The sequence below is a fragment of the Hypanus sabinus genome, chromosome 25 (genome assembly GCF_030144855.1).
Source record: "Hypanus sabinus isolate sHypSab1 chromosome 25, sHypSab1.hap1, whole genome shotgun sequence".
NCBI classification, from domain to species: Eukaryota; Metazoa; Chordata; class Chondrichthyes; order Myliobatiformes; family Dasyatidae; genus Hypanus; species Hypanus sabinus.
In genome coordinates this window covers 3,642,270-3,786,448 of record NC_082730.1, presented here as the reverse complement: position 1 = coordinate 3,786,448, position 144,179 = coordinate 3,642,270, and the positions used below count along the sequence as shown (strand labels likewise).

The following is a 144,179-nucleotide window of genomic DNA, read 5'->3' as shown; positions in this document are numbered from 1 at the left end:
TGTGTCCCAGACTCTCACCGACTCAGTCTCACTACACTGGGACCCTGAGCCCAGCTCTGGATATGGACAGTTAGAGTCAGAATCAGGTTTAGTATCACCAGCATGTGATGAGGAATTTGGTAACTTAGTGACAGCAGTTCAATGCAACACATGATAAAGCAGAGAGAGAAAAATAATAATAACAATAATAAAGAAACTAAAACATAATAAATAAATTCTATTCTATGTAAACAATAAATAAACAAGTAAATCAATTACGTATACTGAATAGATTAAAAATCTGCAAAATCAGAAATATTGTATATTAAAAAAGTGAGGTAGTGTCCAAAGCTTCAACGTCCATTTAGGAATCAGATGGCAGAGGGGAAGAAGCTGTTCCTGAATCACTGAGTGTGAGCCTTCAGGCTTCTGTACTTCCTACCTGAGAGTAACAGTGAGAAAAGGGCATGCCCTGGGTGCTGGGGGTGCTTAAGAATGGACACTGCCTTTCTGAGACACCGCTCCCTAAATATGTCCTGGGTACTTTGTAGGCTAGTGCCCAAGATGGAGCTGACTAGATTTACAACTTTCCACAACTTCTTTTGGTCCTGTGCAGTAGTCCCTCCAGACCAGGCAGTGATGCCACCAGTCAGAATGCTTTCTATGATACAACTACATAAGTCTTTGAGTGTATTTGTTGACGTGCCAAAATTCTTCAAGTTCCTAATAAAGTATAGCCGCTGTCTTCCCTTCTTTATGAGTGTATCAATATGTTGGGACCAGGTTAGATCCTCAGAAATCTTGACACCCAGGAACTTGAAACTGCTCACTCTCTCCACTTCTGATCCCTCTATGAGGATTGGTATGTGTTCCTTCGTCTTATCCTTTCTGAAGTCCACAATCAGCTCTTTCGTCTTACTGACGTTGAATGCCAGATTTGTGCTGCGGCACCATTCCACTAATTGGCATATCTCACTCCTGTACGCTCCCTCATCACCACCTGAGATTCTACCAACAATGGTTGTATCATCAGCAAGTTTGTAGATGGCATTTGAGCTATGACTAGCCCCACAGTCACGTGTATACACAGTGTAGAGCAGTGGGTTAAGCACACACCCCTGAGGTGCATCAGTGTTGATTGTCAGCGAGGAGGATATGTTATCACCAATCGCACAGACTGGTTTTCCAGTTAGGAAGTTGAGGATCCAATTGCAGAGGGAGGTACAGAGGCCCAGGTTCTGTAACTTCTCAATGTGGATTGTGGAAATGATTGTATTAAATGGTGAACATCATCCTGATGTAGGTGTTTGTGTTGTCCAGGTGGTCTGAAGCCATGTGAAGAGCCATGGAGATTACATCTGCCGTTGTCCTGTTGAGACAATCGGCAAATTGCAATGGGTCCAGGTCCTTGTTGAGGCAAGAATTCAGTCTATTCATAACCAATCTCTCAAAGCATTTCATCACTGACGATGTGAGTGCTACCTGGGGATAGTCATTAAGGCAGCCCACATTATTCTTCTTTGACACTGGTATAATTGTTGCCTTTTTGAAGCAATTGGGAACTTCTGCTCGTAGCAGTGAGAAGTTGAAAATGTCCTTGACTACTCCCACTAGTTGGTTGGCACAGGTTTTCAGAGCCTTACCAGGTACTCCATCGGGACCTTCTGCCTTGCGAGGGTTCACTCTCTTTAAAGACAGCCTAACATTGGTCTCTGAAACAGAGATTACAGTGTCATCACGTGCAGCAGGGATCTTCACAGCTGTAGTTTTGTTCTCCCTTTCGAAGTGGGCATAGAAGACGTTGATTTCATCTGGTCATGAAGCATATGGGTTTCTCTTTGTAGGAAGTAATGTCTTGCAGTCTCTGACAGAGTTGCCGTGCGTCTGATATCACCTCCAACCTCATTGGAAATTGTCTCTTCTCCCTTGTATTAACCCTCTGTAAATCATACCTGGTTTTCTGGTGCAGGCCTGGGTTGCCAGACTTAAATGCACAGATCTAGCCTTCAGCAGATGACGTACCTCCTGGTTCATCCACAGCTTTTTGGGAATGTACGTCTTTGTAGGCACACACTCACTTGCAGAGGTTTTAATGCAGTCGGTAACAACTGCAGCATACATATCCAGATTCAGAGATGAATCCCTGAATACAGTCCAGTTACCCATTCACAGCAGTCCTGTAGGTGCTCCTGTGCTTCCCTTGTCCAAACTTTCTTGGTCCTCACTGCTGGTGCTTCAGTCTTCAGTCTCTGCCTGTGCTCAGGGAGTAGAAGTACAGCCAGGTGATCAGACTTGCCGAGGGAGGATGTGGAATGACACGGGAGGCGTTCTGGATGGTGGTGTAACAATGGTCCAGTGCGTTGTTTCCTTTGGTGATACAAGTTCGCTGTTGATGGTAATTGCGTAGTGATTTATTTTCAGACTGGCCGTGTTAAAATCTCCCAAAACGATGGTGAAGGCGTTAGGGTGCGCTGTATCGTGTATGTTGATCCCATTGCTCAGATCATCTAAAGCCTGCTTGACATTGGCCTGAGGTGGAATGTAAACTGTTACCAGAATGACCCCGGAGAACATCTGTGGTAGGTGAAAAGGACGGCATTTTGCTGCTAGACATTCCAGGAATGGAGAGCAGAATTGGGACAGCACTGATACATTTGTGCACCAAGAAGAATTGATCATGAGGCATACTCCGCCACCTCTGCTTTTGAGGGACTGTCGATTTGGCTCGCTGCATCCGGTACTGGAGGGGTTAACCAGGATTCCGTGATACAAAGGACACACGCGGTCCTACTGTCCCTCTGATTCAGCACCCTGGCTCTGAGATCATCGATTTTATTCACCAGAGACTCACTAGCAAGACCGTCGATATGGGGAGTTTAAAACCCCGTTTCCTTAATCACATTTGTAATCCTGATCTTCACTCACGCTTCCTCCGAGGTTTTTCCCGAGGGCACTTCCGACCACAGACTGTGTTTGTCTCTGTCGGTTTTAAGCAGCGATAGTTTGTTTAAATTAATTGAGACATCCTTGTTCATTGTACTGGCCTTGGGAGCAGTTGTGCTTTTTCGCTGTAACAGGCTGAAACGGGAATGTTTAATCGTATCCATTGAGAGTTCTGCTGCTACTCGAGTCGCCCCGGAGTGTGGTGGAGTGGGGTTCAGTGAACAGGGGAACACACAGGATCTGCCCTCACCCATTAATTAGGAGTGTTTCAGGAACTGGTGAAACCCGGGCCCCTCCGCAGTGTTTTACTCACCGTACACCTCCAGTCGCACTGTTGATTTATTTTCAGCTCCTGAATCTTTTGTAAGCATCACCTCATAATCACCGGAGTCCTCTCTCCGTAGATCACGGATTTCCAGACTGAAGTCCCCGAGATGAAGAGTTATCCGTCGCTTGTACTCCTCGGTACCGAAGTAGGTAACGCTCCTCTTCGAGTACTTCACTATCATGATTCTGGTTGATACCTGATACCAATCAACATCAGCAATGTCCGGTCTGACTGGGATCCCAGGAGATAAGGATACCGACCGTCCCCGAGCTCCGTTCACAGTGGTCGGGGAAGCCCCCGTCCCAGCTGAGGAGACAAGAGGAGACAGTCAGCAGATGAGCTCAGTGACTGGTGAAGGATTCAGAGCTGTGAGAATCACAGATATAGCAACAGGCCATACGGCCCATCGTCTGTCTCCCAGCCCTGTGAGAGAGCTGGCCCACAGATCGGACATCACACAGTGAGCCCGTGGGGGTGGGGAACTGAGTGAAGACTCTCTGCAACCAGCCCTGAGGGAGAAAGTTACAGCCTGCAGCCATGTTGGGGGGGAGGGGAGGGGGTGTCTGGGACATGAAGATGTCAAATGGGACCCAATCCAGAAAATAGGGTGGGTGGAGATTGTTTGGGAATGGGTGAAAATCTGTGAGTGAACACGGGATAAATTAAACAGTATGACTGGAGGTGTACAGTGAGGGAGACACCACAGAGGGGCCCGGCTTTCACTGGTTCCTGAAACACCCCTAATTAATGGGTGAGGGCAGATACTGTGTATCTCCCTGTTTATTGAACCCCACTGACTGCCCGTCTCCAGAGCAGAACTCATGGTCCCAGTGTAGTGAGGCTGAGTCAATGCCTGACTGAGGGTGCGAGTAAGGTGGAGGGACAGAGGGGACTTTGTGTATGTATCCTGTTCATTAATTTTACTGGACAGGTGAATAAGGGGTTAAACAGACAAATTGCTTTCTTTAGCTGAGACACAGGGAGTATGAGATCGGGACGGGATGCTGGAACGGTGGCCAACCGCAGTTTGAACACAGTTCGACACTGAGACGAGGATGTTCACGACATCCCAGGACAGACAGGGTCACTCTTGGAGAGGGTGAAGGGGGAATTTACGAAGCTGCTGCAGGGATTGGAACATTATTATTGAGAGGAAAGATCAGAGAGTTTGGGTTGTTTTTGCTTGGAACAGGGGATTTCGAGTAGGAGGCAATGGAGGGTGTAAAATAACGAGGGGCCTGAGTTGAGTAAATGGGAAGGAGGGGTTTCTCTGAGCAGAGGGGTTGAGATTCACAGACACTGTGAACGATGAGTTGCAATGTTAAAAAGACACAGAATCATGATGAATACAGGACTGGAGGTGTTATATTTGAATTCACAGAGTACATGGAATAGGGTAGATGAACTTGCAACACAGTTAGAGATTGTCATGTATGGTGTTGTGGGCATCACTGAATCCCGGCTGAACGAAGATTACAACTGCGAGCTGAACATCCCAGCACACATTGTGTCGAAAGGACAGGCGTTAGGCAGAGGGGGTGGGGGGGGGGCTCTGTTGTTATAAACTGAAATCACGTCATTAGAGAGAGGTGGTATAATATAGTGGAAAGTGTAGAATCATTTTGGGTAGAGCAAAGAAACTGCAAGGGTAGAAAGATCCTGATATACAGGCCTCCAAACAGCAGCAAAGCTGTGAGCTACAGATTACCATGGGAGATGGAAAATGCACGTCAAAAGGGCAATGTTACAACAATCATGAGGAATTTCAATATGGACTTTCATTGGGAAAATCAGGTTGGTGCTGGAACATGAGGAGGAGTTTGTAGAATACCTACAAAATGTTTTTTTAGGGCAGTTTCTGGTTGAGTCCACTGGGGTATTCTGGATTGGACATTGTGCACTGAACCAGAATTGATAGAGAGCTTAAGGTACAGAACTCCTTCGGGAGCAGTGATCAGAATATAATAGAATTCACCCTGCAATTTGAGAGGGAGAAGCTGAAGTCAGATGAATCAGTATTACAGTGGAGTAACGGGAATTATAGAGGCGTGAGAGAGGAACTGGCTGAAATTGCTTGGAAGGGTCTCTCACAGGGATGACAGCAGAGCAACAGTGGCTGGAGTTTCTGAGAGGAAATTGGAAGTTGGAGTATATATACATCCCAATGAAGAAATCTCCCAGAGGCAGTATGAGGCAATGGATTGAGCAGTAGCTGATTGGCAGGAGGGAAAGATTGAGAATGAAGTGAGCGTTTTCTGGTAAGCATTTGATGTCTCTCGTCCTGTACTTACTGGAATTCAGAAGGACAAGGGGGATCTTATTGAAACCTATTGAATGGTGAAAGGTGTCAACAGGGAATATTTTGAGATGATATTTCCAGTGGTCGGGGAATCAAAGACCAGATGACACAGCCTTAGAATAAAAGCACAAAAATACAACTGCAGATGCTGTGGATTAAAGCATACGTACACAACTCTAGAAGAACTCAGCAGGTCAGGCAGCATCTATGAGAAATAGTAGCTATTCTTTTCTCACGGATGCTGCCTGGCCTGCTGAGTTCTTCCAGTGTTGTGTACGTATTCTTAGAATAGAAGGATATACATTTAGAAAGGAGGAAGTTCTTTAGCCAGAGAATGATGAATCTGCAGAATTCATTCCTCCAGGCAGCTGTGGGGGCCAAGTCACTGGTAATGTATAAGACAGAGGTTGATAGGTTCTTGATTAGTCCGGTCATGAAAGGTTATGTGGAGAATGCAAGAGATTGAGGTTGATGGGGAAATGGATCAGCTGTGAGGAAGTCTTGGAGCATTCTCGACAATCTATCTAATCCCATTTCTTGCCTGCTGGACCTCAGAAATTAAAGTCCATGTGCAAAGGTTCTTAAATGTTTAGAGAGTTTGGGTCTGCACCACCCCCTCAGGCAGTGTGTTCCAGCTTTCAACCCTCCTCTAAGTGACAAGCTTTTTCCTATATGTCCCCTTTTACATGCCACAGTCCCGAGGAGAACAGGATTGCGTAGAGGGTTAGACAGTTTCAAAGAAGCGTACGTGAGCATTCGGCACATCACTACATGCCATAGACTCAAGGAGACACTGGATTGCATAGAGTGAGACCAATGTTAAAAGAAGCAAGCAGGGTCACTCTGCACCAAAGAGACATTGGATTGTGCATAATTTGGCTCTTTGGAAGGTCCAATAAAATTTGTTAGGTTTAAGTCGAACATCAATTATATGAGTGGGCCAGTGTTGGAGGAGTGAGTGGAGGCTTTGATTCATTAAGGATTCAGTGATGAGAAGTGTAGGTACATTTAGAACAGTGGGGATGTCAGTCGGGATAGTGGATTCCTTTTCTTGCAGGGTGGGTGAAGGCAGGCGCACTTCCAGTGTCCTTGGCAACCAGAGATGTAAGAAGTGCATCCAGCTTCAGCTTCGAACAGACGTGTTAAGGAGTTGGAGCTGGAACTGAAAGAACATTGGGTGTTTCAGGATGCTGATGGAAAGAGAGACAGGACATTCAGAGAGGTAGTTGCACCCAAGGTGTATGATACATCCTAGTGGATGGCCGTCAGGAAGGGACAGAAGGATAGGGGGCGAGTGCAGAGTCCCCCTGAGGCTGATCCCCTCACCAACAGGTGCCTCACTTTGGATACTTTGGAGAAGGGGTTTACCTGGCAGAGGAAAGCCATGGTGGTCAGGTCTCTGGCACTGAGTAGGGCTCTATGACTCAGAAGAGGCAAGCTACAGTGTTAGGGGCTTCGTTGATTAGAGGAACAGAAAGGAGGGACTGTTGATGAGAATGAGGTTCCTCAATGGTTTTAAAAATGCAAACATGAGGAAATCTGCAGATGCTGGAAATTCAAGCAACACACACAAAATGCTGGTGGAATGCAGCAGGCCAGGCAACGTCTATAGAACGAAGTACAGTCGTGGTTTGGGCTGAGACCCTTCTTCAGGACTAACTGAAAGAAAAGATAGTAAGAGATTTGAAAGTGGGAGGGGGAGTGGGAGATCCAAAAATGATAGAGGACAGGACGGGTGGGATGAAGCCAAGAGCTAGAAGGTTGACTGGCAAAAGGAATACACAGCTGGAGAAGAGGAAGGATCATGGGACAGGAGGCCGAGGGAGAAAGAAAGGGGGAGGGGAGCACCAGAGGGAGATGGAGAGCAGGCAAGGAATGATTGTGAGAAGGGCAGAAGTCCTGCTGCGGTCTTCTATATACTGCTGAGACCCGAAGCAGACTCAGAGACTATTTTGCTGAACACCTACGCTCTGTCTGCCAGAGAAAGCAGGACCTCCCAGTGGCCACACATTTCAATTCCACGTCACATTGCCATTCTGATATGTCTATCCATGGCCTTCTCTACTGACAAGATGAAGCCACACTGAGGTTGGAGGAACAACACCTTATATTCCATCTGGGTAGCCTCCGACCTAATGGTATGAATATTGATTTCTTTAACTTCAGTTAATGCCCCTCCTCCCCTTCTTACCCCACCCCTTATTTATTTATTGATTGATTATTTCCCCCCATTTTTTCTCTCTTTTTCTCTTTCTGCTCTTCTCACAATCACTTCTTGCCTGTTCTCCATCTCCCTCTGGTGCTCCCCTCCCCCTTTCTTTCTCCCTAGGCCTCCCGTCCCATGATCCTTTCCCTTCTCTAGCTCTGTATCCCTTTTGCCAATCAACTTTCCAGCTCTTAGCTTCATCCCTCCCCCTCCTGTCTTCTCTAATAATTTTGGATTTCCCCCTTCCCCTCCTACTTTCATATCTCTTACTACTTTTCTTTCAGTTAGTCCTGACGAAGGGTCTTGGCCCGAAATGTCAACTTTATTCTTCCTATAGATGCTGCCTAGCCTGCTGTATTCCACCAGCACTTTTTTGTGTTCCGCAATGGTTTGTTGCCTCCATGTTGCCAAGGTCAGGGTTGTCTCTCATCATGTCCACAGCATTATTAAGTGGGAGGTTGAGCAGTCAGAGGTCATTGTCCATGTTGGTTGCAATGACATTGGATAGGAAGAGTGACATGGTTCTGCAAAGTGAGTTCAGTTGCTAAGATAAAGGATCAGTTTTTGATCTCAGGATTGCTACCTGTGCCATGTGCCAGAAACAGGAAGATCAGACAGTTTAACACATTGGAGGGCTTCAGAATTTGGGATCATTGGTTTCTCTTTCAAGAAAGATGAGACCTGTAAAAAAAAAATGGAATGGTTTGGATCTAATCCAGAAAGGGGATTATTACTCTAGTGGGAGTGATCGCCAGTGCTGCAAGAGCTGGGGTTCAAACTAGTCTTGTAGAGGGATGGGAGCTAGACTGCCAGAGCAAAGAGTGGAATGGTGGTGGAGAAAGATGTGAAGCCTACATACAAAGTTAAGAATCAAATGGACGAGCATGGTGGGACCAGTGTTCAGAGCTGAATATATTTCAATGTAAGGAGTATTGTAGAAAAGGCAAATAAGCTGAGGGCATGAATCAACATGTGGAATAATGACATCGTAGCCTTTACTGAGACTTGGTTACAGGAGTGGCAGGAGTAACTGCTTAATGTTCTGGGGTTCCTTTGTTTCAGATGTGATGGAGCGTGAGTGATTATAGGGGGAGACATTTCTAGTCAGGGAAAATGTCACAATAGTGCTCAGTCCGGACAGATCGGAGATCTCATGCAGCGAATCTTTATGGGTAGAACTTAAGAATAAGAAAAGTATGACTATGTTAATGGCATTACATCAGAGACCACCCAACAGTCCTCGGGATATAGAGGAGTAAATTTGTAGAGATTGCAGACAGTTGTAAGGAACACAAAGTTGTGATTGTGATTTGAACTTTCCACATATTGACTAGAGCTTCCATTTTCTACAAGGGCTGGATGGAAAGGAGTTTCAAATGTGTTCAGGAAAGTTTCCTCAATCAGTGCATAGAATTCTCAACTAGAGAGTGTGACACTACAGACAGACAGACATACTTTATTGAACCCGAGGGAAATTGGGTTTTTTTACAGTTGCACTAGATTTTGTTACTAGATATCCGATTAGGGAGTGAAACAGGGCTGGTGACAGAAGTTAGTGCAAGGGAACTCTTTGCATCTGGTAATCATATTGCCATTAGTTTCATGGTAATTATGGAAAAGGTCGGTCTCAGGTTGAGATTCTAAATTGGAGAAAGGCCATTGTTGATGATATCAGTAAGAATGTGGCAACTGTGGATTGGGAGGGTTTGCTCTCTGGCAAAATGTACTTGGGAAGTAGGAGGGCTTCAAAGGGGAAATTTTGAGAGTATAGTGTTTGTATGTTCCTGTCAGATTAAAAGACAAGTATAACACATTTAGGGAACTTTGCTTTGAAATATGTTGAGGCCCTGTTTAAGGAAAAGAATGTGCAAAGCATATATAGGCAGACAGGACCAATGAGGTACTTGAGGAGCATAACAATGCAAGGGGTCATGAAAGCAGGAAATCAGCAGGGTTAAAAAAACAAGACATGAGGTTGGTTCAGCAGTCCAGGCTCCAGGAAAAGGTGAATTCTGAAGGATTCTACAGATAGATTAAGTGCAAGAGGCTTGCAAGTGACAAAATTGGTCCTCTGGGAGACCTGAGTGGTAATCGATGTGTGGAACTGAAAGAAATGGGGGCGAACTTCACTGAATTTTTTGCATAAACAATTTATTTGGGGAATGGTCACATAGATGTGAGGCAAAGAGCAAGGTCATGGACACTCTTCAGATTACAGTGGAGGACGTCTTTGCTGCCTTGAGAAAATTAGGCTGGATAAGTTCCCAAGACATTACAACGTGTTCTGTCTTACCCTCTGGGAGGCAAGTGCAGAAACTGCAGAGGCCCCAGCAGAGGTAATTTAAACATTCTTAGACAGAGAATTGGAGTACAGCTCATGTTGTTCTGTTGTTTAAGAAAAACTCTAAGAGCAAGCCAGGGAATTGCAGGCCAGTGAACCTGGAATCAGTAGTGGGGACGTTATTGGAAAGCACTGTGTTCCAAGAGACCAGATTGGTAAGTATTTGGATAGACAGGATCTGACTGGGTGTAGTCCACATACCTTTGTGTATGGCATGTCATGTCTAACCAAACTTGCAGAGTTTTGTGAGGAAGTTACGAGGAAAGTTGATGAAGGCAAGGCCATTGATGTCCACATAGACCTTAGCAAAGTATTTGACAAGGTCCCGCATGGGAGGTTGGTCAAAAAGGATGAGTCACTTGGCATTCAAGATGAGGTAGTAAATTGGATTAGACATTGGCTTCAAGAGAGAAGACAGATAATTGTAGCAGATGGTTCCTCTCTGAGTGGAGGTCTGTGTCTCATGATGGGCTGCAGGAATCAGTGCTGGGTCCATTGTCGTTTGTCTTCTATATCAACAATCTGAATGTCAATGTGGTAAACTGGATCTCTGTAGGTCATGGATTAAGTGAGAAAGGTGAAACGTTTAAGGGGAACATGAGGAAAACTTCTTCACTCATTGTGTTGAGAGAGTAGAATGAGCTGATAGCACAAGTGTTGGATGCAGAATCCATTTCAACATTTAAGAGTAATTTGAGTAAGGACATGGACAGGAGGGGTTTGGAGGTCTATGGTCTATATACAAGTTGATGGGTCAAAGCAGTCTAAAGGATTGGAACAAACTAGATGGACCAAAGGGCCTGTTTCTGTGTTGTAGAGTTCTATGACTCTATGACCCTCTAAAAATCTTTACCCTTAACATAAATACATGCCGTCTGCTTTCAGATGCCTCTACTGTGGAAAGAAACATACCTTTGTTACGTACCCCGTAACTGGGTCACTTACCAGCAAAGATAGAGAGGTCCGTTGAAGTCTGATGGTACTATTTTTAACAGTATTTATTGATAAAAATACACAAAATATTATCAATGCAAACATACAGATAATATATGTCATCAATACTAAATCTAACAGCGCAGGTATAATGATAATCAATAAGGAATAGCTCTATCGTTGTCTAGGGGATAATGTATTGTCCGACGGAAATATAAAAGTCACTTCTATTTCGTTCAAGCTGCAGCGTTTTGGTTTGAGAGAAAGACTGGTTAAAACTTGCTCAGTCCTTTTATGATGTCAATCCTTCGAGAGTCGTTGGGAGTTGATTTCCCCGTTGTTAGCTAAAAACCGTTCTTCCGTGGTCAAGGCACACCAATTCCGGGGCAAATGGAAATGAATGCACGTGGCCTTCCCACTGGCTTTTGCTATTACGGGATTGCTAGCGTTTCTTCTGGTGCGTCTGGAGGGGCTGTCCCCCAGCCCCTCTTTTATCCTGACTCACAGGGTCTCAGATGTCAATCAGGTTGAGATGATGCAATCCCTCCACCAACCCCCTCGGTTCATTGCCTGGGGGCTTCGATGCATCGTACATGATGCAATACACAAGTCGGTCTCCAAGAGACAATAACCGGTATCAATGGGTCCGCCTCTCGGAGGCCAGGTCACATTCCAATCTTTGTAAATTCTGCATGTCTTTCTCTCATTTCCTGGGTCTCCTGAATGGACTCAATAGTGATCTTGCAATTCTCACAAAGGAGGGGGCTACCCCTCACCCTTCGGCCCCTCAGAACTGTGGTACATTCATAACACCTTCCATCTCACATATTCACATTATTTATCATTAGTTACATGGCTACAATAAGGTTGTCAAGGTCGTCAAGCCGAGGAGTGCCCATCGGGGCATGCACCTCAAATAGCCTCAGACAATCAAGTCCAACTCTTGGCCTTCTCATGTGGCTTAGTCTCTAAGCCCAGCAGAACCATTTCTACTGACAGGAGAAGGGGCAAAGGCAGGTCCTGGTGCCTTTAAACCAGTGCTTCGGGTAGATAGAGCTCGTCAGCCTGGGAAGGCAGTCCATCAAAGAGAGGGAAAACTCTGGTTTCAAACCTCCGCTGCCTTGCGGCCATACCACTCATGGGAAGGGCGTCGGGAGTAAACCCTGAGGACAAGTTCGGAACTGGAGTCCCTAATGCAGTCCGACATTGCCTTCAACCTTGTTCTGGCAACTCCTGTGACAACACTGGTGCCAAGCTGTATCGGCCCTTGCCCTTCCCTTGGACAACATCGGTGTCGTGGAGAGGGAGACATGCTGCATGGTTAATTGCCGGTCTTCCATACAACCTTTCCCAGGCCTGCGCCCTGGAAACCATTCCAGGTGCAGATCCATGGTCTCGCAAGACTAACGGACGCCACCATGGCTACAATATCTCCCCATAGTCCCCTTCACTCCGAGGAAATCGCACAAGTATTTAGTTCCCCTTATCACTGAAATCTTCCATTCAAAAATCCAAGAATTTCTTCTGCTTCCTTTCCAGTGCCATCACATCCTTCAAGGCTGTACACTATATGCCGAACTTGTACTACCTGTGTTTTGTAACGTTGCAACATAATGGTGTAACTCTTGTCTGTGTCCTACATAATGAAGGCAGGAATGCCAAATCCACTCTCATCACCATATCTGACTGCTGTCAAATTTGGCGATTCTTGGACTTGTACACCAAGAATCCCCTGTTCCTCTATAATACCGAGGGTCGAGGGTCGTCCCATTCATGGTGAATGTCCTTCCCTGTTCAGTTCCCCAAAGCTATTATCACATCTTTACCAGGATTAGATTCTATCTGTATTTGCCCACCTTAACAGCTGATCAACATCAACTTGTGAGGGAATCCACTGTTCCCCTCACCGTCAGTAATTTGGTGTCATCTCTGCACATTGTACATTTTTACTCCTCATGTATGTGAAGGGTGTAAGAAATAAACTCAATCAAATTCAAATTGCCAACTCGTTCTGGATCCTGTGAACTCTGACCTTTCAGTCCACTCTCCCATTTCAAAGGTCTTACTTTAGACAACCTCACTTACGTCAACCACACTGTCTGAATCAATACAGTTTGCTCCCCTTCAAAACACTCCATTAAATTCTACAGACAGAATCTTCCTTAATTAAGCCATGTTGACACATTTTGAATAAATTCTCCCTCTCTAAGACATTAATCTCTCTTTTATTCAATAAGTCCTTTACCATTGACGTTAGCCTCAGGTTTATCACTGCTATCATTGAAGACGGGTATGACATTTATTGTCCTTCAATAATCTGCAGCTGATCTGTGACCAAAAACCCCAACAAATATTGAATTGAATTGAAATGAATCAACTTTATCACTTACATGCATGAGGAGTAAAAATCTTTACGTAATGTCCCTGTCTAAATGTGCAATGTTCAATTTATAATAATTTGTAATAAATAGTATGCAGAACAGGATAGGAAATATAGCATAGAAACCCAGATGTGGCTACTTGAGTTAATCAGTCTGATGGCCTGCTGGAAGAAGCTGTCCCGGAGCCTGTTGTACCTGTCTTTTATGCTGCGGTACCGCTTCTCAGATGGAAGCAGCCGGAACCGTTTGTGGTTTGGGGTGCTTTGGGCCCTTTTTACACACCTGTCCTTGTAAATGTCCTGAATAGTGGGAAGTTACCATCTACAACTGCGCTGGGCTGAACGCACCACACTTTACAAAGTCCCACGATTGAGGGAAGTACAGTTCCCAAAACAGGCAGTGATGCAGCCAGTCAGGATGCTCTCAATTCTGCCCCTGTAGAAAGTTCTTGGGATTTTGGGGGTCACACCAAACTTCTTCAACCATCTGAGGTGAAAGAGGTCTGATCTGCCAGATCCTGTGTTATACAGTTTCACCAACAACCTCCCTGAAATCTGCTTCTACAAAAATCTCCTGAGTGAGTACAGATGACAAGTATCTATTTTAGATCTGACCCACATCCTGTAGTTCTGTCTCTGTACAATTGTCACTTTGACTGCTGGAAGCTGTATAGACACAAGAAATTCTCTCCACATGACCTCATTTGAAAAGCCTTCGACAACATCCTTCCTCATTGTTGGAGCAATGGATTCCTAAATCCATGCTGCAGTATCATCTCCACTTATGAAACCTCTTTCCCTGCTCTGTTTGTTCAGGGGATAGAAAGAGAAGTGAAACACAGTAAGTTGCTCAGAATATAACTCACGGATGATGATGGAGAGAGTCAACCAGAAACAGCTGAACAGGGACACTACATCCATCTTTCTTCAAGAACCGGTGGAGAATGTTGCCAAACCTGGGTCTCAGAACGAGGAAGGGATGAATTCAATCGAGGACGGGAGAGACGGCAAATGAGACTTCACTTACTCGAAGGGTTCTTCCTTCCCTACTGGTTTTTCGTGTCAGAATGGGAGGAGATATGTTTGCAGCAAGAAAGCTACAGATCAGCAGTGAGAAAATTTATTATAAATAACTTAGATGAGGAAGTGAAAGGGTGAGTTTGTAAGTTTGCAGATGACACAAAGATTGGTGATGTGACAAGTGGCAGATGGGGTTCAATCCAGAAAAGTGTGAAATTATCCATTTGGCAGGTGAGAATTCACGGCAGAATGGAAGCTCCATGGCCTGATCCTTACCAGCCGTAAACCCTTCAAAGCTGCCATGTAAGTTAGTATGGTGGATATGAAGGTACATGATGTGTTGGCCTTGACTAATCAAGGGATTGAGTTCAAGTGCTGTGAGGTAATGTTAAAGATCTACAAACCTCTGGTCAGTCCTCACGTGGAGTATTGTGCTCAGTTCTTGTCACCTCATTATAGGGAGGATGTGAAAGCTTTAGAGAGGGTGCAGGCACTTAACAGGAATCTGCCAGGATTACAGAAAATGGTTTATCAAAAAACCTTAAGCAAAGCAGGACTTAATTTTAGATCAAAGGAGGTTGAGAGGTGATTTGATAGAAATCTCAAATATAAAAGGGACATAAACAGAATGGATAGCCTGCACCTTTCTTCCCAGGGCACCAATGACTGATATGAAAGCACATACTTATAAAGTGAGTGAAAAAAAGTATAGGAGGCATGTTAGAGGTAAGATTTTACACAGAGTGCACGGAAGTATTGCTGGGGGAGCTGGTAGAGGCGGATACATTCGGGAAATTTAAGATATTTGTATTGCCACATTGATGACAGTAAAATGGAGGGCTATGTGTGAGGGAAATGTTAGATTGATCTTGGAATTGGACATATGGTTGGCACCACATTAATGGTTAAAGGTCTCATACTGTTCTGCACTATTCTATGTTCAGTGTAAGAGTAGTTATAGTGACCCATACACTGATACCTCAGCCCAAAAGCATTTTGCTTTGGTGGCACAATTGAGTTTCCTTTAACACCAGCATCTACTCCTCTCCTTTGATCAGCACTAAAAAACACAAATGCTGCTCCTCTAGGGGAGATACCTGTGGTGACTGGTGTCTCCGTCCCCCTCTCTCTGGGGGATATGTGTACACTGACCAGTGTTACGGATACAGCATCCGTAAGCGAGGCAGGGTTTTTTTGAAGGTAAGAAAGTCTTTTAGCTCCCGAACTCCGATCTTCACTCTCCACTGATTTTTAACTGGCAGTATTATAAAGAATCTGTCGGCAATGACCTTCTAAACTTTAGGCATTAAATAAAACTCCACCTTACAACAGAACTGCATCATAATATTGGACTACGCAGTAGCATAGAGTCAAAATGGCAAATCCAGCCACAAACTGCACCTCCTCGCAGGGAGGGGTCCTCCTTTTATACCCTGTTGAAAAAACAACTGTCACATGACCTCTACTGGCAGGCAAATTAAGTCACTCCACCATCACAAGACCATTACCTTAGGTCCAGTATAGCTTCAACACCATTGTCACATGACAAGTACAAGATACCCACGGGTACGTAACACCTCCCTCCAAAAAAAAATTTGGTCTGTCAAGAACAAAATTTTAACAATTATTTACAAGAAAAAAAAACAAATGTATAAATTTTATAACATACACAGTATGCATAGTATTATGATATAGCATCTTACAACTTACAGTACAGTAGGAGTGTTACAAATGTTAAAAAAAATCACTCCGTAAAAAAAATTACATTGTATATTCAACATCGAGATAGACAATCAGCAATCACATTATCTTTACCTTTAATATGTGTGGTTGCAATATTGTTCTCTTGTAACATCAAATTCCAATTTAATAACCTTCTGTTTTTGTTTTTCATCTTACTCAGAAACACTAACGGATTATGATCAGTGTAAACAATGTGTTTTTTGAGTTGTACCAATATATACTAAAGCTAAAACAAGAGATAACAATTCCTTCTCTATTTTCGAATAGTTTCTTTGACGCTTATTAAATTTCTTAGAAAAGTAAGCCATGGGATGATCAACTTCATCACCCTCATCCCTTTGCATTAATACTGCTCCTGCAGCCTCATCACTAGCATCTACAGCTAATGAAAAAGGCTTTTCAAAGTCAGGTGCCTTGACCACAAGTTGTTGACATATTATAGTTTTCAATTTCTCAAATGCTTCTTGACAAGGCACTGTCCACACAAACTTTTCATTCTTCTTCAAGAGGTTAGTTAATGGAAGGGCAACATTAGCAAAATTCTTATAAAATTTTCGATAATATCCTACTATTCCCATGAATCTCCCAAGAGTTTTCTTCCCCACTGGAGTGGGAATCTCTAAAATTTGCCCATACTTCTGCCTGAACAGGAACTACCTTAACTTGACCCACAACATGACCAAGGTAAGTCACAGTGGCATGTCCGAATTCACTTTTAGTTAAATTAATAGTTAAGTTAGCTTTTGAAAGCCTTTCAAACAATTTCTCCACTGCAATAATATGTGCTTCCCAAGTATCATTTCCTGTCACTAAATCATCAATATAAGCATCTGTATCTTTCAATCCTTGAATCACAGAGTTAATCATCCTCTGGAAAGTACCTGGGGCATTCTTCATCCCAAATGGAAGAACATTATATTCATAGAGCCCAGATGGAGTTACAAATGCAGAAATCTCTCTACCTCTATCTGTTAGTGGAACACACCAATACCCTTTCAATAAATCAACTTTTGTAAGGAACTCTGCTTTTCCAACTTCATCTACACAATCATCTACTCTAGGAATTGGATATGCATCTGTTTTCGTTACAGCATTCACCTTCCTATAGTCCGTACAAAACCTGATACTACCGTCCGGTTTTGGTACCATAAAACAAGGTGAACTCCAATTCGAGTTAGAAAGTCTAATAATTTTATTCTCCAACATATATTTAATTTCATTCTCAGCAAGTTCACATTTTTCTAAGTTCATCCTATATGGGTGTTGTTTAATGGGTTTGGCATCTCCAACATCTACATCATGTGAAGCTATAGTAGTCCTTCTCAGAACATCTGGAAAAAAATCCTTATATTTAAAAATTAATTTGTTCATCTGCTGTTTCTGCTCTGGCTGTAAATGTGTTAATTTCTCATCAATATTTTCCAGAATGGTTGAGCTTGGTAACCTGACAGAAACAATATTGGATTTGGAATGAAATTCAGATGAATCATCTGTCATGTTCCTAGTGAGATCAAACTCATTATCATTAACCACAACAGTCATAGTAGCAGATTGTTTCTCATAATATGGTTTTATCATATTTATATGGCAAAGTTGTGTTGGCATTCTATGATCTGGAGTTTTTATCATGTAATCCACATCATTGACTTTAGACACAATTTCATAAGGACCATGAAATCTAGCTTGTAAAGGAATCATTTCCACTGGGAAAAGAACCAGCACCTTATCTCCAGGCACAGACATCCTCATCCTAGCTTCTTTATCATGCCAGGTTTTCATTTTCTCCTGAGTAATTTTAAATTTTCCTTGGCTGAACTACAAGCTTTATGTAACCTGTCCTGAAATTTCAAAACATAGTCCAACAAATTAGCGTGTACTTCCTTACTAATCCGCTGTTCCTTTAATAAATCTAAAGGTCCTCTAACTCTATACTGAAATACAAGTTCAAATGGACTGAAACCTAAGGATTCTTGTACCAATTCTCTTACTGCAAATAAAAGTAAGTTTGTACCCTCATTCCAATCACTTTCATTTTCCACACAATATGTCCTAATCATATTCTTGAGGGTAGAATGAAACCTCTCTAAGGCACCTTGCGATTCTGGATGGTATGCAGACAAAGTGATTTGCTTACCTCCCAATTTATAAACTATCTGTTGAAACAATCCAGACATAAAAGGAGTTTGTATCTCCTTAGGTATTCCAAAATAAGTAAAGAATTTTATAAGAGCCTTTGTCACAGTTTTAGCTTTTATATTCTTAAGTGGTACTGCCTCTGGAAACCTAGACACAGTGCACATAATAGTCAACAAATACTGATAACCAGTTTTTGTCTTTGGTAATGGACCTACACAATCTATAATAACTTTAGAAAACAGTTCACCAAATGCTGGAATAGGTTGTAATGGAGCCACTGGTGTAACTTGATTTGGTTTACCCACGATTTGACAAGTATGGCACGTCCTACAAAACATCACCACATCTTTTCTTAGACCAGGCCAATAAAAATGTTTTAAAATCTTGTCCACAGTTTTCCTTACCCCTTGATGTCCACCTAAGGAGACACTATAAGCTAAAGTCAAAATCTCATTTTGATAAACGTTAGGGACAACTACCTGGTAAACAATATTCCAATCCTCACTTGCAGAAATTGTAGGTGATCTCCACTTCCTCATCAACACTCCTTTTTCCAAGTAATACCCTACTGGCACCTTCTCAATTTCACTATCTGGTAGAGCTTGTTCTCTTAATTTTATAATCTCAGGTGTCTACTCTGCTCTGCTATCATCTCTTCTGAGACAGAGATGAATCTTCATAGTCAGGCTTACTCCAAGAATCTTGTTCAAGCAATGAAGGTAAGAGAGTCTCTGACATATGCTCAAAGCTCGAATCCTGAGTTGAACAGTCATGAGTATCAACCTCACTCTGTGCATCAATCTTTTTAGCCATAGCTCTAGTCACAACACAGGAAGAAACTGTGTTAGAATTCATCTGTGTTTCCTCTGGCTCCATTCCTCTGACAACAGAGGAAGCACTTTAGGAAAAACTTGTCCACCTGCCAAGTTATCACCTAACAATAAAGAAATATCCCTCACAGGTAAGCTAGGCTGTAATCCTAATTTAACAAGTCCTGTAACTACCCCTGACTCTAAATTTACTTTAGAAAATGTACAGGCATAAAGGCACTCCCAACACCTCGTATATAATTTGCCTCACCAATATCAGACTCTTCATTAAAATTCAATACACTGTCTAACATCAGTGATTCAGAAGCTCCAGTATACCTAAGGATTTTTATTGGCACCGGAGTAGATCCTTCTTTCAAGGATACAAACCCTTCAGTTAAAAAATGATCATAACCCTTTTTAACTTGGTCAGACTCTAACAAAGCCTCAGTTGTGTTTATCAAACCCTATAATTTTACAGGTGTTTCAGTATGTTGCACACAAGCATCTGGGACTGCTTCCTTCTCTTTCTTTTTCAATTGGAAACAGTTTGCTAATACATGGCCAGGTTCCTTACAATAGTTACAAATAGGACCAAACTGTTTTTCCTTCACAGGTTTTCCTTCCTCCTTATCTTTCTCATTAACTTCTGATTTAATTTCTGGTTTACCTTGAGTCTCTGTGTTATTTTTCCTCTTATAAATTCTGCCCTGAGGACATTTATTCTTATGGATTAAAGCATACTCATCAGCTAATTTAGCAGAGTCCTGCAATGTATCAGTATCCTTCTCATTTAAGTAGGTCCTTACTTCAACAGGGATGTTTCTTTTAAATTCCTCCTTTAAAATCAGCTCTTTCAATTTATTATAGTCCCCATTTGAATTTTTAGAGGAAGCCCATCTCTCAAAACACATAGCTTTATCATAGGCAAATTCCACATAAGTTTTTTCTACAGACTTCTTCAAACTTCTGAATCTTTCTCTATACGCTTCTGGGATCAATTCATATGTCTTCAAAATCAGCTGTTTCACAATATTATAATCAAGTGCTTGTGCAGCAGTTAAAGCTGTATAAACTTGTCCTTTGCCTTTAATTACACTCTGTAACAACACTGACCATTTATCTTTCAGCCACTCTGAAATATGAGCAATCATTCCGAAATTTTGGAAATATCTTTCCACTTCTGTTTCACTAAAGGGAGTGACCAATTTAATTTCTTGACTAACAACAAATGGTTTTCTAGAACCAGAAGACTGATTCCCAGACCTTAATTCTGCCATCGAATATTCAAATTCCCTCTTTTTTATTTTCAGCTTCTAACCTACAACGCTCCAATCTGCTTTACTTTGTTCCAACTTCATTTGTTCGATTTGCAACTGCATCTCTAGATTACTTATTGGAAATGAATCTAAAATCAATTCATCAAAATCACCCGAATTCACATAGTGTGATGTGATTTTTCTCTGTATTAGAGCTTTGATGTGGACCTCAAAATACCTTTAAGTTTATTGGAGTATAAAAGAGTATACAAGTATAAATTTTAACTATGAAGTCAGTTATTTGCTACGCATGCACTCAATTTAGTAGAATGAAATCTTAGGAATGTAGAAGACAATGGTGTGTTAATGAGAGGTAGCTAAACAGCTAAAGAAATGTAGATTAGAACATTGCTCAGTTCTGAGTTTATTATTTGCTATGCATGTACCCAATTTGGTAGGAGTCTGAAGTCTTAAAAATGTAGAAGACAATGGTATGTTAATGAGAGGTAGCTAAGAGATGTAGATTAGAACATGATTAAGCCAATTGATAGGAACAATAGGGACATGATGTACGTGTAGTACGCAACTATAGATCGATTACATATGCTAATGCAACTAAACCAGGAGACTGCTATAAAAAATGCCGGATCAGTAGGCAATCAGCGACTAGCTCAATGACTGTCTCAGCTTTGATTTGCAAATTAAAGTTTAACCCTTCTTGAAGAATCTTCTGCATCTCCTGGTCATTTGTGAGGCACGAAAAACCACGACATAATTGGCGACCATGACAGGACCGGATAGAGACCCGCGGAAAAGAAACGGCAGATTGGGGGCGCTTCCCAGTCCTCTAGGGACCCCCACAAGGCTAACAGAATTAAGGGTGCACCCAAACAAAAAGTAAGCGCTTTTTGCGAAAATTTGGACTAAGAATTCTGTTGGCTTTGCGAAGGTCTTGGAGTCTCAGAAGTGTGGAACCACTGCCGAAGGGTCTCTCCGGTCCAAAGAATCTGGCAGAATTGGGGGTTAACAGAGGAGGCTCAGAGGATTGATCAAGAACACTGCAGTGAAGGTAAGTACAAATAAGTTAATAAGAAGTTAAGTTAAGAAAAAGTCCACGTGGTGTTGATAAATCCTCGTGGATACCGCCTTAAGAGATAAGCGTCTGAACGGGCGAGGTGTTTAGAGTAGAAAATCCTCGTGGATACCGCCTTAAGAGATAAGGGTCTGAACGGGCGAGGTGCAAAGAGAAAGTTCTGTGGATACCGCTCTAGGTAGAGTTCTGCACGGGCAGAACAGAATAGGAAACAAGGACAGTCCAATATATAGTTTAAAGCGCTGGTAGATAGACAGTAGACTAGGCATAGAATTAGACTAAATAATATTATCCAGTAAACGAACTGTGAATCTCTGAAATACATTAAAAAGAGAGAATAACATGACAGGTAAAGGAACGGCAGTAGAGATTCTAAGCAAAAAATTCCCGTTAATTAATAATGAGATCACAAAAACTTCAGAAAAATGGGAAAAAAGAACCAATAACCTGGTCACAAAGTGGCCAAGAGAAGGAATGTTTGATGTAAGTTTGTGCAAAGAAATGGAGGCGCTAATTAAAAATTACAAACCAAAAGATAAATCTAAGAAAAGAAAGCAAAAAAGAGAACGAGAAATGGAAGTGCTAAAACTCTTCAGAACGGAGGGAGAAAGGCTGAGGAGGACAGGTAGAATATTGATTACAAGCAAGGAAGACACTAAGGTGCTGGAGAAACAGCCTGTTAAAGAGAGAGAAGGGTATGGTGAGAAGCTGGCTTCAGCTCCATACCCGGATGCGACAGAAACAGAAAAAGCCCCCTCCCTATAATGAGGAAGGAACCCCTAAGCAGTGCCCCCTGCCGACGGGGACAGTAAACATGCAGGGAGAAGTCCAAGTTTGGGATAATGAGGAGGAAAAAAAACAATACGAGAAGGAAAAAGCAGCGATATGGAAGGAGATACAGGCAGAAAAGATGAAGATAGAACAGGTACAGAGAGAAATGTAAGAAGGGATTGAACGGATGAAATACTTGAGAGAGGAAAAGGAGAATGAGGAGTATCAGTTATACTATAGAAATAAACAGACTAGAAAAGAAAGTGGCTCATCAAGGCAGGAAGAGATGAGGCATTCAAGAGGAAGTGGAAAAAAGATAGGAGATGAGAGTCTTGGAAAAACACAAGAGAGAAGGGAATCAAGCACAAGTAAGGATCAGGAGTCCCTGCCACAGGTGTACAGACACGGACAGAAAGAAAGAGAAGGTGACTCATTGGAGGAGCAAGAGTTAAGTGGAGAGAGAGAGAGGATGTGAGAATTTGTGGGGAGGAGGTAGGAGGCAGAAGCCTAGAAGAACAGAAGGAGGCGGTAGGGGAGCGATTTGCGGAAGTAGAGAGAGAACCAGATAAGTTACTGAGAGGGGATTGCCAGAGGAGATGCGAAAAATATCCAGGGGCCAACCAAGTATTGAATCAAGACAGAAAGGAAGGACTCCACAGGGAGACCGAGGGAAGAAGGGGACCCCGGAGAAATTTGTGTGGAATGCAGTAAAGACATACCCTGAGACAGATGGGGAGTCAGGTGAGGAGCAGAGCCAGGGCAGGTAGGAAGAAGGAGGAAGAATGATGTCGTTGTTAGTTAAAGGATCAGGACAAGTGCAGTATATCCCTTGGGGATCCCAGGACCTAGAAGGGCTGAAAAACACTCTGCCCAATCTACATGAAGGGGCAGGGAAATGGATTAGAGCCTTTGAAGAGGAAACAGCAGGACGATTATTGGCTATGGGAGATTTGAAGGCACTGTTGATAAGGTTGATGGGAACCTCCAAATTTAACGAACTAATGGAAATGGCTGGCATAGTAATCTCGAACGACCCAAGAACTGATGGAGATGGGTTTGACAGAGTGAGGCAGAGGGTATGGCAGGCCCTCAGAAAACTTTATCCACCCAAAGTGGACCCCAAAGCCTTCAAAGGGGATCCACTGGGAGACAATGAAAACCCAGCAGCCTACGTAGAAAACCAGTTAAAAAGATGGAGACTGGAGACTGAGCAAGAGGTGGAGAATAACTTATTTATGACCTCACTGTTCCGACATAGCATTTTGGATGCAATGCCTCCACAAGTAAAATCCATACTGGAGGAAGTGGTTGGGCTGACGTCAATGACCCCACAAGAATTTGGAGACCACATGGTTCATGCGGCTGAGAAATACCAGAAAGATAAATGAAGGTTGGCTGAGCAGCAGGAAGAGGTGCAAAGAAAGTTGATACAAATGCAGCTTGAAGAACTTAAAAAGAAGGAAAAAGAGAAAAACAAAAAGATGCTGCCAGCAACCATCGGTCCGAGTACAGCCATCGAACTGGACAAAGCACTGCTATATGGAGGGACCGATCATACTGTAAGACAGGGGCTGGAAAATCCCATGCCAATAATTGTCTTTGAGGGAGCATTCCCACAAATGCCCTATCAGGAACAGACTAAATTCAAACAGCCCAGGCAGGACTGGAAGTTCCAAGGAGGGGGACAGAGAAGCTATGGGCAAAGGGAACCAGTGAGGAAACAGGGGGAAAGAGAAGTAGAGAGAATGTACTGGGAATGTAATCAGCCAGGTTACATGAAAAGAGATTGTCAGTTTACACTATGGCCTGTCACACACCAGCAGGAACCGATAAGAAGGGAACTAAAGTTTAGCCAATGACCAGCCCCCACAGGCCCAAGTGGACCTGTGAACCCCTATGCGAGGTGCCCCGAGAACTTGAGTGGGAAGGGACAATACCCAATGATAACAATGGAGGCAGATGAGGAACCCATTGTTCAGGTTATGTTAGAAGGACAACTGACACCAATGATGATAGATACTGGAGCCACGTACACTTGTGTACAGCCACAGTATGCCCTTCACCTTCCCATGTCAGGAAAGTTTATTAAGACGTTAGGGTTCTCAGGGAAAACACAGTTGACACTGTGCACGGCTCCAGTGCAGTTGAGAATGGGATATAAAGAAGTTGTTTTGCCGGTGCTAGTAATTAAAGGAACTCCAATTAATTTGTTAGGCAGAGATGCCTTATTGAAATTGGAATTAAAATTAGAATGCACCAGCAATGGGCTGCGTGTGGGAAGAGCAGGGGCTCAATTGATAGTGCAAGAAGCCAAGAAGGCTAATGTCTTTTGGATAGGAGACATCACAGATCAGATTCAGGAAACCTGGGAGAAATGGAAAAAGGGCTTGCAGGCTGTAATGCCCATATCTGAGCTACATTGTACAGTGATTTTTGACGAGACGCAGAACAGGGAGTTAGAGGAGAAATGGCACCCAGCAGCGCCTGGAAGGGGAGGCTGTGATAATTGGAAAGCAAGTGGCAGCTTTACAAGTTAATTGGAACACCTTTTTAGAAAAATGGTACAGGATACCGGAGGCTGCGCCCCACGTAACGTTGTTGGTAAACATGGGATATCAGTCTAAAGACTTAGGACCCTTAGTTAAGAGTGCTGAAACCGTAACAGTGTGGAGGAAAATCATGCCAGAGGTGTGGATATCAGAAGACAACAATTGCATTAAGATAAGGGTAAGTGTAGATATGGTAGGGACAGTGAGAGAGGTCGAAATAACTCCCCAACCACACCTGCCCTTGCTGGGAAAGGAAAGAGGCCAGCAGAAAGATAGGTTAGATGAGTTGCCGTCTATTCTGTGGTCGCAGCATGACACGGACGTAGGGAAAATACAAACAGCTAGTCTGGTGGAAATAAGGCTGAAAAAAGGAGCAATTCCACCCAGGAGACCACAATACCCTATAAGAGCAGAAGCAGAAGAGGGAATAGCATCGACAGTGCAGGGGTTGCTTGAAATAGGAGTGCTTAAAAGAACAAACAGTCCATGCAATACCCCGTTGCTGCCGGTTTTAAAAGCAGATAAATCTAAGTGGAGATTGGTGCATGATTATTTGCGAGCGGTCAATGATGTGGTAGAGGACTGGCCAGCGGTAGTCCCCAACCCACACACACTTTTGACTAATGTTCCACCAGAAGCAAGTTACTTTTCAGTGATTGATTTGTGTTCGGCTTTCTTCAGCATTCCTCTAGCCGATCAGTGTCAGTATTTTTTTGCATTTACTTACAGAGGTGCTCAGTATACCTATACCAGAATGCCACAAGGATTTAAACATTCACCACATATTTTTAATCAGGTATTGAAGGCAGACCTAGAGGGTATGCCATTGGAACATACATTGTTACAGTATGTGGATGACCTGTTGATTTGCTCCCACAGTAAGGAACAGTGTGAGCAGGACACTATAACTCTGTTAGAGAAGCTGGCGCACGGAGGACATAAAGTATCCAAAAAGAAACTGCAATTTTGCACGCAGCAAGTGGAATACTTAGGCAGGGTAATATGCAAGGGAGTGAAGGCAATAGCACCAGATCAGATTGAGGCAATAACTAAGGCCCCCAAACCCCAGACTGTAGGGCAGATTATGATGTTTTTGGGAATGGCAGGATACAGCTCAGATTGGATAAGAGAATATGCTAAGATTGTGACACCTTTGAGAAAGATAATGAAAGAAGCAGGACATACAAATTTGAAAAACGGCTTACAGTGGAATGGAGAGGCGGAGACAGCTTTCAATACTATTAAGCAGGTATTGCAGTCAGCCCCAGCGTTAGCTTTGCCTGACTATGAGAAGGTTTTTCATTTGTATGTATCGAACCAACAGGAGAGTTATGTTACAGCGGTTCTAACACAAGAGACAGACACAGGAAAAGCAAAGCAGCCAATAGCATACTACAGTACGAGACTAGATGAGGTGGCTCAGGGGTATCCACCCTGTTATCAGGGATTGGCGGCGCAGTAATATGCATATGGAAAGGCATCATCTGTAACCCTGAGCTATCCTGTGACTCTGTACACACACCACAAAGTAGCAGAATTGCTGGAAAGATGGAAATTTGTGTTGATGCCAGCCAGGATAGCAGCGCATCAGATGCTATTGACATTTCCAGATATAACTATACAGAGATGCACTACCAGTAATATAGCCGATTGTGTCCCTTTAGACTATGAAGGAGAACCCCATGATTGTGTAGGGAAGACGATGACATTTGCCAAAATGAGAGCAGATTTACGGTCAGAACCACTAGAGGATGCAGATAAAAAGGTTCTGTTTGTAGATGGCTCTTGTTATAGGGATTATGATGGAAACCATGCAGGGTTCTCAGTAGTGCAGCAGGATCAGTCGAGCTATAAGATTATTAGGATGGAGTCCTGTCCCCAACTGTGTTCCACCCAACTAGCGGAAATCAAAGCCCTGACAGCTGCGTCTGAAATGATGGAAGGTGAGAAAGTAGACATCTATACTGATTCAGCATATGCTCATGGAGTATGCCATTTATTCGGGGCAGTGTGGAAGCAGAGAGGTTTTTAAAAAAGTAACGGAGATCCCATACAACATTGTCAGCAAATTCTAGACTTAATAAAAGCCATAATGAAACCTAAAGCATTGGCTATAGTAAAATGCCAGGCACATAAAAAGGGAAGTGATGTAATAACAAAGGGAAAGCAAGCTGCGGACAGGCAGCCAGAAAAGCGTCTGGGTGTTCGTCAGCTGTCATTGCCCCCCAGGTAAGCCCAACTCCAGAACCGGAGGTAGAGGACCTAATTGAAATACAAGGTAAGGCAACTTTGGCAGAACAGACAATGTGGAGACAAAGGGGGTCCAAGCAGAACCCGGAAGGCTTGTAGAGCACGGAAGACCGTTTGTTGGTAGCTCCCACCCCTCTCCTGACGATTCTGATTTCAGAAGCGCATGGGATGGACCATTGTGCAAGGGAGGAAGTGATAAAGAAGATAAAGAAGGATGGTTTTTGGTCACCTTATTTACAGGCTTCAGTGGACTTTGTCTTGTCACAGTGCGAGGTATGCACACAGAATAATGTTTGGAAGGGAATTACAACCCCAATAGGTCACATTCCTGTACCTGAGGGACCATTTAAACATTTAGTGATCGATTACGTAGACATGATAAAGACAGTGAGAGGGAAAAGATACATGCTGGTAGTAATTGATCGATTTAGCAGATGGGCAGAGGCGGTACCTTCAAAAGATCAAGAGGCAAAGACGGTGGTAAAATTTCTGACAAATGAAGTGATCCCAAGGTTTGGAATACCTACAGAAGTTAGCTCAGAAAATGGTTCAGCTTTTATCCAGAAAGTGGTCAAACTGGTACTACAAGCGCTGAGGATAAGGCAAAGATTTGGATGTCTATACCACCCTCAGTCGCAGGGCGTGGTAGAGAGAATTAATGGAACCCTGACAGCCAAACTAAAAAAATTTGTGCGGACACTAATCTTAACTGGGTCAATGCTTTACCGTTAGCATTGATGAGTTACCACATGCAAACTAATCAAATAACATGCCTGACACCGCATGTGATTGCTGCAGGCTGGGAAGCTATCATACTTGTGATAGGGGTAAGCAAAAATGTTGAATGGATAAACTATATATACTATAATCAGCAGATGTTCATCAACTACACCGATGATGCACTGGAGGACTAATCCACTACCTGTCTGTTTTGCCACGCCATCCTGCTAGTTGCATCTAGCTGTTGCCCTAGGGCAACAGCGAGATGCAACTAGCAGGATGGTGTGGCAAAACAGACAGGTAGTGGATTGGCTTTTGGCAGAAAAAGGGGGTGTGTGTGTAATGTTTGGACAACAATGCTGCACTTTCATACCGAACAATACTAGCCCAGAAGGATCATTTACTAAAGCAATGAATAAATTAAAGAATCTGCGGACGGAGGTCAAACAGAATGCAGGGTTCGGACATCAGTTTTTTGATTGGTTAGAAAGTAGACTCAGAAGATGGGGAGCATGGCTGACTAAAATAGCAATAACTGTCAGTATTATATTGTTGAGCTGTGCGTTTGTGCTGTGTTATTTTCTTCCTTGTCTCAAATCTCTTATAGTGCGTGCTGCAACCAATTTCCAATGCTCGTGGCAATTACCGAAGCAAGCTTAGTGAAGAAAGAAACACCAAAAATGTTATCGTTACAGCCTACAACACCTGCAGGATGAACAAGAGCAAAGCGACAGTGTGGGAGTGGATTGTAAGGGCTTATGAGTCTTTTTCCCTGTCTCAGGTACAAAGGGACAGGTTTTTGGCTCAGCGGCCCATTGTAACAAGGAGAGAATACTTTTGAGGACTTGGCGCAGAAAATTATAGTTTAACCCGAGATTTGGGAATAAGTGCTTGAGTTTATTGAGGCTTTTGTGCGCAGACTCTTAGTCTTATTTCTTTGTGTGAGACCCTCTGGGTCTCAAAGGGGGGGATATATTGGAGTATAAAAGAGCATAAAAGTATAAATTTTAATTATGAAGTCAGTTATTTGCAACGCATGTACTCAATTTAGTAGGAGAATGAAATCTTAGGAATGTAGAAGACAATGGTGTGTTAATGAGAGGTAGCTAAACAGCTAAAGAAATGTAGATTAGAACATTGCTCAGTTCTGAGTTTATTATTTGCTATGCATGTACCCAATTTGGTAGGAGACTGAAGTCTTACAAATGTAGAAGACAATGGTATGTTAATGAAAGGTAGCTAAGAGATGTAGATTAGAACATGATTAAGCCAATTTATAAGAACAATAGGGACATGATGTACGTGTAGTACGTGTAATACGCAACTATAGATCGATTACATATGCTAATGCAACTGGACCAGGAGATTGCTATAAAAAATGCCATGTCCAAGGATCGGTGGGCAATCAGCGACTAGCTCAATGACTGTCTCAGCTTTGATTTGCAAATTAAAGTTTAACCCTTCTTGAAGAATCTTCTGCATCTCCTGGTCATTTGTGAGGCATGAAAAACCACGACAAGTTCCAATCTACTAGCTATCTCAGACACCTCATTTTTTTCACCTTCGCTAATAACTCCGTGTCTGGTGAAGCCAGAAACTCATCAATATTCATTGTTGCCAAATACTACTCAGAAGCCAATCAAACAAAAGAATTGAGTATTCCCCTTTTCCAAAACACCGATTCAAAGTTTAGCAAGCATTTGAACTCAGGAATGGTATATCATGGACGAGCCCCCATATTTATGTTAAGGATTCTTCAGCAGTAAATATATAAGTGAGGCAGGGTTTTTTTTTTAATAACAAATAAAACATTTAGTAAACACTGAAAAACAAACCCCAAAAGTAAACAAATGACTAACGCAACCGGAAATCAGCTGCTGTGTGGCAGCTTAAACAGTTCTGAAAGGGATAAAGCAAAAACAGTTCTTAAAGCGATGCTGGAAAAACAGTTCTTCAAAGTGGTACTGCAAAAGTTCAAAGTGCTTACAGTCCATTAAAGGAGAGACTTTTTAGATGATTTATGTTCTCTTTCACGTCGTGTTACTGCAGTTCGCAGTCGAACTATATTTTCCTGGAGAATTTACGAAGATGAAAATAAAACAGCTTAAAGGCACTGACCTTTCCTCGATGAAACTGTGCACCCAACCCTTTCTGCTCTGATTGCAGGGGCTAACATGGGCACAGCCAACAAATTCCTTCTGAATGAGAATCAAACAAGGTTGAACCTGTTTCACCGTCGAAATCAACTTCCCTCGATCTTTTAGCTCCCGAACTCTGTTCTTCACTCTCCACTGATTTTAACTGGCAGTTTGTAAAGAAACTGCTGGCAATGACCTTTTAAACTTTAGGCATTAAATAAAACTCCCCCTTTCAATGGAACTGCATCATAATATTGGACCACACAATAGCATGGAGTCAAAATGGCAAATCCAGCCACAAACTGCCCCTCCTCACAGGGAGGGGTCCTCCTTTGATATCCTGTTGAAAAAAACTGTCACGTGACCTCTACTGGCAGGAAAATGATGTCACTCCACCATCACAAGATCATTACCTTAGGTCCAGTATAGCTTCAACACCACTGTCACGTGACAAGTACAAGATGCCCACGGGTATGTAACACTAGTGTCTCTTGTTACGATTTGGTAACATACCAGCAGCAAGAGTTTATACACTGAGTCAGGTTTTAATGTTAAAAGCAGTATCGTTATTAATATGTACTTATAATATAGTAACTTAAACAAGATAAACAAAAGTTAACAGTGTTTTGTGCGTGTGTGTGTGTGTGTGTTTGTCAAGCTGACAAACAGTTATTAAAGTCTGAAGATGGCAAGTTAATAAGATTCAGTAATCAACAGAAAAATTATGGGAGAGAGATTTGTAATCCACATAGAAGTGTGTAGAGAGGGGACGATATGAAGATTTACAGGTTCTATGCTGGTAAAACAAAATAACAGTCGTCAAAGATCCTTTCCATCGATTCGTTCTGAAATTCACTTAGAAATATCACCAGGTGACAGTCACAGGAATATTGTCTTCAAGTGGTTACCACATGACACCGCGATTCCAGGTAAGGGCCAACCAAAGATGCTACAGGATACTCCACCAAATTCACACATATGGATTATACGAAGTGACAGTCACATGTCCATTGTCCACTGCGGGCTGATGATCACCCCAAACTTTTGGGCATGGGAGAGCACAGAACTCCCAGTCTTACGATGACAGCAGCAACAGAAGTTCCAACAGCTTTCCAGTCTCTCTCTCTCTCCCTCTCCCTCTCCCTCTCCTTCTCCCTCTCCTTCTCCTTCTCTCCCTCTCCCTCTCCCTCTCCCTCTCCCTCTCCCCTTCTCCTTCTCTCCCTCTCCCTCTCCCCTTCTCCTTCTCCTTCTCTCCCTCTCCCTCTCCCCTTCTCCTTCTCCCTCTCTCCCTCTCCCTCTCCCCTTCTCCTTCTCTCCCTCTCTCCCTCTCTCCCTCTCTCCCTGTATGTATTTTAGTCTGCAGCAGGCTGTGATTGAAATCATAGACCCGCCTTACTCAGGTGCTTAAAGTAACTCTCACAGTAGAGGCCTGCATCTTTTGTAACACTTTCAGTCCCTCTCTCTCAGGGGGATATCTGTACACTGACTGGAGTCTCTCAGTCCCTCTCTCTCAGGGGGATATCTGTACACTGACTGGAGTCTCTCAGTCCCTCTCTCTCAGGGGATATCTGTACACTGACCGGTGTCTGTCAGTCCCTCTCTCTCAGGGGATATCTGTACACTGAACCAGATCTCAATGATTCACTAGCTCACCCATCCCAGCCCCTCCCCGGACACTTTGTTCTGTGATTGTAGGAGGTGTAACTTGTCCTTACACCTACTCCCTCCTTCATCACCTTCCAAATGAGGCAGACATTCACAGGCCCCTCCTCCAACCTTGTCTACCTCATGGAGACCTCCTGTATACTGGTGAGATGAAGAACAGACTGAGTCATTTTAAATCTTGTCTCCGTTCCCATTCTGACATGTCTGCCCTTATCCTCCTCCACTGCTAGGATGAGGCCAGTCACAACTAGAAGAACAGAACCTTGTATTCTGGCTGGGTAGTCTACAACCCAATGCCATGTCTATGACTGAATTCTCCAATCTCAGATAAACTGCTCCTCCTCCATTCCCTTACTTTAAACAAATCTGCCCAGTTCCTCCTACACCCAGCATACCTTCCCTGCCACCCATCAATCCATTTCTTTCCTCCTTCTTTCCCTTCCTCCATCCTCTCCATCTGCCTATCACCTACACACTCCTCCCACTGGGTCCCCCCCCCCCACCTCCCTTATTTGGTTCCACGTTCCACTTCATTTTCTATCAGATTCCATTATTTGCAGCTCTTCATCTCCTCCACCTATCACCTCCGAGCCTTTGTCACTATTTCAGCTCTCCTCTCCTTCTTCTGCCTTTCATCCCATCATCTGGATCCAGCAGTCACCTGACACCACCTCCTCCTTTCACTCTTTCTTTATATTGACCACTCTCCCTCAATCTTCAGTCCTGTGAAGAGTCTCATCTCGAAACTGTGACTGTGCATTTCCCTCCATAAATTCTGGCCAACCATTAAGTTCCTCCAGCAGATAGTCTGTTGCTTCAGGTTTCAGCATCAGCAGATTCCTGTCTCTTCATAGATCGATCAGTGATGCTTGGCAGCTGCTGGGATGTTGTGCCATCCTTTGGGAAAGGGTTTGCAGTTCCATTAATTCCAATGATCAGTGGTCAAGCACATGTTCACTCCTGGTCCTAATCCTGCATTATTCTCCCCACAGAGGTCTCATCTTATAGTCCTTCTCTCTCACCACCCTCAAATCCCACTCTTTTTTTCCGTTCCTCTTTCTCCTACTGTCTCCAAATGCACCCATCCTTCCACCTCCCTCACAGCCTCCCACCATCCCTCCTGCCCACCTGGTCCTAATCTCCTGTCACTTCCTCTCGCTGCTGGTCTTACCTGCTCTGTTCCAGGTTCCTCCATTTCAGCACCTCAAATTCCACTCTGCTCCTCAGATAAGCCCACTCCTCTCTTTGCCTCCCTTCTTCATTTGCTCTGCCTGCTCTCCATGCTGCCCCTCCCAGTCTTTATCCTTCCCTCCCTCCACCCTTCTGACTTTCATACTTTCCCTATCTTGCCTCTTCAACCACTCCTTGTCTCCTCACACCTCTCCCCATCCACACTCCATATCTCTCCCTCAAACAACTCTCTTGTGTCCCCTCAATCCCTCCGCCTTTTGTCACTCCTTCCCTCCACCATCTGTCCCCAACTGTTCCTCCTCCCTCCTCTCCCTGTATTCCATACCTCATCCCCTCTGTTTTCCATTCCACCTACCCATCCAAATGTGTGCAGTGAGGAGGAATGAGACTGACGGGGAAAAGTGGAGGGGTGGATGATGGGGAATGGGGAGAAGGGGAGAGGTGACAGGGAGTCATTCAGCCTTGCGCCTCTGGCTTCTGTTCTGGTGACCAAGAGCTGATTATTGGCTGTGAAAGGCGGAAACCATGAGCCAGAACTCATCAGCAGATCAGTGAGTGTCAAGGGACAACGACTTTAAATTCCATGGTGTTATTTAAGAGGATCAGTCCTGCGTAACACTAAAGTGCAATTGTGAAGAAAGATCGGCAGCGTATTTACTTCCATTGGAGTTTGCAAAGATTCAACATGACATCTAAAATCTCAACAAACTTCAATAACTGTGTCATGGACAGCATATTGATTGACTGTATCAGAGCCTGTTATGGAAACAGCAATGTCCTTGTTTGGAATATCTTAGAAGAAGGTAGTGTATATGGCCCAACCATCAAGGGTAATGTGGTCCTACCATTAAGTACATCTACATGGAATGCTATTGCAGGAAAGCAGCATCCATCATCAGGGACCCTCACATCCCAGGCAGTAGGGTAGTTATGGAAACTATGATGATTAAAGAAGAGGAAGTACTAGAGGTTTTAAAGAATATAAAAGTGGATAAGTCTCCAAGTCCTGAGAGGATTTTCCCTAGAACCTTGATGGAAGTTAGTGTAGAAATATTAGGGGCTCTGACAAAAATATTTCAAATGTCATTAGAAATGGGGATGGTGCTGGAGGATTGGTGTATTGCTCATGTGGTTCCGTTGTTTAAAAAGTGTTGTAAGAGTAAACCTAGCAATTATCGGCCTGTAAGTTTGATGTCAGTGGTAAGTTAATGCAAAGTATTCTTAGAGATGGTAAATATAATTACCTGGATCGACAGGGTCTGAATAGGAGCAGCCAATGTGGATTTGTGCGTGGAAGGTCATGTTTGACAAATCTTATTGAATTTGTTGAAGAGGTTACTAGGAAAGTTGATGAGGGCAAAGCGGTGGATGTTGTCTATATGGACTTCAGTAAGGCCATTGACAAGGTTACGCACGGAAGGTTAGTTCGGAAGGTTCAATCGTTAGGTATTAATATTGAAGTAGTGAAATGGATTCAACAGTGGCTGGATGGGAGATGCCAGAGAGTAGTGGTGGATAACTGTTTGTCAGGTTGGAGGCCGGTGTCTAGTGGTGTGCCTCAGGGATCTGTACTGGGTCCAATGTTGTTTGTCATTATTGATCTGGATGATGGGATCGTAAATTGGATTAGTAAGTATGCATATAATTCTAAGATAGGTGGCATTGTGGATAATGAAGTAGGTTTTCAAAGCTTGCAGAGTGACTTAGGCCAGTTAGAAGAGTGGGCTGAAAGATGACAGATGGAGTTTAATGCTGATAAGTTTGAGGTCCCACATTTTGATAGGAATAATCAAAATATGACATACGTGGGAAATAGTAGGGCATTGAGGAATGCAGTACAACAGAGTGATCTAGGAATAATGGTGCATAGTTCCCTGAAGGTGGATTCTCATGTGGAGAGGGTGGTGAAGAAAGCTTTTGGTATGCTGGCCTTTATAAATCAGTGCATTGAGTTTAGGAGTTGGGATGTAATGTTAAAATTGTACAAGGCACTGGTGAGGCCAAATTTGGATTATTGTGTACAGTTCTGGTCACTGAATTATAGGAAAGATGTCAACAAAATAGAGAGAGTACAGAGGAGACTTACGAGAATGTTACCTGGGTTTCAGCACCTAAGTTACAGAGAAAGGTTGAACAAGTTAGGTCTTTATTCTTTGGAGTGCAGAAGGTTGAGTGGGGACTTGATAGAGGTATTTAAATTTATGAGGGGGATAGATAGAGTTGATGTGGATAAGCTTTTTGCATTGAGAGCAGGGGAGATTCAAACAAGAGGACATGAGTTGAGAGTTTACAGGTAACACGAGGGGGAACTTCTTTACAGACAGGTAGACAATATTTATTGATCCTGAGGGAAATTGGGTTTCATTACAGCCGCACCAGGAATAGTGAAGAAATATAGCAATATAAAACCACAAATACTTAAATAATAATGTTAATCATGCCAAGTGGAAATAAGTCCAGGACCAGCCTATTGGCTCAGGGTGTCTGACACTCCGAGGGAGGAATTGTAAAGTTTGATGGCCACCGGTAGGAATGACTTCCTATGACGCTCAGTGTTGCATCTCAGTGGAATGAGTCTCTGGCTGAATGTACTCCTGTGCCTAACCAGTACATTATGGAGTGGATGGGAATCATTGTCTAAGATGGCATGCAACTTGGACAGCATCCTCTTTTCAGACACCACTGTCAGAGAGTCCAGTTCCACCCCCACAATATCACTGGCCTTACGAATGAGTTTGTTAATTCTGTTGGTGTCTGCTACCCTCCGCTTGCTGCCCCAGCACACAACAGCAAACATGATAGCACTGGCCACCACTCAGAGTGTGGGAGCTGTGTGGAACAAGCTTCCAGTAGAAGTGGTAGAGGTATGTTCGATTTTGTCATTAAAAAAAATTGGATAGGTATATTGGCAGGAAAGGAGTGGAGGGTTATGGGCTGAGTGCAGGTAGGTGGGACTAGCTGAGAGTAAGCTTTCGGCACTGACTAGAAGGGCCGAGATGGCCTGTTTCCATGCTGTAATTGTTATATGGTAATAAAGTGGCCACACAGCAATCTGTTCTAGTCTCGTGCTGCTGTAGCCCATCCACTTCAAAGTTCAACAGGTTTTGAATTAGGAGATGCTGTATTGCACAGTGCTGTTGCAACATGTGGTTATTTGTGTTATTTGTCACCTTCCTGTCAGCTTGAAGCAGAATGGTCATTCTTCTCTGTCCTTTCTCCCACACAACTGCTACTCACAGGATGTTTATTTTTTGTTTCTTGCATAATTCTTTGGGAATTCTATAAACTATTGTATGTGAAAATCCCAGGAATCAGCAGGTTCTGAGATACTGAAGCCACCATCTGGCATCACAATTATTCCACTGTCAAAGTCACTTGGATCACATTTCCTCCAACACTCAGCTTTTTATCACTGTCCTGACGAAGGGTCACAGCCCGAAACGTCGACAGCGCTTCTCCCTATAGATGCTGCCTAGCATGCTGTGTTCTACTAGCATTTCGTGTGAATAGCAGAATAAGACCTCTTCCTCCCTCCCAACCAGCCATACCAACAGTCCTCCCATCTGATGACAGACCTCGGGGAGTACTCTCTCCAGTCGACTCGCAGGCAAACTGACTTCCCAATGGACTTCAGACTCATAGGCCCAGGGCATCAGCCATCGGTCCTCGATTTCCAGATTTCTTATTTCTTTGGTCTTATCTCCCAGGCGGACAGCAACCTCCAGGTCTCAATGTTTGGGCTCACTGGGCTTCGTGTCTCCTGCACAGTGACGCAGTGATCAGGAAAGCACATCAGTGCAAGCACTTCCTTCCGTATCTGAGTTGATTCGGCTTGTCCACAAGAATTCTCCCAAACTTCCACAGATGTGTCATTGAGAAACTCCTGAAAGGTTGCCTTTCAGCCTGGTATGGCATCTGTTCTGCTCTGGTCTGACTGAACCTGTAGAAAGGTAACATTGCCCAGTTTATCATGCCTCCTCACCTCCATCCATCCAGTCCTCCTGCATGGTGTATTGCTTCAGGAGGGCGAACAGCATTGTCAGAGATGAATGCCATCTGGGCCAGTCCTTTGTCCCTACCTTCTGGGAGAAAGTTCATAGTCTTAAAAGTCTGAACAGCTCAAGATGAGCTTCTGCCCAATTATAAGACTTCTGAGCCAATAATCTCTTTCACATATCTCTTCCCAGTGAGGTTACCATTTACAAAGTCCCTTAATTCTACCTCACTCAGTTATTCCATCATTTGTTATTGGTGTTATACATATGACTGTAATTAATTTTATATAAAACTATTATTGTTTGTTTTTGTAAACATAATTATTATAAATAAATACTGTTTTATTAATAAATAATACTTGCTTTTGGCATTTCTTTTTGCACAAGTTCAGATTGTCTTGATGAAGGATTTCAGTTTGAAACGTTAACTGCATCTTCCCCTCCATGTACGGTGCTGACTTATTGAGTTTCTTCAGCATTCTGTGTGTTACTTCAGATTGTACACAACTCCATTGAAATTTGCACATTGTTGTAGTTTTGCATACTTCACTACATGTATTATTGTGTTTATTATTACCATCTATGCTGAACTTCATGTGAGAAAGGAATTCCGTTGTATTCTGGTGTACAGTACTATGCCAAGGTCTTAGTCACATATATATAGCTAGAGTACCTAAGACTTTTTGCTCAGTACATTATTTGTCAATGTGGAGCAGTGAGCAAGATTGTAAATCTGTCGGGAACAAAGGATGCTGGAAATGTGGAGGGTGGAGCACTGCAGGAGGGGTGCGGGACAGGTGGCAGAGAAAGTGCCAGTGGTGGTGGGGTGTAGACCAGGAGCAGTCACACCCAGTCCGGGGTCACCAGGCAAATTTATTTAATTCATTACAATCAGTTTATTGACCTTCACAGAATGTCTCTCTGATGCCTCCTGCTCCGTCCACCCTCCATTATCCAACCACGATTCCTGTCTCTCCTGTGCCCTTCCCACTCTCAGTCCACAATAGAGACCCATATCAGGATCAGGTTTATCATCACTCCTTTGTCATGAAAATAGTTTCTTTTGGCAGCAGCAGTACAGTGCAATACATAAAGTTACTGCAGTCGTGTGCAAAAGTCTTAGGCTCCCCAACTACAGTTTATGTTTACATGGTACCGTACATGACAATAAATACATCTGAATCTGAACCATTAGCTCTTCATGGAAGAACTGTCTGCTCATTCTACAAAATAGCCTGGTGAATCTCATTCAGGCTACCTCCGATGACCTTCCTTAAGTACAGTGACCTAAATAAATTCATACAGTGAACTCAAATATGGTGAACTTGAGTGTGCAGCACTCACGGTGCAGTTTCATCAACATCCTGTACAACTGTAACAACACTTCCCCATTTCTAAATTCCAGCCTCCTGCTAACAAAGCCCAGTATTTGTTTGCCTCTACAAGAAGCTAAGAGTATAGCCCCTATTGTTCTGATAGTTCCACCTCTATCCAGTGTCACAACCATCTGTCTTTTGTAACAGACGTTCTCTAAAAACAACTATCAAGATGCATTTTTATTTAATGAATTCTCTTCACAACCAGCTCCCCCCTTCTGTAAGTGGCAGCCTCCAATGCACAGCACAAGAGCAGCTTCCTCCCGCAGCAATCTGCTATTACCCCACCCAAGCTTGCAACTGATCGACATACTCCTGCATCCTTTGACAATCTTCTTTGTTATGCACATCAATTTGTTTGTGTCATTTGCAAACCTACTGACATTCTCAGCTAAATCATCAATGTATACAGTTTTACAAACAGAAATGACCTTTGCAGAACACAGCCAGGCACAGACCTCCAGTGAGAATGACATTCTTCAACCATCTCCCTGGTTTCTGTGACCGAGACAATTCTGGATCCTATTTAACAAGTGGTCATGGATAGCAGATGATTTAATCTTTCAACCAGCCATGAGGGACCTTATCAAATACTATGCTGAAGTTCACTTAGGCAACACCTACTGTCCTATCAACTACAATGAACTTCACCACTCCACTAACATCCCAATTAGATCTGGGAGGCAACGTGCAAGCTGTACTCTGCAAAGGTGTAACTGAACAATAATGAGTTAATTTTATTTCTACCTCACCAGTGTTTTGAGTCTGTGTGACAGGACACTGGTGAGGTAAGACATATTTCATGAGGGAGGGAGAGGGAGAGAGAGAGGGGGAGGGGGAGAGAGAGAGAGAGAGAGAGAGAGAGAGAGAGCCCAACAGTGTCTAACCTGTGTCCTTGTATTCTGTGTCTAATTAAATCTTGGGAGTGTGTGACAGAACACTGTCGAGGGAGTTTCCATATCTAACCTGTACTCTGGTAGGGTGTGATTCCAAACAGACAAGATGGAGTTTAACTTTGTCTAACTGCACTGAGCATGTGTGATGGGACCGTGCAGTCCCTTGGTACTCAGGGTCAGGTAGTGGTGTGAGTGAGGGGCTGAACAAGACCAGAAGCAATGTCTGTATTTAACTATCTTGTCCCCCTCTCACACAGTGATGAGAAGGACCTTGAGTCCTGATGAAGGGTCTCAGCCCGAAACGTTGACAGTGCTTCTCTCTATAGATGCTGCCTAGCCTGCTGTGTTCTATCAGCATTTTGTGTGTGTTGTTGTTTGAATTTCCAGCATCTGCAGATTTCCTCGTGTTTATTCTGCTATTGTACTGTTGTTCATTGTATGTTTTAAGTTTGCTGACAACTCCGCTATTGTTGGTGGAATCAAAAGGGTCGAATTGGCATGTAGGAGGGAGAGTCAAAACCTGACTGAATGGTACCACCACAACAAACTCAATGTCAGCAAATCCAAAGAGATGATTATTGATGATTATTCTTACTCTGAACGTCTGGAAGAAAATGGATCTCCAGGTGGTATTTGGTGACATCTACGTAATTTGATAATGAAATTTCTTTGAAATCTGTTCTGCTTAGATGTGTTCTGTGTTGATCTGCAGAGCATTGTGGGCAAGTGATGCTGCCACCAGAATGAGTGGTGACTCGCGTGGGTAGCTCTCCAAACTTCCTTATGTTGTTTTGGCTGTTAATGCAGACCACACTATAAAAAAATGAATCTGAGTTGGATGCCCAGAATCTTGCAGCTGTTGGTCATCTGTTTTGCAGCTCCATTGATGAGGACAGGGTCGTGTCCTCATCAAGACCCACCCCGCAACCTGCATCTTTAGGTCAACATGCAGCTATTTTGTCTCGCTGATGTTAAGCGCGGAGAGGTTACATCTAGAGAATTAGTTAGGCCTCTGTTTTTTAGTGTTTTTTTTGGGTTTATGGGAATGGGTTTGGCAGACAGAGAGGCGCATTAGTGTCAGGTTAGTGGTTTTTGGGGGTTATGGGGATGGGTTTGGGGTATGGAGTGGTGTTAATATCTGGTTATTGTCTCTTTTGGGTTTATGGGGATGAGTTTCGAGGACAGGGAGGGTCGTTAGGATCAGTTCAGTGTTTCTTTGGGTTTATGGGAATGGGTTTGGGTTATGGAGGGGTGTTAATATCTGGTTAGTGTTTTTTGGGGCTTATGGGGATTTGTTTGGGGTATGGAGGGGTGTTAGTATCTGGCTAGAATTTTGGGGGTTTATGGGGATGGGTTTGGGATACAGAGGGGTGTCAGTATCTGGTTAGTGTTTTTTTTGGTTTTGGAGAGTTTGAGGGACAGGGAGGGGCAGTAGGTTCAGTTCAGTGTTTCCTTGGGTTTATGGGAATGGATTTGGGGGACAGGGAGGGGAATAAGGATCTATTTAGTGTTTTTTGGGTTTATGGGGATGGGTTTGGTGGACAGGGAGGGCGTTAGGATCAGGTTAGTGTTTATGACAAGGATGTGGGGAAATTAGAGGACAGGCTGGAGTGTAAAGTCTCCATGTTCAAAGACCAGCGATAATGTGGGACATCTGTGGGCTGGGCCAGGATGTCCAGCCTCATGTTGAACTGGCAGACCAGCATGGATGAAGGTTGGAGCCCCCTCTCCCTCCCTGGATCAGCAAATTGCTGGCAGCTCTTGGAGTGGGAGTTCCATGTTAACAGGAGGAGCGAGGTCCGATGACCCACTGGGTTTGTGAATCGGTGAGACGAGAGTCCGAGGCCAGGTGTTCAGTGATCAGTGGGTCCTGGCATCAATGCAGAGGATCTACACCTGGGAATTGAATTGTAAATCTGGAAATTGAGGCCCATTGACCAGTGTGCTGAGAATGTGAATCTCCAAGTATCTGCTGGGGTAGACAAATGCCCAGTGTCTGTGTTTTTGAGTTGGCTGGGGTTTGGAGGCTGAAGAAGGTAGTCTGTTTTGGGTTAGACGATTGTGTAACTGCTTGGTGGGATGGAGGACTGGGGGCTGGTTTTGCTTGTTTTGTTGTTTGTGTTGTGCAGGTGATACAGAGGGGCAGGTGGTATTGCAGAAGGACTTGGACGGGTTGGGAGAGTGGGCAAAGAGCTAGTTCACTATGTTGTAGGGAAGTTTGAGTTTATTTTCTTTGTTAGGAATAAAAGAGGTGCAGACTGTTTCCTAATTGGGAGTTAATTCAGAAACTGGAGGTGCAAAGGGACATAGGGAGCCCTAGTCCACGATTTTGTTAAGGTTGGTATGCAAGCAGATTTGGTAACAAATAAGATAAACGTAATGTTAGTATTTGATAAGTATTGCTGAGGCTTTATAAGCATTGGTCAAACCACACTTTTGGAATATTGTGAACAGTTTTTCTCCCTTGTCTGAGGAAAGGTGTGTTGGCGTTGGATACGGTCTGAAGGAAGTTCACAAGAATGGTTTCAATAATGAAATATTTAACCTATGAGAAACATTTGACGTATCTGGGACTCCACATATTGGAGTTCAGGAAGATGAGAAGGGATTACATTGAAATCTATTGGATACTGAAAGTTCTGTATGAAGTAGATGTGGAGAGATGTTTTCATTAGTAGGAGGGCCAAGGATCCAAGAGCCTAGCTGCAGAACGAAGTGTGGTCTTGACCATTGTCCAGTCCTGAAGTGGACCATCAGTCCCCTCAGACCACACTGTCATACTCTTCTCATGCTTCAGTCTCCATATTGACCCCAGCAGGGGCAATAGCAGCAGGTGGTAAGGGATGGAGTGAGCAGCATGCTTGGTGGTGGTGTAAATGTAGTCAAATTAGATTTCTATTCATTTTTGTTCGGAAGAATGAGGCATAATCTTATTTACTCATTTAAGATCCCATGGGGGCATGTCAGGGTAGATGGTGAGGTGTTTCCATTAGTGAGGAGTTTCAGACAAAGAGAGACAGTCACATGGTAAAGGGGCAGTTGTTTAAAATGGAGGTGCATATTCCTTCTCATAGGGGGACTGCAGGCAGGGCGGTAATTTGAAACTCTGGAATTCTTTACCTGGGAGCACTTTAATAAATTTTTACTGCTTGTTGTGCTCTGTAGATGATAAAAAGATCAAGGAACTGAGGGTCATGGGATCTGCACAGAAGAGGAGCTGAAATCTGGACAAATCACCTCTGATCATATCGAATGGTAGGCCAAGCTTGAGGGGCCGAGTGGCCACTCATGCTCTCATTTCCTTATGTTCTTCATGCTCTTCAACTGAAACCCAAATCTACCTGAGGTGCTCACATGAAAATTATGTAAATACTATAGTCTTCTACTCTCAGTCCCTGTGGCCAGTGGTGGTGCTGACAGAAACCCTTAACCTCAGGGCCTGGCTCTGGCTGGGCAATTTTTTTCGACATCCTGGGGCAGCTGCTCACCTTGTTCCATTTTCGTACACAGGACCAGGTTCCTCAGGTGAGCTCAGGTAAGACAGATTGTGTCAGAAGTGTGCAGTGAAGTGTCACAGTAAAGTTCTGTCTCTCTACACTGTCATGTCACACACTTTCTGGATATGGTTTGATACAGAGTGAAGATCTCTCAGTGCACTGTCCTGTCACAGTCTCTCTGGATAACATCCTTCAGCAGCAACTGGCTGAACTGAGGAGTGAGGGAAGGGTTAAACTGGTGGCGGGAAATGAGCTGGGGTCACTCTGAACCATTGGGGTTGGGATGAGGGAGTTGGGATTCGAGGTGTTCCTTTACTCATCTTTCATCCCTGCATCCCAACTTCAGAGCCCATGTGTGGTTGGTGGTGGGGATAAGCTCCCACTACCTATTAAATTCTCCCAACAGTGTGCATCTCCAGTAGCCCATGACACCCATCCTGCCCTTCACCTGCAGCTTAGTCCAGCAGAACTGACCAGAGAAGGGGCAAAGGTGGGGTACAGGTGTCTTAAAACCACTCACTTTGACAGATGGGGCTCATCAGCAGTAGCTGGCCGCTCACCGTGGAGAAGGTAAACTTGCAGCTATACCCACTGGTGGGGAAGTCTCCAGGAGGAAACCCCAGGGAAAAGTCTGGAGCCGAAGCCCCTAAGGCAGGTCTATGTTGAGTTCAACACTGACCGGGAGCTCCCGTGACTCCACTGGTTCCAAACTGTATTGGTCGCTTCCAGTCCTTTGGATTCATCAGCACTGTGGAGAGGGAGTCTCTAATTTTTGTAATATATAGTATATGTTAAATACTGCACTATGCTGCTGTCACAAAACAACACATTTCATAACATACGTCAGTGATAATAAACCTGATACTGATTCTCTTGAGAGAGAGGTTTTAGAGATACATGTTTCTAGGAGTGAACATCACCAATAGCCCATCCTTGTCCATGTTGATGCCATGGACAAGGAAGAAAATGTAAGAGAGAAAAAAGGGAGTTTTCACTCAGTTGTTGGGCCCTCCTAAACTGCTGGCCTGCACAAGTGATTGATAGCTGATCAGACAGGAAGTTAATGTGGGAGGAGGTATGAACCGAACCAGAAAACCACAGACACCAGTACAGAGCAACACATTAGCGAGAGGGAGGATGGACCATGACAGCCCAGGCCCTGAGGATCTTGTTTTAAGAACTCTAATGAGTTTCTTTTCAATTCAATGGTTCTCCCCATCTTTCTGTTATGCACTCTAAATGCTACACCTTATCACAATCACTCTGAATGGTGAGATTCACATTTTCCAGTCCCTCTCCCTCTGGGGGATATCTTAACTTTACTCACATCAGTACTGAACTGATTCCATCACCAATGGACTCACTTTCAAGGGCTCTACCGCTCATGTTCTCAGTATCATTTACTTACCTAATAATTGATCATTATTAATTGTTTTTCTTTGATTTGCCCATTTTGTTTTCTTTGATTGTTTGTCAATCTTTGTGTGTGTGTGTGTGTGTGTGTGTGTGTGTGTGAGTGTGTAGTTTTAAATGATTATATTTTATTTATTTGATCTACTTTGTGCCCACAAGAAAATGTATCTCTGGATAGTATATGGCGACATGCATAATTTGATAATGAATTGACTTTGGAAGTTGAACTTTGGACATTTTTTGAGTGGGATACCTGTACACTGAGCGGTCTTTCAGTCCCTCTCTGTTCGGGATATCCATGCACTGGTGTCTGTAATCACCTTAACCCTGGTAGCGGGAATGACACTCACCATTCTGTCGCTGATGGCAACTCTGAGCTCCCCCTCCAGACAGTGAAGGTAAGCTACCCCGACACCTTCAACTTCTCCAGCTGTGTAATGGCAGGTGTGCAGTTACCCCGCCCTCATTGTCAACATTAGCACTTCGCTTTTGCAGCTCTGCTCTGTGTCTCTCTTTGTGCTCTTTCTCGACTCACTGTCAATGCGGGGCTCGATTCCCAAGTTCTGGATATATTCCCAACCCCTTCCTTTACTCCCACCGTGACCAGGACACTCAGAGAAACCCACCCCAACTCCATTGGAATAAGGTTATCAAATCCACGTTGAAACATCAGCCAAGCTCAGCTTTTCTTTCTTTTCTTTTTCAATCTTTTTATTAAATTTCATATATAAAAAAACATAACATAATATTAAATAGGTTATAAGTGCACTAGACTTGGTTGAATTAGTAATAAGATAACAATATCTTATTAAAATATCAGCAAAAAAATAGTACATTAATCAATCAAACCTATATTAATTATACATGAAAAAGAGTAAGAATAATCATCAAAAGAAAAAAAAATACAAGAAAAAAAATATATATTGAAAAAAAATAAACCTAAACTAAACTAACATGGGCAATAATAACAGTTTATATGCATATGATAGTGTTAAAAACTCCGGAACTCCATACCAGAACAAGAATAAAAAGAGAAAAGGTCTGGAAGATGCCAAATTAATTCATATGAAAGTGTTGAATGAACGGTCTCCAAGTTTCTTCAAATTTAATTGATGTGTTAAAAATAGTACTTCTAATTTTTTCTAAGCTCAGATAAGAAATAGTTTGAGAGAACCACTGAAACGTGGTAGGAGGATTTACTTCTTTCCATTTTTGTAATATAGACCTTCTGGCCATTAAGGTTGCAAAGGCGATCATTCATCTAATTGGAGGGGAAAATCGATTACCATCCTCATTTGGTATACCAAAAATTGCAGTAATAAAATGAGGTTGTAAATCAATATTCCAAATTGAGGAAATGGTAGCAAATATGTCCTTCCAATAGTTATGTAAGGTGGGACATGACCAAAACATGTGGGTCAATGAGGCCACATCTGAATGACATCTGTAACATTGAGGGTTAATATGAGAATAGAATCGAGCAAGCTTATCTTTAGACATATGAGCTCTATGTACAACCTTAAATTGTATTAAAGCATGTTTAGCACATATAGAAGAATTAACCTTTTGTAAAATTTTTTCCCATTTTTCTGTTGATATATTATATTGAAGTTCTTTTTCCCATTCTTGTTTAATTCTACCTGATATTTCTGGTTGTATCTTCATAATCATATTATAAATAAGAGCCACTAATCCCTTCTGACAAGGATTCAAGGAAAAAATCATATCTGAAAAATCTATCAAAGTTGAATTGGGAAAGGATGGTAGAACTTTATATAAAAAATTTCTGATTTGTAAATATCTAAAAAAATTAGATTTAGGTAACTTAAATTTGTTGGAAAGTTGGTCGAAAGACATCAAACTACCTTCAGAAAAAAGATCACGAAAACATATTATACCTTTCCTTTTAGCTTTTCTTTATCTGCAAGTTCGGCTTTAATCATTTGACATAGTTCAATCTGTTTCAGCAACGTTAATTTCTTAAATTCATCAATGCATTGAAAGTTTTGAAATACTGAAGCACAAGTGATAATTGAAAGCAGGGCGGTCTTTGGTTTCCATCTCCTGAGGCCTGGTGGTGTTCCTTCTTTGAAAGTTTGTCACAGCTGGTGTATCAAATTCAATATCAAAGTCAAAATAAATTTATTATCAAAGTATGTATGATGTCGCCATAAACTACCCTGAAATTCATTTTCCTGAGGTAATTTACAGGAAAATAAGAAACACAATAGAATTTATGAAAATCATAAACAAAGATTTAAAGACAACCAATGAGCAAAAGAAGACAATTTGCACAAACAAATAATGAAATAATAAATATGCAGATACATAGGTAATAATACTGAGATTGTTACCCTGGAGGTCCTGCCCTTCAGCTTCGCACCTAACTCCCTGAACTCACTACGCAGGACCCCCTCACTCATCCTACCCAGGTAATAATACTGAGAGGATGAGTTGCAGAGTCCTTGAAACTGAGTCCATAGGTTGTGGCATCAGTTCAGAATTGAGCTGAGTAGTTATCCACATCGGGCAGGAGGCTGATGGTTGAAAGTTAACTGTTTCTGAACCCTGTACTGTGGGACCTAAGGCTCCTGCACCTTTTTCCTGATGATGGCAGTGAGAAGAGAGCGTGGCCCAGATAGCAGTGGTCCTTGTTGGTGGCTGCTACTTTCTTGTGGCCATGCTCCTTGTAAATGTGATCGAAGGTGTGGAGGGCTTTGCCTGTGATAGACTGGGCTGTGTCCAACAGTTTCTGTAAACATTCCCATTGCTGGGCATTGATGTTTCCATACCAGGCTGTAATGTTTCCAACAAGTGGCACAACCTGAAACAGATCTATTATCACTAACATACTGTGTGAAATCTGATGATTTGTTCTGGAAGTATAGTAAGAAGGCATTCAAATCTATAAATTAAAGGAACAGATAAAGATGGAGAACAGGAATTATTGAGGTATGCTCCATGGGCACGTGGATCATTCAGGAATCTGATGGTGAAGAGAAAGAAGCTGTCCTTGATTTGTTGAGTTGGATCCACCAAGGGTGGAATGGTGGTGCAGTGTTTAGTACAACCCTTTACAGTACAGTCGATCCGGGTTCAATTCCCTATGCAGCTTGTAAGGAGTTTGTATGTCCTCACCGTGACTGCGTGCATTTCCTCCAGGTGCTCCTGTTTCCTCCCAGATTCCAAAGACGTACTGGTTAATTGCTCATTGTAAATTGTCCTGTGAGTGGGCTAGGATTAAGTTAGTGGGTTACTGTGCCGTGAGGCTTGAAGGGCCAGGAGGGCCTATTTGATGCTGTAGCTCAATAAAATAAAATAAATAAAACTCTGGTTACTGGGTTGTCTTTGGTATAATTCAGATGACTGGTTTAATTTGTCTGGTGTTTAGTCAGTAATTAAAATGTCACAACTGACACTTGCAGTGATCAGCAGCAGTGCAGTTTGGAGCCCAGAGGTAGCTGCAGGTTAACAAAGCAGGAAATGCTTACAAAATAAAGGTGCTATAATGCAACATCCTGGTGTCACTGTAAACCATCCAGCAACTCATATTGAGGTATGCAGAGTGACATGATACAAACCCCAGAGTGAACTCACTTTCAACTTCCCTCTGGGTTCTGAGAAACTGTTTGTTTGTCACAGCCTATAGAAATGGGGCAGAAATTTAGAAAAATCAGATCCTGGAAATCTACAAACGTTTGTAAAATTAAAACAGAAAATGTTGAGGATTGCCAGTATGTTATGTTTTATTTCAGTGGAGGTGGAACTGAAAAGAGTTCAGTTCAGTTTTGCTGCTAGTTCCTTAAACTAAAGTAATTTTCCCTGTCCAGGTCTGTGAGGAACTGAAGTCATTCCCTTTCCTTCTTTATATTTATAGAGGCTCCTACACCACACTTCCTGTTACAAATTTCTCATGCTAATTTCCACTTCATAATAGCATAAGAAATAGAACCAGGAGTCGGCCATCTGGCCCGTCGAGCCTGCTCTGCCATTGAATAAGATCATGCTGATCTGACCATGGACTCACCTCCACCCACTGGTTTTTCCCCATAGCTCGTAATTCCCCTATTATGCAAAACTCTATCCAACCTTGTCTTAAATATATTTACTGAGGTACCATCCGCTGCTTCATTGGACAATGAATTCCACAGATCCACCAGTCTTTGAGAAAAGGAGCTCCTCATTTCTGGCCTAAATTTACTTCCCCGAATCTTAAGGCTATGTCTCCTAATTCTTGTCTCATCTACCAGTGGAAACAACTTTCCTGCCCCTACCTTATCCATCACTTTTGTATATTTTATAAGCACCTCAACACACTCACTAGACCTCCAGAGGAGAGCCATCTATGAAACCTGGGACATACCATAGGAGTTATGGAAGGGGATGGACCCTTCCCAACCATTTCAAACACACACTCAGGACGGATTGTGGACTTCATTTAGGGCAAGATGAAGGAACATACACCAGACCTCACCGAGGGATCAGAAGTGAAAAGAGTGAGCAATTTCAAGTTCCTGAGTGTGAATATCTCTGAGGATCTATCCTGGACCAACGTATCCTGATGCAGCTACAAAGAAGGTGCAGCACTGGCTGTATTTCATTGAGGGGATTTGGAATATCACCTAAAATACTCACAAATTTCCACAGATGTACTGTGGAGAGTATTCCAACTGGCTGCACCAGCATCTGGTATGTGGGGGCTGGGGGCTATGGCACAGGTTCAAAGTAAACTGCAGAGAGTTGTAAACTTTGTTCAACTCCATCGTGAGCAATATCCTCCGTAGCATCCAGGATATCTTCAAGGAGCGATGTCTCAAAAAGGCAGCATCCATCATTAGGGAACCCCATTACTCAGGTCATGCCCTCCTCTCATTGCTGCCATTCAGGAGGAGGTACAGGAACCTAAAGACACACACTCTGTGATTCAGGAACAGCTTCTATCCAACTTTCTAAATAGACAATAAACCCATGAACACTGTATATATATAGTTACTGTAATTCACATCTTTCTTATCCCGCATTATTACGCATTGCATTGTACAGCTGCCACAAAGTTAACAATTGTCACCACATATTCTGGTGATGTGAAATCTGATTCTGATTATGGTACTGATGCACACATGAAGATCTGTCAGTGCAGTATGGAATACTGCCAAATTTGTTATTCTCCTCCTACTCTTGCTGATAAGCCATAAAACCATAGAACATCACAGCACAGAAACAGGCCTTTTGGCCCTTTATAGCTGTGCCAAACCATTTTTTTGCCTAGTTCTACTGACCTGCACCTAGACTATACGCCTCCATGCCCCTCTCATCCATGTACTTTGTACCTGTCCAAGTTTTTCTTAAATGTTAAAAGTGAGCCTGCATTCACCACTTCAATTGGCAGGTCAATCCACACTCCCACTACTCTTTGTGTAATATGTTCCCTTTAAACTTTTATTTTTTCACCCTTAACCCCGGCAACTTCCTTGTAAGCCTTCTCTGCACTCTTTCAACCTTATTAATATCTTTCCTGTAATTAGGTGACCAAAACTGTACACAGTACTCTAAATTCAGTGTCACCAATGTCTTATACAACCTCACCATAACATTGCAACTCTTATACTCAATAGTTTGTTTTATAAAGGCTAAAGTGCCAAAAGCTCTCTTTATGACCCTATCTACCTGTGACACCACTTTTGGGGAATTATGTATCTGTATTCTCAGATGCTTCTGTCCTAATGCACTCCTCAGTGTCCTCCCATTTTCCTTGTATGTTCTACCTTGGTTTGTCCTTCCAAAGTGAAATACCTCACACTTGTCTGCCTCAACCTTCACCTGTCATTTGTCAGACCATTTCTCCAGCTGGTCAAAATCCTCTGCAAGCTTTGAAAACCTTCCTCACTGTCCACTACACCTCCAATCTTTGTATCATCAGCAAATTTGCTGATCCAATTTACCACATTATCATCCAGATCATTGATATAGATGAAAAGGAGCAATGGACCCAGCACTGATCCCTGTAGCACTCCACTAGTCACAGGCCTCGACTCAGAGAAGCAATCCTCCACTACTACTCTCTTGCTTCTCCCATTGAGCCAATGTCTAATCCAAATTACTACCTCACAATGTATACCTAGCGACTGAATCTTCCTATGTAACCTCCCATGCGGGACCTTGTCAAAGGCCTTACTGAAGTTCATGTAGACACCTTCCACCGCCCTCTCTTCATCCACTTTCCTGGTGACCTCCTCGAAAAACTCTAATAGATTGGCTAAACATGACTTACCATGCCCAAAGCCTTGTTGACTCTCCCTAATAAGTCCCCATTTACCCAAATATTTGTAGATCCTATCTCTTAGTACTCATTCCAATAATTTTCCTACCACTGATGTCCAATTTACTGGCCTATAATTTCCTGGATTACTTTTAGAGCCTTTTTTAAACAACAGAAAAACATGAGCTATCCTCCAATCCTCCAGCACATCATCCGTGGATACCCACATTTTAAATATATCTGCCAGGGCCTCTGCAATTTCAACACTAGTCTCCTTCAAGGTCTGAGAGAACAGTCTGTCAGGTCCTGGGGATTTATCTACTCTGATATGCCTCAAGACCGCAAGCAACTTCTCCTCTTCAATCTGTATAGGTTCCATGACCTCACTACTTGTTTGCCTTATTTCCATAAACTCCTTGCCAGTTTCCTTAGTAAATACAGATGCAAAAAAAAACATTTAAGATCTCTCCTATTTCTTTTGGCTCCATACATAGCCGACCACTCTGATCTTCAAAAGGACCAACTTTATCTCTTACTATCCTTATGCTCTTAATATACCTGCAGAAGCTCTTAGGATTATCCTTCACCCTGACTGCCAAAGCAACTTCATGTCTTCTTTTAGCCCTCCTGATTTCTTTCTTAAGTATTTTTTTGCACTTTTTATACTCCCCAAGCACCTTATTTGCTCCTTGTTGCCTATACCTGTCATATATCTCTCTCTTCTTCTTTATCAGATTTCCAATATCCCACGGAAATCAAGGTCCTTTATTCTTATTCACTTTGCCTTTAAACTTGATAGGAACATACAAACTCTGCACTCTCAAAATTTCTCCTTTGAAGGCCTCCCACTTACCAATCACATCCTTGCCAGAGAACAACCTGTCCTGATCCACGCTTTTTAGATCCTTTCTCATTTCTTCAAATTTGGCCTTTTTCCAGTTTAGTACCCCAACCCGAGGACCAGATCTATCTTTATCCATGACCAAGTTGAAACTAATGGTGGTATGATCAGTAGACCCAAAGTATTCCCTTACAGACACTTCTGTCACTTGTCCTAACTCATTTCCTAACAGGAGATCTAATATTCCATCCTCTCTAGTTGGTATCTTTATATATTGATTTAGAAATTTGCCTGAACACATTTTACAAACTCGAACCCGTCTAGACCTTTAAGAGTATGGGAGCCCCAATCAATATGTAGAAAATTAAAATCCCCTACTATCACAATTTTATGTTTCTTACAGTTGTCTGCTGTCTCTATGCAGATTTAGTCCTCCAATTCTCATTGACCATTGAGTGGTCTATAATACAACCCCATTAATGTTGTCACACATTTCCTGTTTCTCAGCTCCACCCATATGGCCTCGATGGACAAGCCTTCTAATCTGTCCTGCCTGAGCACTGCTTTAACATTTTCCCTTACTAGCAATGCCCCCCACCCTTCATCCTTCTGCCTCTATCACGTCTGAAACTTCTGAACCCTGGAATATTGAGCTGGCAGTCCTGCCCCTCCTGTGGCCAAGTTTCACTACTGTTTATAATGTCATAATTCCATGTGTCAATCCAGGCCCTCAGCTCATCTGCCTTCCTCACAATACTTCTCGCATTGAAATAGACACACCTCAGAAGATTATTACCATCACACACAACCCTTCTATTTGTGACTTTGCATGAACTTTTAACATCATTTATTTTCATGCCCGCTCCACTATCTGCTCTGGCACTCTGGTTCCCATCCCCCTGCAAATCTAGTTTAAACACTCCCCAATAGCACTAGAAAACCTCCCTGCAAGGATATTAGTCCCCCTGTAGTTCAGGTGTAACCTTTCTCTCTTGTACAGGTCTTACCTGCCCCAGAAGTTGTCCCAATGATCCAAAAATCTGAAAATCTGTCCCCTACACCAGTTCCTCAGCCACATGTTCATCCTCCAGAGCATCCTACTCTTACCCTCACTGGCACGTGGCACAGGTAGCAATCCTGAGATTACCACCCTCAAGGTACTGCTTATAAACTTCCTACCAAGCTCTCTATACTCACTCTTCAGGACCTCCTTACTCTTTCTTCCTATCTCATTGGTACCGATGTGTACCATGACATCTGGCTGCTCACCATCCCACTTCAGAATGCCGTGCACGCGATCAGAGACATCCCTGACCCTGGCACCCAGGAGGCAACAAACCATCAAGGAGTCTCTGTCATGACCACAAAACCTCTTGTCTGTACCTGTAGTTATCAAGTCCCCTATCGCTACCACTCCCCTCTTCTTCCAGCCTCCCTTCTGCAGTGCAGAACCAGACTCAGTGCCAGAGATCCGGCTGCCGCAGCTTGTTCCAGGTCAGTCATCCCCCCAACAGTATCCAAGTCTGTATACTTGTTGTTGAGAGGAATGGCCACAGGGGAACTGTGCTCTGCCTGCCCTTTCCCCTTCCCTTGCCTGATGGTAACCCAATTTCCTGTGCCCTGCTCCTTTGGCATTGCTACCTCCCTGAAACTACTATCTATAAACTTCTCATTCTCCCGAATGATCCGAAGGTCATCCAGCTCCTGCTCCAGTTCCCTAACGCAGTTTGTTAGGAGCTGTAGCTGGATGCACTTCTTGCAGGTGTCATTGTCAGGGACTCCTCTGGTCTCCCTGACTTCCCACATCCTGCAAGAGGAGCATTCCAACATCCTGCCTGGCATTCTCTTTAAACTTACTAGTTAAAAAAGAAATTGAATGAGAAAAAAAAAGCAACAACAACAACAACTTACTGGAACCTACCCTTGCCTCTGCCTGTTCACACTGAAGCCTGTTGAGCCAAAGCCGTCCCACTCGACTGAGTTCACTCTGACATTCGCTGCTACAAAATGGCTGCTATGCTAGATGAAACTTCTTTTATACTGCGCTAGCTGACCAGCTGTCTTCAGCCCCTCCGCTCCCAATTGCTTGGCCATTTAAAAAACTGAAAAAGCCCGTGAATCCTTCTCAAGCCATTAACGTGACAACTCAATATTCTATACTTTGAGTGAAGAAATGTCTGTTCATCTCATGAACATCAATTTCTCCTACTCTTTTCTTCTTTTCCTCTGGCCCCTCCTCCTCACCTTCCTATCAGCTCTGCCTCATTCCCCTTCCTCCGTTTCTCCCACCGATTACTCTCTTGTTCCATCAGTGTCCTTCTTCTCCCTCCCTTTACCATCCTCACCTACCAACTTCCAGTTATCCTCCTTCCCCTCCCCTTTTTATTCTGTCGCTTCCCCCTTCCTTCCCAGTCCTGAAGAAGGGCCTCAGCCTGAAACATTGACTGTTCATTCATTTCCAGAGATGCTGCCTGACTTGCTGAGTTCCTCCAGCATTTTGCATGTGTAGAGCATCAAAAGAGGAAGTGCTACGTTTTACCCTGACTTTATTATAAAGGTGTGGAAGGACACTGCGAGTTGGACTCAGGGCATCAGTGAATCAGAATCTTGAGGTCCCATTTAAAAATTCATTAAGATGTTCTGTAATGTGGCTGTTCAATATTGTTTTAATCATCCCCAGTATAGACTCTGTATCATGATCTGTGAATGTAGCAGTAATTTGAGCTAGACTTTTTCCTTTTTTCACTTCATCAGTTATTGGTAAAGCTACTTACAGGGAGCAGTCAAATATATTGTGAAGTAGGAAGCTTGTTTGGTCGCTATGTGCTGTGTTGTTAAATGTGGGTGATGATGGTCTTTCTATGATTATTCTCAGCGAATTTCTCTGCACAAGTGGTTTGCAATTGCCTTCTGATGGACAGTGTCTTTACATGATGGGAAAGTAGCTGAGAATCACAACTGTTATCCAGGACAGGAACAGTTAATAAAGTTGACTTAATGCGATTGTATAAGCAATAATGCTTAAAACCAATGGAAGCTATGTCAATTGTTGCAGTACTTCTTGCCAGATACCATGTAGGAAATATGGCTGCCGGTCAGGGATACAATGCATTTAAGGGAACGGGGTTTTAGACTCCCAGTGCTGAATGACCATTGTTCTGGTAAATGTACAGTCTCCGGTAAATAAGATCAAAGATTCAGTGCAAGGGTGCCGTATCAGAGGAACATTAGGACCGTGTGTGCTCTTTGTGTGACGGAATCCTGGGTTACACCTTCCGTACCAGGCACAGCGATTCAGATTGACTGGTTTACTATTCGCCATCAAATAGGACTGTCAAGCCTCTCAAAAGCAGAGGCAGAGGTATATGCCTCATGGTCAACTCCTCTTGGTGCACAAATACTGTATATCAGTGTTGTCCCAATTCTTTTCACTAGACCTGGAATATCTCGCAATTAAGTGCCATCCATTTTACCAGCCACAGGAGATTTCTGTGATCATCTTGGCAGTGGAAAAGAGTCCACCTTAGGCCAATGTCAAAGACTTTAGATGATCTGAGCAATGGGATCATCATACACAAAACAGCAAACCCTGATACCTTCATCACCATTCTGGCAGATTTTAACCAGGCCAGCCTGAAAAAACAATCACAAAATAATTACCATCAACAAATCACTTGTTACCGACTTCATTAAAACCTGTGTGGATGAGAGTGTGCCGAAGAAAACGCTATTCATTCCCAATCCAACAACCGTGGGTGAACCAGGAATTGTGTCTGCTGAGGGCCAGATCTGTTGCATTTAAGTCTGGTGACCCAGATCTGTACAAGAAAAACAGGTATGACTTGTATGAGACTGTTTCAAGGGTGAAGTCACAATTCCGAGCGAGGTTGGAGCCGACATCAGACACATGTCAACTCTGGCAGGGTCATGCCCTGACCAAAGAAGAATCTATTAATGCCTGCCTTAAATATACTCAATGACTTGACCTTCAAAGCCAACAAATTCCACAGATATGCCACTCTTTGGCTAAAGAAATTCCTCCTCTTCTCCATTCGAAAAGGATGCTCCTCTATTCTGAGGCTGTATCCTCTGGCCTTAGATTTCTCCACCATCAGAAACATCCTCTCCACATCCACTTGATCAAGGCCTTTCACCATTCAATGTGGTTACCTGTCATTCTTCTGATTTCCAGTGGGAGGAGGCCAGAGCTATTAAAAGATCTTCATATGAGAAGCCTTTCAATCCCAGAATCATTTTCCTATCATATGTAAATAGAATTCTGATTGTGTTGTTTCACTCATGGGGAAAAATATCAGCTTATAATGTTGCTGAAGGTTGAAATTGAACATGAGTTAAAAGATTGTCTATCTTTCCTTCTGTTCATGGGCAGGTTGCTGTGCATGTTGCAAGTGTGTATATTGATCCAGACCGGGATCCCAGACACCTTTCTATCGGATGGTTTCAGCAGAATCCTCCTTTGAGATAATTAACCTTGTGCAAACAGCAACTATGATTTAAATAGCTCCATGTGAATCAGGACAAAAACCACTAAGAAAGAAGGAAGTAACATCTCGCAGGACAGGGGTACATAAGTTCCTTGCACACCTGACTTCAAGAAGCAACCCATCAAGAGTTACCACATGCAGGTAACATTCCCCCAGCTCCCAGGAAGGTTTAGTAAGGATTGAGCAAATGATAAATTGTTGGAAAATAGATAGGGGCAGGAACCCACTGTACGTGACACTTGAAGGGCAGAATGTAGAGTAAGTAGCCTCTTTGTGTGGATATTCAATTGGATTGTTCACTTTCCTGCCCTTTATTCATAATCCCTGATGCTTTTACTGATGTGAAATCTATCTCTATTTAAAACATAGTTTGGAAATCCAAATATGTACAGGTGTTGAAGCAGATTCAGCGGGATCAGTCTGTGCACTAGGGTAGTGGTGTGCCTGTCTGCAGGATATGGGAGATCAGGGAGACACTGAGTGCCTGAGGACTACGCCTGTGGTAAGTGTGGCCAGCTGCTGCTCATAGCTAACTGTGCTAAGGAGCTAGAGCTTGACGCATTATGAATTATCCAGGATGCTGAGGGCATCATGGTTTCAGTGAGGGGGTCGTTCCTTGGTCCAGGCTGCTGGTAGTAGTCTGAGCAGTGGGACGGAGGGAAGGGGTACACAGAGTGCAGGATTCCTCCATGACCATTCCCCTTGACTGTTCAGGAGAAAGCAGCAACCAAGGCGGTGGCACTAGGACTGGCTTTGAGGCTTAGCATGGAAGGCTGAAGGCAGAAAGGACTATGATGATAGGAAACTTAATAGAGTGACAGACAGGAGATTTCCCTGGTGACAGACAGGAGCTTTGGAATGGCGTGTCACCTACTTTCAGCCATATCAAGGAAGTAGTTGCAGAACATTCCCAAGGAAGATGGGATACAGCCAGAAATCAGTTTTTATACCACTTGGCTATTTATTTTCAATTTATGTACAGCTTTGCTTTACATTATTGAATCACCCAAATCCTGTGCCCGATAGCTTCTGCAGGCAGGTTACTTTTGAATTTAGCACAGACCATGCCACTGTTCCCATGAGAAGGAGTTACTTTACTCCAAATAACACGAGTTTTATTTGATTTACCACCAGAAGAGACAGTTTTGTTCTTTGCCTTGTATAGATAGGTACATCTCTTGGCCAGGTAAAATTCAGTTTCATCACGGGAGTAAACACCCTCAATCTTCAACAGAGCTCTATGCTCCTTTTGGTTTTGAAGGCCTCATTTATAACCAGTGAAAACAGCTTTGCACCAGAATCTTCCAGGCACTGTGGGAGCACGCCCAGCAGCCAGACCAGCTTGCCTGAAAACCCTAAGATGGAGGAATCGTTGTGCACATTGGCACAAATGACAGAGGTCAAAAAAGGGTTGAGGTCCTTTGGAGTGTATATAGGGAGTCAGGAAAGAAATTAAAAAGCAGGTGTCAAGGGCATTAATATCTCAATTACTCCTTGAGCTAAGAGTTAGTGAGGGTAAGAATAGGAAGATATAGCAGATGAATGAACAGTTGAAAGTTGGTGCAGGGGGAAAGTATTTAGATTTGTGTCCATAGGGATCTCTTGAGGGACAGAGGTGACCTGTGCAAGAGGGATGGGAGGCACATGGACTAGAGGGGGACCAATATTCTGGTGGGTGGATTTACTAGGGCTGCTAAAGATGGTTAAAACTAAAGTCCTGTGCAATAACCTAAGGCACAAATATATGAGTGGAGAATGGGTTTGTAGATCTGGCGGGTGCAAAGGATGTTGGGAATGGTGAGGGTGGAGCACTACGGGAGAGCAGTGGGACATATGGCAGAGAAGGAGCGTCAGGGGTGGGGGTTGTGTGGGTGCAGATACACCCAGCCCTGAGACATCAGGCAAGGTCATTTGATTCCAAATAATTGGTATATTGATCATTGCAGAATATCTCTCTGGGGTCCTGCTCCCTCCCTTCTCCCTTTTCCTTTTCCTACCCCCTTCCCAGTCTCAGTCCAGACTGTCAGATTAATTTCATTGCAAGAAACATGGCAACTGGGTCCAAAGTTCAATGTAAGTTTATCATCAATGTACAAACAGTATGTCACCACATACAATTCTGAGGTTCATTTTCTTGTGTGCATACTCAATATATCCAATACCCATGATAGAATTATTGTAAGACTGCACCAGTCTTGATGCATGAACTAATAACATACATAGCTACATCAGACTGGGATATTACAAACTTTTCGGCATGTGTTCCCAATGTTGTATGTCGTCGACCCCAACCATTAACCAAGGGGTCAGTGGACACCACTTTGCGAGCTATTGCGTTACAGAAACATGGGGAAGGGAGGAACAAGACTGGCAGCTCCAATAGGTGGGTATATTTGAGTGGAGGTTGATAGGTTTTTGATAAATGAGGGCATCAACGGGTACAGGGAGAAGGCAGGTGAAAGGGGTTGAGAGGAAAAATATATCAGCACTGATGGAAGGATGGAGCAGACACAATTGGAGGAGTGGCCTAATTCTTCTTCTGTGTTTCATGGTCTCAATCATCACCTTATCTGAAGATTATCTTTGATTGTAAACTCCTTGGCTAATGGAAACATCATCCCTGAATCCAGACTGTAAGAATTTTGTAAGTTTCTTTTACATAGAGCAGCTCTTTGATCCACAATGTTGTCCCAACCTATCTAAACATACTTACTTTACATTATTGTCACCAAACTATTGATACTAGAGCATACAATCATCACAGCGATATTTGATTCTGCGCTTTGCGCTCCCTAAAGTACAAATCAAAGTAAATATAATAAAGATTTAAATTATAAATCATAATTAGAAAATAGAAAAGGGAAAGTGATGTAGTGCAAGTCAGGTCTGGAGATTTGGAAGGTACAGCCTAGATCTGGGTCAGGATCTGTTCAGCAGTCTTATCACAGTTGGAAAGAAGCTGTTCCCAAATCTGGCCGTACGAATCTTCAAGCTCCTGAACCTTCTCCCGGAGAGAAGAGGGACAAAAAGTTTGATGACTGGGTGGGTCGTATCCTTGATTATCCTGGCAGCACTGCTCCAACAGCGTGCAGTGTAAAGTGAGTCCAAGGATGGAAAATTGGTTTGTGTGTTGTGCTGGACTATGTTCACGATCTTCTACAGCTTCTTCCGGTCTTGGACAAGACAACTTCCATACCAGGTTGTGATGCACCCTAGAAGAATGCTTTCTACGGTGCATCTATAAAAATTAGTGATGGTTTTAGATCTGGGCCGTACCTTCCAAATATCTGGAACTGACTTGCACCATTGCATATCCAGTGTATTTTCAACCTTTTGCCTATCAAGAATCTTCCTCCCTCTGCCTGAATAATATACATTACTTTAGAGGAAGATTTCCAAAGACTCACCATGCTTGAAAGAAAAACAAATCACTACATCTCTATAATAAAAGGACGAGATAAAGCATACTTGGAGTGAGTGTCTCCTACAGGGGGGAGTTTTAGGACCAGGAGCAGCCTCAGGGAACAAGGAAATCTGTTTACAATGGAGATGAGGGGGAAATTTCTTTAGCCAGATAGTGCCGAATCCATGGAATTCATTGCCACAGATGGCTGTAGAGGCTAGGGACATTTAAAGCAGAGGTTGATAGGTTCTCAACAAGCTAGGATGTCAAAGATCATTGGGAAAAGGCAGGAGTTGGTGTTGAAAGGGATAATAAATCAGCAATGATTGAATGACAGAGTAGACTCAATGGGCTGAATGGCCTAATTCTGTTCTTATGTCCTATGGTGTAATGGTCTAATGAATAAGTGATTGCATTTACAATTATCTCTTCCCCTAGACTCTCCTACAAGAAGAAACATACTCTTCATTTGCACACACTCAAGTCTCTATGAGGTTGTATTTCAGGTCCGCTCACTCATCTGAACTAGTTCAGCTTGTTCAACCTTTCCTCATAAGATAACACACTCATTGCACGTAAGCTTCTCTTAACTCATTGACATCTTGCCTATGTAATTAATGGGTCTGCTTCTGTGCTGCAGTTTTCAATGAAACCACATAGTACACAGTACTCAAGATATGGTCACACCAATGCCCTGTATAGCAGGGGCATAACATTTCCTCTTCTGTGTTCAACTCAGTTTCTAAAAGATATCAACACTCTGTTAGGTTTGCTAACTTCTTACTGTGTCTGCTTACAGGATGTTTGTGATTCAAATTTTCAGATGCACAGATCGCTCTGCATCTCAGAGGAATCAATGCTGTCAATAGACAATAGACAGTAGGTGCAGGAGTAAGATGGCACCAGTGAACAATATAACCAAGGCCAGCATCTTGCAGGTGGTTCATGAATCAATGTCCTTAGCTTCTTTCATGTCGTCGATTTTTTTAAAGTGTCATTCTGCTATTGTTGGAAGCAGTGATGTAAATTTTGGTGGTGTGATGTCGGGCCAGTTGAGTGATCTGGTGCTTTGTGTCTCCAAGAGGGTTCTGTGAGGAACAAAATGTGCATACTTGAGGCCAGGAAACATGGAGTCTTGATGGTCTCCACTTCTCACTATCCTCACTGATTAAAGCGCCAAGGGAGATTGAAGTGACTGTGGAAGGTGAACGCATGTTTAGCATCATATACCAGTCTCTTGCTCTCTGCTGCTGCATAAAGTGTCTGTGTGTTATGGTCTCTCTCTTTCTCTTGCTTGCTGCTTCTGAAGGAAGGCCCCTGCAGTCGAATGGTGTCTCCTGTCTTCAACCTGTCAGAAGATTGTGCTTGAGCTCTGGGTCTTGAACAAGATTTAATCAATGAGGTTTGGAGACTGGACTCACGTTATGATGTGTTTCTGATTTCTGGCTTCTACTTTCTTGTTGCTATTTTGGGTGTTTTTTACTGGGGCTGCCTGCAGTTAATGAACTGCATATGCCTGGACTTTTTCAATTTTCTGTTTTATGTTCTGTGTTTCTCGATTCTTTTTGTTGCTATGTGGTGATCTGGTTTTTTTTGCATGTGGGGGTGGGTTTTGATGTATTTCTTTGAACGGATTCCATGGTTTTCTTTGTTTTGTGGCTGTCTGTGAGGAAGACGAATCTCAGGATTGTACACTGCAAACATATATTGATAAATGTACTTTGAATCTTTGAATCTTGAATTACGAACATAGGCAACAAACCACAGTGGTATTATCAGTTCCTGTGACATTGTTACTGATAGAGATCATAGATATTTTCATATCACATAACAGTTGTTACAAATATCTCAAAATATCATTTGTTACTTGTTGTCTATACTGTTCGTCACTACTTGTTACTTAATGTCTTCATTGAGATCCTATCACAAAATTATTTTCTTTTACCATTTTGAAAACTGAGTTTTAATATAATTGGTTTCTTTTGTAATCCTACATATTTTATTTTTTATATATTTAAATATTCTATTCTGAGAAGGGGTCTATAGGCTTCACTGGACTGTCAGAGGGTGAATAGCATAAAACGTTTTAAGAACCTCTGCTCTAGTGATTATACAAAGTATAATTCTAGAAAGCTTTGAAGCTTCTTTGTTTTGCATTATTTAAATAGGTGCTTCTTTATTGGTTAGTAATCCAGTGGTGACTGGATTGGCTGGATGTGCTTTCCATGGAACAGAGGAGGCTGGTGGGGATCCTATCACAGACTACAAAAGAGCAATGATAAAAAAATTCACACAATGGCAGAAGTTTTGAAGAACAGAGAACGTAAGTTGAACGTGAGCGATAAATGGCTTGTAGGACATCTGAGGAAGATTATTTTTTCTCCCAGAGACCATTTGAAGTCTGGAACCAACTGCCTAAGAAGTTGGTGTGGGCAGGTGCTCCAACACATTAAAATTCCTGAGCAAACATCTGAACTTCCAAGCCACGAAAAGCTATGGGCCAAGAGGTGCTAAATGGGTTAGTGTAATTAGACATCACAGGCTGAAGGACCAACACAAGAAAATCTGCAGATGCTGGAAATCCAAAGCAACATACAGAAAATGCGCAGTGAACACAGCAGGTCAGGCAGCATCCATGTAAATGAATAAACAGTCAACTTCTTAGGTCTGGACTCTTAATCAAGATAGGAAAGGAAGGGGAGAAGACAGCCTAAGAAGGTGGGGGGGAAGGGAGGAAGAAGTACAAGGTGGGAGGCAATAGGTGAAACCAGGAGAGGGGGATAAGGTGAAGTAAAGAACTGGGAAGTTGATTGGTGAAAGAGAAAAAGGGCTGGAGAAGGCTAAAAAGCTTGTAATTTGTGCTGTATGATTCTATGACTGTGATCTCTCCCCATTTCGATAATGTTCTTTATTATTTTTCCTGCCGAGATGAACAACCTCATTGCCAGTTCCTCTATTCTCAACTTTAACTTTTTACTTGTTCTCACATGCCTATTACTTCCCCAGGTCCCCTCCTCCTTCCCTTTCTCCTGTGGTCCACTCTCCTCTCCTATCAGATTCCTTCTTCTCCAGCCACTGATCTTTCCAACCCACCTGGCTTCACCTATTACCTTCCAGGTAGCCTCCTTCCCCTCCCCCCAGATTTTCATTCTGCTACTTCTCCTTTCTTTCTCAGTCCTGAAGAAGAGTCTCGGAACAAAATGTTGACTGTTTACTCTTGTCCATATATGCTGCTTGACCTGCTTGAGTTCCAACAGCGTTTTGTGTGTCTTGCCTTGGATTTCCAGTGTCAGCAGACTTTCTCATGATTATAACCACACATATTTCCACATGGTTCTTCATGGTAAGATGGTAAGATCTTTCCACATGGTAAGATCTTTTCACACTCGTTTAATCTGTCTGTACTCTATTATAATCCCCTAATCTGAGGAAAGACATTCTTGCCATAGAGGGAGTACAAAGAAGGTTCACCAGATTGATTCCTGGGATGGCAGGACTTTCATATGAAGAAAGACTGGATTGACTAGGATTATACCCACTGGAATTTAGAAGATTGAGTGGGGATCTTATTGAAATGTATAAAATTCTAAAGGGATTGGACAGGCTAGACGCAGGAAGATTGTTTCCGACGTTGGGGAAGTCCAGAACAAGGGGTCACAGTTTAAGGATAAAGGGGAAACCTTTTAGGACCGAGATGAGGAAAAACTTCTTCACACAGAGAGTGGTGAATCTGTGGAATTCTCTGCCACAGGAAACATTTGAGGCCGGTTCATTGGCTATATTTAAGAGGAAGTTAGATATGGCCCTTGTGGCTAAAGGGATCAGGGGGTATGGAGAGAAAGCAGGTACAGGGTTCTGAGTTGGATGATCATCCATGATCATACTGAATGGCGGTGCAGGCTCGAAGGGCCGAATGGTCTACTCCTGCACCTTTTCTCTATGTTTCTATGTTTCTATGCTTCTTAGTGCCTTTTACAACACGGTCTCTAATCTCATTTGTTCCCATCATCCAAGTCATGTTAACATTTGCCAATAAGTGCCGACAACAACCTGGCCCTTAATACGCAGAAGACCAGAGAGATCATTGTGGACTTCAGGCATGCTAGGAACCACACTCACGTCTCCATCTACATCAACTGAGCTGTAGTGGAGCATGTACCAAGCTTCAAGTTCCTTGGTGCCCACATTTCCAAGCATCTTATCTGGTCCCTGAACTTCTCCATCCTTATCAAAAAGGTGCAACAGAACCTTTATTTGCTGTGGAGCATCAAGAAAGCTCACCTCTGTCCCAGGATACTGATGGACTTTTTCTGCTGTAGCATTGAGTACATACTCACCAACTGCATTTCAGTGCGGTATGGCAGTTGTCCCGTATCGAAACGCAAAGCACTCCAGCATGTGGTGAAAACTGTACAGCAGATTATTGGCACCTAATTGCCCATCATTGAGAACATCTACCATAAACACTGCCTGGGCAGGGCAAAAAGCATTATCAAGGATGCATCTCACCCTAACCATGGACATTTTACTCTCCCCTCATCCAGTAGGCACTACAGGAGCCTCCACTCCCGCCCCATCAGGCAGAGGAAGAGCTTCTTCCCTGAGGCTCTGACCCTGCTGAACCTCACATCACAGTGCTAACCAGTACTGCACCATATTGTACTGTCACAGTACTTTTATATCTGTAAGCTGTAGCACTTACTTTTTATTTGCAGTTATTTTGTAAATAATACTATTCTTTGCATTTCTGGTTAGATGCTAACTGCATTTCATTTGGCTTTGTATCTGTATTCGGCACAACGACAATAAAGTTGAAGCTTATCTAATTGGAGGGCTCACTATGACTGCTGTGACTCACTGCTTGTCATTTCTTACCCATTGATGCCTATGGTGATTCCTTCCAATACATTACACACATCTCTGCAAACTCTTCTTCCTCAGTAATCTTCATTGTAGCATTTATCTGAATGACTCCCAGGAATGTAAATAGATTGCACTGTTTCCTTTCTGGGAAGCTGGTCGCTATTTCCCTTCTTGTTGAAAATGAGGCATCAAAAGCTACATCCCTTTCTTCAGTGAATCTCCGTGTCTCCAGTTCATTTCATGTAGATTCCAAATGAAATTCATTCTTTGCATTTTGAATCCACCCAGACTATAGGAAAGTATCCGAGAAAGCATGTGTTGACATTGGAGAGGTTTCAAAGGAGATTCACTGAAGTAATTCTGGGATTGAAAGGCTCATCATAAGAGAATCACTTGGTGGCTCTGGGCCTTCTGTCACTGGAAACCCATCGAATGGTAAAAGTCCTCAATAAGAATTGATGTGGAGAGTATGATTCCTGTCATGGTCCGGATTGGTTCCCCTGTAAATTTAGTTAGAATGCGTTATGATCCAGACTATTGACTCCTTGTTCCCTTCTAATTCCGTTTCACATGTCCGTTGAGCTTGGCCATTAAGGTTATCTACTCTCGACCTGAACTGGCAGCTTATAAGCCCCTGGCTTTAGCCATTCGGGGCGAGAGTGTTAGGAAGCCTTAGCAAGTTGCTGTCACTACCACCAGCCAGAGTTATTAGGCATCAGAGTGCCAGCAATTCACCTTCCTTCACCAGAGAGGGTCCGGGCAAGGTCAAGCTGCCAGGGGTGAGTTGAAGGCGGAATCCTGACTTGACGTTCAAGCCCAGAGTCCGTGTCTATCCCTCGAAGAAGAGTCCCGGCTCGGTGCCTGAGTTGAAGGCGGAATCCTGGCTAGACGTTCCTGTCCTGTGTTTGGTGTCCATGTTTCTGGCTGCAGCGATCCATGGTGTCCACATTTCTGGCTGCGGCAATCCATGGTGTCCACATTCTGGCTGCATTGAATCAAGGTCCTAGTCTCCAAGTCCAAGGTCCGTGATGATCCGTTCCCAATGTCCAAGTCCAAGGTCCACGGCAGTCTATGTTCCCAGAGTCTAACTCCAAGGTCCGCGGCGATCCAAGTTCCCTGTCTCCAAGCCTAAGGTCCACGGCGGTCCATGTTCCCAGTCTCTAAGTCCATGGTTCACGGCGGTCCAACTTCCCAGTCTCCAAGTCTAAGGTCCACAGTGGTCCATATTCCCAGTGTCCAAGTCCAAGGTCCACGGCGATCCAAGTTCCCTCTCTCCAAGTCTAAGGTCCACAGTGGTCCATGTTCCCAGTGTCCAAGTCCAAGGTCCACGGCGATCCAAGTTCCCTCTCTCCAAGTCTAAGGTCCACAGTGGTCCATGTTCCCAGTGTCCAAGTCCAAGGTCCACGGCGATCCAAGTTCCCAGTCTCCAAGTCCAAGGTCCACGGCGGTCCATGTTCCCAGTGTCCAAGTTCAAGGTCCACGGCGGTCCATGTTCCCAGTCTCTAAGTCCATGGTTCACGGCGGTCCAACTTCCCAGTCTCCAAGTCTAAGGTCCGCAGTGGTCCATGTTCCCAGTGTCCAAGTCCAAGGTCCACGGCGGTCCATGTTCCCAGTCTCTAAGTCCATGGTTCACGGCGGTCCAACTTCCCAGTCTCCAAGTCTAAGGTCCACAGTGGTCCATGTTCCCAGTGTCCAAGTCCAAGGTCCACGGCGATCCAAGTTTCCAGTCTCCAGGTCCAAGGTCCGCAGCGGTTTAAGTTCCCTGTCTCCAAGTCCATCGTCCGCGACGGTCCCAGTCCCCAGGGTCCCAGTCATGGCCACGATGATCCAAGTTCCCAATGTCCAAGTCCAAGGTCCATGGCAGTCCATGTTCCCAGTGTCTAAGTCATGCCCACGGTGATCCAAGTCCCTAGTCTCCTAATCTGAGGTTCGTGTTTCTCTTTGTCCTCCTTGATTTCCCAGTTCTCTGTGTAGCCAGTAATAAACCCTATTTTATTGAACCTAAGAAAGACATGTTTGTGTCCTGCTTGTGGGTCATCTCCCAGCACCCTTGCCTCCACCTTGTAACAGATTCCTATGGTGGAGGAGTCTACAACCAGAGGATACAGACTCAGAACAGAGGGACATCATCTTAGAATTGAGGTGAGGAGGAATTTCTTGTGCCAGATACCTTCAATCTATGGACTTCATTGCCACAGGTGGATGTGGATGCCAAGTCATGGGATATATTAAGGCAGAGTTTGATAGATTCTTGATTAGTCAGGACATGAAGGGATACCAGACGAAGGCAGGATATTGGAGCTGAGAGCAAAATGGATCAAATATACTAAAATGGCAGAGTAGACTAGATGGGCCAAATGGTTTAATTCTGCACCTATATATTACAGTCTTAAAAATCTTCAGGAAATGAAAGTCTATTTACACCTCTGCTTTGAATTTTCTGTACATTGAGAAAATATTCTCTTTTTTAATCCATTCTAGCAAAGTGCATAACCAAACACTACTCAACACTATTCCATCTGCCACTTCTTTGCCCCTTTTCCTAATCTGCCGAAATCCTTTTCTGGACAGTCTGCTTTCTCAACATTATCTGCTCCTTCATTGTTCACCTGTCGTCATGTCAGCCGCAAACTTGGCCACAAAGCCTTCAATTCCATCATCCAAATCATTGCCATATAACATAAAAAGAATCGGTCCAAACTTAGACCCATGGGGAAAACCACTAGTCACTGGCAGTCAACCAGAAAAACCTTCCTTTATTCTCATGCTTTGCCTTCTGCCAATCAGCCACTGTTTTATTCATGCTAGTATCTTTCCTGTTATATAATCGGCTCTTAATTTGTTGAGAACCTCATGTGTAGCACCTTGTCAAAGACCTTCTGATAATCCAAGTACACAACAACCGCTAATTCTTCATTGCCTATCCTGTTTATTATATCTTCAAAGAATTGCAACAGATTTGTAAGGCAAGATTTTCCCTTAAAGAAACTATGCAAACTATGACCTATTCTACCATGTACCTCTAAGATCAGTGAAACTATGTCCTTAACAATCAACTTCATCATCTTCCCAACCTCTGAGTTCAGACTAAATGGCCCATGATTTCCTTTCTTCTGTCTCCCTCTCTTTCTGAAGAGTGGAGTGACATTTGCAATTTTCCAGTCATGCCCGGATCCAATGATTCTTGAAGGATCATTACTCATGCCTCCACAATCTCTTCAGCCACTTCTTTCAGAACCCTGTGGTGTACACTGTTTCATCCAGGAGATTTATCTACCTTCAGGTTTTTGAGTTTCCCATGAACCTCTTCCCTCGTAATGGCAACTTGATTCATTTCTGCCCCCTGACACTCTTGAACATTCGACATACTGTTTCTGCTTCCGCAGTGAAATGATGCAAATCATTTATTCATTTCATTGTCCCCAACATCGCCAACATCATCTAAACTCGCCTCTCTTTTACACTTTAAGTATCTGAAGAAACTATTGCTATCCTCTTTAATATTATTAGCTAGATTACATTCATATTCGTATATTCCATCTTTAAGATTTTAGTTGTTATTTGAAAGCTTTCCAAATCTCTAATTTTTGCTCTACTATATGCCTTTTGTTTTTATGTTGGCTTTGAATTCTCATGTCAGTCATGGCTGCGTCATCTTCCCTTTAGTATACCTCTTCTTCTTTGGAATGTATCTATCCTGTAACTTCTGACTTGTTCCCCAAAACTCCAGCCATTGTGGATCTGCCATCCTCCCTGTTAGAATTCCCTTCCCATGATTGCTTGTGTTTGGGTTTGGGTATTTGATCCTCCACAATATTCCGTGTGGAAATTTAAACTGGAGGTGACAGTGTCTTTTTTTAATGAGGTCGAGTTGCAAGCTCAACATCAACCCGGCACGGATGGAGGGTGCACTTGGGAGTGGTCTGTCACTGGATCGAACTCGGGAACCTCCGTTTGCAAGCCTGGCACTGGTCTCACTGCGTCACCAGCCGATCACTGGCCAGCTTGGCTCCATTGCATCTGTAATTCCCTTCATTCCACTGTAATGCTGATACAATTGACTTTGCTTCTCTTTCTCAAATTGCAGGGTGAATTCTGTCATATTATAATCACTTCTGCCAAAGGGTACAGTTCCTTATGTTCCCTATTCAAACCTGTTCATTACACAACACCCTGTCCAGAATAACTGATCCCCGAATGGGCTCCGCCACGAGCTGCTTGAAAAAGCCAGTTCGTAGGCACGCTACAGATTCTCCTCTTGGGATCCAAAATCATCATCATCCTGATTTTCCCAAACTATTTGCACATTGAAATCCTCCATGACTATTGTAGGATTGACCTTTTGACATGCATTTTCAATCTCTCATCAATATTTGTACCCCTCATCCTAGCTACTGTTCAGAGTTCTGTATATAACTCTCATCAGGATCTCTTAACCCTTGTAACTCCTTAGCTCTGCCCACAACAATTCAGCACCTTCTGACCCTATGTCACCTCTTTCTAATGATTTTATTTAATTGTTACCAACAGAGCCCCACTACCCCCTCTGCCAACCCGTTTTTTTTTATTGATAAGATGTGTATCATTGGTTGTTAAGCTCTCAACTTCTATATAACCATATAACAATTACAGCATGGAAAAAGGCCATCATGGTCCTCCTGGTCCATGCCGACGCTTACACTCACCTAGTCCCAGTGGCCCGCACTCTGGTCATAACCCTCCATTCTTGTCCTGTCCATATACCTATCCAATTTTACTTTAAATGACAATACCGAATCTGCCTGTACCACTTCTACTGGAAGCTCATTCTGCACAGCTACCACTCTGAGTAAAGAAATTCCCCCTCGTGCTACCCTTAAACTTTTGCCCCTTAACTCTCAAATCATGTCCTCTTGTTTGAATCTCCCCTACTGTCAATGGAAAAAGCCTATCCATGTCAACTCGATCTATCACCCGCATTATTTTAAATACCTCTATCAAGTCCCCCCTCAACCTTTTACACTCCAAAGAATAAAGTCTTAACTTTTTCAGCCTTTCCCTGTAACTAAGGTGCTGAAACCCAAGTAACATTCTAGTAAATCTTCTCTGTACTCTCACTATCTTGTTGATATCTTTCCTATGATTCAGTGACCAGAACTGTACAGAATACTCCAAATTTGGCCTTACCAATGCCTTGTTATATTTTAACATTACATCCCAACTCCTGTACTCAATGCTCTGACTTATAAAGGCCAGTATACCAAAAGCTTTCTTCACCACCCTAACCACATGAGATTACACCTTCAGGGAACTATGCACCATTATTCCTAGATCACTCTGTTCTACAGCATTCCTCAATGCCCTACTATTTACGATGTATGTCCTATTTGGAATATTCCTACCAAAATGTAGCACCTCACATTTATCAGCATTAAACTCCATCTGCCATCACTTAGCCCACTCTTCTAACTGGCCTGAATCTCTTTGCAAGCTTTGAAAACCTACTTCATTATCCACAACGCCACCTACCTTAGTATCATCTGCGTACTTACTAATCCAATTTAACACCCATCATCCAGATCATTAATGTATATGACAAACAACATTGGACCCAATCCAGATCCCGGAGGCACACCACTAGTCACCGGCCTGCAACCTGACAAACACTTATCCACCATTACTCTCTGGCATCTCCCATCTAGCCATTGTTGAATCCATTCTACTTCTATATTAATACCTAACGATTGAACCTTCCTAACTAATCTTTTGTGCAGAATCTTTTCAAAGGTCTTACTGAACTCCATAAAGACAACATCCGCTGCTTTACGCTCATCAACTTTCCTTGTGACCTCTTCAAAAAATTCAATAAGATTTGTCAAACATGACCTTCCACGGACAAATCCATGCTGGCTATTTCTAATATGACCCTGTCTATCCAGATAATTATGTATACCATCTCGAAGAATACTTTCCATTAATTTACCCACCACTGACGTCAAACTGATAGGCCTATAATTGCTAGGTTTACTCTTAGAACCCTTTTTAAACAATGGAACCACATGAGCAATACACCAATCCTCCGGCACCATTCCCGTTTCTAATGACATTTGAACTATTTCTGTCAGAGCCCCTGCTATTTCTACACCAACTGCCCTCAAGGTCCTAGGGAATATCCTGTCAGGATCCGGAGATTTATCCATTTTTATATTCCTTAAAAATGCCAGTACGTCCTCCTCTGTAATCGTTGTAGTTTCCATAACTTCCCTACTTGTTTCCTTTACCTTACACAATTCATTATCCTTCTCCTTAGTGAATACCGAAGAAAAGAAGTTGTTCAAAATCTCCCCCTTCTCTTTCAGCTCCACACATAGCTATCCACTCTGATTCTCTAAGGGACCAATTTTATCCCTCACTATCCTTTTGCTATTAATATAACTGTAGAAACCTAACAAATTTATTTTCACCTTACTCGTATCTTCTTTTAGCTTTTCTAATTTCTTTCTTAAGATTCTTTTTACATTCTTTATATTCCTCGAGCACCTCATTCACTCCATGCTGCCTATATTTATTATAGATCTCCCTCTTTTTATGAACCAAGTTTCCAATATCCCTTGAAAACCATGGCGCTCTCAAACTTTTAACCTTTCCTTTCAACCTAAAAGGAACAAAGGTTTTGTACCATCAGAATTTCACTTTTAAATTACCTCCATTTCTCCATTACATCCTTCCCATAAAACAAATTGTCCCTTCTAAGTCCTTTCGCACCTCCTCAAAGTTAGCCTTTCTCCAGTCATAAGTCTCAACCCTGGGTCCAGTCCTATCCTTCTCCATAATTATATTGAAACTAATGGTATTGTGATCACTGGACCCGAAGTGCTCCCCAACACATGCGTCTGTCACCTGACTTATCTCATTCCCTAACAGGAGATCCAACACTGCTCCTTCTCTAGTTGGTACCTCTATGTATTGCTCCAAAAAACTATTCTGCACACACTTTACAAACTCCAAACCATCCAGCCCTTTTACAGCATGGACTTCTCAGTCTATGCGTGGAAAATTAAAATCTCCCACAATCACAACCTTGTGCTTACTACAAATATCTGCTATCTCCTTACAAATTTGCTCCTCCAATTCTCGCCCCCCATTAGGTGGTCTATAATACACCCCTATAAGTGTTACTACACCTTTCCCATTCCTCAATTCCACCCGAATAGTCTCCCTAGATGAGCCCTCTAATCTATCCTGCCAAAGCACCGCTGTAATATTTTCTCTGACAAGCAATGCAACACCTCCTCCTCTTGCCCCTCCATTCTATCACACCTGAAGCAATGAAATCCAGGAATATTTAGTTGCCAATCACACCCCTCCTGCAGCCATGTTTCACTAATAGCTACAACATCATATTTCCAGGTATCAATCCATGCTCTAAGCTCATCCACCTTTCTTACAATGCTCCTATCATTAAAATGAATGCATTTAAGAAACTCTCCACCTCTTCCTCTCTGTTTATCCCTAATGATGCAATCAACTTTATTATCTTTTTCTTTCTTCTCCCCTATATCTTCGGTCTGAGCGTTCCCCTTCTCTATCACCTGCCTATCCTCCCTCACACAATGTCTACTAGCTTTCTCTATTTGTGAACTAACCTCCTCTTCCCTAGTCTCTTCAAATTGATTCCCACCCTCCAACCATTCTATTAAAGTCTCCCCAGTTGCCTTAGCAAATCTCCCCACCAGGATATTGGTCCCCCTAGGATTCAAGTGTAACCCTTCCTTTTTGTACGTCACACCTGCCCCAAAAGAGGTCTCAATGATCCAGAAACTTGAATCCCTGCCCCCTGCTCCAATCCCTCAGCCACGCATTTATCCTCCACATCATTCCATTCCTACTCTCACTGTCACATGGCACAGGCAGTAATCCCAAATTACTACCCTTTCTTGTCCTTCTTCTCAACTTCCTTCCTAACTCTCTGTATTCTCCCTTCAGGACCTCTTCCCTTTTCCTACCAATGTCATTGGTACCTATATGTACCACGACCTCTGGCTCCTCACCTTCCCACTTCAGAATATCTTCGATGTGATCAGTAACATCCTGAACCCTGGTGCCAGGGAGGCAAATTACCATCCGGGTCTCTTGATCGCATCCATAGAATCGCCTATCTGACCCCCTATCAAGTCCCCTATTACTACTGCCTTCCTCTTCCTTTCCCTACCCTTCTGAGCTACAGGGCCGGACTCTGTGCCGGAGGCACAGCCACTGTTGCTTCCCCCAGGTAGGCTGTCCCCCACCAAAAGTACTGAAACAGGAGTACTTATTGTTAAGGGGTACAACCACTGGGGTACTCTCTAATACCTGACTCTTCCCCTTCCCCCTCCTAACCGTGACCCACCTTTCTACCTCCCGTGGCCCCAGTGTGACCACCTGCCTGTAACTCCTCTCTATCAACTCCTCACTCTCCCTGACCAGGCGAAGGTCATCACGCTGCAGCTCCAGTTCCCTAACACGGACCCTTAGGAGCTGCAGCTCGGTGCACCTGGTGCAGATGTGCTCGTCTGGGAGGCTAGGAGACTCCAGGACCTCCCACATCTGACACTGAGAACAAGCTGCCCTCCAACTCATACTTCCCCTTTCCTCAAATAACAGGAACAACTGAAACCTAAACCTACCTTGCTTCACCCATTTCCACCTAAGCCCCTTGATCCAAAGCCGTTAAGACTTCATCCTGCTCCCAGCTCACTCTACTGCCCGCAAAATGATGCTGTCCGCTGTTTAAGGCTGTGGCCTTTTAAAATTCCCCTGCTTCCTGCCCGCCTTCACACGCCTGCGCAGTCCTGCCTCTCTTAAATCCTATGAGAATAAGAAAAATTCAAGATGGGTCCCGCCACTCTCCCTTTCAGATCCTCCTCCTTCCTTTCCCAAATGAAAACAGATTCAGGATTTCTGCCCTTTTAAAACTCCCCTGCTTCACTGCCCGCCTTCACATGCCTGCACAATCCCGCCTCTACTAATTCTGATGAGAATAAGAAAAATTCAAGATGGCTTCCGCCACTCTCTCGTTCGGATCCTCCTCCTTCCTTCTCCAAACAATAAAACCTTTCATCAATAACTCCATAATGCGCACAACCTCATACCTGACAATCTCTAACTGCACTACAAGATCATCCACATTATTGCATGTACGGTGTGCATTCAAATATAACAACTTCAGTCCTGTGTCTGTCACCCGTTTTGATTTTATTCCCTGTTGCACTGCAAATTATCCCACTGACTGCAATTTTGCTCTATTATCTGTCTGTTCTTCCTGAGTCTCACTGCACAATGCATCTAGTTGTATACCAATTACCCCATCGTCAGCCCTATCACTCTGGTCCCATTCCACTGCTAAATTAATTTAAGTCCTCTCCAACAGGTCTAGCAAAACTTGCCCATAAGGATATTGGATATTGTTGTTGAGCCCACTAGGGGATTGGCTGTACTGGATTGGGTATTGTATAATGAACCAGAGGTGATTAGAGAGATGGAAGTGAAGGAACCCTTAGGAGGCAGTGATCACAATGTAATTGAGTTCACTGCAAAATTTGAGAAAGAGAAGTCAAAATCCGATGTGTCGGTATTTCAGTGGAGTAAAGGAAATTACAGTGGCATGAGAGAGGAACTGGCCAAGGTTGACTGGAAAGGGACACTAGTGGGAAGGACGGCAAAGCAGCAGTGGCTGGAGTTTATGCGAGAAGTGAGGAAGGTGCAAGACAGATATATTCCAAAGAAGAAGAAATTTTCGAATGGAAAAAGGACGCAACCGTTGCTGACAAGAGAAGTCAAAGTCTAAGTAAAAGCAAAGCAGAGGGCATACAAGGAAGCAAAAATTAGCCGGAAGACAGAGGATTGGGAAGTTTTTAAAAGCTTACAAAAGGAAACTAAGAAGGTCATTAAGAGGGAAAAAATGAACTATGAAAGGAAGCTAGCAAATAATATCAAAGAGGATACTAAAAGCTTTTTCAAGTATATGAAGAGTAAAAGACAGATGAGAGTAGATATAGGACCAATAGAAAATGATGCTGGAGAAATTGTAATGGGAGATAAGGAGATGGCGGAGGAACTGAACAAGTACTTTGCATCAGTCTTCACTGAGGAAGACATCAGCATTATACCAGACATTCAAAGGTGTCAGGGAAGAGACATATGCACAGTCACAATTATGATAGAGAAAGTACTCAGGAAGCTGAATAGTCTAAGGGTAGATAAATCTCCTGGACCAGATGGAATGCACCCTTGTGTTCTGAAGGAAGTAGCAGTGTTGATTGCAGAGGCATTAGAAATGATTTTTCAAAAGTCAGTAGATTCTGGCCTAGTTCCAGAGGACTGGAAGTTTGCAAATATCACTCTGCTACTTAAGAAGGGGGCAAGGAAGCAAAAAGGAAATTATAGACCTATTAGCTTGATATCGGTGGTTGGGAAGTTGTTGGATTCGATTGTCAAAGATGAGGTTAGAGTACCTGGAGGCATATGACAAGATAGGCAGAACTCAGCATGGTTTCCTTTTTTTTAATTTATTAAATTTTTAGAAAATTACAAAGAATAAATGTAATGATAAAATAGTGACAGAGAAAAAAAAAATAGTATTGACACTCCCCCCTCCCCTTAACATTCCCCCCCTTAAACCCTTATCTAAAGAAAGAAAAAAAAAGAAAGAAAGAAGAGAAAGATTGCCTGGATATCAGAGGATCCCCAGATACTCCATGGAGTTCAAAATAATTTTAATTTTTATTTTTACTTTTCCCAAATACTTTATAATTTTATCTTCAAAGGAACTATGTATTTAATCCTATCTTTTGTAGGCACGGGAGCCAAATTTTCAAAAATATATCATATTCATTTCTTAGATTATATGTAATTTTTTCAAGTGGAATACAACTATATATTTCATTATTCCAACGATCCATAGTTAAATATAAGTCAGATTTCCAAGTAACTGTAATAACTTTTTTGGCTACTGCCAATGCAATTTTTATAAAGTTTTTCTGATACTTATTCAATTTAAGTTTCGGTATTGTCCCTTCAATGTCTCCTAATAAAAATAATATTGGACTATGTGGGAGTTGTACTCCAGTAATTTGTTCCAATAAAAGTCATAGATTTATCCAAAATGATTGAATTTTAAAACAAGACCAAGTAGAATGTAAAAAAGTACCAATTTCTTGACTACATCGAAAACATTGGTCAGACATATTTGAATTTAATCTATTTATTTTCTGTGGTGTTATATATAATTGATCTAAAAAATATTGTACTAAGTCAAACATTTATTGTATTTATCATACTATCAGAACATAATCTTGACCAGTTTTTTCCATCAATATTAATATTCAAATCAGATTCCCATTTTTGTCTTGATTTATGAATTCCTGATTTAATTGTCTGTTTATGAATCAAATTGTACATACAGGATGTAAATTTTTTAATTTTTCCTTTTTGAATTAATGTTTCTATTTCGCGAGGTTTTGCAATTAACATTGTTTGACCGAGCTTTTCTCGTAAATAAGCCTTTAATTGAAAATAACAGAAAAGAGTGTTGTTTGATATTTTATATTTATTTTTTAATTGATCAAATGACATCAATATACTTACTTCAAAACAATCACCTATATATTTAATCCCCTTTTGGAACCAATTATGTAAAAGTTTATTATCCATTGTAAAAGGAATAAGCCTATTTTGAATTAAAGTTCTTTTTGCTAATAAAGATTTCTTTATCTCATTGTCCATATTTACCTTATTCCATAAATCAATCAAGTGTCTTAATATAGAAGATTCTGTTTTTTCCCGTATCCATTTGGATTCCCATTTATATATAAAACCTTCTGGTACGTTTTCTCCTATCTTATCTAATTCTATTCTAATCCATGCCGGTTTTTCTTCATCAAAAAAAGACGCAATAAATCTAAGTTGATTTGCTTTATAATAATTCTTAAAATTTGGAAGTTATAACCCTCCTAAATCAACTTCTGAGGCAATTGTATTGGTAAAGTTTGGAATATATATTGCAATCTAGGATATATATTCATTTTTACAGCATTAACTCTACCTATTAATGTTATTGGTAACCAGCATGGTTTCCTTAAAGGAAAATCCTGCCTGACAAATCTAGTGCAATTTTTTGAGGAAATTACAAGTAGGCTAGATGAGGGAGATGCAGTGAACATTGTGTATTTGGATTTTCAGAAGGCCTTTGACAAGGTGCTGTACATGAGGCTGCTAAACACGATAAGAGCCCATGGAATTACGGGGAAATACATACGTGGATAGAGTTTTGGTTGATTGGCAGGAAACAGAGAGTGGGAATAAAGGGATCCCATTCTGGTTGGCTGCTGGTTACCAGTGGTGTTCCACAGGGGTACGCGTTGGGGCCGCTTCTTTTTACGTTGTATACCAACAATTTGGATTATGGAATAGATGACTTTGTGGCTAAGTTTGCTGATGATACAAAGATAGGTGGAGGGGCTGGTAGTGCTGAGGAACCAGAGAGTCTGCAGAGAGACTTGAATAGATTGGGGGAATGGGCAAAGAAGTAGCAAGTGAATTACAATGTCGGAAAGTGGACGGTCATGCACTTTGGTAGAAGAAGTAAACGGGCAGACTATTATTTAAAAACAGACAGACAGACATACTTTATTGATCCCGAGGGAAACTGGGTTTTGTTACAGTTGCACCAACAAAGAATAAAGTAGAAATATAGCAATATTAAAACATAGATAATTAAATAATAATAAGTTAATTATTCCAAGTGGAATTAAGTCCAGGACCAGCCTACTGGCTCAGGGTGTCTGACACTCTGAGGGAGGAGTTGTAAAGTTTGATCGCCACAGGCAGGATTGACTTCCCATGATGCTCAGTGCTACATCTCGGTGGAATGAGTCTCTGGCTGAATGTACTCCTGTGCCTAACCATTATGGAGTGGATGAGAGACATTGTCCAAGATGGCATGCAACTTGGACAGCATCCTCTTTTCAGACACTACTGTCAGAGAGTCCAGTTCCACCCCCACAACATCACTGGCCTTACGAATGATTTTGTTTATCCTGTTGGTGTCTGCTACCCTCAGAGATGGGAAATGGGGAGAAAATTCAAAGTTCTGATATGCAACAGGGCTTGGGAGTCCTCGTGCAGGATACCCTTAATGTTAACCTCCAGTTTGAGTTGGTGGTGAAGAAGTTGAATGCAATGTTGACATTCATTTCTAGAGGAATAGAATATAGGAGCAGGGATTTGATGTTGAGGCTCTATAAGGCACTGGTAAGACCTCATTTGGAATACTGTGTGCAGTTTTGGGCTCCTTATTTAAGAAAGGATGTGCTGACGTTGGAGAGGGTTCAGAGAAGATTCACTAGAATGATTTGGGGAATGAGAGGGTTAGCATATGAGGAATGTTTGACCGCTCTTGGACTGTACTCCTTGGAGTTTAGAAGATCTAGGGGGGACCTCATAGAAACATTTCGAATGTTGAAAGACATGGACAGAGTGGATGTCGCAAAGTTGTTTCCCATGGTGGGGGGAGTCTAGTACAAGAGGACATGACTTGAGGATTGCAGGGCTCCCATTCAGAACAGAGATGCAAAAATTTTTTTTCAGCCAGAGCGTGGTGAATCTATGGAATTTGTTGCCACGGGCAGCAGTGGAGGCCAAGTCATTGGGTGTATTTAAGGCAGAGATTGATAGGTATCTGAGTAGTCAGGGCATCAAAGGTTATGGTGAGAGGACGGGGGAATGGAACTAAAGGGGAGATTGGATCAGCTCATGATGAAATGGCGGAGCAGACTCGATGGGCCGAATGGCCAACTTCTGCTCCTTTGTCTTATGGACTTATGGTATTGTGAGCAGTTTTCGCTCCTTAGCTGAGAACGGATATTTTGGTATTAGAGATGGTCCAGATTTCATGAGAATGATGCTGGCAAAGAAATAGTTAATGTACGAGGAGCTTTTGATAGCTTGGGCCTATTCTCAATGGAGTTTAAGAACAATATTAGGGGATCTCATTGAATCCTTTTGAATACTGAAAATATTGAATATAGAGTGGACATGGAAAGGATGATTCCAATGGTGGGGTTGTCTAGGACGAGGGGGTACTAAGAATACAAGAACATCCCTTTGTAACAGAGGTGAGGGAGGATTTATTTTGCCTAAGGATGTGAATCTGCAGAATTCATTGCCACAATGATCTGCAGAGGCCATGTCACTGTGTATTTAAAATGGAGATTCATAGGTTCTTGATTAGTCAGGGCTCCAAAGGTAACAGGGAGAAGGCAGAAGAATGGCATTGAGAGGAATGATTGAATGGCATAACAGATTTGATTGGCTGAATGGTATAATTCTGCTCCTGTATGTCTTAAGGCTTATCAGCAAATCTGCAGAACTGACTCAGGAAGAGAAAGAAGATGAACATTCATCAGTCTATGTTGATGAATGGTGTTGGACAGAATCAGCACTTTTATTAATTCCCATGCATAAACATGTTGGATAATTTGTTTCAGGCCCCGTACATGGATGCGAACACTGTAGAAGGAAAGTGTGCCACCTACATAAAGCTTGTCTTGTCATTGAACACTCTGACAAGCAATTACAGTTGAAAGTATCCTGATTACATAATGGAGGTGTAAGAAGCTGCATAAAGTAGTGGGATCTGTCTAACACAGCACAGGCACATCCCTCCCTGCCAATGAGGCACTGCCTCAAGAAGGCAACATCCATTATCAGAGATCCCCAATATCTCGGCCAAGCCATCTTTGTGCAGCTATCTTTGGGCAGTTGGTGCAGAATCTTGAAGTCCTACATGGTCAAGTTCAATCAGAATCAGAATCAGATTTAATATCACCGGCATATGTTGTGAAATTTGTTAACTTTATACCAATACAATAAAATACCTGATAAATAAATATAGGGGAAAAACAGAATTACAGGAAGTATATAGGTGAACACAAACAGCTACTTCTCTTCAATCATTTGGATCTTGAAGCAGTTGGAAAATGTCCTAATCTCCACAACATTTGACATTTCGGTCTGAGACTCTCCATTCAGTCCTGATGAAGTGACTTTTCCCAAAACATGACTGTTTACTCTTTTCCATGGATGCTGCTTGACCTGTGAGTTCCTCCTGTATTTTGTGTGTGTTGTTTTGGATTTCCAGCATCTGCAGATTTTCTCATGTTTATGGATAATTATGCTTTGTCTTGTCTAGGCTGCTTATAGGATGCTCTATGTCTGAGTTTAGGCTGAAAGTAAGTTTAAATTTGCAAACGTACTTGCGCACATGACAATAAACTCATAGAACCATAGAATATTACAGCACAGAAACAGGCCTTTTGGCCCTTCTTGGCTGTGCCAAACCATTTTTCTGCCCAGTTCCACCGACCTGCACCTGGACCATATTCCTCCATACACCTCTCATCCATGTACCTGTCCAAGTTTTTCTTAAATGTTAAAAGTGAGCCCACATTCACCACTTCATCTGGCAGCTCATTCCACACTCCCATCACACTTTGTGTGAAGAAGCCCCCCTAATGTTCCCTTTAAACTTTTCCCCCTTCACCCTTAATCCATGTCCTCTGTTCTTTTTTTTAGATAGTGAATGCAAGCAAAAAATATATTTGGATTTTGAACTTTATGGCCATATTGTTCCCTGTTATCCAGCCTATCTTCTACCCACATCAACACATTGTTTCCAATACCACAGGCCTAAAGTTTCTGCAAACACTTCTGGTTCAGCACTATCACTTGGCTTCCAGAAATCGAAGTTATAGTGTTTCCCGCTCCCCTTTATCCAAAACACATGTCACTTCTTTCAAGAACTTCAATAAGTTCAATAAGAAATAAACCTGATTTCCTTTCGACTTTGCCCGATTGCGTTCAAGCTTTCATAATGGGACGTCATTAAAAGTAGCTTTGCCATATTGTCTGACATGTTGTTCTGTGGCTTTCTGTCATCTATTTGAAATGAGATGTTACTATTAATGATTTCAAATATAATCGCTTTAATTCTTCATACCATGCGGTAGGGATCAGTCACTGACATACACCCACTGTCAAAGCCTCCGCGCTGACGTGAAGTCGTGGCTTCCTGAATGTGCTCACAACGCTGATACACGTTCAGCAGGCGGCTCACAACCAAGAACCGGATGCAAGCAAAAACCTGTCCTATCGAACACTGCAGTTGCTGGAGAGATATGGCCTTCAGCTGGTTTCTCATCTCCCTCTGGCTGACGCTGTCCATCTCAAATCGTGAGTTTAATCAAAAAGAATTGTGCTTTTCATTTCTCTCTGTCTAAGGCCTCCGTTATTTCCACAGTTCTCGTCAAGGCTCCCAGAGCAGGGAACGTAGTAACTGAATAGAAAGTGAGATTCTCTATACGCTGTCCCAATGTACACTCCAGATACAGAACGTGAAGAATTTCCTTCAAGAATCGCCAAGGAAACACACACCAAAATATGCAGATTGGAGCTCCTCTACCCATTCTGTGCCTATCTCTTTGCTGTTTATGTGCGTAAGGTCAGATTTTAATGATTAAATGCTTTCAGTCACACAGGCCTTAGAGTGCCACGCCCTGGCCTCGTTCTAGTCTACACCCTGAAACTGTAATAGCTGTTGACTAATTACCATCTTGAACTTTACCCTCACCCTTCGCATCCCCTTTAGTTCTCTATCTAGCCAGTCTCTATATCTGCCTACCCAAACATTTTCTCTTTCTCTCCTTCTCTTCCTATTTCAGTCTTCTCTTAATTTGTTTGCCTCCATGATTCCTGTCTGTCTCTCCTCAGATCAGCTTCTTTTCTAACCCCGCTTCTCTCTCTCTCTGAAACCCAGAAGTCAAAGCTATTTTCTGCTTTGCATGTGTTTTTTTTTGCCTCTTTGCACTTCCTGTTGCCATTTGATAGAGAGTACAAGTAAACACTGTCCCTCAGAGCGTTAGCTTATCACGAGCTAGCAGCAGGCCCATAACCTCACACAGAGGCTCTGGCCGTTCATGAAACTCAGCTCCTCTCTCTCTTCCCTGAGAGCGGACAAATTGTGAAACTTGAAGGCACCCCCTGCGTCACTGGTATTGGACTCCACGGTCTTCCTCCCGCTCCAGAATGATTTCCCATTTTCTTCCAGTTTAACACCGTTGACAGCTGATCTGTCAAAGTCATAGATAAGTTCATTGTCATGTGCACAAGGGCAATGATCAGCCACAGGCATGTCAGTTTGTATCAGCAGTATTCACAAGAAAAATATAAGTACAATTTTTACAAAAAGGACAAAAAATATCAAAGTGTAGTTTCGTGCAAAGTGATCAATCTGCTCATTTAGAAGATTAAAAAGAGATCTGAGAGAGGTATTTAAATTTATGAGGGGTAAATGCAAGCTGTGTTTATCTACAGAGATTGGGTGGGACTACAACCAGAGATCATGGGTTAAGGGTGAAAGGTGAAAAGTTTAAGGGGAATCCTCTTCACTCAGCTGATCGTGAGAGGGGGATGAGCTGCCAGCAAAAATGTGCATGCAAGCTTGATTTCAACACTTAAGAGAAGTTTGATATGTACATGGATGTTTGGGGTATGGAGAGCTTTGATCCTGGTGGAAGTTTATGGGAGGAGGCAGTTTAAATGATTTTGGCATAGACTGGATGGGCCAAAGGGCCTCTGTGCTGTACTTCTCCATGACTATGACTCTAGTGTTTCCAGACAGTAGTGATTAGCATTGTGATGGTTGGTTCGAGAACTGAATGGCTGAAGGGAAGTAGCTGTTTTGGAACCTGGTGGAGGAGGACATCAGGCTCCTGTACCTCCTGCCGATGGTAATGGTGATAAGATGGCATTGCCCGGATGGTGAGAATCTCTGATGAAGGATGTTGCTTTCTTGATGCAGTGCTTCATGTCAATACTAACTCCTCATAGGCAGCGGTGGGAATTTCACCCGGGTCGCTTGTACCGTAAAGCTTTGTGCTAACCCCTATACGACTGTGCCATCAATATCCACCACCAACACACAGTGTTGCCCCCTCACCTGAAATCTATGCCCTCTCTACTGACACCCTTCTCCTCTGGGAAAAGAGCTGTGACCATCCACGTTAGTTACACTCCTCATGAGTTTACATACCTCTGCAAGGTCATTCCTCAGCCTCCAATGGTCTCGGGGAAAAAATCCCCACCTATTAGTTTTTCCTTATAACTCAACCCTCCAGTCCTGGTAATATCCTTTCTGGTTTAATTGTTGCACAATACTTTGAGTAATGTCAGAAATGTCATTGAACTGGAAGGTGGGCCAGCTTTGTAGCATTGGTTTGTCCTAATTTTCCAGAATGAAAGCCAGTGTCAAGTTGAGTTTATTGTCATTTAACTATATCCATGTAGACCGTCAAACAAAACAATGTTTCTCTGGAGCAGGGTATAAAGCACAAAAGTACAATTAACACTCATATAATACACAATAACTTTGGAAAATAAGAATTTAATCTACAAATGAATTAAGCATAAATAAATAAAGTAATGGCACACATTAAATATTAAAAGGTACAGAACAAGTTAGTAGTGAAACATTAGATGTGATGTGGCAGGGAGTTCAGAAGCTGTTTACCCATTCTGACTGTTCTTGTTTTTATGCACCGAAGGCTCCTGCCTAATGGTGTAAAGTCAAAGAGGAAGCTGGGTGTATGGGTGGGATCCTTGATAATATTAATGGCCCTGCATATGTAGCTCAGAAGGTGTGCCAAACACATTCATCGGCATCCCGTCTATTTGTGTCATCACTTTTAGTGAACAGTGTATTGGTATCCCTAGATCTCTCTGTTCTACAACAATCCCAAGGGCCGTCCCATTTACTCTTTAATTCCTGCCCTGGTTGAAGTTACCAAACTGCAGTCCTTTGCATTTCTTCAAATTTGGTCCACTCACTCCAGTTGATCACGATCTGGTAATCATCTTCACTGTCCGCTATCCCACCAATTTTAATGTCATCCACAAACTTTCCAAACATGCCAACACCATACTCACGGAAATAATTGATATAGGTGATGAACAATAAAAGACCCAGTACCGACCCCTGCAACACACCAGAGGTAACCGGCCTCCAGTCTGAAAAACAACCCTCCACCAACACCCTCTGACTCCTTCCAATGTGCCAGTTTTGTATCCAAGTGGCAAGCTCTTGCTGGATCTCACATAAGCTAATGACAAAGCACATAAACGTTGAAGGAACTCAGCAATTCAGGCAGCGGCAAATGAGGGGAATAAACAGTTGGTGTCAAACTGAAACCATTCATCAGGACTGGAAAGGAAGGTAGGGGGAGCCAGAATAACAAGGTTGGGGGGAGGAGAAGGACTATAACCAAGCAGGTAATCGCTGAGAGCAGGTGAGGAGCATTTGGTGGGGGGGGGGGGGGTCTGAATAAAGAAGCTGAACCATCTCTGACATCTCAATCCCCTTTCTCGATTGCTCTGTTCCATCTCTGGAGATAGGCATCTTGTACAAGCCTACTAACTTTCAGTTATCTTGACTATACCTCTTCTCAGCCCTACCTTATAAAAACACTATTCCCTTCTCTCAGTCCCTCTGCCACCACTGCACCTGTTCTCAGGAGGAGGTTTTCCATTCTAGAACAGCTGAGATGTCCTACAAAGAATTGTGATTCCCTTCCACAGTAATTGACGCTGCTCTCACCTGCATCTCCTCAATTTCTCACGTGATCATCCCATTGTCATAACAGGGATAGGGTTAATCTTGTCCTTACCTATCAGGCACAATCTTCTGTATCCAGCACATTATTCTCCAAAATTCCCCCATCTACAACACGATCATACCATGAAGCAAATCTTTGCTTACCACCACTCTCCACTTTCCATAATGATCACTCTCTACGTGACTTCCTTGTCCACTTGTCTCTCTCCAATGATTCCCCTCCTGGCATATAATCTTGTAAGTGTACACCTGCCTCGACACCTCCTCCCTCACCACATTTCAGGACCCTAAATAGTCCTTCCTGTTGGAACAACACTTCGTCTGCAAATCTTTTGGTGTCATCTATTGCATGGTGTTCTCCCATTATAGTCTCCTCTGCATCAACAAGATCCCACACTGACTGGGGGACTGCTTCATCAAGCGGATTCGCTGTGTTTGCTGCAAAATACAAGATCACCCATTACAATCTGACTTCCCTTCTCATTCTGTCTATAGCCTCCTGTACTCCACAATGAGGCCAAACTCAGGTAGGATAGCCTTCAACCTGATATTATGAACATTGATTTCTCTGTCCATAATTAAACTCTTCACCCCCTTCTCTTTTTCCATTCCCCATTCTAATTCCCTCTCACCCCATCTCTTCTCCTCTCCTGCCCATCATCTTCCCATGGTTCCCCTCCACCATTCCATTCTTCTGTGGCTAGTGTTCTCAGAATCAACACTAGGTGTATTATCACGGACATAAATAATGTAATTTGTTGTTTTGTGGCAGCAGTACAGTGCAATACATGAAATAGACAAAGAATTTTCAGAATAAATGCATATCAAAATGAAATAACTTGTACAAAAAAGGAGAGTCGAAATAGAGAGGTCGTGTTCATGGCTTCACTTTCTGTTCAGAAATCTGATGACAGAGGGGAAGAAGCTATTCATAAAGTGTTGAGTGTGTGTCTTCAGAATCCTGTACCTTCTCTCTGCTGGAAGCAATGAGAAGAGGGCATGTGCTGGGCTTTGCTTTTTGAAGGTGTCCTCAATAGTGCTTAGGCTAGTGTCCATGATGGAGATGGCTAAATTCACAACTTTCTGCAGCTTCTCCAATCCTGTACAGTGGCCCTTCCATATCATACAGTGATGCAGCCAGTTAGAATGCTCACCATGTCCCACCTGTAAACATTTGCAAGAGTCTTTGGTGACATATCAAATCTCCTCAAACTCATAATAAAATATTTCTACTGCTGTGCCCTCTTTGTAATTGTATTAATATGTTGGGAGGAGGATAGATCTTCTGAGATCTATCCTATTCCTTCTTCTGTCCTATCATCTCACAGATTCTAACTTCATTTCCCCTGCCCCAGCCACCCATCTTCCCTCTCACCTAGTCTCATCCATCAGCTGCCAGCTTGTGCTCCTTCACCTGTCCCACCTTCTTATTGTGGCTTCTGTCTCCTTCCTTTCCAGTCTTGCTGAAGTTTCTCAGTCTGAAATTTTGACTATTTATTCCCCTTCATAGATGCTGCTTGACCTGCTGAGTTCCACCACTATTTTTTGCATGTTGTTCATTCAAGATTGCCAGCATCTGCAGAATCCTTTATGCCCATGTGTTCCAAATTTCCAGATTAATTTACAATGCAGAACATTGTCAAATGTCTTCTAAACTCCACCTAGACAATTCCAACCATTCTGCCTCTCAGTTGCCTCTTCAAAAAGCTCAATCACATCTGTGAGACACAAGATTGCAAGCACGTAACTATGCTAAATTATCGCTTATCAGTATTTGCTTTTCCAAATGCAGGTAGATCCCTGTGCCTCAGAGTCCTCTCCAATAATTTTCCCACCAATGCTTGACTCACCACCTCAGTCCCTGGCTTTTCCTTGTAGTCTTTCTTCAGTAAAGGCAGTAACACTCTCCAGTCTTCCGGTATTTCATTTATTGTTACCGATAGTATAAATATCACTTCCAGGACTCCAGTAACTTTTTCAAACTTCCCGACAGTATCCGAGGATGCACTTGATTGACTTCAGGAATTACATGAAACTTAAGACTGCCAGCGATGTGACAATGTTCCGAGACATCACCATTTTTTCCTGTATTCCCTACTTTCCATTACCTTCACTATGATAAATTTCAAAGGAAATACTAACTTAAGACACCGCCCATTTCCCAAGGCTCGCATATGGATGACTGTATTGAACTTTAAGGTGCTGTGTTATATCCATAGTTAACTCTTTACTCTGAATATACTTACAGATTTTCTTAAATTTCTCCTTTATCTTTTCAGACATGCTGTATCTCTTTGCTCTTTTGATTTCCCTCTGATGTACCCCTGCATCTATTATACTCTTCAAGTAATTCCCTTGATCCCAGTTATTTTCTTTTACTTGACCTTAATATCCCTCATGAACCAGCTTTCCCTGAAACCTCTGCCACCTTGCATTTCAATCTGATATGAACATGCTGGCCGTCTTAATTTTAAGTCACTCCCACAAGTCTGACGTATCTTTACCTTCAAGCAGCTTCTCCCAGTCAAACTTTGAGGTCTCTGTTTAAAAGTTCAAAGTAAATTTTATTATCAAAGTACATATATGTCACCATGGACAGATTTGAAATTCATCTTCTCAGAAAAGCTATAGAATAGTAATTTTAACATTCAATGGAAGATCAACCAGAGTGCAGAAGGCAACAAACCGTGCAAATGTAAATATAAATAAATAGTCATTATTAACAAGAGCACGAGGTAATGAGATAAAGAGTCATTGAAGTTAGACTATTGGTTGTAGGAGCATTTCAATGACGGGGCATGAGTGTAGATATCCCCTTTTATTCAACAGCCTGATGGTTGAGGGTAGTAACTGTTCTGAGTGATGTGGGTTCTGAGGCTCTTGTGCCTTTCTGCGTGATGACAGCAGCAAAAAGAGAGCATGATCTGGGTGGTGGGGATCTCTGATGATGGATGCTGCTTTCCTACGACAGTGTTTCATGTGGATGTACTCATTATTTGGGAGGGCTTTACTCATGATGTACTGTTTTGAGTCCATTTCCTTTTGTAGGATTTTCCATTCAAAGCCTGTTCCATTCTATACCAAAGAAAATTGGGTTTGGTTTAATTTCAGACTAATTTAGGTCTATCGGCTTGTGTTTGTTGAGGGGAAAATCCGTCCACCCGTCAAACTGTGTCTCCTGTTTGTGTAGATGCTGTGTAATGCACACTGGTACAAACTCACACATACAATATCAGACAGGACACAATGTACGTTTTACAGTTTACACTTTACAAATCTTACTGGAACTAGGTAATTAATAGTGATACAATATAAAAAAGAAAGAAAAGGGCACCAAAACTTATCAGAGTTCAATCAGTTCATGCACAATCATTGGAGCTCAATTATCAAAGCCTTCCGTCCACCATTCAATCTTTTCCGAACTCCTCAACCTGCCACCTGGGACCAACCTCGATGGTCAACCAGAACACCCTTCCTCTCCGGTTCTCCTCCTGAAAACCCTGCACACTGACTCCAGGATCCCAGACATACAGATAGAATAATATCGCTTCCATTTGTTATTTCCTCCGTGATCAATAATTATAACCCAAGCATTTCAACTAAGCAGAGCATTACATCATCAGTTACATACAATGAAGCCATTTTGTTATAATGCTACGAGAAGCCATTTTATATATGCAGTTAACAGTTAACATTACAATTAATAGTATGAGAACCCTACATTCTTACCCCACCAAATTAAGTCATGCCCTCATGACGTTCAGATAATTTGCCAACTCTTCCTGCAGAACACACAGCCCAATCCAAATGCAGAAAGCAGTGGCCGAACTCCCCAAAACAGTGGTGATCACACCCTGTTCCCCAGGTGCTAGAGGCCAACCTATCTGGGGGGCGCCTACTTCTCTGAGATCTGTGCATGCCCTTTTCTAACTCCTCCACATCGGACAATACTTGAGACTCGTGGGAACTATGACGCAAACCCTTCTGCGAGCGTTCACCCAAGCCCCTCTGCACCTCGGAACCTGCTATCTCTCATTCGGGTCCCACATCCTCCCCTCTAGCACTCGGTGGTACCTCCAACTTCTCATCACTACCCCCCCCCCCTTACCCAGTCTAACCCAGTGATGAAAGGGTCAGGGGTCTCCTCCTCCATCATGTGGACATCAGCTAACAGAAGCATGCACTAATCTTCCAAGTCATCATTCTCTGAGTCAATATCCCTCACAGGGACTGGACCCGGGCCCTCTTCTCCCAAGCTGGGCTTTTCCTCCACCCTGCGTGGACACAGAGTCCTGGTACGAGGTGCAGCCAGCACCTCGGGCTCCCAATCTACCGTACATCTCGCCCCAGGGGCAACAGGTAATTCTGATAGAGCATCTTGACAGGCCCCTTCCCATCCTGGGGCTGCACTCGGAGAACTGGTAAGTTGGGCAAATGTCTCTCCACCACATAGGGTGTGCCTGCCCAGTGATCAGCCATCTTGTGCTTCCCAAGCAATCCCATATTCCTTATGAGGGCTCGATCTCCCAGCAGGAGTTGGGAGAACTTCACCTTCTCGTCATACCTCTTCTTATTGCCCTGATTCTTCTTGGTGGCCGCCTCCCTAGGCAACTCATAAGCTCTTTGTAGTTCTTTCTTCCTATCAGACACATACTTCAAGTAGGGCTTCGGCAATGCTTCACCCAAAGTATTGTAACAGTGAACCAGATGTCCAATATGTTGACTCCATCGGCTCTTTTTGCTAATCTCCAGAGTTCTGAGCATGTCTAGCAACGTCCGATTAAACCGCTCCAGCTGGGGATCACCCTGTGGATGACAGGGCATGGTCTTCGTTTTCTCAACCCCCAACATACCCAGTAGCTCGTAGATGAGCTTACTGTCAGAGTCCTGTCCCTGGTCACTATGTATCTGCTGGGGAAGGCCATAATGCATAAAATACTTCTCCCACAGCACTTTTGCCACCGCAGTTGCCCTTTGATCCTTGGTAGGGAATGCTTCAGCATGCCTGGTGTCGTGGTCTGTGATGACTATGACATTCCCCGTATTGCTGGCATTGGGTTCTATGGCCTAGAAATCCATACACACCAGGTCCTACGGCCCCTCACTTTGCAAGTGTGACAACGAAGCAGCCTGCACAGGCAGTGTCTTCCGGCGTATGCAGTGAATGCACGACTTGCATTACTCTTCCACCTCTGTCTTAATTTGGGGCCAGTAAAACCAGTCCTTGAGCAATCCATAGGTCTTCTCCACCTGGAAATGTCCAGAACCATCATGCAGGGACTTCAAAACAATCTTCCGATACTTCTCAGGCAGGACCAACTGCCAACACCGAAGTTGGTCCAGGTGTGAAGTTACCCGATATAAATACTGTTTCCTTAACTTCAACCGGGGCCAATCCCTCAATAACAGAGGCACTGAAGTGTGTTTCATCTTCTCCACCCGCGCCACACCCCTTTTCCACCATGCACCAAGCATGCCAATGCCCGGGTCATCTCGCTGAGCAGCTGCCACTTCCCCCAGACTTAATTCCAGGAACTGCTTAGTCTTCATTGCAGTCAGATCACAGTAAACTGGGGGTAGGGCATCATCAGAAGCTCCCAATGGGTCCACTGCTCGCTCTGGCCTCACCCTTTCCTCAGCCTTCACAGTGATAGCAAACTGACACATGGCTTTCACACCAGGAGGCAGGAACACTCCCCCACTCCTCGTCCATCTCCTGTTCCGCATGCTTCGGTCGTGATAAAGCACCCACATCGACGTTCCTGCTCCCCGGCCGGTACTTCAGGCTGAAATCATCTACTGACAAGTCCATTAACCACCGATGGCCTGTGGCATCCAGTTTCGCAGAGGTCAGGCTATAAGTAAGCAGGTTGTTGTCTGTCCTGACCTCAAACTTGAACCCGTAGAGATAGTCACTCAGCTTATCTGTCCACTGTCCACTTCAACACCAGGAATTGCAATTTATCGGTGGGATAGTTTCTCTCGGAGGGTGACAAACTCCGGCTGACAAATACGACAGGTCTTAATCCGGTGCCCTGATCTTGATACAAGATGGCCCCTAATCCCTCTCGGCTGCCATCGGTGTGTAGTACATAGGGTAATCGGGGGTCCTCAAAAGCCAGCACTGGTGCCTGGGTCAGCAACTCTTTCAGCGATTTAAAAGCCACCTGGGCTCCAACGGGTTGAGAGATTCTCCAACCTTGCATCTCCCTTTTCCTGTCTTCCCCAAGGGAGGGTAATCACGCAGAAGCTGGTTCAAGGGGTGACTCACCTTGGCGTAGCCCTTCACGAACCTCCAATAATAACCACAGAACCCCAAGAACGAGCACAGAGCACTCACAGTCCGGGGCCTCAGCCACGTGGTCACCGCTTCTATCTTAGCCACGTCAGTAGCAACTCCAAACAGCGAGATTATGTGTCCAACATAACTAACAGATGTCTTGCAGAACCAGCACTTGTCCAGGGAGATCTTTAATCTTTTCTCCTTCAGTCGACTTAGCACCTTCAGTAGCCTCACTTCGTGTTCTTCTAAGGTGTCTCCAAACACTAACAAATCATCCAAATACACCAACACTTCAAGTAAATTCATATCCCCCACTATCTTCTCCATGACCCTCTGGAAGGTGGCAGGGGCTCCCAATATGCCCTGGGGCATCCTTTCAAACTGGAAAAACCCCAGAGGGCATATAAATGTTTTCTTCACTTTGTCCGGCTCACTCATTGGGATCTGGTCATATCCACTGCTCAACTCCAGCACACTGAACCACTTCGCTCCACTCACACAGGCCAAAGTATCTTTGACCATCGGGACCGTAATCTGGTCAGGGACAGTGCGCCGGTTCAATGTCCTATAGTTCACACATACGCGTACCTTTCCGTTCTTCTTCCGGGCCACTACTATTGAGGACACATAGGGGCTTTGGGACTCAGTGATGATTCCAGCTTCCTTCACCTTGCACAAGTGCTGCTGCACGTCTCCCACATCTGCGGTCAGTCGCCCCGACCTCTCTCTGAACGGGGTGTCCTCAGTCACTCGGATGTTATGGCGAGTGCTCTTGGAGCAACCCACATCAAACTCACCAAGAGAGAAAACATCTTCCAGCTTCGACATCTTCTCCACCAGCCTGCGCTTCCACTCCGGCGGCATAGGAGAGTCCCCAAAGTTAAAGGCCTCAGTGGTCAGCTTTCCTCTGTTTTCCGACCCTTCCCCCCACCCCCCCCAGTAGTCCTCACAGGGGTGCTAGACATTACCGTCACCGGGAATAAACGTGCCAGCGTCATCCCTTTCCTAAAGGTGATTTCTCTGTTTGTAGTGTTCCTGACACTCATGACTATCCGCCTTGCCTGTACCAATGAGGGCCTCTGCATTTTGGGCCTCACCAGCACCCCAGCTGGAAATTGTATGCCCCCCTCGTCGCCATCAGGCACTCTGGGAAATCTGGGGGGTCCCATCACTCTCGCTACTTTCCCAGGCCTTACTATCACAGGCTTGAACTGAGTGCACCACACAGTCCATGTAACCATATAACAATTACAGCATGGAAACAGGCCATCTCAGCCCTTCTATTCCGTACCAAATGCTGACTCTCACCTAGTCCCACCTAACCGCACTCAGCCCATAACCGTCCTTTCCTTTCCTGTCCATATACCTATACAATTTTTTTTTAATGACAAAATCGAACCTGCCTCTACCACTTCTACTGGAAGCTCGTTCCACACAGCTACCACTTTCTGAGTCCTTTGTTTAAATTCAGTCTGCAGCACAGGGCAGCGCCTCAAAAGCAGCATGAACCATTGGGTGAACAGCCCGGGTCACCAAACAGTTCTCACTCGCCCGCTCCTGGCAGGCCCCCATGAGCCTCCACACCCCAGGGGTGTTGGTCCCCACCAGAATTGAAGCACCCTCTGTCTCAACTGGGTCCAGACAAGCCAGCACTAACGTTTCCAAAACTTCAGACACTCCCACATTGGCTTCTGAAAACTCCAGTTTCACTGACAAATACCCATCATACGGATAATCCCTAGTACTGATGCCCCAAATCTCCAGTACACGGAATGGGGTCAATGGCAAATGCTTTAAGTACTGGTTGTAAAACAAATGGTATAGTAGCATGACCTGCGACCAGGTGCCGAGTATAGCTTTAGTATATATTCTCTTTCTCTGTAGCAACATGCTAGAGGGGGGTCCCACTAATCCTTCCGGAATCGATTCATTTGATTTCGGGGGTCCCTTGGTTCATTGCTGGGAACGTGTTCCCCAAAAGACACTAGGCTGTTCCCTCACTGGGTCCTCTCTAAGTTTCCTGACACCTCTCCCTTCTTAGATACACAAGGACTTGCCCTTCCAGAGGATTCCTGGCCACTCACATTCCTGCTGGAAGTGGCCCTACTCTCCGCAATTATAGCACACCCCCTGCCTTTCACAGTCTCTCTGGAAGTGCCCCTTTTCCCCACAGTTATAGCAAATGCTACCAGCCGTCCCGCTTCTCGCAGACCTCCTGCTACTCACAGCACCCTGTGCTGTCAGTCCTCTAGGTGGGGGGGAAACGAAGCCCTCCCTACCGACCCATCAGTCCTCAGCTCGGCCACCACCTCCTTTATCAGTTGCCAACTGGAGCTGGCTCCTCTCCCATTCCCACCGGGGGCTACAACTGAGGATCTCACCCTGTTGACAGAGTCCGCCCACTTAACAACTGCAACTCTACCCATGTCTCATAATCCTTTTCACCCTCGGGAGTGGTTGTTATCCCAGAGAAATCTTCTGGTGGGGCCCGTCTACCCTTCTCACCAAGGAGGTAAGTGCAGAGGCCAACTCAGAACTCTTGCCTTTCACTATGGAATGGGAACAGACCAACTTTCCCAAATCTCACCACTCCTTCCCTTCATCCTGCAGCACCGAAAGAATCTGTTCTCTAGGATCTCCTCCCACCTCTGCTGGCAACTCTGCTCACTGAGCTTTGGCCCCTCCCTCCCTGACACTCTGCAGATGCCATGGCCCCGCCCCTCTGGGGACGTCAATCTCCTCTGGTAACTCCACCTGTTATGTTCTCATTCATCTGCACTAACATTATATCCGTACCTGCCTCAAAATCAAACTTCCGTGATACAATTTCCACTTTGTCAAAAGTTTTAACCGCACTCAAACCTCAAAATAGCACTTCATCTGGTACACTAGTCTCCATCCCCCTCAACACTCACGCATTGCTCTCTGCAACCTTCACAGCTGCATACTATTGCTGAAAAGCAGCTGCCACCATCCCAACTGTATTTTATTTAAGCAGAGTGATCACACAGCATCCACAGAATTCTATCCCAGATGAGCCCCCTCAAATGTAACACTTAGAGCTAGTGGCTTTTGTTTGTCCAGGGGAAATTGTTTGAGAAAACTTTTCTGGATACAACTAATTCAAACTCATCCAAACCTTTAACACTATGGTAGTCCCAGTCAATATTACGGAAGTTAAGAATGCCGACCACTGAAATGCAGTTGTTCTTTCACATTTACCTGTGATCTCCCTACATATTTGGTCCTGTAATCCCCACAGACTACTTGAGGCCAATAGTACAATTCCATCAAAGTTATTACCTTCTTCTGATTTCTGAATTCTCACTAATAAGAATATCTTCTCCTCTTCAGTGGTGGTGTGAGTGAAGATATTCATTTGGATTGAGGTTCCATCCAGCTTGCCAGTACATTCCTACATTGGGACAAGACTAATTCTGATGGTGTTATACAAGAACTGGCTGTGGTGGACCAGGAGAGGTTGTTTGACAGTAAAAAGAAGTCTGACAAGTGAGAGCCTTGTAGAAAAAAAGGTAATGAGAGTTCAGAGAGAGTATACTCCTGTTAGAGTGAAGGGGAAAATATTCTAAGGTTAATGAATCTTGGTTGAAGAGGGATATTGAGGCTCTGGCAAAGAAAAATGAGGAAGTATAGGTTGGGATCAGGTGAATCACTTGAGGAGTAAAAGGGATATAGGAGAACACAAGAAGGAATCAGGAGGGTAAAAGGACAGCACTGGCAGATGAGATTATCCTAAAATATTCTCCAATTAAGTTAAGAGCAAGGGTAACTCAGGGGATAATAAGGAATAATGTGACCATCTCCCTGTGGAGCCACAGGAGATGGGTGAGGTCTGAAATGAATACTGCTCATTTGTATTCATTGCGGAGAAATTGGCAAATTGGTTTATTATTGTTACACATACAAATGTGAAAACTTGCCTGGATACTCTTCATACAGCTCAGTTCATGACAAGTGCATTGAGATGGTAAAAGAAAAAACAATAACAGAATACAGAATTAAGCGTTACACTTACAGAGAAGTGCAGTGCAGGTGGACAATAGAGGCCAATGTCAAAGCAAGGTAAATTGTGAGATCAAGCTGTAATTTTATTATAACTGGAAACTGTTCTAAGGTCTGATAGAAACTGGGGAATGGCGAGCTGGAGATACGTCTCTACCAAAGGAGGTGTGAGGTGTTTCTTCCCTCCACTGGCCTGCGGGTGAATCTTGGATAAACTGTCGCATCTGGAAAGCGACCATACCACCCTCCCCCACCACCCCTGCCCTGATCAGGTTTTTGTGAAGCTATGGGAGCAGGCGAAGGTTGGTCATTTGAGCAGCTGGTGCATAACACAAGTCCTGGTTATGTGACCACTAACTCTAGCAGACAATCTCTGAAGCATATTGATAATGGATGGCATCACCTATCTTGTAAAGACACTGTCCAGAAGAAGCCAATGGCAAGCCACTTGTGTAGAAAATATTGGCAAGAACAATCACGGTCAAAAACCATGATCACCCACATCATACAACACAGCACTTAGTGATGATATAATGATATTGATGACAGAAGCTGTCCTTTAGCCTAGTGATATGGTTTCTTGGGCTTTTATTAACTGCCTGATTTTGAGCGGGGGGATTGTGGTGAAGAGAGAATGTCTGAGCTGAGTTGGCGGCTTTATGGAGGCAGCAAGAAATGTAAACAGAGTTTATGGAGGGGAGTGTGGTTTCCATCATAAACTGAGACATGCCCACGGTTATCTGCAGTTTCTTTCACTCATAAACAGAAAAGTTCCCTTATCAAGCAGTGATGCATCCAGATCAGATACTTTTTTAATTTCAGTAACAAAACTTGGAGAGGGGAAAATTCCAAAAGATTTTTAGTCTCTTACGGAAATAGAGGAGTTGGTGAGCTTTCTTGGCCATTATGTCCACGTGGTTAGAACAAGACAGGATGTTGATGTTCACTCCTAGGAACTTGGTCTCAACTTCCTCAACCTCTACATCATTGATGCCGTATGTACACTGCTTCATCCTGAAATCAATGAACAACTCTTTTGTTTTGATGGCATTGAGGGATTGGTTGTTGTTATAACAGCATTTCGCTTAGCGCTCTGTCTACTTCCTGTACACAGATAAGTACAAAGTGTTGTAGTTTGGGAAGTTAAACCAGACCATAATATATACAGCAAAAGGCAGGCCTTGGACAGTGCTGTAGAACAGAGAGAGCGAGGGGTACAAAGCTAGAGCTCCTTGAAACTGGCAGCAGTACGGGATAACAAAGAAAGCATTTGGCACACCTGCCTTCATCAGTTGGATCACTGAGTGCACGAGTTGGGATATCATGTTAAAACTGATATAGATGCGAATGACCTTGGTGTTGTTAAGGCTTCATAAAGACTGGCGAGGCCTCACATGGAGTATTCTGCACAGTTTTGGGCCTCTTTCCTAGGAAAGCATGCGCTAACGTTGGGGAAGGTTTATAGGAGACTCACAAAAATGATTTTGGGATTGAAAGAGTTTTCATCTGAGGAGCATGTGATGGCTCAGGGCCTGTACTCACTGGAGTTTAGAAGAATAAAGGGGAACGCATTGAAACCCATCTAATGTTAAAAGGCCTCAATAACATGGATGCAGAGAGGATGTTTCTTATTGTGAGGGAGCCTAAGACCAAATAATACAGCCTGACAATTGACAGACATCCATTTAGAACAGAGATGATGAGCAATTCCTTTAACCAGAGAGTGGTGAATTTGTGGAATTTAATTGCCAGAGGTAGCTGTGGAGGCCAAGTCATTGGATAAATTAAAAGTGGAGGTTGATAAAATCTTGATTAGCCAGGGCATGAAACGATACAGGAAGTTGGGTGAAGAATGGGGCGGTGGAAAATCAATTAACCATGATGAAATAGTGAAGCAGACTCAGTGGGCTGAATAGCCTAATTCTGCTCCTATATCTATGGTCTTGTGGTCTTACGGTGTGTAGTCCTGATCACCGAGGTACAGGGAAAGATGTCATTAAATTGAAAAGGTGCAGAATGCATTTATGGAGGTGTTATTAGAACTGAAGGGTTGGAAACATAGAAACAGAAAATCCTGGAGTTCAAAAGGGATTTTGTTGTTTCTTCGTATCTGGGTTCAGTGCACACCATGACACTGGATATTCTCTCTTCACAGAATCAGGTTTTTTTCACCAGCATGTGACGTGGAATTTGTTAACTGAACAGTGGAGGTTCAATGCAATGCATAATCTAGCAGAGAAAAATATAAATTGTAATACAAATAATAATAAATAAGCAAGTAAATCACTTACCATATACGTGTATTGAATAGAATAAAAACATGCAAGAACAGAAATACTGTGTATTAAAAAATGTGAGGTAGTGTCCAAAGATTCAATGTCCATTTAGGAATCGGATGGCAGAGGGGAAGAAGCTGTTCCGGAATCACTGAGTGTGATTCCCCTCTCCCATATGACAGCAGACATGACAGACACATCTAACCAGGCTAAAAGAAGGCTATCACAAGAGTTACGATCAAGATAAAATTTGTTGATGCTGGAAATCCAAGCAACACACAGAAAATGTTAGAAGAACTCAGCAGGCCAGGCAGGATCTACACAAAATACTGGAGGAAATCAGCAGGGAGTTCCTCCAGCATTTTGTGTGTGTGTATTACAAGAGTTATCAGACTCTTACATGAATACCTTGCACGCTGAAAGATGAGCTCCAGGTCACCCTATTGTTGGATCATGATTCATCTGCGATCCAAAGGTTCTTTGTAAATCAAGAATAAGGCATAAAACGTTGGTTATGATCAATTTGTTAAGGGCTACAAGAGCAAAATAATAATTAAAAGAACAAAAAGACCAACCAAAGGAAGTTGTTGTGGTCTTATACTCAGACTAGAGTATAACAATTCATAACAATTACCCTACAAAATAGCAAGAGATATGTAGCGTGACAAATGCTACTGAAAACAAATATTTATGAATCAACTGTGCCATATTACTGGAAAATTCACAGAACTATTTTATGGATGCATGTGATTATCTATAAATACAAGCAAGCATGTGATTAAGTTAAACCACAAGAATGTTTACAATTCTACATCCTAATCGAACATTTCCCTATTGGATTCTAAATCACACATTTACATAGACATAAAAATATAGAAAACCTACAGCAAATCATAGGCCCTCTAGCCCAGAAAGCTGTGCCGACCATGTTCTTACCTTAGGGTTACTCATAGCCCTCTATTTTTGTAAGCTCCATGTACCTATCCAGGAGTCTCTTAAAAGACCCTATCATATCCGCCTCTTCCACCATCGCCGGCAGCCCATTCCACACACTCACCACTCTCTAGGTAAAAAATTTATCCCTGACATCTCCTCTGTACCTATTTCCAAGCACCTTAAAAATTTGCCCTCTCGTGTTAGCCATTTCAGCCCTGGGAAAAAGCCTCTGACTATCCACTTGATTAATGCCTCTTATCATCTAGTACACCTCTATCAGGTCACCTCTAATCCTCCAAGGAGAAAAGGCTGAGTTCGCTCAAACCTATTCTCGTAAGGCGTGCCCTCCAGTCCAGGCAACATCCTTGTAAATCTCGTCTGCTCCATTTCTATAGTTTCCACATCCTTCTGGTAGTGAAGTGACCAGAAATGAGCACTGTAGTCCAAGTGGGGTCTGACCAGGGTCCTATAGAGCTGTAATATTACCCCTCTGCTCCTAAACTCAATCCCACGATTGATGAAGGCCAATGCACCGTATGCTTTCTTAACCACAGAGTCAACCTGCACAGCAGCTTTGAGTATCCTATGGACTCGGATCTGAAGATCCCTCTGACCCTCCACACCACCATGAGTCTCACCATTAATACTATGTTTCGCCATCATAATTGACCTACCAAAATGAACAACCTCACACTTACCTGGGTTGAACTCTATCTGACACTTCTCAGCCCTGTTTTGCATCTTAGCAATGTCCTGCTGTAACCTCTGACTGAGCTCCACGTTATCCACAATACCCCTAACCTTTGTGTCATCAGCAAATTTACTAACATATCTCACCCCTTCCTCATCCAGGTCATTTATAAAAATCATGAACAGTAGGGACCACAGAACAGATCCCTGATGCACTCCACTGATCACCGACCTCCATGCAGAATATGACCAATCTACAACCACTCCACAAAGCAATGTCCCCTTGGATCCCATGCCTCCATAGTTTCTCAATAAGACGCATGGGGTACTTTATCAAATGCCTTGTTGAAATCCATATATGCTGCATCTACTGCTCTACCTTCATCAATGTGTTTAGTCACATCCTCAGAAAATTCAATCAGGCTCATAAGGCATGACCTGCCTTTGACAAAGCCATGCTGACTATTTCTAATCATATTATGCTTCTCCAAATGTTCATAAATCCTACCTCTCAGGATCTTCTCCATCAACTTACCAAACCACTAAAGTAAGACTCACTGGTCTATAATTTCCAGGGCTAACTCCAGTCCCTTTCTTGAATAATGCAACAACATCCACAACCATCCAATCCTCCAGAACCTCTCCCGTCCTCATTGATGATGCAAAGATTATCAGCAGAGGTTCAACAATCTCCTCCCTCACCTCCCACAGTAGCCTGTGGTCCCGGTGACTTAGCCAACTTGATGCTTTCCAAAAGTTCCAGCAGATCCTCTTCCTTAATATCTATATGTTCAATCTTTACAGTCCACTGTAAGTCATCCCTACAATCACCAAGATCGTTTTCCATAGTGAATAATGCAGCAAAGTACTCATTACGTACCTCTACTATCTCCTCTGGTTCCATTCACAGCTTTTCCACTTTCACACTTGTTTTGTCTTATTCTCTCATGTCTTATCCTCTTCACAAACTTGCAGAATGCCTTAGGGTTTTCCTTCATCTTGTCTGCCAAAGCCTTCTCATGGCCCCCTCTGGCTCTGGCTCTTGAGTAAGAAGGAAGGACTGGATAGACCTGACAATTTTCTTCTGGGGCTTGGGAAGCCGAAGGTGGCCTTGTAGACTTTTACAGAATCATGATTGGTGGAGGGAAAATGTGAAAGGTACTTGATAAGAAGACAGTCGAAAGAAACAGCAGCTAATATTATGTCTGTGTAGGCCACAGACTGTCAGCATTAACAGTGAATTCTTCAGTATCAGGTAAGCTGTTCCTCCTTTGTCCACTGTCTTCACATCTTGATCTGCCTTGATCCACTCGCTATATCTCTTTCCCCTCCTCTAACTTCACCATCTGCCTATCACCTGCACTTTACCCTTCCCCCAATGCCCCCTCTGCCCGCCACACATCCCTCTCTTTAATCAGTGTGCGGCTTCCTTTCCAATCAGATTCCATCATCTTCACCCCTTTGTCACTTCCAACAATCACCTGCCAGATTCTGGTGTCATTCCTTTCCCCATCTGCCTATCACCTCCCCCACAACTCCCCCCAACACCTGGACCCACCCATCACATGGCCATTTGTGTCACTGCCTTCACCCCCAGCCCTGCCGCATCTCCCTACACCGGCCACTTTCACTTCCCTTCAATCCAGATGAAGAATCTCAACCTGAAACATCAACAAGTACATTTCATGTCAGAGAAATGTATACAATATTCATCTGGAAATTCTTTTTCTTCGCAACCATCTACAAAAACAGAGTCCCCAAAGAATGGATGCCAGTTAAACGTTAGAATCTCAAAGCCCCCCCATCTCCCCCTCCCACACACAAGTGGCAGCACAGCAACCATGCCTCCCTCCCCCACTAGCAAAAACAACCCCTCCCTCCCCCACCAGCAAAAACAACCCCTCCCTTCCCGATTAGCAAAACAATGCATCAGTTTCCTCCACTGAGTACTCAGCCATCAACAAAGACACAGACTTGCCGTACCCCAAAGAATAACCATTCACCTGGTATTCAACATTCCACAGGCTCTCTCTCTCCATAATAAGGGAAAAAGATGTGTCTCCATTTCACCGGGAGAGAGGAGACATCATCTGTCCATTTCTCCCCACAGACACTGTCTGACATGCAGAATTCCTCCAGCATTTTCTGTTGCTCCAGAGTCCAGCATCTACACTCTCCTCTGTCTGCTTGATAGGAGATGTTCAAAAGGGTATGGGCCAGATGGAGGCAAATAGGGTCATAGTGTCATAGAGCACAGAAACAGGCCCTAGGCCATGCTGAAACCATTTCAACTGCCTATTCCCATCGACCTGCCCTGGGACCAAACCACTCCATTCCCCTACCATCCCTGTACCGATCCAAACTTTTCTTAAACATTGAAATTGAGCTTGCAAGAACAACCTGTGCTGGCAGCTCATTCCACACTCTCACCATCCTCTGAGTGAAGGAGTTTCCACTCATGTTGCCCTTAAACTTTTCACCTTTCACCCTTAACTCATGACCTCCAGTTTTAGTCCCACACAACCTCAGTGGAAAAAGCCTGCTTGCATTTACTCTGTCTCTAACCCTTATAATTTTGTAATCCTCTAAAACCCCCTTAAACTGGGTGTCTCTGGAAATCTGTCTTGTTAGCCCCTCTCCAACAGCCACAGGATTACGATAAACCCACCTTTCTCTGGCTTCATACATCTAGGGTGTGTACAACTTGTGTCCTGTCAAATCCGTCAGCTTGGGATGTCTCGCCCAGCCAAATCCTGCTTTGTGTGAATGCTGTGTGATTTACTGCCCCCCGCAAAAAATAACAGATCGTACAGTGCATAAAATTAAAAATAAGTATATTTAGGAATGTGAATTTAAACAAGCAGTTATTAAATGGGCTGAAAAAAAGGGCCCAATATTCTTAAGTATTCAAATTCGCACTGACGTTGGAGATGATCTTGAACTCCTCTGTCACTGACACGCTGAGCCTTCCATCTGCATGAAACCACACACCACCTTCCCAACGTCCCTCAGAATCCATCTCGAACAAACTGCTCTCCCATGGGAGAATTGGGTCTTCCTTCTTGAAGCCAATCATCTGCACAAAGCACCTTCTGCAACAGGGATGGCATCCACAGCCATCTTTTCCCGCTGTCTTCTCCCAGCTCCCACCAACAAAAACCTTCAACCCAGCTTTCTCCAGAACCTTTTCCCAATTCCACTCTCCTGATTGGTTGATGGCACATTCCTGAGTGAATAACAAGCCTTTTATCTTAATTCAAACCAAAACAGAACAGACGGTTCTTACAGAACTGCTAAAATGAAATACCTACAGCATAGCATTATACCTCCATCAAATCTACTCTAAATCTTCTACATCCTCAGGAATACAGTCATAACCTATTCAATATTTGCTGATAATTCAGGTCCACCGGACTCAACAATTTTCTCTGTAATGCTTCAAGCTTGTTTACATCATTCCAACAGAGCTGTGAGAACAGCAGTGATTGACCCTGTATTCCAGCACAACAGTGGGGGAGGCAGAGATTGACTTTAGTTTCCAGTTCATAAGTGGAGCAAGAAATGGCTCAGTCTGAGTTCCAGTCTGAGCTGTGATATTGAAAGGCGGTTGTGCAAGGTCATCTCCTGCTTCTGTATCAGTGGAAATATTTCCCAACTCCCATCTCATCATACTGCTGAAACCTCCTATTTGGTGTTACCCGCACTGCTGTGATTGTCCGCTCCCCCCTCCAACCTGTTCACAGAACCTAGGACATGAGCAACAAACCACCTCATCGTCTCCCTCACTCCTCCTTCAGGGATCTGTGGATGTGCCCTACAAGGCCCCACTCCGAGCTCCCTCTGTACATCACACACTTCCATTTATCCCATGTTCCCTCAACATGTTCACCTCCCCAAGCACCACACCCAGACTGGGTCTCATTTTTCATGATGTTGCCCCCATGACCTGCCTTTGATATCCGGCTGCAGGCTGCAACTTCCATCCTCTGGACCGGGTGCAGAGAGTCTTCACTCTGTTCCCCCTTTGAGCTTACTGTGTACTGTTGGAATGGTGGGCTGCTTCTCTCACAGGGCCGGGAGCCAAACAATGAGACCCATCGCCCACTCTTGTAACTCTGATTCTCCCAGTCTGATTCCTCCTCCAGTCACTGAGCTCATCTGCTGACTGTCTGCTCTTGTCTCCTCAGCTGGGACTGGGGCATCCCCTACCACTGTGAATGGAGCTCGGGGACTCTCGGTCTCCTTACCTCCTGAGATCCCAGTCAAACCGGATGTGGCTCAGCTTGTGTGGAGACTGTTGTCACCCAGAAAGAAGATAGTGACATATTCAAACAGGAACAGTGAATATTACGGACCTGAGGAGTACAAGCAACGGATAACTCTTCATCCCGGGACCTTCAGCCTGGAAATCCGTGATCTACAGAGAGAGGACACTGGTGATTATGAGCTGACTGTTACAGCAAGTTCAGGAGCACAGACTCAGAGAGTAATCCGACTGCAGGTGGACGGTGAGTGAGACGCCACAGAGGGGCTCGGGTTTCTTCAGTTGCTGAAACACCCCTGATTAATTGGTGAGGGCAGATCCTGTGTGTTCCCCTGCTTACTGAAACCCACAGACTGCCTGTGTGGAGAGCTGGGCTCACGGTTCCACTGCAGTGGGACTGAGACAGTGTGGGGCTGGGGGACACACCCAGCACATCCCCTAAGATTCAAACAGGGACTGAGAAGAATTAATGGTGACCCTCATTATATTGAGTCCAGAGGAGATCAGCACTTGGGGTGAACTATGGAAGATGTGCTTACAAGTTGAGTGTTTAAAAACCATTTAGATAGGTTCATGGATGAAAGGTGTGGAGTAAAATGAGACTAGCTTAGGACAGCACAGTGATCAGTGAGATGGGCTGAATGGCCTCTTTCCATTACTGTTTCTGTGCTTGACACATGGGAGCCATGAACTGAACAATGGACCCATAAGGTGGGAGGGTCTGTAGAGGGGTGAATGGTCTGTGGGTCACTGTATCCCCAGTTAGAGATCTGGTCTGTCATGTTCAGGGATTCCAGTTATCCCATCAGTTTCCCAGGACACTGCTTGTTAGTTGCCCAGATTGAGCTCAGCAAGGTGTTTATTCCTCAGCCTTCATGCTGTGCTGTGTTGAGTGAGACCCTGTGTATTCATTCAATATAGTGTCCCAGTGAGTGACACAGTACACGGACACAACAGCACACTCACACACAGCAATATGGTTCCTGACTCACTCTGTCAGTAACATTACATTCAAATTAGACTGTAGACTGTAATATCGAAACAGTGAGCTGTTTGTTGGTCTCCTCACTCCCTGTGGAAGGGGCGACACCTCTCTCTCTCTCTGGCATGTTGAAGTGCTGATATGTGGACTGTAGTTTTTGATGGACCTAGATCATGGTCTCTTTGGGGGCTTTGTTATCACTGGCCTGAGGGTGTGTGGGGCTGATGCTTCCTGCTGGAATGTGGGGGGGAGGTTTATGGTTTGCTGTCGCTTGTACATGGGTGGGGTGTGGGGGGCTTTGTGTTTCTAACATTTTTCTGTCAGTCATTCTCTGGGGATTTCCTGTGTTTTGGGGATGTCTGTGAAGAGTGAGAATTTCAGGTTGTATACTGTATACATTCTCTTATATTACAGTGAACCGGTGAACCACTGAAAATAATCTCACCCAGCAACACCCAGCTAGAGTTTGGATGAGAAATATTCTCTCTTCCACCCCAGGGTTAAATGATTCCCATTGGAGGGATAACATAGAAAATGAGAAATAGGAAGAGGAGGCCATTCTGCCCCTCATGCCTACTCCTGTCAGGGCTGGTATGACAGTCTCAGCTCCACTTTCCTGTCTGTTCCCCACACCCCTGACTCCTTATCTCTGTGTGAAATGGGCGGACACTTATTCTGATACCGTGTCCTCATTCTAGATTCCACCCTCTACCCCATGAGGTGGAACATCCTCGTGGCTCTCTCCACTGTTGATTCACTCCAGTCAGGTTCTGTCCTTGACTACTTCACACCTGCACCCAGTCTCAGTGATCATTGCTGTCACTTGGTAACCTTACCAAATAAGGGTATTTACCCCTCTTCATTATTCAGTGAGACAGAGGACACCTAAATATTCTCACCGAGAACTCCAAATTAATTCTGACCTGAAAAGCATGGACCCAAATTCTGTAATGAAGACAGGGAGTTTATTTAGTATCACGCAGAAACAGAGTCAACGCTTAACAATACAATTAGTTACAGTGAGACTCCAGTGTTCTCAATGTCTTGATCAGATCCATTCATAGATCCTGCCGGCTGCTCCATCTACTTCATCCAGATGGCTGCTGATGCTCTGTGGCTCTGCCTTTCCTTGTTTTCTCAGAGGATGTCAGAGGTCATAGATTGTTTTGGTTGAATTAATCAGCTATTGCTGCCTCTCTGACTGAATGCCTGTGACAAGGTGAGTGCTGCAGGGATTTGTGCTAGGTCCATTGTCGTTTGCCATCTGTATCAATGATCTGGATAATAATGTGCTAAACTGGATCAGCAAATTTGCAGATTACATCAAGATTAGGGATGTAGTAGGCAGAAAGGAAGACCATCAGATCTTGCAACGGGGTCTGGACCAGCTGAAAATGAATTGAAAAATGGCACATGGAATTTAATGCCAATAATTGTGAGGTATTTTACTTTGACAGCACCAATCAGGGTAGGTCTTACAATGTGAATGGTATGCCACTGAGGAGTGTGGTAGAATACAGGTCTATAATTCATTAAAAGTGGCGTCAGAGGTAGATAGGGTTGTAAAGAAGAATTTTGGAACATTAGCATTCATAAATCAAAGTATTGAGTACAGGAGTTGGCATGTTAGTTGAAGTTGCATAGAATGTTGATGAGGCCTACTTTATAGAATTATGTGCAGTTTTGGTCACCAACATACAGGAAAGATGTAAATAAGATTGAACGAATACAGAGAAAATTTACAAGGATGTTGCCGGGTCTGGAGAATGTGAGTTATAAGGAAAGATTGAACAGGTTAGGACATCATTCCTTGGAACGTAAAAGAATGAAGGGAGATTTGATTGAGGTATACAAACTTATGAGGGTATAAATAGAGTAAATGCAAGCAGACTTTTTTTCACTGCGGTTGGGTAGGACTACAACCAGAGATCATGGGTTAAAGGTGAAAGGTGAAAAGTTTAGGGGGAACATGAGGTTAAAATTCTTCACAGAGGGTCGTGAGAGTATGAAATGAGCTGTCACCAGAAGCGGTGCATGCAAGCTGAATTTCAACATTCAGGAGAAGTTTGGATAGGTACATGGATGGTACTGTATGATTGGAGTAGACAGTTTAAATGATTTTGGCATGGAGCAGGTGGACCAACGTGCTGTTACTGTGCTGTAATTTTCTCTGACTTTATTACAGTTCTAACCTCTGACATGGTGTCTTTTCTATTTTGTAAATGAATTGTGGACAAGAGTACATGGAAAGGAGGCTGGTTTCCATGATGTACTTAATTGTGTTCACAACTATCTGCAGTTTCTTGCAGTCACATACAAAACAGTTGCCATAACAAGTGTGATACATCCATGATGCTTTCTATGGTGCATCAATAAAAGCTGGGTAAAGGGGACATGCCAATGGTTTTTAGTCTGTTGAAGTGTTGTTCTTTTTTGCGAGCGAGTGGGCTGGGGTCTGTTATTGTTAAAGTTAATTTTTGTGAGTGAGTGGTGTTGGGGATGGTTATTGTCATTTTTTTGCTGTGGAAAAGGGGGGATTTTGGGGTCTCTGACTTGTTTCTTCTCTTTCTTGTGTTGGGGGAAGAGTTGATGGCTTTTCATTCATCAACACTGTTTCTTTCTGTATTTAGTTGCTGTCTGAAGTAGATAAATGTCACAGTTGTATTGTACATACATACTTTAACAATCGTATGAACCTTTGAACCTTTATTGAGTTTGACGAGGACTGTTTATAGGTGGTGTTCAGTCCTGGGAACCTCAGCCATCTCAGCTTCAGCGCTATTGAGGTTAAGGATTGTGTGCAACATTGTCTATCCTCACTCTCCACACCAAACCCCCAACCTTTTGAAGTCAATAGACAATAGGTGCAGAAGTAGACCATTCAGCCCTTTGAGCCTGCACTGCAATTCTGAGATCATGGCTGAACATCTTCTATCAATACCCGGTTCCTGCCTTGTCCTCATATCCCTTGATTCCGCTATCCATAAGATACCTATCTAGCTCCTTCTTGAAAGCATCCAGAGAATTGGCCGCCACTGCTTTCCAAGGCAGTGCATTCCAGACACCCACAACTCTCTGGGAGAAGAAGTTTTTCCTTAACTCTGTCCTAAATGACCTACCCCTTATTCTCAAACCATGCCCTCTGGTACTGGACTCTCCCAGCATCTGGATCATATTTCCAGCCTCTATCTTGTCCAATCCCTTAATAATCTTATCTATTGCAATCAGATCCCCTCTCAATCTCATTAATTCCAGCGTGCACAAGCCCAGTCTCTCTAACCTCTCTGCATAAGACAGTCCTGACATCCCAGGAATTATCCTCGTGAATCTGCGCTGCACTTCCTCTACAGCCAGGATGTCATTCCTTAACCCTGGAGACCAAAACTGTACACAATACTCCAGGTGTGGTCTCACCAGGGCCTGTACAAATGCAAAAGGATTTCCTTGCTCTTGTACTCAATTCCCTTTGTAGTAAAAGCCAACATTCCATTAGCCTTCTTCACTGCCTGCTGCACTTGCTCATTCACCTTCAGTGACTGATGAACAAGGACTCCGAGATCTCTTTGTATTTCTCCCTTACCTAACTCTACACCATTCAGGTAATAATCTGCCTTCCTGTTCGTACCCCCAAAGTGAATAACCTCACACTTATTCACATTAAACGTCATCTGCCAAGTATCTGCCCACTCACCCAGCCTATCCAAGTCACCGTGAATTCTCCTAACATCCTCATCACATGTCACACTGCCACCCAGCTTAGTATCATCGGCAAACATGCTGATGTTATTCTCAATTCCTTCAGCTAAATCGTTGATGTAAATCATAAACAGCTGTGGTCCCAATACCAAGCCCTGTGACACCCCACTAGTCACCACCTGCCATTCAGAGAAACACCCATTCACCGTTACCCTTTGCTTTCTATCTGCCAACCAGTTTTCTATCCATGTCAATGTCTTCCCCCCAATGCCATGAGCTCTGATTTTACCCACCAATCTCCTATGTGGGACCTTATCAAATGTCTTCTGAAAATCGAGGTACACTACATCCACTGGATCTCCCTTGTCTAACTTCCTGGTTACATCCTCGAAAAACTCCAACAGATTAGTCAAGCATGATTTGCCCTTGGTAAATCCATGCTGGCTCGGCCCAATCCTATCACTGCTATCTAGATATGCCACTATTTCATCTTTAATAATGGACTCTAGCCTACTACTGATGTTAGGCTGACAGGACAATAGTTTTCTGTTTTCTCCCTCCCTCCTTTCTTAAAAAGTGGGATAACATTAGCCATTCTTCAATCCTCAGGAAATGATCCTGAATCTAAAAGGAAAATTGGAAAATGATTACCAATGCATCCGCAATTTTAAAGGTCACCTCCTTTAGTACCCTAGGATGCAGACCATCTGGACCTGGGGATTTGTCAGCCTTCAGTCCCATCAGTCTACTCATCACTGTTTCCTTCCTAATGTCAATCTGTTTCATTTCCTCTGTTACCCTACGTCCTTGGTCCATCCATACATTTGGGAGATTGCTTGTGTCTTCCCTAGTAAAGACAGATCTAAAGTCCTTATTAACTTCTTCTGCCATTTTTCTGTTTCCCATAACAATTTCACCCAATTCATTCTTCAAGGGCCCAACATTGTTCTTAACTATCTTCTTTCTCTTCACATACCTAAGAAAGCTTTTGCTATCCTCCTTTATATTCATGGCCAGCTTGCGTTCGTACCTCATTTTTTCTCCCCGTATTGCCTTTTTAGTTAATTACTTTTGTTCCTTAAAAATTTTCCAATCATCTGTCCTCCCACTCACCTTAGCTCTGTCATACTTCCTTTTCTTTAATGCTATGCAGTCTCTGACTTCCTTTGTCAACCACTCTGGCCCCTTTCCCCCCTTTGAATCCTTCCTTCTCTGGGGGATGAACTGATTTTGCACTTTGTGCATTATTCCCAAGAATACCTGCCATTGCTGTTCCACTGTCTTTTCCGCTAGGATATCCATCCATTTAACTTTGGCCAGCTCCTCCCTCATGGCTCCACAGTCTCCTTTGTTCAACTGCAACACTGACACCTCTGATCTGCCCTTATCCTTCTCAAATTGCAGATATAAACTTATCATATTATGGTCACTACTTCCTAATGGCTCCTTTACTTCAAGATCGCTCATCAAATCCTGTTCATCAAATAACACTAAATCCAGAATAGCCTTGACCCTGGTCGGCTCTCGTACAAGCTGTTCCAGGAATGCCCCCCTGACTATAGAATCCCCTATCACTACCGCTCTCTTCTCTTCCCTCCTCCCCTTCCTAGTTGAGGGTCCAACCTCAGTGCCAGAGACAGGACCACTGCAACTTATTCCTGGTATGTCATCCCCACCAACAGTATCCAAAACGGTATACTTATTGTTGATGGGAACAGCCACAGGGGTGCTCTGCTCTCTCTGTCTGCTCCCCCTGCCTCTCTTGACTGTCACCCATTTGCCTACCTCCTGACTTTTCGGTGTGACTACCTCCCGATAACTCTTATCTATCTCTGCCTCTGCCTCCCGAATGATCCGTAGTTCATCCAGCTCCTGCTCAAATTCCCTAACTCGGTCTGATAGGAGCTACAGCTGGATGCTTCTATTGCAGGTGTGGTCATCAGGGACAACTGTGTTGACCTTGACCTCCCACATACTGCATACAGAGTACACCACTGCTCTGACTGTCTCCCCCATTACCTGATCCCAGATTAGTCAGAATAAATGTAAGAAGTACCTACTGACCTTACCTTTTTTACCTCAGCAAGCACGTACTCAGGCTCACTGATTTCCTCTCACCTACATCCCCTTGCGCCGAAGCCCACTGAGCCAAAGCCCAGCACTCTGCTCCCACACACTCCACTGCCCGCAGTGACCCTGTCCACTCCTAAAAGTGGGCCTCTTTTTAAACCCTGCCCTCGCCGCTGACGTCACCCGTGCCTGCGCAGTTTTACCTTCCTCCTCAGGTACTCTCCAGGTAGGTCCGATGGTCTCGACCTACCTACAACGGCTGATCCTCCAATCTCCAGTCATCTGTCGACCTCGAGCAGTCCTTGCTCCCCCGCTCCGCTGCCCGCACCAAAGTCAATGACTAACTCTTTTGTTTTGCTGACATTGAGGAAGGTGGCTGACATGGCAACACATCACTAGGCTCTTTACCTCACTCCTAGGCTCTGATTCATCATTATTTGAGAGTTGGCCTTCTACGGTGGTGTCTACTGGAAACTGAGGGGATGAGAGGTGATCACACTGAAACATCCAAACACCTCATAGGGTTCAGCAGGATGGACCCCTGGCTGGAGTGACAGAATATGAGCTCAGCTACTCCAGACTAAGAGAGGAAGAAATACGCTGGAAAAATCACACCCAGAGGCCAGTGAATTTCCACAACTCTTTACTGAAGAGGACTACAGAAGCTCAGTCACATGGGGTATTCAAGGTAGATGTGGATGGCTTTTGGATATCAAAGGAAATAAAGGATGTGAGTTTGGTGCAGGAAAACGAGGTTGAGGGCAATCAGCCATGATATTACGGAATGGGGAGCAGACCGGAAGGGGCAGAATGGTCTAACAGAAAGTTTCTAATGAACAAAGAATTGGAGCTGGAGCAAATTCCTGGAACACAGAGACATCAGCAAGACATGACGGAGCTTTATGAGTAACTGTTGTGAAAAAACGTGCAGCACTTCTGGGAACTTCTCCAGCAGTAACTGTCTGAACTGAAGGGAGAGGAAGAGTTAAACTGTTGGGTTGGAAATGAGTTGGGATTGGATTAAATTTTATTTGTTCTGTTGGGATGGAATGCAGGAGTTGGGGAATAAGGTGTCCATAAGGATCTTCTTGATTCACTTTTCTTTTTCTGTCTCAACCTCAGATCCTGTGTCAGGTACAGACATCAAGGTTCAGTACACTGCCAAGACTTGCAACATCATCTTGACCTGCTCTGCAAATTCCGGCAGTTCCATCAGCTTCAGGTGGTGGAGGGGAGGAGAGGCTGTGGGAAGTGGCAGCCACTATCACCTCCAGCAACATGGAGAGAAGAAAGGGGTCAAAGAAGTCCTGTACAAGTGTGAGGCCTGGAACCCCATCAGTAATGAAACATCAGCAATCTGGCTGGGAGACATCTGTGGAAAGACCAAATCTGGTGAGTGTCAGAGGGAGCAATTGGAATTTAGAGAGGCTGCCCAGACTGTTCAATAAGCCAGTGCTGATGGAGTTTTACTTTGTGTCTGATCTGTGCACTTTTACAAAGAAAGTTTACTTATGTTCACTGACTTTCATGAGAAGGGTTCTCATTTTAAAACATTGACATCCTTGTCCAGGACACACTCCAGTCCCGGAATACCCACTGATCCAAGTAGACACGGTTTGCTCCCTTCCCCAGGGACATCTGGGCATGGACATTTCCTCAGAAGAGGCACAAGCATTTGGTTCAGTTAGAAACTTCGATAGTTCTTTGTCAAGAACTAGGAATTCCAGGCCCTGAAGTTGACAGGCAACAGATTTTCCTCTTCACTGGGTCTACTCTTGCTGTCCTGTGCTGGCTCTTTGTCTGGGGGAGGCTTTTACACCTCAGTCAGCTGGGAGCTGTCTACACAAGACTGCAATCAACCTTTCTTCCCACACAGCCCTCGGAGATATGAGCCATTCACCTGGGGGCGTGGAGGGAGTTCACTGGGGTTAAGCAAGATTGGTGCATTTATAACCCCACCCCACAGATTTTTCATCCTCTTCAACCTCCCTCAACATTATTTTGCCACACTGACATTATATAACAGAAGGAATGCTTTTTCTTTTGTGCAAGAATAAACTGCTCTCTGTCTGCTCTCTCCCTCCACTGAAGTTGATGACCATCTGGGGACCTCCCTACCTCTCCCTCTTTTCCATAGTCCTACACACTGAACACAGAGGCTTCTCACTGACTCGCGGTGGCCCACATCTTTTCAATTCCAAACTTAGCTGAGTCTTTTTAAAAAATATGATTTTCATATTTACAACATACGCACTCCCATCGCGATATGTACATAATTGAAGTTAACACATTGCCCTCCAGAGAGCCCAGGTGCTCCTTCTCCTGGGACACGCCGGTATGGACACAACTCCGGAAGAAGGACATTTGGCTCAAGTGCCCACCACTTGGATCTGAAAATGATCACCTTGGCCAGACCCAGGAGCAAATCGACCTGGAGAATTCCCAAGAGACCCACCTGCCTTCACTTTGGGTGATAAAAGGACGCAAGGGTAGGGCTGATCTGCAGCAGAACTTGAGGTACAGCCCCTTACATAGTTCAGTAGTCCGACAGCCTCTCGCACTCTGTGTATACATGATAGACTGTCTCCTCATGGCTGCAGAAATGAGAGCTGGCTGGGGAGCCTTTTAATTGACTTGGGAATCTGTTGCACAACATTCTCTTCTCCAGGTCTCAGTGGAAAGGACTCCCAAATAAAGAACTCCACTCCAGAACCCAGAACGGACTGGCACAACATGTCCAGTGTAAAAGAATGAAGAGTTTGCAGGAGCAGCTTGTAAAAGAAATATCCGTGTTCCTGGAGTAATGACATAGAGAGGCCAGATCTCAAGAAGAGCTTCTGAGCCTTGGTCTGATAAATAGTTCTGGCCGTGGGTGGCAGTCTGGTCTGAACGACCACTCAATGATCAGCCCCCTCAACACCCATTGTGACAGAATGGCCGGAGGCTTCAGCTATGAGTCCCATCCAATCCATTGCCTCATCCACCCACCCATCCATGGAGCCAGGAAGTCTCTCAGTGCTGGTGGAGGAACACTCTGACTGAAGGTGACCGTCCCAGTTCATAAACTGGTCATTACAGAAGAGCAGAACAGCTGATATCTATTGCTGGGAATCCTCCCGAGGGGCAGAGTCTCTGATAGATAAACCACACCATCAGTCTGGGAGGATGACCAGTGTGAAGATAACCCTGCAGGGTCTGAAAGTGTAACTTTTCAGTCTGCCCTGTCATAGAGGTCTGTGTTGAGACGTTGTAGATGGGCTTGACTCTGTATGTAACCCCAGCCTTCCCTGTCCTAGAGGTGTGTGTCAGGACATTGTAGAGGGTTTGACTGTATATAAACCCGGCTCTCCCTGGAGTGGAAACCCATAATGATGGGCCCACAGATGTTGGGAACTCATGAAACTGAGGAAGGTCATGTGGCCCATTGTGAACCAGCTCTGAAACCACTGAATTGCCAGAAGATTGCAGCAAATGTGGCTCTTCAGCCTGTCAATTCCTGCTAGCTTCATGCTGTGTCTGTCCAGCTCATTTCACATATCCACACCACTGTCTCTCTTTCACATTCAGTGAGAGTGGGACTGGTCCTATTCATACAGGGTTTGGTCTGTTTGAGGACCATCAAGGCCTCCACCACGCCTCCCAGCCCATGGCAATGTTTACCTGGAGTACATTCCCCACTTCCCTCTCACCGTTCGGTCTAATACTGTCTGCGGCTCTTGGTATTGTCTTCTCTGCCCAGAGCCAGAGCTCCTTTCTGTTTACAGTCAGGGACCCTCATTGTTTCATGACCCAATTAAATCTGCCCTCAGCCTCTGTCCCATTGAAACCCCCTCTTTCTGACATGACCCCTCAATCAACCAACCCCAGCCCTGTTCCATCCACAGAGCTCTCTTGTCTTGCCTCAGCTCTGACCACCCCCACCCAGACTTCCATTAACCCTGTTCACAGATCTGGGATCCTGATGAACAAATACAGGGATACAGTCTGCCTCTTCACTGCCTCACCCCCTTGTCATTCCTCATTCAGAGATCTGTGGACATGCTCTCCAAGTTCCCTTTGTCCCTCCACACCACTTACATCCTCACATTTATCCCACCTTCCCTTATCATGTACACCTTCCCCAAACAGTACCCCCACCGCATCCCTGGACTGGGTCTAATTTGTCATGTCTGTGCTCCAGGATCCCCAACTCTGCCCCCTCTATTGATATCTGGCTGCAGGCTGCAACTTCCTTCCTCAGGACTGGGTGTAAGAAGTCTTCACTCTCCCTCTGTGGGCTCACTGTGGCCCAGCTCTCTCACTGGGCTGGGACCCAGACACTGTGCCAGCAGACTCCCCTCAAGCCATCAACAACTCCACCGATTACCCCACCACCATTATGTTGTAATCTACTGTCAGAGTAACATAATGTACAGATATTCCTGTACCTATTGTCACTTCATGAACATGCGATCAGTTTATGTACATCAGCTACTCTTATGTAGGATTTTGGCCCAAAACGTCAGCTGTTTATTCATTTCCATAGATGCTGGCTGACCTGCTGAGTTCCTCCAGCATTTTGTGTTTTGCTTTGGATTTCTAACATCTGCTGCCTGTCTCAAGTCTATATTTATTGTGTTCTTTATGCTTCATGTTTTTTAATACTGCATCAGATCCAGTAACAATTATTTTGTTCTCCTTTACACCTGTACACTTGAGCACTGAAGAATGACAATAAGCAACTGTGGATCTGAATCCTGAAATTTGAAATGGCCTGCTCCTGTGTCTGTGATTCCTCAGCACTGATTCCTCCTTCTGATGACTGCTTTCACTTGTCTCCTCAGATGAGATTTCCATTCGGGAAGTTGCTGTCGGACATTCAGCTTGGTTAACTCCTGATATCCTAAAAGCAGCAAACATTACTGAGGTTGTGTGGAGAATCTTATCGGGCCCAACCAAGATAGCGGAATGCGTGAATGGGAAATTGACATATCGCAATACTGAAAAGTACAATCAACGAATAGCTGTTCATCCTGCAGACTGTAGTTTACAAATCCGTGATGTACAGAAAGAGGACACGGATGTTTATGAGATGATTGTTACGGAAAGTTCAGGAACACGGACTGTGAAGAAAATGCTACTGAAAGTGCAACTGAAGGCATTTAGTAAGTGAGATACTGTGAAGGGGTCTGGGTTTCACCTATTCCTGAAACACCCCTAATTAAAGGGTGATGGCACATCCTGTGTGTTTTCTGAGCCCCACTGACTGTCCATGTCCAAAGCTGGGCTCAGTGAGAGGCTCCAGTGTGAGGCTCGAGGCCACACTCACCACATCCTGGAGACTGGACCAGAGGCTGTGAGGTACTGATCTGTCAATGGGATAGGTGTCACAGTCCCAGCCGTCCCTCCCTTTCATTCCTCATGTTCTCATAATCCCCTTTTCCCCGTGTTGCTCCTGCTCCCCTGTCCGTCTCTCTTTCTGTTTGTTTGTGTGTGTGGCTCCTTTTGTTCTCCCGGGCTTCCTGATTGTGGTGCCCCTGAATCTCATCTAACCTGCAGCATAAATACCCCGGCTTTCCATCCACTCATCGCCGGGTTGTTGCTTCAGCTAGTGTGGAGCATTGCATGCCGCCTGCCTTCCCTGCAACCATTAAGAAACACTCTTCAGATCATTCTACCTCCGTGTCAGTGTCCTGTGTTTTGGTCCACCCGTTCTAATTAACAGTGGGAGGGGCTGTTGTGGATGGGCCAAATGGTCTATATCTGTGAGTCATGGTTAAACAGATCCCACAGTATCTCTAGGTCAAAGGTGTGATCCCAGTTCTCTCTGTTTCTCAGAGCACTGCTTGTTAATGGCCCAGACTGAGGTCTGAGCTCAGCAACGTTCACAGATACAGGAGCAGACCAACACCCAGTGTAATAGAATCACAAACAAGAGAAAATCTGCAGATGCTGGAAATCCGAGCAACACACTGGAGGAACTCAGCAGGCCAGGCAGCACCAACAGAAAAAAGTACAGTCGACGTTTCAGGCCAAAACCCTTTGGCAGTCCTTTGGAGGGTTATGACCTATATGTCGACTGTTTACTCTTTTCCATACTTTTGATTTTTATTTATAATTTGAAGGGTAAAATGAAATACAGTACAACAAAGTAAATCTTTCATGTTTCGTAAACTTTTTCTAGCTGCATCCAATTCCTGCTGCATGGCAACAAAGGCTATGTGCATGAGAGCATTTCAGTTATTGTGCAGCCATGCACCAGTGCAGTTTGGAGGGAACAGTGCTGAGTGATAATAAGCTGTCACTATTGCTCAGTGTGACTTTACCCTTCCCCACTGAGCCTCAGAGAGGTCACAGTGCCACCCACCTGGCTGCTGCTGCTGTGCCCTGATCGGTCATTTCCCCTCCCACCCCAGCAGCAGTATCCAAAGGGAAGTACTTGTTGCTGCTCCCTCTACCGTTCCTGGTGTTCACCGACCCATCTGCAGGCTGCAGCTTATCTGTGACCACCACACAAAAACTGTTATCTGTGATGCTCTCAGCATCCTGGATGGTCCTGAATATATCCTCCTTCAGTTCCAGCAACTTAGCATGGTCAGTCAGGAGCTGCATAGTTCAAGGCATTGGCTAACATGTCTGTGGATCCAGTAGCTGCCTTCATCCCCCAACCCCAAATGGTCCCTGCACCTCAAGACCACCCTGCAACTCAGTAAAAGCATTTCCTCCTTCAGCGACAGGTACAGAGGCTCAGACTCTCTATTAAAGATGAAGTCACCACCTCCAGCACTCCGTCCTCCTGCCTGACTCCCCCAGCCTTGGGACAGGTGGACTTCCCAGGGTCAGGCCCAGGGAAAGGGCAGTACGGGAGTTGGTGGCCAGGGATGAGAATGGAAACATTTAGTCACCCTCTGCAACTTACTTCCAACCAAACAACTTCAACAAAGCATCTCATCTTATGAAGGGCAATGTGCTAAAAGCTTTCTTTATGACCCCATCTGTCTGTGATATCATTGTCAACAAATTATGTATCTGTATTTCCAGATCACTTTGTTCTCCCACAGTCCTCAGTGCCCGACCATTCACTGCGTAAGACCTACTGTTGGTCCTACTGAAATGCCAAACCACCTACTTGTCTGCATTAAATTCCATCTACTATTTTTCCGTCCATTTTTCCAGCTGATACAGATCACTTTGCAATCCATGATATCTTTCCTCACTGTCCACTACACCCCCAAACTGTGTCATCCACAAATTTGCTGACCTAGTTAACCACATGAACATTTAGATCATCGATGCAGATAGCAAGCAACAAAGGACTCAGCATTGACATCACTCGTACATCACTAGTTACAGGCCTCCAGTCCGAAAGGCAACCCTCTACTACCACTTTCTGTCTTCTTCCACAAAGCCAATGTCTAATCCAATTTATTCTCTCATCCTGAATGCCAAGCAACAGAACCTTCTTGATCAGACTCACGTGTGGGACATGGTCAAATGCCTTTCTAAAATCTATGTAGACAACATCCACTACCTTGCCTTCATCTACTGTCCTGGTAATTTCCTTGATAAAAACTTTACAAGATTAATTAGACATGACCTACCACGTACAAAGCAATGCTGATTATCCTTAAGCAGTCTATATCTGTGCAATTCCTTAATTCCTGGTCCCTTAGAGCCTTTTTTTAAACAGGGGAACAACACTGGCTATCCTCCAATCCCTTGCTATCTCTCCTATCGCTAAGGGTGATTTAAATATCTCTGCTAGGCCCCTGGAAATTTCTGCACTTGGCTTCCAAAGGATCCAAGGGAACACCGCAGATTTATCCACTTTGATTTGTCTCAGGGTAGCAAACACCTCATGCTCTATAATCTGTACATGATCCATGACACCACTATGGCTCAATTCTGTACACTCTGTACCCACCTCCCGAGTAAACACAGATGCAAAGAATCCATTTAAGATCTCCCCCATATCTTTTGGCTCTACACATAGACTACCATTCAGGTCTTCCAGCAAACCAATTTTGTCCCTAGCAATCCTTTTGCTCTTAACATACCTGTAGAGTCCTTTAGGATTCTTCTTCACCTTGTCTGCTAATGCAAATTCATACCTTCTTGTAGTCTTTCTAATTTCTTTCTGAAGTCTTATTTTGCATTTCTTGTACTTCATAAGCACCTAATTTGTTCATACTTGCCTCTGCCTGCTATACACCTTTTGACTCTTAAAAAGGGGCTCAAGATCTCTTGAAAACCAAAGTTCCCTACAGTTGTTATCTGTAACTTTTATTCTGACAAGCACAGACAATCTCTGTATTCTCAAAATTTCATTTTTGAAGGCCTTCTACTTTCCAAGTATACCTTTGTCAGAAACAGCCTGTCCCAAACCACACTTTCCAGATCATTTCTGATACCATCAAAATTGGCCTTTCTCCGATTCAGAATCTCAACTCACAGACCAGACCGATCTCTTTGTATCATTCACAAAATGCTGGAGGAACTCAACAGGTCAGGGAGCACCTAAAGGAAACAGTACAGTCAGCCCTGAGGGTCTCGGCCCGATATGTCGTCTGTACTCTTTTCCACAGATGCTGCCTGGCCAGCTAAGTTCCTCTAGTATTTTGTGGGTGTTGCTTTGATTTCCAGCATCCAAAGATTTTCTCTTGTTTGTGATTGGACTACCTATTTGCATAGTTACTTTGAAACTAGTGGCATTGTCGTCACTAGATAGAAAGAGTTCCTCTGCACAAACTTCTGTCATCTGCCCTGTCTCGTTTCCTAACAGCAGACTTAGTATTTACATACTGATGAAGGAAACTTTCCTGAACATATTTGACAAACTCTATCCTATCTAGTCCTTTTACAGTGTGGGATTCCCAGTCAATATTTGGAAAGTTAAAATCAACTACTCTTAACAGTCTTATGTTTCTGGCAACAGTCTGCGATCTCTCTATAAATTTGTTCCCCTGAATCCTGCGGACTACTGGGTTGTCTGTAATTTAGCCCCATTAACATCGTCATTCCTTTTGTATTTCTCAGTTCCACCCATAACGAGTTCTCCAGTCTATCCTGATGGAGCTCTGCGGTGATGTTTTCTCTGACTAGTCCACAATGGTGTAACTGTGGGAACATCCCACCACCGGAGAGAATGAACTGTCCACCAGGTCCAATGTTGTAATTGTGGGAGGGTCCCACCACTGGAGAGAATGAGCTGTCGACCAGATCCACAATGATGTAACTGTGGAAACATCCTACTAACGGTGGGGATGTGATGACCATCAGGTCCACAGTGGTAATTGTGGGAGGATCCCACCACTGGTGACAGTGAGATGACCATCAGGTCCACAGTGGTGTTTGTGGGAGGGTCCACGATTGTTGATGCCTCACAAAAGCCCGTGATATAAAAATCGATCTTCTTCATGAAGAGAGGCCCTGCTGCCCTGGGCTGTGCACTTTACCATCACACTCCTTCACAGTCACACCCAGGTGATCTTCCAGCCTCTACCAACAGTATTTCATTCCACAGCCACCAGTTGTAGAGTATAAGGACCATTATCATCTCCACCTACTACCCCCCCCCACCTTTCCCACCAGCATCAGTCAAAGGGAGACAGATCACCTCCCTCCAACTCCACAGCAGATCCATATACCGACTGAGTGCGGATTCCTGCAACTAACTCATGCTGTGGGAGTGGGTGATGGGCCAGTGCGAATGGAGCTTGTCTCTGTGTCTAATTCCTGTCCTGTGAGTGTGGGAGGACTGTGTCACCATTTCACACTAGAAGCAGTCAGTCAGTCAGAGTGTGCTGGGGGAGAGGGTTTACTGAGGGTCTGAGTGAGGGAGCTGGACTAACATCATTGAGGATACTGTCCGAGACATTGGAGGCTGCAGTTGGAAGGGACGATGGAGTGTGATGTGGGACTGTTTGGAGGGGATGAAAATATTCAAGGGGAGCGGGTGGTAGAGCAGATTAATGTGGGGCTGATTAGAGAGAACTGAGGCACTGTGTTGCAGTGACAGGGGGTTTTCTCTGGCCTGTGGTGGGATGGACTGGATCCATCGATTCCTTATCACTGGGAGTGTGAGCATGGGATTAATGACAGAATCTTTTATCTTCCCCAGATCCAGATCAGAAATCATCATACAATGGTTGGAGGACTGCTGCTGTGATCTTCATCATGATCATCATTGTTGGTCTGGGTCTGGTTTGTTATAAACGCTACATAAAGCCGCATGATCTTTGCTCAGATGGGGACAAAAGTAAACGAAAGAAATCCGGTACATCTGACGGTAGGTGTCTCCCACACCCCAGCCCCCAAAAATAATCCGGCACCTGAAACTCTGGCCAGGAACAGCAGCAGGAGGGGCTGGGTCTGCAGGCAAATGTCTCCCATTCCAACCCTGAGGACATGGGGCCCCAACTCAGGAATAAGGAGTCATGCTGGGGCAAGAGTGTGAGGTTTGGGAGCAGGAGTTGAACTGGGCAGTGGGATATGGAGAGGAGTTGGGGGAAAGGAGCTGGCCACTGCTCTCTGTCCCATGGACTCGGTGGGGGCACCAGGGCTGAACAGTGGATCAGTCTGGGTGCTGGCATCCTCCCTGCAGGAGACCCCAAGCACAGACCCTATTGAAAGAGACCACAGATGCCAGCATCCCAGGATGGAGTCCCCAGCTTACACGTAACCATTGAGGAAGACAGTAACACCAGTCACTCCTTCACCTGGACAACCTGGACCCAGTTACTGGGGAATGGAGCCCACTCCCAATGCAGAGTGAGGAGGTTGGGAGTGGGTTTCCATCCCAGTGGAACTTCTGTTCTTGTTCCACAGTCCCAGTGGGGATGGACCCTCACTCAATGGAGAGGACAAGGATTCAGGTGCAGCATAAAAGCAAAGCAAAGGAGGCATACAATATGGTGAAGTTTAGATGGAAGTTTTTAAGACCTAGCAGAGAACAATTTAAAAACCAATAAGGTAAAAAAGATGAAATACAAGGGTAAAATTATCCAATAATGTAAAAGATAATTTCAACATCTCTTGCAAACTGCCTGCAAGGATATTTGTCTTCTTTGGATTTGGGTGCAACCCATATCTTTTGAGAAGGTCATAGATTCCTCAGCAGAGATCCCGTTGATCCAGAAATCTGAACCACTGCCTCCTGCACCAGTTCCTCAGGTGCACAGTTCTCTGCCAAATGCGCCTCGTTTGTACCAAGACTTCTGGATGCTGACACTCCGCCTTTAGAATGACATGGGCTCGGTCTGAGATGTCAGTGGCCATGGCACATGGGAGGCAACATATCATCCAGGTGTCTATTACATCCACAGCAAACCTTGTGTACTTCTTTAACTATGGAATCCCCTATCATTACTGTTACTGCAGTCCTCTTCTCCTCCTTTCCCTTCTGGGCCATAGCGCAGGACACAGTTCTAGAGTCTAGAGACCTGGTCATGGTGGCACTTCCCCAGCTACCCCTTCCCCCAACTCCAGTAGGTCATCCCCCTCAACAGCATCCAACAAGGTATAATCAATATTGCGGAGAATGGCCACAGGGGTACTTTGTACTGGCTGCCCATTTCCCTGTCTTCTGACAGTCATCCAGTTATCTGCCTCCTGCAACCCGGGGATTACGACCTCATTGTACCTCCTATTATCACCTCTTCAGATTTCTGGATTACTGTTATCTCTTCTGGGGAAGGATAACCTGTGCAAAGGGGTCGATTACACTTGAACCCTGGAAGGCTGGTTAGCTTGACCCTGGCAATTGGTAAGGTTTTAAAAGCTATTATAAAAGCTGAAGTTACAGAATACTTGGAAGTATGTGACAGAATAGGGTGAAGTTTGCACAATTTTATTCTAGATCTTTGAGAAGGTAACAGGCTGACTCGAGAAAGGAGAGTAAGCACAAGCAATTGACAACTTTTACAAGGCATTTGACAAGGTTCCACTCTCGAGGCTATTAAACAAGTTAAGTGCCCATGGCGCTGTAGGTAAGGTACCAGCATGGATAGAAGATTGTCTGACTGGCAGAAATTAGAGAGAGTGGGGATAAAATGCTTTTTTAGAACACCTGCCACAGACCAATGGAGAATCAAAGGGTTCAGGGTTGGGACGGCAGCTTTTCACTGTATACGTGAATGATCCAGATGAAGGAACAGATGGTATTGAGGATATATCAGGGTCAAGCGAGCTGGAGGTACAGTTGGTGTCACAGAGGCACAGAGTCTGCTGCAGAACTTGGAGAGATTGGGGGAATGGGCAAAGAACAGGCAGATGGAAGACAATTTTTAGTAAATGAGGGTTTATGCACTCTGAGAGGAAGAATAAAGTTGTAGCCTGGAATGAAATGGACAGACAATTCACGTTGAGTCAGTATAAAAGAAGGGAAATACATTGTTAGTATTTAGTTTTGAAAGGGTGTGGATATAATAGCAAGAACAGACTGCTGAGGCTTTACAAGGAGTTGCTTAGACCCCATAGGGAATATTGTGAACAATTTGGGTTCTGTATCTAAGGAAATTTGTGCTGCCTCTGGAGAGGGTCCAGATCATGTTCACTAGAATAATTACAGGAGTGGAAGTCTTCAGGTATGAGGAGTGTTTGGTAGCTTTGGGCCTGAAAAGGATGGATTTCAGAAGGGTGAAGGAACAGATTGCACTAAATCACAATAGATACTGAAGCGCCTGAATAACATGAAGGTGCAGAGGATGTTTATGTCAGTGGGAGAGTCCAGGATATAAGGGCACAGCCTCAGAATAAAGAGATGTGCTTTTGAAACTGAGGTGAGAAGAAATTTTTTTAGCCAGAGGTCAGGAATCTGGAATTTAGGGATGAGATTGAAAGGTTTTCAATTGGTAGAGTAGTTAAGGGTTACAGAAAAAAGGCAGGAGAATGGGGCTGCATAAGGAACCAACCATAATTAAATGATGGAACAGGCTCAAAGGGCTAAATGCCTTAAACCTCCACTATTATTTTATGGTCTTACGGATCTGCAGTAAATTGTGCTGACCACACTACTGACCAGATGTGTGGGTGACAGTGCCCCTCAGTAACTGGATGTCTGGGGACTGTATACCCCAGTTACTGGATGTTGGGGGAGAGACAGTGTACCTCAGTGACTGGTGTGCAGGGGACTCTGCACCAATGACTGGGTGTGTGGGGACAATGTACCCCATTGACTGGGTGTGTGGGTCAGTGTATCCTAGTGACAGGTGTCTTATGGATCTGCAGTAAATTGTGCTGACCTCGATCTTGGACATTCCACTTCCTGTTCTTTATCACCCAGATTTGGGTTTATAACTGGTGCTAAACCCATCACTCACACAGTCAATGTGGTACATTTTCCTCACACAACCAGTCACTTGAGTCTACCGTCCCCCACATATACAGTCACTGAAGTACACTGTTCCCTACACCAAATCACCGGGGTACACCGTCCACCACCCACCAAATCATTGGGGTACAACATCCCCCACACACCAAATCCCTGGGTTACATCATCCCCTACACCTGTCACTAGGATACACTGCCCCACACACCCAGTCACTGGGGTACATTGTTCCCACACACCCAGTCACTGGGTTACACTGTATTCTACACACCCCATCACTGGGGTACACTCCCCCTTGTCCTCTGTCACTGGGATACACTGTCCTGCTCACATCCAGTCATTGGTGTACAGTATACCCGCACGCCCAGATACTGGTGTACATATTCCCCCCACACACAGTTACTGGGACACGCGGCCCCCCACAGACCCAATTACTGGGCTACACTAACATCCACATGTCTAGTCACTGGTGTACACTGTCCTCCCGCATATCCAGTCACTGGTGTTACCCTGTCCTCCACACACTCAGTCACTGGAGTACACCAACCCCCCTCCATACACTGTCACTGGATCTCATTATCCCCCACACATAGTCACTGGGGTGCACGGTCCCCACACACCCAGTCACTGGGGAACACAGGTAACTGATGTACACACTCCACACTCACCTCGTCAATCGGAAACACTCTCTCCCCCCATGCACACAGTCCCTGGAGGTACACTGTCCTCCTCACACCCAGTACAGTGGTACATTGTCCCCCACACACCCAGTCACTGGGGTGCATTGTCCCCACACAACCCAGTCACTGAGATACACTGTCCCCCACACACCCAGTTGCTGGGCTACACTGTCCCCACACACCCCAAATCACTGGGGTACATTGTCCCCACACACCCAGTCACTGGGTTACACTGTCCCCACACATATGGAAAATGGAGTACTCTGTACCACTCATAACTGGTTATTGGTTTACAATTTCCCTACACACCCAATCACTGGGATTTACTGTCCTCCACACACTCAATTGTGACATATGATGGCGAGACTTTGACTTGTGAGGGCGTGATGTTTTGGGTTTATTGACCAGTGTAAAACGTAGAGGCAGAGCAACTAAAGTGAAGTTTATGGGACATGTCGGTGAAGATGAGAATGAGGAAGGGAGTTGGGGTGTTGTGATTTGTGGCTGTGCAGGTGACATTGCAGAGGATGAGTAGGGACCAGATGAACATATGTTGGGTTGAGGGTCACTGGGAGATTCTTTAGAGAAGGCCAGGTATCAGTAACGACTGGAAACCCTCAACTCTTCTCTCTATCCCACAGGCCAAGTGGAGAGCCAGCCTTTGGAAGATCAAAAGAAGGAGCCTGCAACTAATGACTTGGAATAGAACCCAGCTCACAGATACTTCCTCCATCGGAACAGCAACATCCAAACCCATTCACTGCGAAATGATGCCCACTCCCTCCTGGTCCCACAAGCACAGAGGGTGTGTGTAGGGGTCCTCCCCTCCACTGGTACCCCTGCCTTTGTTCAACAATTCCAAATTACTTTATATACTGTGGGTTCTGCAGTGACTGGTGGTAACCTCACTCCCAAATCTGGGATCCTCTCTACTGCACACAGACCTGTGTCCAGTACTCATCTGCCTGTCCGTCCCTCCTTTTTCTCCCTGCTGCTCAGATCTAACCCTGGCCACCTTTCCTCCTGATTCTAGTCCTGAGAATCTACAACTTTCTTGTCCTCTCTCAGTATTCTCTCCTGTATCCCCACCCGAAACCCTACATCATTCATGTTCTCACTTTTTTTCTACCTGGGTGAAGTGCATAAGACCACAAGACATTGGCGCAGAATCAGGCCATTCAGCCTGTCGAGTCAGCTCCATTATTTGATCAAGTCTGGGCCACTTCCCTCTCAATCCCTTTCTTCTGCTCCACAAAATCTTCCATGCCTGACTTATCAGGAATCAATCAACCTCAGCCTTAAATACACTCAGCAATCTGGCCCCCAAAGCTGGCAGATGTAACAAATTCCACAGCTGAAGTAACCTCTGGCTAAAGAAATCCCTCCTCATCTCCATTTCAATTAGACGTCTTTCTATTTTGACATTGCAACCTCTGGTTGAATATTCTCCCACAATCAGAAACATCATCTCCACATCCAGGCTAACTGGTAGTTTCAACATTCAATAGGGTAAAATGAGGTCCTCTCTCATTCTTCTACATTTCAGTGAGTACTGGCCCAGAGCTACCAAATGCTGCTCACCTGATAAGACATACAAATCTAGAATTATTTTCTGAACATGCTCTGAACCCTCTCCAATGTCAGCACATCTTTTCAGAGAAAAGTGCCTCAAACTGCAAATGAGGCATCACCAACCTCAGCACTACAACCTTGTTTTTATATTCTAGTTCTCTCAAAATCAATGTTAACATTGCATCTGCCTTCCTCACCACCGACTTAAACTGCAAGTTAACCTTTAGAGAATCCTGCACAGGGAATCACATGCACCGAGGGTTCTGGCCTGAAACAGCAACTGTACTCTTTTCCATAGTTGAGTTCCTTGGATCTCCAGCATCTGCAGAGTTACTCTTGTTTGTGGTCGTATTTCCTTTGCACTTTGGATTTATGAATTTTCTACCTGTTTAGAAAATAGTCTACTGTTTCATTCCTCCTCCCAAAGTGCATGACCATTTAGCTCCCGACACGATGTTCCACCTGGCACATCTTTGCCCAATCTCCTCATCTGTCCAAGTCTTTTTGCAGCCTCTCTGTCTCTGCAACACCATCTGCCCCTCTAGCTATCTTCAAATCATCCACAAACTTGTGTACAAATCCATCAACTCCATCACCCAAATCATTGATACACAACGTGAAAAGAATAAGTCCCAACACCGAACCCTGTGGAACATAACGTCAGCAGCAACCAATCAGAAATGTTCCCTGTATTCCTGCTTTACGTCTCCTTCTAATTATCCAATGATCTTCCAATCCTATGTCACCTCTTTCCAAGGATATGATTTAATTTTATCAACAGGGACTTGCTACACCCTCTGTCTACCTGCCTGTCATTTCAATACAATGTGTATTCATGGATATTAAGCTCTCAACAATAATTTTATTTCCCATGGCCCAGTGATGCCCACAACATCATACCTGTCAATCTCTAACTGTGCTACAAGACCATCTATCTTATTTTGCATGCAGCGTGCATTCAAATATAACACCTTCAGTTAGCAGTTTTCCCTTCGATAAACTTGTCAGCCCCAGCTGATCAGTCACACTGAGCTTCACAATGTACTGCAGCACCCACACTGTAACTTCCTGTTCCCATCCCACAATCGCTCCCGGGACATCCCTCCCAATTCTCATTGACTGATTAACCATTGACATCGTGAACGATGGAGTTGGGGGTGGAGCCTGTGCAAAACCCAGGGTGACGGATGCAGTGAAGGGTCCTGTGAAGCCTCTCTCAAGATTCTGGGTCTGTGGATGGCCACACATTGCAAGTGGTTTATTGTTAATATTGTGCACTCCCTGCCAACATGAACTGGTGAAAGTTTCACCAGTGAAATCACGCTCAGTCTTTCAGCCAGAGAGCCTGGTGATGGGTATTGGGCAAAGGGCACATTTTTAAGCTGTGCATTGTCAGAGTTAATGGTTTGTCCAGCATCTGTGGTGAGTTAATGTTTCAGGTTACACATTTCTCTCTCCACTGATGCTGCCTGACCTGTCTCGGGCTTCCAGCATTTCCTGATTTTGCCAAAGATCTCCAGCTTGTACAATTGTTCTAAATTTACTGCTTCCGAATGTGTACTTCATAATAAATTTTTATACTGTTTTTTTCCCAAAACCGTTCTGTTGTTGGATGTTGTTGGGCTGCAACAGGTTTACTAAGATATGGATGGGTGCAGGGGCCAGAATGTGTTACAGAGAGATGGATGGGTGGAAGGACTGGAGGGGTTTACGGAGAGATAGGTGGGTGGAAGGACTGGAGGGGTTTACAGAGAGATGGATGGGTGGAAGGACTGTAAGGGTTTACGGAGAGATGGATGGGTGGAAGGACTGCAGGGGTTTACAGGGAGATGGATGGGTGGAAGGACTGTAAGGGTTTACAGAGAGATGGATGAGTGGAAGTACTGCAGGGGTTTACAGAGAGATGGATGGGTGGAAGTACTGTAGGGGTTTACAGAGAGATGGATGGGTGGAAGGACTGCAGGGGTTTACAGAGAGATGGATGGGTGGAAGGACTGTAAGGGTTTACGGAGAGATGGATGGGTGGAAGGACTGTAGGGGTTTACAGGGAGATGGATGGGTGGAAGGACAGCAGGGGTTTACAGAGAGATGGATGGGTGGAAGGACTGCAGGGGTTTACAGGGAGATGGATGAGTGGAAGGACCATAAGGGTTTACAGAGAGATGGATGGGTGGAAGGACTGGAGGGGTTTAAGGAGAGATGGATGGGTGGAAGGACTGTAAGGGTTTACGGAGAGATGGATGGGTGGAAGGACTGTAAGGGTTTACAGAGAGATGGATGGGTGGAAGGACTGTAGGGGTTTACAGGGAGATGGATGGGTGGAAGGACTGTAAGGGTTTACAGGGAGATGGATGGGTGGAAGGACTGGAGGGATTTACAGAGAGATGGATGGGTGGAAGGACTGTAGGGGTTTACAGGGAGATGGATGGGTGGAAGGACTGTAAGGGTTTCAGGGAGATGGATGGGTGGAAGGACTGGAGGGATTTACAGGGAGATGGATGGGTGGAAGTACTGTAGGGATTTACGGAGAGATGGATGGGTGGAAGGACTGGAGGGATTTACAGAGAGATGGATGGGTGGAAGGACTGGAGGGGTTTACAGAGAGATGGATGGGTGGAAGTACTGCAGGGGTTTACAGAGAGATGGATGAGTGGAAGGACTGGAGGGGTTTACAGAGAGATGGATGGGTGGAAGGACTGCAGGGGTTTACAGAGAGATGGATGGGTGGAAGGACTGTAGGGGTTTACAGGGAGATGGATGGGTGGAAGGACAGCAGGGGTTTACAGAGAGATGGATGGGTGGAAGGACTGCAGAGGTTTACAGGGAGATGGATGAGTGGAAGGACCATAAGGGTTTACAGAGAGATGGATGGGTGGAAGGACTGGAGGGATTTACAGAGAGATGGATGGGTGGAAGGACTGGAGGGGTTTAAGGAGAGATGGATGGGTGGAAGGACTGTAACGGTTTACGGAGAGATGGATGGGTGGAAGGACTGTAAGGGTTTACAGAGAGATGGATGGGTGGAAGGACTGTAGGGGTTTACAGGGAGATGGATGGGTGGAAGGACTGTAAGGGTTTACAGGGAGATGGATGGGTGGAAGGACTGGAGGGATTTACAGAGAGATGGATGGGTGGAAGGACTGTAGGGGTTTACAGGGAGATGGATGGGTGGAAGGACTGTAAGGGTTTCAGGGAGATGGATGGGTGGAAGGACTGGAGGGATTTACAGAGAGATGGATGGGTGGAAGGACTGGAGGGGTTTACAGAGAGATGGATGGGTGGAAGTACTGCAGGGGTTTACAGAGAGATGGATGAGTGGAAGGACTGGAGGGGTTTACAGAGAGATGGATGGGTGGAAGGACTGTAAGGGTTTACAGGGAGATGGATGGGTGGAAGGACTGTAGGGGTTTACAGAGAGATGGATGGGTGGAAGGACTGGAGGGGTTTACAGAGAGATGGATGGGTGGAAGGACAGCAGGGGTTTACAGAGAGATGGATGGGTGGAAGGACAGCAGGGGTTTACAGAGAGATGGATGAGTGGAAGGACTGGAGGGATTTACAGAGAGATGGATGGGTGGAAGGACTGGAGGGATTTACAGAGAGATGGATGAGTGGAAGGACAGCAGGGGTTTACAGAGAGATGGATGGGTGGAAGGACTGGAGGGATTTACAGAGAGATGGATGGGTGGAAGGACTGGAGGGATTTACAGAGAGATGGATGAGTGGAAGGACAGCAGGGGTTTACAGAGAGATGGATGAGTGGAAGGACTGGAGGGATTTACAGAGAGATGGATGAGTGGAAGGACAGCAGGGGTTTACAGAGAGATGGATGGGTGGAAGGACTGGAGGGATTTACAGAGAGATGGATGAGTGGAAGGACTGGAGGGATTTACAGAGAGATGGATGGGTGGAAGGACTGGAGGGATTTACGGAGAGATGGATGAGTGGAAGGACTGTAGCGGTTTACAGAGAGATGGATGGGTGGAAGGACTGTAAGGGTTTACAGAGAGATGGATGGGTGGAAGGACTGGAGGGGTTTACAGAGAGATGGATGGGTGGAAGGACTGTAAGGGTTTACAGAGAGATGGATGGGTGGAAGGACTGTAAGGGTTTACAGAGAGATGGATGGGTGGAAGGACTGTAAGGGTTTACAGAGAGATGGATGGGTGGAAGGACTGTAAGGGTTTACAGAGAGATGGATGAGTGGAAGGACTGTAAGGGTTTACAGAGAGATGGATGGGTGGAAGGACTGTAAGGGTTTACAGAGAGATGGATGGGTGGAAGGACTGTAAGGGTTTACAGAGAGATGGAAGGGTGGAAGGACTGGAGGGGTTTACAGAGAGACAGATTTTTGTCTACACCAAAGGGGGGGGGGGTTACTAAGAAATGAATGAATATTAGGGCTGGAGGGGGTTACAGAGAGATGGAGATGTTTTTGGGCCAGAAGTTGTAACAGAAGGATGGATGGGTGCAGGTGCTGGAGGGGGTTGCAGAGAGATGGATGGGTGCACTGTCTGGAGGAGATTACAGAGAGATGGATAGGAAAATGAGCCAGAATGGGTTTCACAGTGATGGGATGGGTGTAATGGCCATAGGGTATGACCGAGAGATAGATGGGTTCAGGGGCTGGAGGGGATTACAGAGAGATGGATGGGGTCCACAGGGAGCACACTGGAATTGAACCATGAACTCTGACACTCCAAGCTTTGCAACAACTTTTAAATTACTGTGGGGTGGACGGGTGAAGTGGTGGGGAATGAAAGGGGAGAGCTTAGGATTAGGTGAGGGGGAACAGAAGGTTGAAAGAGGGAAATGGAAGATAGATTGTGTTACGGATAGGGAGGCTGGGGTGAGCAGGGAGAGATGGTTTTGAGGGAGGGTGGTAGGGAAGGAGTGTGTTTGTCGTGTGGTAGAATCATGGAGTGGAGTTAAGGGCAGCACAGATATGAAGGGGAGGGGTTGGTGGATGTGTGAAAGAATGGAGGAACAAAACAGAGGTAGAAATGAAGTTGGGACAGGCCAGAGGGAAGGGGAAGAATGGAAAAGGGAATGGTGGAGTGTGGATCGGGAATGGTGAAGTGTGGAATGGGAATGGTGGAGTGTGTGACGGGAATGGTGAAGTGTGGAACGGGAATGGTGGAGTGTGGAACGGGAATGGTGGAGTGTGGGAAGGGAATGGTGGAGTGTGGGAAGGGAATGGTGGAGTGTGGATCGGGAATGGTGGAGAGTGGATCGGGAATGGTGGAGAGTGGATCGGGAATGGTGGAGTGTGGAACGGGAATGGTGGAGTGTGGGAAGGGAATGGTGAAGTGTGGAACGGGAATGGTGGAGTGTGCGAAGGGAATGGTGAAGTGTGGAACGGGAATGGTGGAGTGTGAATAGTGAAGGTGAAGGAAGCAGGGGTGGTGGAAAGAATAGGGATGAGGGAAAGGAGTAAGTTGGACAGGCAAAGTGGAGGGTATAGGGGCAATGGTAGGGGCAAGTGAATGAAGGGGAGGGGTTTTGCATATAGTGCAGGGGTAAAGGACAGGGAGATGAGTTTGAAAGGAAGAAGAGTAGAGAGAGAGGTGATGATTGAGGGAGTGGTCAGTGGCAAAATGAGGGATGGGGGTATTTGGAGTCAGTGGGGAGACTGAGGGGAATGAGGAAGGGATAGACTGGTTCGAGATGATAACGTAGGAAGGTAGCTTATGGAAATGAACTAGGGAGGAAGGCATGGGGAGTTGAATAACAGAGGATGTGTTTGGCCTAGGGACAGGGCATGTGTTGTGGGTGAGGCTGACCTGGATGCTGTGTGAGGTCCAGTGACACCGGACAGTGTTAGAGGGCAGGATCTTTGAGGTCCCTTACATCCCACCCTTTCACTGACCAACACCCCCAGCTGCCCACCTCCTCCTCACAAGACAGTGGAGCAGATGTAGGCCATTTGGCCCATCGAGTCTGCTCCACCACTCCACCATGAGTTAAACTATTCTCCCGTCTAGTTCCAGTTTCTGGCTTTTTTCCCATATCCCTTGATACCCTGACTAATTAGATACCTGTCAATCACCTCCTTAAAAAACCCTTATTGATTGGGCCTCCACAGCTGTATGTGGCAACTGAGATTACCAGGTGACTTTGGGTTTGGGGAGTAGAGACTGAAGACAGATATTGACCCACAGGAGCACACGTTTGCGTGTTGTCTTCCTTCTCTCACCCTCTTACATTGCTTCCACTTTTCTTCCCCCTTTCCCTCCCTACTGTGCCCTCAACACTTCACTCCCATCTCTATCTTGGATCTTAGACGCGTGGCAGCAGAAGTTAGCTCATGGGGTGCTGGGGTCTGATTGGACAGCCGATGGATCCACGGTCTAGGATTGGCTGAAGTACTTGTGGAACAATCCAATTGGACACGATTATTACCACAGATCTGAATGTCTGTCACCAGGCTGCCGCGTTCACTAATTGGCTGCTAGAATACCACACTCCCTGATTGGGTCAACTGATAGCAGCCACTGACCAGACGGATAAGGAGCCATCGGATTGGTTCGCTGATTACAGGGTGACGGTGACTGTGAAGCGACACCATCGAGCTAGTGTGGACCCTTCGGTTTGCGGTGTTCGCTGGTAAAAAGGTCCTAGGAATAGTGTGTATTGGCGAGATACCCTTCCTCTGGTCTGTTCCTCTCACACCGGCCCTTCCCCACAACTACACTCCCTTCACACCCCACCCCGTCTGTTTCTTCATCTGTTAACAGGGAGAAAAATAACTGGGCTGGGACAGGGGAATAATAAAATATCGGAGGAATTAAACAAATATTGTTATGCCCATGTTGTTGGGAGACATAGATGAGACGAGAGGGTGTTGCCTTTGTAGAAACACAACGCGCATTATATACAGTAATTTTGTGTTGGTCTAAAATTGTCTAGTGATCTGAAGGTCATTAGCTCGAGCCTCAGCTGAGGCTGCGTGTTGTGTCCTTGAGCAAGGCACTTAACAACACACGACACCGGTGCCAAGTATGGGTCCCAGTGCCCTTCTCTTGGACAGGTGAGACTTGCAAGCCGGTCTCCCATACAACCCTGCCCAGGCCTACGCCCTGGAGAACCTACCAAGGCGCAAATACACGGTCTCACGAGACTAACGGATACCTATCAATTTTGCAGCTCCTGTATATTCTCAAGAAATGTGTGTTGAAGGAAAGACTATTGGCTTGTTTACTGTGTCACGCAGGTTTATTGTGAAAGCCGTCAAAAAGAGAGACTACTTTAGAGACTTTGACTGAAATGATTCAACAAATGCCAGAGAAACTCGAAAAATTGGATAAATTGGATGACTTGGAATCCAAGTTTGATTTGTTACAGAATTCCTTCGACCTGGTTAAATCTGAACTGAAAATGCTTAATCGGAAACTTGGAAGTATACAGAAGACTGTGAATGACCACGAAACTCATATTAAGCTACATGAAGAATCTCTGCTGGTGTTGCAGAAGGATATCGAAGGTTTCAAGAGAATTTCTAAGGAACAACTTAAAAAATACGATGTGTTACTGAAGAAACTTACAGATCTGGAGACCAGGAACTGAAGGTGCAATATAGGAATTTTTGGACTTCCTGAAAAACTGGAGGGTAATCAACCTATTGATTTTTGTGCTCATATGCTGAAAGATTTATTCCCTGATATATTATCGGAATTACCAAAACTTGAGCACGTTCACCAAGTTACCCCACCTAAATGGGACCCTGCCAAACCTTGCTCTATTATCATTCACTTTTATGACTATCAGATTAAAGAACAGATCCTTCGTGAATCAAGGAAGAAACATATATTACAATTTCATGATCAACAGTATCGGATTGTTCAAGATTATCCACCGGAAGTTCTAAGAGCTAGACAGGCTTTTAAAGAGGTCATGTCTGATCGTTTTAAGCTTGGCTGTCGCCTTTCTCTCAGAGAGCCGTGTAAACTCAAGGTTAATATTTCTGATAATAAGGTTTCTTGGTTTACGAAGCCTGAAGAAGCTAAGAAACTTTTACAAAGTCTCCATCCTTAAATTCAACTTTGAGTTGTTTTATGTTAAATGTTTTAACTTCAGGTGTTCAATCAAGTAATTGGCGTTTTGTTGATAACAAGGTTTCTTGGTTTTACCGAAGTTTTAATCATTTGTTTGACTAAGTAACTGGGACCTTGTTATCTCCCAAACTATGCAAAATATGCAGGCAGACTGCATCCATTTTCTCTTTTGCTGTTTTTTGCAGCTGTTTTTAAACAATACGTTATATTCTCTCAGTGTTATGTAGGAAGCTATCTAAACCGGTTCCCTTTTTAATTATCTTCTATTTGTTTCTTTACTCTTTTTTTGCACCCACGAGTATATGTTGTTTTACTTATTGATTTTCTTTATCTGTCTTTCCTTTTCTACCGAGACTAATACTTACATTATCCCATGGTTTTTTTTAATCATAATTAGCAAACTTATTTACTTCGATTTTTTTTGTATATATATAATTACAATCATTTATTCAGCGCAGCTATACATATATATTTTCCGGAGCCACAGGAGTTTTGGGTTGGGAATGTTAGAATTAGTCTCCAGCCTCCCTTGGCTGATTTCTCTCTTTGGGGGGGCGGGGGGGAGGGAGGTAATGGGTTCTTCTATAAAGCTGATTGGATGTTTTTACTGTTTTACGTATTCACTATCTACATGTCTGTGATGACCTTTTATACATTACTAAAGGTTACTTGATGGATTCTTTTATTAATATACTCAGTTTTAATGTGAAAGGTCTAAATAACCCGGTTAAATGAAATAAGATTTTCTCTTATATCCGGAAACTTAAAACTCATATAATCTTTCTCCAAGAAACCTGTATTCGTAAAGATGATATTTCATATTCTTTCAAAGGATGGAAAGGTATACATTTTCACTCACCCTCTCAATCTAGATTGAGTGGCGTCTCTATCCTGTTTGATAAGAATTTATCCTTTATTCAACATAATGTAATTTCTGATACAAATGGGCACTTTGTTATTGTTTCGGATAGTCTTGGGAATAAACTAATCATATTTGTGAATGTATACGCTTCAAATACAGATGACTCCTTGTTCTTGAACGTCTTTTCTCTCTTCTGCCTGATTTGAATTGGTATTCCTTAGTGATGGGTGTAGATTTTAATTTTTGGCTTGACCCTATATTAGACCGCTCTTCAAGTAAAACCCCTGTCACTAATAAATCAGTCTTACCTTTAAAATCTTTTTTATCTCAATGTGGTATTCTTGACGTGTGGCATTTTTTACACCCCCAAGAAAAGGAATATTCTTATTTCTCTCAGGTTCATCATATGTACTCTTTTACTGATTATTTTTTTATAAATAGAAACTTGCTTCCACTGGTACGATCCTGTGATTATAAGCAGCTCCTGTGTATACTCAAGAAATGTGTGTTGAAGGAAAGACAACTGGCATGTTTACTGCATCACGCAGGACAGAGTTATAGGAATCTTCAAAACAGGAGAAACATGAGAAAATTTGCAGATGCTGGAGATCTAAAGCAGCACAGACAAAACGTCGGAACTCAGCATCTACAGAAAAGAGTTATGGGCCGAAACCCTTCACCAGGACTCCAAAGGAGGGGAAAAGTTAGAATAAGAAGGTTAGAGATGGTGAAAAGTGAAACTAGAAGGGGGAGCAGGAGTGGATGTAGTGAAGAAGAGCTGGGGAGGTGTTTGCTGAAAGAGATAAAGGGCTGGAGAAGGTTGGAATCGGATGATGATATGCAGGGTGGAAGAGAAGGTGTGAGAGGTAAACAAGAATGGGGAGTGGTGAAGGAGAAGAGGAGGTGGCAATTATCGGAATCATGTTCATGCCACCTGGTTGAAGGATTCCCAGACAGAATATCAAACTGTTGCTCCTTCGACATGAGTGTGGCTTCATCTTTGGCAATAGAGGATGCACTGCAGAAAAAAGGGGGAACTGAATCTCCATTTGTCATGTGGGAATTAATGAATAAGGTTTGAGTTCATACCTGAACAAAGCATTTAAATTTCACAAGAAAATTGAAGAAATCCAGATGAAGTATACTATCAACATTGAGTCAAATGAAATGTGACAGCTGGACCATATTAAAATGACAAAGGGTAAGAGTCAGAGTTTGCCTGACGGAAAGATGAAATCTGGATGGACATTAGCCGTCAGCGGTCTTATTGCAGTTGAAGAAACAAATACATGTTGAGTTGGAAAATGGAATACGTAAGTTAACAGAGCAAATGGAAAAGTTAACTGAATAAGTGGAAAAAGAAAACAGTGATAAAATACAAAAATGATGGAGGCAGTAAAATGTATAAAGACCAAGTGTTTGCATTAACTGAAGTGAACCAAATGAAAAGTTTAATTGAATTAAAGTACATTTCATGGAGATTCAAGATTCAAGATAAAGCAGTAGCAGAAAACTGAACAGGGACCTCTAGGGGTGGTGCTGCCAGTGATTCTCCTCCTTGGGAAACACCCCGATATGGGACAGTCCTCCAAGATAGCGCCACCATCCAAACTCCATGCAATTACTGGATGGACATAACATTGTCTCTCAGTGAGCCCTGGCGACTCAGGTTAGGATACCAACATCAAAGAAATAGGTTTAACTGCCATGCCATGACTTGTCCCAAAAAAGACCAGGGAAGTGCAGATGGAAGGTATGAATTTGAATCAGAACCAGGTTCAGTATCACCGGCATTTGGCATGAAATTTCTTTCCTTTGCAGCAGCAGTACAATGCCATAGATAATAATAGAGGAAAACCTGTCAATTACAATAACTATATATAGTTAATAGTTAAGTAAATAAATAGTGTTATAATAAATATAGATAAAAAGTAGTGAGGTAGCAAAGCCCACCTATGTCCGTGATACTTCCCATGCTTTACATCTCTTCAAAGATTTCTAGTTCCCTGGCCCCCACCGCCTTATTTTCACCATGGATGTCCAGTCCCTATATACCTCTATCCCCCACCAGGAAGCTCTCCAAGCTCTCCCTTTCTTCCTGGATTCGAGACCCAGCCAGTCATCCTCTGCCACCACTCTTTTCTTCCTTGTGGAATTAGTTCTCACCTTTAACAATTTCTCCTTTGGCTCCTCCCACTTCCTCCAAACTAAAGGTGTAGCCATGGGCACCCGCATGGGTCCTAGCTACACGTGCCTTTTTGTCAGCCATGTGGAGCAATCTATGTTCTAAGCCTACACCGGTATCTATCCTCCTCTTTTCTTATGTTATATCAACGATTACATCGGCGCTGCTTCCTACACACATGCTGTGTGTATTACCTTCATTACCTTCGCCTCCAACTTTCACCCCACCCTCAAATTCACCTAGTCTATTTCCAACACCTCCCTCCCCTTTCTAGATCTTTCTGTTTCTATCTCTGGAGATAGCCTATCTACCGATGTCTACTACAAACCTACAGACTCTCACAGCTACCTAGACTATTCCTCCTCTCACCCTGTCTCCTGCAAAAATGCTATCCCTTTCTCTCAATTCCTCCGCCTCCGCTGCATCTACTCTCAGGATGAGGCCTTTCATTCTAGGACAAAGGAGATGTCTTCCTTTTGTAAAGAAAGTGGCTTTCCTTCGTCCACTATCAACTCTGCCCTCCATCGCATCTCCCGTATTTCACGCACCCCTGCCCTGACCCCATTCCCCCGCCAGCCCACCAGGAATAGAGTCGCCCTGGTCCTCAACTATCACCCTACCAGCCTACAGATCCAACGTATAATCCTCCGTAACTTCAGTCACCTCCTACAGGATCCCACCACCAGACAAATCTTCCCCTCTCCCCACTCTCGGCTTTCTGCAGGGATCACTCCCTACGCGACTCCCTTGTCCATTCATTCCCCCCCCCCCCATCTCTCCCCACTGACCTCCCTCCAGGCACTTATCCTTGCAAATGGTAGAAGTGCTACACCTGCCCCCACACTTCTTCCCTCATCATCATCCTAGGCTCAAGACAGTCTTTTCAGGTGAGGCACCACTTCACCTGCAAGTCAGCTGGGGTGATATACTGTATCCCGTCCTACCAATGCGGCCATTTATACATTGGGGAGACCCGACTCAGACTGGGAGACCGTTTCACCGAACACCGGCGCTCAGTCCTCCAGCAGTGGCGGGATCTCCCTGTGGCCACACACTTCAGTTCCACAGACCACTCCCACTCCGATATGTCTGTCCATGGCCTCCTCTACCGTCAAGATGAGGCCACATGCAGGTTGATGGAGCAATACTTTATCTCCCACCTAGGTAGCCTCCTACCTGCGGGCATGAACATTCAACTCAGAGACCACCGTTGATAGCCCTGTCTCCCCCCCCCCCCTTACTTCATCCCTATCTATAATTTTAATCTGGTACTCTTTCTCCCTCTTTTCCCCCCTCACTATAATCTCCCCCAGCCCTGCCTTTCTTTCTCTTTTATTTCCCATAATTCTCCACCTTCCCCTAGCCTATTTCCCTTCAGCCTATCACTTCCCAGCTCTCTACTTCATTCGTCCCCCCACTTCTTATCCCCCCCACCTCCCCGTCCATCCAATGTTACTTCACTCCTGGTGAAAGGTTTCGGCCAGAAACATCGTCACTACCTCCTCCCATAGATGCCGTCATGCCTGCTGAGTTCTGCCAGCATTTTGTGTTTGTATGGATTCTATGTCGTTTAAAAATAACTGTCTCCACAGCAGTAGTAGGTTGAAATGATTTCGTAAGTGCTCTCAGTTTTTCACACAAAGTTCCCAAATGTGAAAACATGTGTTCCCTTGTGTAAAACAATTGTACAACAAATATAAGGTAATTACATATTTACACAGATATACAATATATCATTTGCACAGATCAAACGACGATGAACTGCCTACTCAACCTGGATCACAATGATAAGCACCCACTACAACTGGCGCTTATCTCCAGCCACACATGCAGGGTACTGCGGACAACTTTTGGACTTTTAGCTTCATTGATCAATAGCCAATCAATAAGCAATGATTCCCTGCATCACAGCATGGTATGGAAACACCAATGCACTGGGAAGGAAAATAGTACAAAATCTAGTGGATATGACTCACTCCATTGGGGTAAAGCCCTCCCCGCCATTGAACTCATCTACACAGAGCGTTGTAGGGAAACAGGTTCTATTATTGGGGATCACCACCTTACAGACCATGAGATCTCACTGCTGCCATCAAGAAGGATGTACAGGAAAGCAGTAATTCACACTACTTGGTTCAGAAACTTACTATCCTTCAGCCATGAGTTCTGGAACCAAAGGTGATAAATTCACTCAACTTCACTTGACCCATCAAATGAAAAGTTCCTACAACCTATAGATTCATTTTAAGGACTCTTAATCTCCTGTTATCGACATTTCTTGCTTATTTATTAGTTATTTTAATTCTTTCATTTTGTATTTGTAGTTTCTTGTATTTTGCACACTGATTGAATATCGTGTCAGTGCCGACTTCCATTGACCCTTTTATGGTTATTGATATATTCTGCATATTTGGACATTGGGATTGAATTGAAGGGACAGGACCCACTGGAAAAGTGGACCGTGGGCGTGATTGGGGCTGGTTGTGTTAGGTTAGTAGTGCAGACAGTGAGAGTGAGTGAAAAGGCGTGAGGGCACGACTTCAGGATTGAAGGACATCCTTTCAGAACTGAGATGCTGAGAAATTACTTTAGACAGAGCGTGGTTAATCTGTGAAATTTGTTGCCACGTGTGGCTATGGAGGCCAAGTCATTGGATGTACTTAAGGCAGAGATAGACGGGTTCTTGATTAGCCAGGACATCAAAGGATATGGGGTGAAAGCAAGGGACTGGGGATGAATGGAAGAATTGGATCAGCCCATGATTGAATGGCAGAGCAGACTCCATGGGCCGAATGGCCTACTTCTTCTCCTAGATCTTATGGTCTTATGGTCTTATATTTTGAGCATCTCCACAGGAAACTGAATCGCTGGATTGCTTATGGAGGCATACAGTGTATATACTTAAATTTCATAGACATTCACTTGGAATATTGAAGTCACTTCCATACACCAAGGAGACAGGAATCAATTAATACACAAGAAAATTATTATCTACTGCATATTGCATTTACAAAAGCTAACATCTAAACATAATGTTTGTTGTATTTATTTGTCATTTTATGTACATTTTAACCATTCATCCCCCTCCAGACCCCTAATTGTCCATGCTATGTCTCTGCTGCACACTGAGCATGTGTAGTTTCTGTCCAACACAACTAATATCAGCCCGGATCAACACCATGGCTTTGCCGAAATGAACCCGGAACTGCCAAATCACAAACAAATGCACTATGTTGGCTATGAGTGCTCTACAACATCAAACATAACACAAATAAACTTTTATGCATTAAATTTAATAAACATTATTCATTCTATGAATGTGTTTATGTGTGTTACTGACGTATTGGTTATGGCAAACATGTATATATGATGTGAGTGTATCTGTGTTTGTATCTATATGGTGTATATTGTATGTTACAGGTATGCACCCTGACACCATCCAGCAAAATGTGTTATCAAATGGGAAGAGATGCAACACGGTAAGTTTATTTTAAATCGAGGTTGTGAAATTATAGAATTGTGACACAAAGCCAGTGACAGAGACTTCTAACACTTTTATGGCCACATTGTCCTTCTTCACTCCAAGAAAAATAAACAGATCCTACCTTGGCTCTCTTGATAACTGAAAAGCTCCGTCCAGGCAATATTCCAGTTTAATCTCAGCAGAAGGAGGCTGAACCTACGTCGGCCACGGTTGAATAGCAGAACAGACTCGTTGGGGCGAATAGCCTTATTTTGCTTCTAAAATTATGGTCTGACATTTCCTGCACCGGCTCCAGCACTATGACATATTTTTGCAACATGGATATCAGAAACACAGGTCAGCTCAGACCATTCCTTTATGTAACCTTCCCTCCAGGCTTGGAGACAAGCACTGCTAATTCTATCAGCCGTGTGACTCAATGGAGAGAAGGCCACCTTTCATAAACAGTATAGGCCTATAGTAGGTATGATTTGGAGTTCAACCAAACAGGAACATCGTGAATGAAACCTCAATTTGAACGAATGCAATGTAAATTCTGCCCAGAAACAAATGTAGGTCATCGGGCGTCAAGAAATAAAAGACCATACACTGAATGAAATTATAAAGAAGGTATATTTACACATTTCAACTTCATCAAACGGTTTTTAAAAGAAAGAAGAAACAAAAGTTAAGAGGCCCATTACAGTTAGACCAGTCTAAAAGTGCACATAACCGTTGGAGCTCGTCTCTTCCAAAGCTGGTATAACCATTCCTCTATGCGCCAAACCTACGGTCTGCCTGGAAGCACCCACCATATTCCGAATTTCTTTGGAAGACCATCTCGAACAAACTGGCTCTCTCTTAACAGTACTGGCCCTTCTCCTTTGAACCTGTCATCTGCACAAATCATTTCCTGCAAAGAGTACACTCCTTCCCACGGAATTTTGTAGAATCTCCCCCTCTCTCCCGCTCTGCAGCTCCCGCCAAAAGACCCCAAACCAGACTACAGTCAGTCACAAATCTCTATCAGACCCAGCCCATCTAGAACATTCTGCAGATCCCACCATCCTGATTGGCCGACAGAACATTCCTATGTCGAACACCTTGGCATCTTTTCATTAGCTGAAACCTAAACATTTCACCAGCAGGAAACACTGCTTTTGCAGAAAAATTCTGAAATGCAATACCTACGCATAACAGTAGAAATCTTAACTAGGACATTACATTGATAAATTTAGTGCACAACCATTTTGTTCTAATACTTAACAACCGACTGGATATTTTAACATTGTGTTTACCTGAGCAACCACCTCCAAGAACCTTTATACTTGCACACATTGTCCTCATCCTTCCTCCAATTTCCTAATACCTTACTATCTGCTCCAGCCTCTTTAATATTCCAAAATGCAAAGTGACATCTTCATAATGAATAAAACGTATCACCCATTTCTCATTCCACTTCCCCGATAATCAGGCTGTAACTCAGGAGCATCCTCCACGCCACAATCAACAACTCCAACATCCTTCACGATATCTCCGAATTCACTGATGTGATCCCCTACATCCACACCCAAATCATTTCAAATGATTAAGTCTGCATGTAGTATCACTGATGACCAGCATCCAATCACAAAAACCTGGATCCACTGCCTCTTATTTTGAAGCAATAATTTTATACAACATGCAAGATGGATCACACTGCTTTGGTGCAGAATGCGGTGACATGATCAATACTTTATTGCCTTCTCCAAATGACCTATTTGACTGTGCTGGGAAAACCTTAAACCTGACAAAATGCTATCGGTTATTTCTGATCAGTCCATGCTTTTCCAGGTGGTCAGTAATCCTCTCCTTCAGAACTTTTCATTATCTCCCCTCCCACTAATGTATACCTCCACTGCACCCTTTCTAAACCTTTGACGCCATTCTTATAATGAGACAGTCAGGTCTGAACAATACTCCAAGTGTGGTCTAACCGTAATTTTATAACATTGCAGCATTCTCTCGTTGCTCTTGAACTCAGTCTCCCGATTAATGAAAGTCAAAACAACATACAGCTTCTGAACCAGAGAAAAGATAAGGAGCAATGATGTTCAATTTACAAATGCTGCGGCAGCCAAATAGGATGGCGGAATTGGGGAAAGGATCTAGAGAGAACTGGGTGGAGTGAGATTTGTAACGGACCGGATTTTCGCGGGAGTTTTTGGTGGGATCTGCGGAGAGGACGGGGGGGGGGGGGGGGAGGGGAGGTGGTTGAGGGTGCCGTGAGAAGGAGCAGCCCACTTGCGTTTTGTGCAGACGAATGGCTACAAGAATGAAGGCCACACCTCCTAAAAGAGCGCCTGCTTATTCCAGGTGGATTTTGAGAAACGTTCAGAAGGTGCTGTTTGCATTCACGCAGACGGTGGATCCAGCGCGTGTCATGGTACCATCTAGCAATGTCCCACCTGGTTATTACTCAGTAGTTGGGCCTCAATCTCCTAGTCTAATTCTCAGTCATTCCTAGTTCCACTAACAACACACGCCTGCTTCCCATCAGTAATGCAGGATAAAAGCCCTGTAATCACAACAAGGAACTGCCAGTTCATTGGTCAACTCTTGGATGACTGACCTCGTTTCATGGTTATTTAGGATTCTCAGTTCTAAGTTCCACGTCGTCTCCTGGATTCTCCACATGAACCTTGTCTCTGTACTGTATAAAGACTCTCCTAGATACCAGCTCTCCATTCACAGTGGTGCTAATGCCTAATGACTCTGCCTCAGTGCTGGTGTCCTGCATCAGGGTTCGTCTCCAGCCACATCTTTGAAACAGAACAAAATGGCCATAATGAACCCAGCAGAGACAGATCCCATACAACAGACCCTCACCTGTCAGGGCTACCTACTGGATGCCCATGACCAACTTCTTACAGAGGACATGTAAAACCTTCGGACGATATCCATGAATGGAAGTTCAGTGAGCAGGTGGACCGAGTTTCCACTTCCCTTTGTCCCCTCTAAGAATCCTGATTACCCAAGCTGCACCGCTCAGGATGGCGTCACCCCTGGGATCAGCAACACAGTCTGCTCAAGAGCCATACGTCCCCAAGTCTGTACCCTACGCTGGGGACCTAGGGAGGTGCCGGGCCTTCCTGTTACAGTGCTCTCGGGTCCTGGAGCTACAGCCATGTACCTACACCTCTGATAAATCCAAGATTGCATACATCATGGGGCTGCTACGAGCAATGTATTCCATCGAGTTCCGAACCTTAGCTGCAGACTCAGGATGGAACGATGAGGCCCTACAAGAGGTGTTTTGATAGGACAAGATAAAGGATGAATTGGCAGCGGGGGACGTCATGGACTATCTGGACTCTTTGATCTCGCTGGCCACTAGATTAGATAATCGTCTTCAAGAGCGGCTGAGTGAAAGAACCAGTCGCCCTGCTCCTCGGGGAAGCCCACGGTCCACTTTATCAGTCTCAACCAGCCTCCTTTCCCCAGCCACTCCAAGTGTAGCTCCTACTCCAACTCTCCCCACCAGCCTGGGGGAAGAACTGATGCAGCTGGGAAGGAACCGGCTCACCCTGGCTGAACGTCTTCGGAGAACAGGGGATTGTTTCTATTGTGGCCAGCCAGGACATTTCTGGGATACCTGCCCTCAGCAGCCAAAAAGGGAGGGCTCACCAGTGAAAAAGGGGGCCCTAGTGAGCCGAACAATACCCCCTTCAGCCTCCCAGGCTCGGATGCAGATTATCAACGACAGTCTCTGTCCCTATCCGCTTTGGTGGATTCCAGTGCTGAGAGCAATCCCAAGCTGGAAGACCTCGAGAGCGGCTAACTACTCCCCTGGAGGCCCGGGCCCTAGACGGAAAACAGCTGACTCGGGTGACCCACTGTACACTAGCCCCTCGTGTCCCCCAGCTGAGACTCCACCACCTGTCCGTATCATCGACAACCATCCAGCATACACCTTCCGACAACTGTGCGCCATCGGGGCAGTGGTTTCCAATACCTGGTAGGCTGGGAAGGATACGGTCCAGAAGAGCATTCCTGGGTTCCACGCTCCTTCATCCTTGACCCTTCGCTCATCCAGGATTTTCATCGGGACGATCCAGAGAAGCCTGGAGGGGGAGAGGGGGAGAGGGGGAGAGGGGGAGAGGGGGAGAGGGGGAGAGGGGGAGAGGGGGAGAGTGTGTGTGTGTGTGTGTGTGTGTGTGTGTGTGTGTGTGTGTGTGTGTGTGTGTGTGTGTGTGTGTGTGTGTGTGTGTGTGTGTGTGTGTGTGTGTGTGTGTGTGTGTGTGTGTGTATGTATGTATGTATGTATGTATGTATGTCATGGTCCGGTCTGGTCATCTCTCACCTGGCTATTTCCTCAGTAATTGGGCCTCAATCCACTCGTCTAATTCCCAATCATTACCAGTTCCACTATCTACACACACCTTCCTTCCATCAGCGAATGCAGGATAAAAACCCTGGAGTCACAAGGAACTGCCAGTTCGTTGGTCACCTCTTGTATGAGTAAACTTGTTTCTTGGTTAGTTAGGACTCTCAGTTCTATGTTCTGCATCGTCTCCTGGATTCTGCACGTGAACCTTGTCTCTGTACAAAGACTCTTCGAGATACAGGCTCTGCATTTGCAGTGCTGCTAACACCTAACAACTCTGCCTCAGTGCCTATGTCTTGCACCTGGGTTCATCGCCAGCCACGTCCTTGCAACTACGCGTGAGTAAAAAGGAGCAACTTCAAGGTGAGATGCAGATTTGGATTGCGTTAACTGTAATCTGTCTTTTTTTCCCTTTTACTTTTCCCCCTAACTGTACGATAAAGCTGAATATTTGTAAGTATTCATTCTTTATAACTTTATGTGATGTAGGCTACTAATTCTTGCTGACCGATAATGGCGTATGGGTAGTATTTGCACAGCGTTCACTTAAATCGAGGTTTCATTACTCAGAACATCATGGCATTCCTGTTTGACTGAACCTTAAAACATACTGACCCTAGCACGGGGTCACGTGGCTGTTAGTAGAGCCGGCTCCTGAGCTGTTTCCATACGAGCCTCGGTGAGGGTTACATTCCATTCCAAATTTTTCCCCACATCGTGCTTCTCAATGTCTTTGTTCCCATGGGGAGATTATAGAACACGATCAATGAGAGATTGTTCCTTTCCTGTTTCCCACTTCCACCCGTATTATAAGTGGACGAGACCTCAGTAGCTGAGTAGCTACGTTTCTTTAATTTCTGTTGGTCTGATATTTTGAAGTAGTTCATTGGTGTAAGCTCAAGGGATAATTCGAGATGACAGAGAGCTTTGAAATATTAAGAGCATTTCGAGAATGCTAGAAGTTTCAATATCCTGATGATAGAAAA

General features: G+C 44.1%; 2 protein-coding genes across 4 annotated transcripts in view; one reads left to right on the top strand and one right to left on the bottom strand.

The window, feature by feature from the left end:
- The window catches only part of LOC132380943 (SLAM family member 5-like), a 25,120-nt gene extending 10,675 nt beyond the window's left edge, over positions 1–14,445 (bottom strand). For all 3 annotated transcript variants that reach the window (XM_059949925.1, XM_059949926.1, XM_059949927.1), the window contains exons 1-2: positions 14,276–14,445; positions 3,236–3,556 (exon numbers count right to left, since the gene is read on the bottom strand). In XM_059949925.1, coding sequence (XP_059805908.1) covers positions 3,236–3,556; positions 14,276–14,330 — 376 coding nt within the window. In that variant the 5' untranslated portion in view covers positions 14,331–14,445. The remainder of the gene's footprint in view (positions 1–3,235; positions 3,557–14,275) is intronic.
- A 65,471-nt stretch (positions 14,446–79,916) lies between these two features.
- On the top strand, positions 79,917–126,061 carry LOC132380942 (uncharacterized). Its single transcript, XM_059949924.1, has 6 exons — positions 79,917–80,049; positions 101,881–102,201; positions 109,828–110,097; positions 113,529–113,849; positions 118,805–118,972; positions 123,333–126,061. Exons 1-6 carry the CDS (start codon positions 79,947–79,949, stop codon positions 123,395–123,397), a joined length of 1,248 nt encoding a protein of 415 aa, XP_059805907.1. The 5' UTR covers positions 79,917–79,946; the 3' UTR covers positions 123,398–126,061.
- The last annotated feature ends 18,118 nt before the right edge of the window (positions 126,062–144,179 follow it).

Coding starts and splice junctions, on each gene's coding strand:
- LOC132380942 (XM_059949924.1), top strand. CDS start 79,947: ATGCAAGCAAAAACCTGTCCTATCGAACACTGCAGTTGCTGGAGAGAT. Junction 102,202..109,827: donor AATCCGACTGCAGGTGGACG/GTGAGTGAGACG, acceptor TCTCAACCTCAG/ATCCTGTGTCAGGTACAGAC. Junction 110,098..113,528: donor CTGTGGAAAGACCAAATCTG/GTGAGTGTCAGA, acceptor TTGTCTCCTCAG/ATGAGATTTCCATTCGGGAA.